At 43.6% G+C, this 144,179-nt stretch overlaps 1 protein-coding gene and 1 pseudogene across 1 annotated transcript; one reads left to right on the top strand and one right to left on the bottom strand.

The window, feature by feature from the left end:
• Positions 1-14,411: 14,411 nt before the first annotated feature.
• Positions 14,412-18,302, bottom strand: LOC147461514 (uncharacterized; annotated as a pseudogene).
• A 16,420-nt stretch (positions 18,303-34,722) lies between these two features.
• Positions 34,723-128,120, top strand: LOC147461513 (histidinol-phosphate aminotransferase 1, chloroplastic-like). Its single transcript, XM_086509048.1, has 9 exons — positions 34,723-35,187; positions 60,495-60,578; positions 60,735-60,889; positions 60,980-61,077; positions 61,169-61,277; positions 61,406-61,563; positions 62,131-62,273; positions 62,346-62,486; positions 127,587-128,120. The coding sequence occupies exons 1-9, from the start codon at positions 34,927-34,929 to the stop codon at positions 127,719-127,721; spliced, it is 1,284 nt and encodes a 427-aa protein (XP_086365174.1). The 5' UTR covers positions 34,723-34,926; the 3' UTR covers positions 127,722-128,120.
• The last annotated feature ends 16,059 nt before the right edge of the window (positions 128,121-144,179 follow it).

Raw genomic sequence — 144,179 nt, 5'->3', positions numbered from 1 at the left:
ATCTGAAGATGATGCAAAACCTCAAGCTGCCAGAATAGGTAACAGATAAGTCAAAGTCAATGAAAGCTAAAGTCCAGAAGGATATACAAAGATTGCCACCAAAATCTCCTCCAAAGAGACAGATTTTTCTAGAAAGTACAATGGATCTTCTGAGGTCAAAGGTTACTCAAATGCAGGAGGACAATGCTCAACAATTGTAAAAGAGTGCAGTATCACAGTCATACGAGTCAACATCAAGTGAACCAGGTGGTCAAAGCAAAGAGAATACAGATAAAGCTCAACCAAAGGACACTGCCATAGCAAAAGCAGTCAATTTAGATACAAATCTTGAGAAGATCAAGTGCAACGTTGTTGGTGAACACAAAGAAAATTTGTCAAGAGAAGTAAAGCTAGATTTTCAGTTAGACAAGAACATGATGTCTTTTCGCACTTGGAAAAGATGTGGCCAACCACAGCTGGAAGATGCTCCCTAATTTGCAAGCATATCTAGAAACAAATGCGCAGATGCTAGGGAATCATCTCCACCACCATTGAGGTAAGTTCACAGATCATCATAGCTCAATTCCATGTGATCACAGCAAAGGATATGACAGACGACATCATAATGGGAATGCCAATGGCCCAGAAGATGTCAGAGATACAAAATGTAAACATGACGGAGTCATCACAGAAAACAAAGAATGAAGACCAACAATGGTGGTGTCCTCAAGCACAGTTCAAATGGAGACTGATATCAAAGCATATCTTATTAAAGATGATTCATCTCCATCAATCAAAACTTCAGAAGAGCTGAAAGCAAATCAGGCAATAGCAAGTGCAGATCAAATAGAGCAAAGAGCAATCACGATAGCTATTGAGCAGCGAATGCCACTAAAGCCAGAAGGAATGAAGAGCAAAATTGCAGACAAAGGTAAAGCTAAAGTGGAACTTCCACCGATTAGCAAAGAAGATGTGACAACATATGCCTCTACATCAAAGAACCCTCATGGATTAGCTTCTTCAAGCAAGTCAGGCTTTCAAAATTTCAAGTCAATTGCTGACCCAATTGAAACCTCTAAGAAGACACTCAAAAAAACAAATATATATAAGCCAAAGTACTCAAGAAAGCAAAAGATAGTCAAGACAGTGTTTGTTCTGAGCAGTTTAGTCAAAGTCAATGATTTGGTTTGGATTAAAGACGGGAAATCAACACAGAAAGACAAACACATTGGATGGATAGCATCACAATGGAGCTTAAAAGAACAGGAGGACTATGGAGATAATAGACAGATATGGGTTCCAAAACCGCAGGTTTGGGCATATGAAGTAATGTCAAGTCCCTCCCAAGAAACAAGGCCCACAAGGTATCAACCTCGACAATATTCTAGGATACCTAAGAAGCAGGTATACAACAGAACAACATTGAAAGATGTTGAAGTCTACCACAACTCACAAGAGGATATAGAAAAAAGACGGATCTCAAAGAATCTTCCTCTTGGACAAGGATTCTACACAAGCTATACAAAGATTTGGCTACCAATCAACTGCAAGCCAACTGCAACTACATTAGACTTGCATGAAGATCACGAGAACTCAACAAGACCTAGAGCAAAGCAAAGACAACAATGGAGATACAAAGGTCATCAAGAGATTTGGATTCCTAAGTCTTCCAATGCTCCTAATCAAAAGACAAATTCCGACAGTGAATAGAGGCTTACAACAACATCAAAGACTCCAACATGCCTAATTGGAGAATCAAATGGATAATGGAGTCTTCACATTCAAAGAACGACAACCCAACCGATGTGAATGCATATTCAAAGATGATAAAACAGGTATGGCAAAAGAAACCTTCAATGCCAGTTTGGTCCTTCACTAATCCACTTTTTGAGGATTCAAGATTACTTTTACCTGAAGAAATGTTTGTAGTAAGCACAAGAATGTAAAAAGTCAAGTTGCCAGGGTGCAAAAAACACTCTTTGGCATAGTCAGAGTCGAGCTGTTGAGCCATAAAATGAGCAAAGCACTAGTCCCAAAGCTTCAAGTCATATTAAACTCTGTGCTAAGAGTCATAGTTATTACGCTTACGCTCAAGCTGGAAGAGTTGAGCATATCTAAAGTCATGTTGCTTATGCTCGATAATAGAGAATAAGAGTCGAAGTCTATTTACTTCCAATTGGTGGAGTGTCATAGAGTCCAACAGTCACGCACAGCGCACAGTAAGATGAGAGCACATATCCTCGTCAACAAAAACCATTCTTAAAGGAGTGCCAACTTGCAAAGCCATGTCATATGCTTTTATAGCTACACTATCTTTCTAAATAACCCCTCAAAATCTTTCTTGCACGGCATATTGTTTTCCATGCATTTCTATGTATGCATAAATAGGATGTCCCATCATTGGACATACGCATTAGACACTCTTTTTTGCTTTCAACTATGCACTTTGAGTGGACTACAACAGGCAAACCAATGTTCCATCATGCTACCCTTTCACATTTGCTAATGTTTAATTCCATATCTATCAGCAAATAATCCCTTCAGACTTGAAGAATATTTCCCATGCTAATAAGTACTCCAATAATGCGTGTATCCCAAAGGCATTTTTTTCCCACTAGGTTTTTTTCCTTTGGTCATCCAGGTATTAGACCCTAATTTAGAACCCCATCATTCTACTTCCCTTGTACATACTTTTCATAAATAACCATCAGCCTCATCATTATGCTATTACAACGTACAAATGCAACATCATCTCTTACATCAAACATATTCAGACCAATGAAGATGCTGCAACAAATTGAACCTCATCAACAAATTCACACAAATGAAGACAATCAACCCATCAACTACCAATCAAAACCTTCCATAGCCTCCAAGGACACTTTTCAACAGTGCCCGAGGACGGGCACTAAAATAGGAAGGGGGAAATGTTAACAGAGTCAACGTCAGTTAACAGAAGCTGCTAAAGATCAAAGACGTACGGATGCACATCAAGGATGAATACGAAGAAGCAGTAAAGATTGGAGTTATACATTTTCCACATTTTCCCAAAATGGTCACGTATTGTAAATTCTCGATTTATTTCAAGCCATTGTAATATTTCTAATGTGTTACGGGCTCAATCGGAGTTCCAAGCTGTAAAGAATAGGTCACTTACTGTGTCTAGGTTGCAGATTCAGTAAGTGGTGGAGCCCTAAAGGCCTTCGGCGCTGGACATTGCATATTTTTACCCTAGGTATATAAGGCAGTGCGTAAAAGAAATTAAGGTTCTCAAGCTCATTTGTTGAGAGCACTCTTTGGTGAGAGCTCTTGAGGTGTGTGGATATGGAGTCCTTGAGCTTCTCCTTGCTCATGAGACTTGATTAACACTAATCAATGATTCATTCTCTGTCACTATACCTCTCTCTTACTTCTTATAATTGCCTATGACGCTTAGATTAACTAGATCTTAACTAATTAGTGGTTAATACCTCTCTAATCTTGTGTGATTGCCCTCTTTTGCTTGTGTGTGCATGTAGGTTTGATTGGAGTGTGGTGCTAGATAGATCTATGTGTGTGTGCTTGCGATTAGTGTGTTGCATGATAGGATTAGTGTTGTGTGCGTCTTGCAATCATAGTGTGTGTGATTGGGCTAATTAGAGGTGAAGAGAAGTGGATGTGGAGATTGCCCTTTATTGCGGCTTAGCTCCTCCATAGGCCAAGAAGCCCACCTTGTAGAGTTAACCATTTGTGTTGCCACGATTAGCTCACTAACCGTGTGTGAGTGTTTCCATGCCCTAGCCGGGTAGCTCATCCCTCCGGATTGATAATTTTTTTGGTCATTGGAGCTATTGCATTGATGGGACCCCCAACATAGCATCATGTAGAGCCACATGTTATCCATCGAAATGAGTTTTTATGGCTTTTAAATGAGGCGGTTAAGAAGGGAAGATTATTATTGCTCAAAGATACAATGAAATCGAGGAATGAGCAAATTTGAGCTAGTGTACCCTTGATGTTTTTACCGTGCAATGTAAAGTCCTTACCCTACAATCTCTTGTTAGCCTCGTTAACAATGAGATATTTACATAAAAGTACCATGTTATTTGGTGCCTTATCCAAGCAAGAGATGAAAAAGGTATGCTTGAGTTGTACAATTTGCTTGTGGAGGTCAAGGTATAGCCGATGTTGTTTTTTTCAGGTGAGGAAAATTAGTGGTTAGGACGTGTCCCCATGTCGGGTCCACATGTGAATGGAATTGCTTACACGGACATGTGTATGTCATTTCCTTATGCGACATGAAAACAGTTTGTGCATTACACATTTTCACCTTCAAAGGGGCATCAAACGTCTATATAAAGAGACAATCATTCCAAAGTTGAGTGGTGACAATATTCAATCAAAATAAAAAAAGTTTAAAAAAGGCCCTAACATTACATAAATCCAACAGAGGGTTAACAAAATGGATGGGGCCAAAAATGCCTTTCTTTTGCGGTTTTTCCTCAAAGCCCAGTCTTCCATGCAAATCTCTGATAACCTATAACAAACAACAAGGAAGCAGCTTTCAATCATACAATAGGGGCTAGCGACCATCAAGAGTTGGTCGCAATGGAACCAACCAAACTTTGAGGGGTGTACGACTGCCATCCGCGACCTCGGGACTGTTCTATTGAACCTCCTTGAGCATGCTTATTTGTTCTTGCATCTCCAACATCTCTCCCTGGAATAATGGCATGCTCTTTAAAGTTATCAACCTCAAGATTGAGACCTGTTGTGGGGGCTTGTTGATTAAACAAAACTCGATGCTTGATAGCATCCTTCAACTTTTCCCTATAAAAAAGGTGAACCAGCAAGGCCTTTATGGCCTCTTGGGCCTCTTTCTCAATCCAAGAGAGAAAGGAAATAGTAGACATTTTTAAACTTGAGCCCTGGAAGAAGATAGGAAGATGATGCATCATCATCTACAATGTATGGTCGAACCATAATATATTCCCATCCGTGCAATGGTCAGCCTGACCCACATGTTCACAACCACACTTCATTAAGGGGCGATGGACATTCCAGATTTTCGTGGTGTAGTTTGTTTCCCCACCATAGTAAAGATCACACCTTTCACCCCAACAACACTCCCAAAGGATGCCTTACACCTATTTGTATCAAATTTTGACATGGTGAAGGGGGTGGCTAAGAAATAGCTCTCAATAATGTTTGAGGTCTTTGACTCCAGAACATGTTGTAAACCATGTTTCAAGGAGAGCTTGTCTTTACCATTTAATAAGATTAAGAGGATTCCCTCAGAGAGCAGTGCCATGAGTGTGAAGTTACCCAATGTCTAGGGTTTGTGGTGTGCATCCCCCATTATGCTCTCCAAAAACCTGCAAGGGATATATGGGTCAGTATATGATTCAAAGGGCCTTTTTGAGAGGTTGAGTGTCGAGATGCTAGTTGCAAAACTTTGCTTGGAAAGTTCCATGTAATGGAAATGGCCTATGAACTTTGAGAATAGCGGAATTAAGAGAATTAAAGCGAGCATTTTTGTGAGATCACTTTGAGAACATAGAGGGTGAGTTTAATTGATGGTAGCAACATGAACATAGTACTTAATTAACCTGGCATGAACAATACTTTTGCAAGAGAGAGGGTATTGGAGAACATGAAAGTAGTTGAGGACCGGATTTACTTGGAGCGGGTCCCCCCTCCAAAAGCCGTTTGTATTATAGATTCTCCCAACAAGAGAGACTTGGTACAATACAATCTTTGTGTTCCTTGTGACCTTGGTAATGCTATGAAGATGGAAAACTTCATGCATCACGAGCATAACATAAACTTTGCAAAATGCATTCGCTATCCCAAGCCTCAGTTCCAAGGCCTCAAACACCTACGAAGGTGGAGAGAGCTAGCGGGGAATGAGGGTAGGGAAGAGAAAGAATAATCATTCATAGGAGAAAGAAATAGTTTCTCACTTATCATCGCTCTTTGTGCTTAGCATAGCATCTAGCATAGTAATGAAGATGAAGAATATGGCAAGCTTAAGCGTTGAACCATGGCTCTTGGTTAGATTTGCATTCCATAGCCAAGAGTGTTGGTGTAGGCTCTCCACTTCTCAACAAGCTTGGAGAAGGAGATGGAGCTCTTGCACTTTGCACTCCACACAATGAGAGTGTGTGTGTGTGTTTGTGTGGGAGAGTATACCCCCGTCTCTTGCTTGGTCCACCTCCCTCTCTCTCTCTCTCTCTCTGTCTTTTGTATTATTTAATTATATCATTTGGACATGTGTCCTCTTTTTCCTCTTTGAGAGAAAGAACTTAATTATATATTTTTATGCATCTAATTCTCATTGGACCCCTTTAAAGCCTATCCAATAGGATTCAAGCACATCATGATGAGGGCCCAAATGGGGGAAATCTTAACATGTGTCTTTTATGCTTCTTAAGTCATTCTGTTTGAATTGAACACTTCAAGCCCCTAGTCTTCTAAGCATGGAAACCGTTTATGCCTCTTGAGAGTTTATCTTTGAATTGAACACTTCAAGACCCTTAGTCATTTAAGCATAAAAATCACCTCAAGCTTTGGACAAGGTTCCCACAAACACTTTAAGCACGTTAGTTAGCAAGCTGACAAGCACCTCATACTTGGGTAGGATTCCCACCTCAAGGTCAGCCCTAGCTTGCCTAAGATCAAAGGACTTTTTAGCGCTAACTTTTGGAGGTCTTTAATGAAGCTAACCCGAAGGTCTTTTAAGCTCCATTAGATGCACATTGCTCTTTGATAGACTACGTTCTTTTGGACCCCTATTGAGATGTAACCATCTCTCCTCTTGGTCCCTTGCTGGGGTAAATCTAGAAGCACTTATTGTTGCAGGTAGATCGTCTCCTTTTGGACCCTTGTTGAGATGCAACCATTTCTCCTTTTAGTCCCCTCTTTATCTTAACTCTTGTTCCCCTATTATCTTCTCAGATTAAATGATCAATTTAATATAATAAAATCATTTGGTAAAGTTAGATATTATATTTTATGACATTACTCCTCTCTTGAAATCATAGTCGTCCTCGACTATGAGGTAGAGAAGATAAAGCTCTTAGCGGGTAGAGGATCCCTTTTAACCCTACGACATCATTCCAAAATGGATGACTAATCCATTTGGTGCTCGGGAGACTTAGCTGCCGCAAGCATGTCTGCTCTTTAGGTCATATCATACTTCCAAAGTAGAGTGACAAGTTGTACTTGGTGTTTGGTCGTCACCACAAACATGATCCTAAGCATGCATACTTCTTAAATTTTTTGCACAATAAATGAAAGAGAATGAGTCTTATAAGACAAAAACATTGTTCGCATTTTCATTTGCTTACTCTAGTGTAGCATTGTAAGCATTGACAAGGTTTATCCTTAAGCTAGGTTCCTTGCATCCATCTAGCATCTTTGAAAGGATAATTCTTAAACTTAACAAGGTATCATTGGATAACGTTACCGTTTCTTAGTACCTTGTCTTCGTGTCGAAGAATCAATTCGGGCTGCAACCCCTCTTCTTGATCTTCGATCTCTGGCAGGTCCTCCATTATTGGTTCTTTTTGTGGCTCTCCTTGTAAGGCTTGAGTAGGCACACATGGTTAGCATTGTGAATGAGCCAATGGTTGGGCGACTTTAACTAATAAGCCATCTTATTGATTGGCTTAATAATTTTAAAAGAAAGGACCATAGTATCTTTTTGGTAGTTTATCATAATACTCTTGGTGGCTCATAGGATTCTTGCCCGGAGTATGCCTTAGATGAGCCTTGAGAAACTTTAGCAAAACCCAATCATTTTTCTTAAAGGCTAAGGCTCTTCTGTGCTTATTACAAGCATTCCTTTTTGCCTTTGCTGTGAGATGGATATATCCATTTTAATCTTTGGAAAAGATTCTTGTAAGTCTCGGCTACATTCATCAGCAGAGTAGCCAAGATCTTCCCATATATTTTAAGTAGTAAGGGACTTTTGGATCTTCCCTCTTTAACCTCAAAAGGTGCTTTCCCCATAGAAGTATTTACAATGTCATTGTACGCATACTCTATAAGAGGTAGGTACTTCTCTCATTGAGAATGTTGATCTACTTCCATGACATAGGCTTTTAGTAGATTCAAGAATCGTTAGATTAGTTATTTCACTTTGGTCATCCATTTGTGTATGATAGGCCGAAAGAGAAATTTAATCTACTTCCTAGATTCTTAAAGAGACCCTTCTAGAAATTACTGGTGATTCTAGGATCTTTGTCTGACACTATGGATGTTGGCAAGCCATGATACTTGAAAATTTGAGACCTAAAGAGGGTTGCCGTTTGATGTGCCTTAATAGTCTTTTTGACAGACATAGAGTGTGTTTTCTTGCTAAGCTTGTTGACTGAATCAATCCAAGTTGCTTCCCTCAATCAAATTTCAATTTTTGGTATACCACGCATTTTGAAACATACTCTTGTATGTTTACTTTTCACGGTAGACCAACAGAAATACATTTCTACTCCTCGAAGAGTAGATTATGGAATCCCTTTTTACACCGCATAAGGAGAAGCATGGGATTCATACATGACTTTTTTATTGTATTGGTGACTAACATGTAGCCTATTGCCGTTTGGAAGATAACCATCCTTCAAGGTGAATGGTTCTCTTTTTCTTCCCTAATGCAAAGGCTGTAATTACCTACTTAAAGTCTTGGTCAGTAGCATACTCATCTATCATAAAAGATAGATCATTGTGAGTTGCTATAGACACCACATTTACCCTTGGCCATTGTGAAAATGCATCGACCACTTGATTGTGCTTGCCAGCAATGTGAGCAATATGAAATTTAAATTGCGAAAGAAAATCTTTCCACCTCATTTGTTTGTCGGAAAGCTTGTTTTGCGTCATGAATTTATTGAGGCTTTATGATCCATTTGTAGGATGAATGGAGCCCCTAGCAGATAGTGCTTCCATGTGTCTAGGGCATGTAGAATAGATAAAAGCTCTTTTTGGTATATGCCCAAGACCCGTTCATCGGCATTGAGCCTTCGGCTCTCATATTCAATGGCATGCCCTTCTTGAAGCAAAACTGCTCCAAGGCAATCACCACAAGCATCACATTGGACCTCAAATGGCTTTGAGAGATCCGGAAGCATAAGGATTGGTTGGGAGGTAAGCTTCTCTTTGAGCTTTTCAAAAGCACTTTGTCATTTAGCAGTCCATGAGTACTTAACATTATTCCTTGTTAAGTCGTGCAATGGTCCTGCTATTTGAATGAATTTTGCTATGAAGCGTCTTTAGTATGCACACATACCAATAAAGCTTCTTAGCTCATGTAGATTCCTTGGATTAGGCCATGCTTTTAGTACCTCCAACTTTGATGGATTCATACATATACCATCTTGAGAGATTATGTGACCTAAATATTGAATCTCTTGTAAGAAAAATTCACTTTTATTTTGATTAATGAAAAGATTATTCTCTCTCACAACTTGAAATATTACCTGGAGGTGTCACTTGTACTCCTCAAGTGAATTTGAGTGGCCTGAAGATTTTTGTCCATCGTGAGTTTGAATGTGGTTGGAGCATTTGTCAGGCCAAAACTTGTAACTTATCAAATAGATCTTTTAGCCGCGGCACGGGAAATCTTTTTTTAATAGTGATCCTATTTAGTGCTACATAGTCGACACACATGTGATATGTGCCATCTTTCTTTTGCACTAAAAATACTGGTGAACAGAATGGAGAGGAACTAGGCCTCACCATCCCTTTTTCCACCAATTCATGCGCTTACCTCATGATCTCCTCTTGTTGAGCTTGTGAAACTCAATAAGGAGGTTTATTAGGCTGTGAGCTTCCTAGTAGAAGCTCTATTGCATGGTCATCATCCCCTCGTTTTGGAGGTAACTCGCTAGGGATGTCATCAATGAAAACATCCTTGAATCCATTTAGGAAATAAGACAACTCTAATTCCTCTTAATTCCCTTTATTGCTACTTGTGAAAACATAAGAATCATTTACAGGTTCTCTAATAAAAATCATATACGCAAAAATAGAGCTTTTCATTGACTTATCAAAAGCAAGCGTATTTACCAAGGATATGGTGTTCCTTGAATCATTAGCATCTATGCATATGTTCTTTTCCCTATATGTGAAATAGATTCTCCTTTCATGGAACTTCATGTTGGCAGCCATGCGGTTGAACCATGGTGCCCCTAGGATAACATCCTCATGTTGGAGAGGAGAGATAAAAAAAAGTCTTGTTTGTCGACGTAGCTTTGGACATGAAGCCTCAACTTCCCAATCAAGGGAGTAACGGAGGCTTGCTATCTCTTGAAAGTTGTGTCAACAGTTAGAGTATCTCCTATCTCGAAAGCTTGAATGCCCAACTCCGTGGATATGAAGTTGTGAGTAGGGCCAAGGTCAAAGAGAATAAGGGCATCATGCTCCCTTACTTTTCCCCAAGCATAGGAGAGGTATAAGCCTTTGCAATAAGTATTCTCTTTTGGCGCTTCAACCATGGAAGCTCTAGGAGTGTCATTGAGTACATTTCTTTTGGGGCAAGAACGATAACTATGTCCTTGCTCCCCACACTTAAAGCATTTATGGTCTGTATGAAAGGCGTCTAATTCTTCCAGAGAGAGCTTATTTTTACCTTTGTAAGCTCCTTTCTTCTTGGCCTTGTTGTTGTTGTTGGTGGTGTGCCTTGGGAAGAGTTTTGAGCATCGCTCTTCCCTTTAGCTTCATTTCGATCCTTGTTTTCCATGGGCTTGAAATTTCTGCTCACCCTTTGTTGGATATTGATCCTTGAAGCAACCATAGTATGGTGCATGGCTTTGGTGATAGTATTAGGCCGTTGTGAGTTGACATATTCGGCCCGAGGGATTCACCATGGAAAACTTACCGCACCACGTAAGTGCAGGAGAGGGGGGTTTTTTTACAAGTTACATAAGCGTATAAGTTAGGGGCAAGTCCCCCCAATAATTTATCTCCCAAGCTTAAAAATAAAGAAGGGAGTATCATATTTATGGGGGGGGGGGGGGGGAGGGTAGAAGTGAGAAAAGGAAAAAATGAGAGGAATTTTTTGTGTTTCAAAATCATGGCTTCCCAAAAGACTCTTCCCTCTTGTGAGTCAATAGCTACAAAGATACATGCAAGAACTAACATTGCTTTTTATCAATTGCGTGTTTTGTGATTATAGTTCATTTGTTGAGGGATGAACGCTATAAAGAGTTTGTATAGATGCAAATTTATACGGAGAACCTAGCACAACTTTATAACCATGTTTTTTGAGTAATTTAGATGGGTTAAAATTGGATCAACAGAAGTGGCTTCTTAGTACGTTGCCAGTCACTATGCTACACGCTCTTTGAATAGCTTTACTCAGTTAGATCATGTGAGACCTAAATTTTATATGTAAGATAGGGGTATGATAGTTTTTTGCATTGATTGTCGTATAAGCATAGAAAGGGGGGTCATATTCCCTAATAAGAGTCGTATTTAGGGGTTTTATCAAAGCTGTCCGCTTGCAGGTGTCGTCCCGTTTTGTATATAGAGTGAATCCCCCGGGCATATTCGGCCATTTCTTCAGGTAATATAGCACAACATTCTTGATTTTGTTTGGAGAAGTCTATCCTTTGAAAGACTGTAGCTTTGAGATGTAAATCCCAAAACTTGTCTACATATTTGTGGATAGACTCGTTGAAGAGCAGCTTCAAGCTCCACCATTCGGTAAGCACTTTGTCCTTTGCATCACTTGCAAAGAATTGCTTCATGATGGAAACTCGTAGAGTTTTCCATGTCTTTGGGGCCTCGGCATTGCCATGAAGGCTAGCCCACCATTGACGAGTACATTTCTGGAAGTGCATAGCTACATGGTGTAGCTTGGAGGACTCCATGAAGCCCTCGTCTCCAAAGTCTGCATCAAATTGTTGGATGGAGTCCAATACTTTGTCTGTGGCACCAAAGGTGCCATCATAGGTGAGAAAAGACATACTCTTTCCTCTTTGAACTTCTTGAGCTTTTGTGATCTTCACCATGCAGGGTATGATTTGCGATGTCCTCCCCTCTTCTATGCCTAGGAGAATAGCCATAGTTTTCATCGAAAGAGGAGGAAGGTGAAGAAGAAGGAGAAGAGGGTGACATCTTTCTTGCCTTTTTCTTCCTTTGTTTCCTCTCTTCCCTTTCGGAGTGACAAGGAGAAGGACTATGGGTTGACCGTTTCCTCTTGGAAGGAGTTGGCGATAGTGTAGACCGCCATCTTCATGGAGCCACATCTTTAGAGGAACTTAGGGATTCACTTCTTTCTCGTTCTTTGAGTTCCTCCTCTCTTATGGGAGAGAGTCTTCTTTGGGAGTCTCATTAAGAGGCCTCCTAAACTCTCTCTCCTCTTGGAGAGAGAGGGAAATCCCATAAGCATGAAGTTATTGGGTAACTTTGGCTTGCAAAGTAGGTTGCCCATAGCTTAATGCAACCTAGTAACAAGATAATTGATAAACATGGGGCCATCATCATTAGCACCTTCATGTGAAAAATCAAAGTTATCAATGTTCATTCTACTCTCTTGGTTATTGTCAGCCATATTAATTATACTTATGTATTTAATTAGTGTATTCTTTGGCAATTCAAAACCTTAATTGCTCCTCCTCTTAGCCTTTGAAAATAAGCACTTAAGTATCTACACCCACGAATCGAATTGGTTTATTATAGAGAGTAGTGGAGTGGGTCTAACATAGCAGAATTGCCAAGGGATAGTTCCTTTCAGACTCCTTATGACTCAATAATGGTAAAGCCATAGGCAAGTCTAAAAATACCCCATTATTAATACCAAAGTTCCCAAGGTGCGCACCATATTGCACATAGTGGGCTCAAAAAAACCGATAATAGATCACAGTCCCACTTACCCTAATATAATTAAAAAAATCAACCATTAATTGGCTACTTAAGGACCTCTCTTCTTAAGCAAGAAAAGAGAAACCAAATGCCCTGATGTAATGGAAATGGCCTATGAACTTTGAGAATAGCATAATTAAGAGAATTAAAGTGAGCATTTTGGTGAGATCACTTTGAGAACATAGAGGGTGAACTTAATTGATGGTAGCAACATGAACATAGTACTTAATTAACTTGGCTTGAACAATACTTTTGCAAGAGAGAGAGTATTGGAGAACATGACAATAGTTGAGGATCGGATTTACGTAGAGCCAGCCGTCCCCCCTCCAAAAGGCGTTTGTATTATAGATTCTCCCATCGAGAGAGACTTGGTACAATACTATCTTTGTGTTCCTTGTGACCTTGGTGATACTATGAAGATGGAAAGCTTCATGCATCACGAGCATAGCATAAACTTTGTAAAAAGCTTTAACTATCCCAAGCCTCAGTCCCAAGGCCTCAAACACCTTCGAAGGTGGAGAGAGCTAGCAGGGAATGAGGGTAGGGAAGAAGAAGAAGAATCATTCATAGAAGAAAGAAATAGTTCCTCACTTATCATCACTCTTCGTGCTTAGCATAACATAATAGCATAGTAATGAAGATGAAGAAGATGGCAAGCTTAATCATTGAAGCATGGATCTTGGTTGGATTTGCATTCCATAGCCAAGAATGTTGGTGTAGGCTCTCTACTTCTCAACAAGCTTGGAGAAGGAGATGGAGCTCTTGCACTTTGCACTCCATACAATAAGAGTGTGTGTGTGTGTTTGTGTGGAAGAGTATACCCCCTCTCTTGCTTGGTCCACCTCTCTCTCTCTCTCTCTCTCTCTCTCTCTCTCTCTCTCTCGTATTATTCAATTATATCATTTGGACATGTGTCCTCTTTTTCCTCTTTGAGAGAAAGAAATTAATTATTTATTTTTATGCATTTAATTCTCATTGGACCCCTTTCAAGCCTATCCAATAGGATTCAAGCATATCATGATGGCCCAAATGGGGGAAATCTTAACATGTGTCTTTTATGCTTCTTAAGTCATTTTGTTTGAATTGAACACTTCAAGCACCTAAAAATCATCTCAAGCTTTGGGCAAGGTTCTCATAAACACTTTAAGTACTTTAGTTAGCAAGCCTACAAGCACCTCATACTTGGGTAGGATTCCCACCTCAAGGTGAGCCCTAGCTTGCCTAAGGTCAAACGACTTTTTAACACTAACTTTTGGAGGTCTTTAATGAAGCTAACCCTAAGGTCTTTTAAGCTCCATTAGATGCACGTTGCTCTTTGATATACTACCTCCTTTTGGACCCCTCTTGAGATGTAACCATCTCTCCTCTTGGTCCTTTGCTAAGGTAAATCTAGAAGCACTTATTGCACATTGCTCTTTGGTAGATCGTCTTCTTTTGAACCCCTATTGAGATGCAACCATTTCTCCTTTTGGTCCCTTGTTGAGATAGGTTTAGAAGCACATATCTATATCCTAACTCTTGCTCCCCTTTTATCTGCCCATATTAAATGATCATTTTAATATGAGAAAATCATTTGGTAAAGTTAGATATTATATTTTATGACATTCCAACTCCTCTTCATCCTAGTCTATCGGGATGAGGGAGCTACTTGATTCAACTTGAGGGGTGAGAGAGACCTCTTCATAGCCATAGAGAAGGTGCCGCTTTCTTTGTCGAACCATTGGGTCATTCTGTAGATTCTTCCCATGGTTGTTCATGAATCTCCTCATGAGATTCAGGGAGTTTTCAACCCATTCCTTGTGCTCTCGTTAATCCTCCTCGCCAATCGCCTGTAGATTGGCTGCTAACTCTCGAAGCCTTTGTACGGCACCATGAGGATTATCCTACGCCAAAGAGAAAAATCAAAACCATGCTCGTAAATCAATAAGGTTAAGCAGCAAGAGATTAGTGTGTTCATCTAATGCAATAGCTGCATTCTTGAGCTCAATCAATGTCTGATAGAGGCTTCAATCCTTGATGCAGAGGAGCAGACCTTGCACCATAGGTGGAGGGGCAGGAGAGAGGGACACATACCCAAGGAGGGCAAGGGCTGCATCCCAACAGCCAGGGTCGTGCAAAGGCAAGAAAACATAGTAGAGAGAGTTTAGGCAAACTTAATCTACTAAAGCACGCTAATTTTGGTAACCATAGCCTGAAAATGTAGTTGTGTGCATGTATATATGATAAGTGCGATAACAGAGCCATAATACAATGTGCAATACCCAAGTTCTTTTTGTAAGCCCCAAGGAATTCAAGATAGATGCAAAAAATAAAGGAAGTATAGGGCCCAAAGGGCTCACGCTTCATGTAGTGTTATTCTGCATAGTGCATGAGGCCAAGGGATTGTGTGGTTCCATGGGAAGCAAGAGCCCAAGTGTAGTCGTATAAGACTACAAAACACTGCTTGAAGGCATCACCTCCAAGGCTTGAAACTGCAAGCGGAGAATATTCAGAACCAAGTACAAAAATTGAGCATATAAAGCATGGTTCATACTCAAGGAGGATAAGCATTATGCTTAACAACATTAATATCCTGCACAGACGACGAGGTAGGCACAATACGTAGGCACGACATACAATATCTAAGCAAAACGGCCACGAAGGCTACACACATGGTCCAGGCAAGTCCTTCAAAACACACCATCAAGCATTGCATCATAGCATCCACTTCCAGGCGTGTACAAATATCAAGGTCTGAGAACGAGCATGAAATAGGTTGGCAGATTTAAATAGCGACACAGAGAGAGAGAGAGAGAGAGAGAGAGAGAGAGAGAGAGAGAGAGAGAGAGAGAGAGAGAGAGAGAGAGAGAGAGTTGTAGTGCAGATGCGCTAGGGGGGTGCCACCGTAACGTTAAGCAGATGAGGATAGAGTTTACAGAGCCAGGCAACCTGCCCAAATCCTCATTAACCCCTTTAACTTCCAAGGGTTAGGTACCATTAAGATTCCACCTACTAATATCATTTTAAAAATTCACCTAGTGAATTCAAGCTTTTTATTCACCAGAGGTTTCCCAGGCCAACAATCCCCAACTGATTAAACCAAGGAAAAAGCAACACGCCACTCCTATATACTGGAAGGAGTTTGTACTTCGTATAAATAGCCATGTGTGTGTGTGTGTGTGTGTGTGTGTGTGTGTGTGTGTGTGTGTGTGTTTGAGAGAGAGAGAGAGAGAGAGAGAGAGAGAGAGAGAGAGAGAGAGAGAGAGAGAGAGACAGATAGAGAGAGAAAAGAAGTTTTTAATGTCTTAAAAGCAATCTTAATAGACCTCAAAGATCTTTCTGAGAGGTTTGAAGTAAGATAACAATCTACCACACTTGGATGATAAGAGAGAGAAGAGGAGAAGAGTGACGCTCCTAATGGATGGAGAGAGAGAGAGAGAGAGAGAGAGAGAGAGAGAGAGGAGGAGGAGGAGGAGGAGGAGAGAAGGTTTTACAATCATAATAGACCTCAAAGATGTTTTTTGACAAGGCTTGGAGTAAGATAATCAATCTACCACACTTGGGTGATGAAGAGGGAGAAGAATAAGTAGAGATGAAGATAAGTTTTGATTTTGTAGCAACACTTGGGTGATGAAGAGGAAGAAGAAAATAATTTTGGATTTCGTAGCAATAGTCCTGGTGGGGGGGGGGGGGGAGAGAGAGAGAGAGAGAGAGAGAGAGAGAGAGAGAGAGAGAGAGAGAGAGAGAGAGAGAGAGAGAGAGAGAGAGAGAGAGAGAAGGACAGAAGACGATGGTAAGTTATAATAATGTAGAAATGATCCAAAGACACACACACACACACTCCACACACACAGAGAAGAAGAAGATGAAGAAGAAGAAGAAGATAAGTTTTAATATAGTAGGAACAACCCAATCCAAAGGCCCTCAAACATCTATTCGACAAGTCTTAAACTCAAAATTTGGTATTCAATAAGGAATTGAGGAAGAGAAAACACAATTGTTAACTTCATTGGAACAAACCCACGATACCCTAAATATCTATTTAGAAAGTCATGAACTTTAGAGCTATGACCATAACATATATTTTTTTGGCCTTGAGAAGGAGGTGTTTACATAGTTCCATGGCCATTATACGAGCCTAAATATCAACATATGTATGTAGATAGATATGCATACAAGAGTGTATCCAATAATTTGTAGGTCTATCTTAATTTCCTTGCCGTGTTGGTGTTACAAAGCATTGACACTTTTACAAATAGAAGTAGAGGAGAGCTTTATAAGATAAAAAACCATGTTCTTTTTAGCCGCAGCAATGTGCATGTCACATACTCGTTATACATTAAAACACAACATAGTTAAACTCACTGGTTCTTGTAGAGTTCAATGAATCAAAGTCTCTAGCTTCACTAGTTTTACTATCAGTACATCAATAAAGGTCAACCATTAATCCCATAGTCAATCCTAGTAATTATCCATAGTCATTTTATAGTTGTTTAATCGAGAGAGCAGATTGTTTCATGTCCTAGGGATGACTAGAGGCTATACTTAGAAGACCCTCAAGTTGATATACGATAAAAGAAATGACACCTGATTATCACTTGAATAGATTCTCTTTGGCTGACCCCCCAAGGTGTCTTCGCTATAGACTTTGCTGCCACATAGAGCCTTGATTGACTTTAGGGCTTGGTTTTTTTTTTTTAGTGGACTTACTGCTTGTTGATTTGTAGTTGTGTATCTTTGGGGCCTCATCACAATGGCAAAATTTTCTTTACAATTATTCAGGTAAAGGGCAAAAGGGATTAAGCTCACTAGAAAGCATTGACACATTGCACACAACGCTTTATAATATATGATTAAGAGCCTACAACTACTAAGAATTATGAAAGCATATTAAACAAAGATCTACAACCCTCTACCTTGGTTAAACTAGCTCAGTTGGGATTCCTGATTAATAAACCTAGACAAGGGACTATGAGGTAAAATTTTATTGAATCTAGTATGTCAAATGCTTTGTTACCAATTACTCTTGAAATAAGGGAGCGTGAATGCTAGAAAAAACAACAAAGAAATAAGAATGAACAAGAAACACTTGTTTTGTGTTGGCTATAATTCCTCGATGCATTTAGGTGTGGACCTGACAAGGACCTCATGATGTTGAAGAGTTAAGCTACTACAACTTCTTCATGTTCACATTAGCAAACACTACAATATACCTTCAAGAGTCGTGATATTGTAGAGGACGTGTGCATTATCATTCAACCTAAAAATCTTGATTATGAGCACATCCATGAGCCACTACTCTCATCAAGATGTTTATTACTGCTTACCATCCTCAGTACCTGCTCGCATTTGCACACTCATAGATTTTGAGGACAAAATCTACATCATGAAGGGGGGCATGTTAACCCATTATGTCATTCTTGTTATTTTTAGTGTATTTAGTCATGGACCAGACTCGTCGATCTCATATGTACCTGATTAATGATTGGATGATTGCCCATGAGAGGCACACCACAAACTTTAGCAAATCAGGTTTTAGTGTTTTGATTGTAGACACCTGTATGTGAACGGAACAACCCACATAAAAGCCATTGTAATCTGGTTTCTGGGAGCATTCTCGGAAGTAATAATGTAGAGTGCTCTTGCTCTCCTTTGTCTCTTACCTTATCCTCTTGCTTTCTGAGTGTGTGTGTGTGTGTGTGTGTGTGTGTGTGTGTGTGTGTGTGTGTGTGTGTGTGTGTGTGTGTGTGTGTGTGTGTGTGTGTGTGTGTGTGTGAGAGAGAGAGAGAGAGAGAGAGAGAGAGAGTGCAATCGAGCATTCACGACGACAGGGAAATTGAACAGTGAAGTCAAGCTCCTTCTTCTCTATAGCACATGATTCCCTCTTCAATGGAAAACATGGATGGTGAGTAACACACCATCCACACTTGCTGAGCTTGTATGCACTAAGATTGTGTGCTTGCAACCTTCTTGGCTTATACTTGATGCATGACAAGGCCCACACAGTTGACATAAGGTAACTCTTTTCAACTTTTAATTGATTAAGGTAGCATGCACTCCTTTCTTTCACCAAAGGATTTGCTAAAGTTACAGTCTGATTAAGAAATAGCAAAAAGATTGGTTGTACACATGGCTAGTGGACAAGAAGAGATATCATGCTACTCTATGGGAAATTTATAGTGTGATCTAGGAGGTGAACAAACACATGGATCCTTTTCCCTAGGCATTTATGATGGGATATAAAGGTGTGTGAAAAGTGCATATTATATCACATCTCATTGAACACTTTCAAATGCCAATTTGAGGTTAGCCATGGAGTCATTTTTGGGCATATAGTGTCCATCTTATGAGTTATTAAAGAAGGCTCTGACAAGTGCCCCAATTTTATGAGTGCCAGATTGTAATTTAATTTTCCATGTGCATATTGATGCATCAAATTTTGCTATTGGGAGTGCTCTAACTCAGCATGAGAACATAAAATGGACTAGCCCATTAGCTTTGGTAGTGGCCAATTAAATGATACCGCAATGAACTACACCACTACATAGCAAGAAGGTTCAGCTATGATTTATGCAGTAAAGGATTTTGATATTATCTTCTTGCCACCAAGTTTGTGTTGTATGTTGATCATCAAGAGTTACTGTATCTAAACACCAGTTTAGAAAAAATGGGAATTATTCAATTCCCATTTTTTGAAATAAGATTGAAAATAGAGTTTTTTTCAAGGGAATCCTTATTCTTATTGAAATTGAGAATCATGAATTAAGTTGTTCACTTTGGCTTATTTGATACCACTTGAGAGAGAAAACAAGTGGAATATATAGAGACAACCACTATGATATTGAAACAAGCAATCAAGAAATTTAGCGCATATTCAAGTGTCAACATTGTTGTCACTTATCATCAAATGAGAAGGATTTTGTCTTTTGACACATACTGTATATTCTTCATTTTTTTAATTGTTTTAACTTGTAAATGTAGGATGCACTTTGTGGTTTTGTAGACTCAATTTCATGTTTTAAACAATACGCATTGGTGGAAATATTATAAATTTGATACTTAGTATTCAATTTTATTTCTTTAGATTGTTGTGATTTGTAAATATAGGATAAACTCTTTGGCTTTGGTAATCTAAATTTTCATGTTTTAAACAATGATCAGTGGTGATTACAAATTTGATACATATTACTTATTCTTAATTTCTTTAAATTGGTATGACTTGTAAATATAGGATTTACTTTATGGGTTCACATATTATTTATTCTTGATTTCTTTAAATTGCTATGACTTGTAAATATAGGATTTACTTTGTGGTTTTGGTAGTCTAAATTTCATGTTTTAAACAATAAGCATTGGTGAAGAGATTAGAAATTTAGGAGAATGGATTATTATGCTAAAGGAAATTTGCAATATGGAAGTGTCTTATGTCATTTATGACATATTTAAGATGACGCCTTATATTTTGGATAAAGAAGTTGAGCCTCCTCAAAATGATGATTATGAACTTACAAATACCTTTGATAAGTATTCATCTAAGTGTTAGTTATTTTTTGGTAGGGGCTATGTCATTCTAGCTGTAGTGGCAAAGTCCAAACTCTATGGTGCCCTATGACCTAGCTAGCAATTTATAGAATAAACTTAAGCTCAATGTTGGAGTGTCACCCATATCTAATAAGGAGGAAAATCCTTAACTTTAAAATAACTTGAATGGAAGATAGAGACCCCATATGTTCCAAATGGAGCCTAAAATATTCCCAAATAAGAAGAGATGCATGTTGCGCCGCTTAGGAAATATAGGGTCAAAGAATTGGAGTCGTAGGCACTCATGGTATTTCCAATGTAGGGTGTGTGGAGACTCGAACTCAAGCTCAAGACTTGTGATGGTCTCTTATCTAGTGTGGCTAGAAGTTTCATCCTTCGCCTACCTTACATCACTAGGAAATTACACTATAAGAGTTTGAGACTCCAAATCTTCACCTATGAGGAAAGAGGTTCGAACTTATGTTAGAGCCTCAATCCTTATAAGTCACTTGTCACCTAGTGTCGCTTAAGTCCAATCCCCCATCCTTAGAGGTGGTTACTTGCAAAGGCTTAAACTTAAAGCCGAGCCCCTGAGCACCCTTATAGCTTGTCTCTTTCATAGTGTCCTTATAAAGGATATTTTGTCTCCTGTGGGTAGAGGGTTCAAGCCCTCTAGTGTGAATTAATTACATGCACTTCTCTTGTCTAGTGTTGCCGAAGGCTCGAACTTAAGTTTGAGCGCAATTCCTTCCAAATGGTTTCTTTCCCACTATCCTCACAGGTGGTTTCTTGCCTAGCCCGGTTGGAGGCTTGAACTTAAGTTTGAGTATCTATTCTTATAGGTGGTCTCTTGGCTAGTATAGTTGGATGCTTGACGAACCTCTATTCTTATGGGTGGTCTCCTAGCTAGTATAGTTGGAGGCTCAAACTTAAGTTCGAGCCTCTATTCTTATAGGTGGTCTCTTGGCTAGTATAGTTGGATGCTCAAACTTAAGTTTGAGCCTCTATTCTTATAGGTGGTCTCTTGGCTAGTATAGCTAGAGCTCACGGTTTTTTTCACCTTGGAGGCTCAAAATTAGGTGTGAGCCCCATGGTTTTCTCCACTAACAAGGTCCCCAACTAGAGTATGCTTTAGACATTTAGAGCAGCTTAGTTCAAATACTCATGAAATTTTCTTTCTTTATCATATAGAAGATACACTAATTCTACCCTAATTAATTTTTGTTATACACCTCACTCTGGCCAATTGAAAACCAAAAGCACTCAGCTCGTAACCTCCAGTGGACTCGTATAGCCATAGTTGCCATACAACTCCTACTCTATCCTTTATTCAAGGAATACAAATGCCTTCCACCCAACAAGGCACAACCGGTTAGTAGCCTCTATAATCGCTAACCTTATCCAGACTTCAACGGGCTAGACCCTCATAATGCCAAAGCTTGTCTTTGTACGTAGATAAGAAATTAGCCGCTCAAAAGCTGGATCCCAATCCCATTTAGGAAAGACACAATAGAGTGTGTGGCTGCCATACTCATAGACGTGACAGTAATGAAGAGATGCCACCAAGCTTCCAAGAAAGAAGACCGCAGCGTGCTGGTAAAATCAAATCATGTGGTCGAGGCTAGGTTTGCATACTACTACTTTGCAAGCTTGTGTTCAAGGTCTGTTGTAGTCTAGTTCACTATAGCTTGCCAGGTTGCAAGCTTTAAAAATCTCTCAAGTTTGCAAATCTACAAAAATCTACAATATGAAGATATTGGCCTATAATCTGATTCATACCTTGATAGTTTGTTGCGAGCTTTGGAAGTCTCTCTTGCCTACAAACCCACCGACATCAGCAACATGGAGCAATATGGAGATATCGACCTGCAGTCCCATTCATACCTAGCTAGGTTGCAAGCTTCAAAATTGATTCAAGGTGTTGAGCTTGTCTTTACGATATTTTGCACCAATAGTATCTCAGTGATAACCCATGGACATCAGTTTGCACACCCACGAACATAAGCAATATGGAGATATTGATATGCAATCCTATAGCTAGGTTGCGAGCTTCACAATTGATGCAAGGTGTCGAGCTAGTCTTTGAGATACTGCTGCACCCAAAAAATCCCGAGCTTCAAAAATGTCTCGCGACCACAAATCCATGTGCATCAACAGTATCAAGATATCAGCCTCCTGCAGTCCGGTTGCGAGCTTCAAAAATCTCCTTGGAGCAAAATGCCGACTCAAGGTGTTGAGCTAGTCTTTGAGATACTATTGCACCAACAAAAGGCTGAAATCTATCGAGCCTACAGACCATTGAGAAAACAGTGAGAAAATTAAGTTCAACTCACCTTCGTAAGGACACGCGTGTCTTCTCCATCAATCCGCCCTTGATCTTTTCAAGCCATGGAACCTGAGAAAGCCCTCTTCCTATTAAAAAATGATCTTGCCACGAACCTCTATGTGTAATAGTCATGCCAAGCAGGGTCATACAACCAAAGCAAGGTTGCCAAGGCCCATTCCTCATTTCAGCTTCCTCCTTCTGTCTACATGGTACAGTTGACGGTGGCTTGCCGTCAGTTTTGAATTTTTCTGTCAAATTCAAAGTTTGAAATTTGCTTGTGACCTATGGATTGAGTTGCCCTGTATTTGAACTTATCTAATCTAACAATTTTTTTGGGTTTCTTTTCAGTGCCCTTCTGGAGTACCATCCTTGTCTTTCTCGAGTAAGACCTCAAGCTCGCTCTTAAGTTCGAGCCAGCCTAGCCCAAGTAATACTAAATTCCTTGCTCCAAATACATATGTTCATAGTCGCTTAAACTCTTGCAAAGGGATTGTCTCTCTTTTTCTAGATTCGTCATGACCAAACATGCACTTGCCACTCTACAAGACGAGAGATTTTTCTAGATTCCTCGTGACCAAACATGCACCTGCCACTTTACAAGATGAGAGCTTGGGTGCTCAATGTTCAATTCTAGCTAGCCTAGTTGAAGCAAGACCGAGGCTACATGGCTTTCTCAAGTCTCCCTTTCAAGTCAAGACAGTCCTTTTGTGTGAACATAGTGATCATGTGGTACGAGTTTTTTTCTAGTAACCTTTAAACAATTGCAATGTACAACTAGAGCATGCCCTTGCAGCTCTAGAGAAAGTAGAGCTTGGGTGGTCAAGCTTGAGTTTGGGTCAGCATAGCTCAAGTAGGACTACCAGTTTATAAACTTTTCTCAAGATTCCCTTGAGTCAAGGCCCCGTCTGTGTCAAAGCACTTGCCATATGGTAATAGTCTTCTTCTTGTAGGTTGTACATTGTTGCAATGGACTAGCTAGCTTGCTTCTAGAACTCAAGCTTAGCATGAGGAGAGCATCAAACTCTATCAAGTTTGATTTTCTATTATGTTGTAGGTATGCTTATGAGCTTCAATATCCAAACCACCTTACAAATTTGTATGAACCAAACACTTGACTTTTAACTCTTATTCGTTTTCTAACAGTTCACACAAGCTCCAAGTTGGAGTTTCATGTGTTTTATCTCTTTGTTTACAAATAGGTTCTAGATACACTAACAAGCCCACCTAGTAAGTACTCTAACAAGGATATCAACATATCACTTCCTTTCAATCAGCCCCCATGTTTTGTGTTTTTGGTTCCCCTTTGTGTCTTCATTAGAATTTGAAACATTGCAATTATCCCAGAGAAAATTCATGTAGTGCACTACTTGATCAAGCCATTTGTTGCTCCGTGAAGTAGCTTCAAGTTTGGTTGGTCTATCATCCACAATGTACATATTGTGCTCATCACAAAGTTTTACTACCTTATGTGTCTTCTTCTATTGTAGAATGTTAGCTTGATCCCTTAGCATACTTCATGATTAGGATTTATATTTTGGTTTGACATGGAAAGCACTTCAAGGGGATCCACGTTCAAATATGTCCCAGAATTATGAATTTTCCCAAAATTCCTAGATAGGCATTTCTACTAAATATGCCATAGTCCACAAAAAGAATTACAGGATGGTTACTCATTCTCCTTGAATTTGATTTTATAGTGGTTGTGAGGCCCAACAAAAGACATGTCATGGTTGATCATTGGTCTTGCATACCCAATGGAGAAGCACCCACTCAAGTTGATGATGAGTTGCCCGATACTTCCCTCTTTATGGTTGAGACCATGCCCAATTGGAGTGATAAGATTGTTAACTTTTTAATCAATGGTTTCCTCCCAAAGAGCTTCGAAAGGATGTAGCTTGGAAGTTAATCAAAGAATGAAAACCTTATTGATGAATTGCCATAATTTTTTTATAAGCAAGGAAAAGATGACATTCTTAGGTGCTATGCCCACGAGGTTATTTGCACATATTGCAAGAAGCACATATGGGCATAGTTGGAGATCACTTTTTAGCAGATTTGGCTGTTAGAAAAGTGTGACATGAATTAGACTATCAATGGACAATTGTCTGAAAAGTGGAGCTTAGACTTTATAGGTCCCATTAATCCTGTAGCTTGTAACACTCAATCCTAGTATATAATTGTTGCAACTAATTATATGACAAAGTGGGTTGAAGCTAAGGCTATATGCAAGGTTGACATAGGGACAATAGCTAAGTTTCTCTTCGAGAACATTATTACATGATTCAGATGTCCCTTTTTTGAGTAAAAATGATAACCATTTTATAAATGAGATGATAAGATAACACACATCGAGTTTCATGATATTCCACCACAAGTCTATACCTTATTATCCACCATAATCAAATGGCCAAGCCGAGAGTACCAATAAGTCTCTAATTTCTATCTTGACTACGATAGTAGATGCTCATCGTAGAGATTGGGATTTGAAGCCTATATCAGCTTTGTGGGTGCATCATAGGCTACTTATAAAGTGGCTATTAATTGCACACCGTTCAAGATGGTATATGGCCAAACAACAGCTATGCCATGGTAATTCATCATTCCTAGTCTTTGAGTAGTTTCTCTAGAAGGTTGGATGGTAATCCATTATAGTCGAGCATTTATATATCCTTGAGAGGCTAGAAGAAGAGAGGCAATTGGATGTGCAAGGATAGGATAAAGAAGTGGTTCGACTGCCATTTAGAGTACAAGGATATCAAGGTTGGTGATAAAGCCCTTATGTATGGATTGTGTAATGAAAATAAAAAGCTAAAATATGCAAAAAGAACCATATAGAGTATGTGAAATTACCCCACAAGGGATCACTCATGTGGAGACTCCAGATGGAGTGAAAAAATTGGACTCCTCGATGTGAGTAAATTCAAAAGATACTCTGATCCCCAAAGCCAAGAGGAATAATGTGCCATCCATCATAAGGAGGCAGCTAAGGCCAAGCCAAGGTCCAAGCACGTTTGAAAAATATACAAGCCCAAATTGAGTCCGAACAACAACAACGGTGTATTAGGCACCAACAAGAGACAAATCTTAAAGTTACACATGAATTCCAAGTTGAAACATACGACGATTCTATAGACGTTGACTGCCCCTATGATACCCAATTGAGTTAAAGAGCTCCTATAAAAAAGTACTATATAATGCATTATTGGACACATGAGCTCAACGTAATTTGTTATCCTATGGAGTGTGGTGTCTGTTAGGGATACCACCTTCTCAGCACCTTTATCCAAGAGTACTAACCAAGTCAAGGGTATCAATAAGAAGAAAACCATTGTTTTTGAAATCTTGCACACTCATGTCATCTATGACATTGAGACCGTGGTTCAAATCTTTTGGGTCATGCTTGTTGGTGCTATGGAGGGCTACATTAACCTAGGACATAAGTGGATTTCCTCAACTAAGTGCACTATGGATTGGGGACAAGGAGTATCACAACATGAAAAATAGCTCCCTACCACTCAAGAAATGACACTTGAGTGGTCAACTCATGAGGGAATGCAAGGCAACAAAACATCGTAGACCCAAGTGGTTAAAGCATCCTTTCCTATTGCCAGCCCACTAAAACTTCAACTCCCATAGCTAAGATAGGAAATGTTACCCTAAAAACTTAACCTGATCACTAAGATGTACATACTAATGGGTCCCAAAGGCTTCATTAAAAACCTCTCCCATTCTTCAATCTCATTCAAAGAAGAAACCTCTTAGGAATGTGTCCACCCGGTCTAAGAAATGCAAGGTTACATTGCTTTGGGTTCTTAAACAACTATTGGAAGCCCAAGGCTATTATGACGGCAATGATAAAATTTGGGGCCTAAACGTAAATTGTATTCTTTTTTGTTGCCTACTATAGAGCCATGTAAACAAAATCCTATAACTCCAAAGCCAATTGAGGATCGGAAGAAGGGAAAGATGAAGGAGTACTCCAGACATGTTTTGCAGCTAGTTCAAATTCCAAAGCAAGATTAATATAGTTGACTTAGCTCAATAAATGGAGAGTCACATGAAACGTCTAGCTCCTCATGTAATGCATCTATAGATGTACAAGCTTCTATACAACCTCCACCTACCATTCTCAACCTCCATGAAAACACAAATGAATCTATGCCTTCAATTGTAAATTTATTGCCTGAAGAAACATTTCCAACTTTTACTTTGGTAAGAGGTATTCTCTTTAATTTTCTCAAGTGTTTTACATGATCTACCCTATAGATCATGTTAGAGGTAACCTCTTTACTTTTTTCAAGTGTTTCACATGATCTACCCTCACTATCTTTAACATACTCAAAGGGTGGTAATACTTTTGGAACACCTTCAATAAGCTTGGGTCTTCCTTGGTCATTTCTCTTTCATATCACTATACCACTTTTAGATAACCAATCAACACTTTTAGGGTGTACTTTGTACTACATCAAAGGTGTTCCATCATCATATAGAACCTAAATTGCAATGGCTTTGAATGACCCACTAAGCTATCAGCTCCATCATGTAAAAAGTCTACCACCTTTTGTAGGAGAAATGATGTTGGATGCATGCTAACACACTCATCGAAGATCTTCATCAAATGTGGAAATATAAAAATGGCTTGTTTTCTAAGCTTCTCAAAAAAATCGCCTAAACAATGCATCAATGTCTTCATGAGTATGACCAACCATAAGAAAACCAAGCTGCACTGTGTCAAATACTCCTTGTGAAACCAATAGTGATAGGTAGGCAAATACATATTGATTCTTGTTTTTTGAATCGCAATTGTCAAGATGCAACAATAATGTTCTTGGCAATCTCTTGAACCCAGAGACATTGCCATCCTCCTATGCATGTGCATTAGTAGGGGAGACTGATTGCATCCTTGGACAATATTTCCCCTTACCTTTGAATAGGAATTGGTAGCTAAACTAACATGTGAGGAAAATTTTGAGGAGTTAGAATGGCTGATACATCTATTGACCACGAGTAATCCATACCCAGTAGAGAATGTCTCTCCAATTATGCAAGATTATCCTTTAGACCAGATTTCATGAATGAAACTCGTGGTCTCATCGAGGATGACTTTATTTATCTTAACAATGAGGATAGAGGTTTAGCCTTAAGACTACCAACCAATCTATATAACATTCTCTTATCTTGATTACTCTTAGTATGGTGAGTTATAGGTAGGTTTGTGTTCTCTAATTTGTTTCTATTTTAACTTCTAGTGAATAAATGAATTCTTTTCACATTGATGTGCCTCCTTGAGGTGTAATGTTTTGTTTGGTTATCTTTTGTGCAGTGTACAAGAGCATGTAGATTAGCTTGGACATCCATTACCATGCAGAGGATAATTCCATCTACCCAAGGATACCTCGAGTAGAGGAACATGTGTAATTCTTCCATGCCTTGCTTTCTTGTTTGATTTTATCGACGTATCTTTCATTGCTCTATGTTGCTAGCATGGTATTCATGAGATCATGCCCTTATGCTTGCATGCTTTACTAAGTGGATGAGTATAAATTGAGGACCATTAGTAACTCACATAGTTTAATTAGTTTAGAGTCTAACTTTATTAGTTTTTCTTTTAGGAAAATGACATGAATTTAGGTTAACTTTGACCTTTGACTAGCTGGTCTTGTGCATGAAATCTATTATAAATGGTCGGAGACCTTAGCGGTGTTTGGAGGTAGAAGTTGACTAGTAATTTAAAAATAAAAATGGTACCAATCTTAATGCTAAAGAAACATGGTAGGATTTCAAAGGTCGTCACTTCACTTCATGTGCGTGATTAAAAAATTCCAAGGTGGTGGATGCTCTTTAATCAAAAGAAAATCAAGCACTCAAGTGCAATGAGCACCTGCCCATGGCATTAAGCATCCATGCATTATCTATTGAAAAAAAAAAAAGAAGATACACATGGAAATTGCGAAAATCATTTGCTTGAATATGCATTGCATTACGATCATCATAGATTACTTTCGTAAACGAAAAAATTGTTAGTCTTTGAAACCAATGGGTGACAATAGGGTAACAACTTTTAATATGTGATTTTGTAAATTTGATAAGTAGGTCTAGATCAAACTTAGGCAATGTAGTTGTTGATTGCAAGACAAGCTAATAAAGCCAACACTCTAGCTCATAAATTTATATGGGTCCTTAATTGATACTTGATTTATACTCTCTACATGTCAATGCAACTTTCATAATTTCATGCAAGTGCTCTTACATTTTCATATCTTCAATGGCTTGCCTTATGTTGAAGTAGTATACTCTCACAATGCTTCGCAGTGCTCAAATATAGTTGAGGGGTTGTGATATGGCAAGAGGATGAGTGTATAGTCTTGTAGTGTTTAACTTCTTGATTGTGAGCACATTCACGGGCTACTACTCTCATCAAGATGTTTAAATGCTAGAAGATCCATACAGAGTGAATTGATCGAGTTCACGCATGTTCTGTATTTTTGTGTATCATCCTAGGTACCTATCCAACTTGGCACATTCATAAATTTGAAGACATAATTTACATGAAGAAGGGGGACATGTTAGCTTAGGATAAGATTCTTATTTTTTTCGTATATTGAATCATGGGCCGGGCTTATCGATCCCGTAGGTGCATGTTGAGTGATTGGGTGATCACTGATGAAAGGCGCATAACAAAAATTTTAGATAAGAAATTAGTGTTGACAAACCAAATGTGGACGTCCGTGTGTGAAAGGGTCTGACCCATAGATAAGCCATTGTAAATCTAAAACTTTCTCATTCTCATATGTGCAATACATAGAGTGCTCTTGCTCCATCTCCTTCTCCATCACCTGCTTTGTGATTGTGCGTGTGCATACGCTTGTTTGTGTGTGTGTGTGTGTGTGTGTGTGTGTGTGTGTGTGTGTGTGTGAGAGAGAGAGAGAGAGAGAGAGAGAGAGAGAGAGAGAGCATGAGCATTACGTGTCGGCACTGACGACGGCAAGCCGATTGAGCAACAGAGTGGTGGAGAGCTTCCTCTTCAATGTAGCGCGAGACTCCCTTCTAAACAACGACACAGTAAGGTTAGTGACACACCGTGTACATTTGTCGAGCTTGCCTTCAACAAAGTTGTGTGTTTGCAACTTTCGTGGCTCGCACAACACGACGCATAGTAAGACCCTTGCACTTGATAGTCACATAGTGCTAGCATGGTCGTAGCATATGACGTATGTGATTATGTTATTTGTGAAATTCTTCTTGCTTGTATAAGCAATAATATCATCCCACCCTTGTGTGTGTGTGTGTGTGTGTGTGTGTGTGTGTGTGTGTCTCTATTTTTTTCCCTATTGTAGGGATAGAAAATCTCCCTAGGCATCTTCGATTTTCTCCTTTTCACTGGGGAAAGGTGAAAAGACCCCGTCGTATGTCGGGAGCGCAATAGAAAACCCGAAACCCGATACAAACTATCTGTAAAAAGAGCAAAGTGTTGAAAACAAGGCATCCATAGGAACGAATGGCACTGCCGGAGTAGAGATGAAGAAAGAGGAAAATCAATTGATATGAAGACGCAACTTGAACACACACACACACACACACAGAAGAGGGGGGGGGGCAGGAGGGTAAGCAACAAGCTTGCAAAGGGTGAAGGGTTCTCCAAATAGAAAATTCTACTTGTGGCCCTAAATACAAGACTACATTTTTGGCATGCTAAAAGCCTTAGTATCCATATGGATGAAGGTCGTTCAATTCTAATTGTGAGATATGTGACCATCAAGAAACTTTAAAAGTCTTGAAGAAAAAGACATCATGTCCTTTGAAATGTTATTTGTTAAAGGTGCATTCATGTTTTGTTGGAAAAGGCTTTAGAAAACAAAGGAATAAAGGGTGTATCCATAGGAGTTTGATCCATGATGTGAGATATCAATTCAATATTTGTTTTTTAATATTTTGATTTATAAAGAGTCCTTTCATTTAAGGACTTCACAAGAATTTATTTCATTAAATTGTTTGACTATTTTCTATGCTTATCGAATCTAATTTTCTGTGAAGACATTAAGATATTCTTTTGTTTAAGTTTTTCAATGTGTCTTTTTATTTTATTGTTTTTTAGTTTTTTAAATTTTGGTTTCAAATGATGATGTGCAATGTGGACCTTTCACTTTATTCTTTTGATAAATTACCAAAATACCCCTCTAAATTGTAAAAATTCCCAAAATATCAAGTTCTAATTTTTTTTTGAAATACCCTTGCGTCTATTTTGGTTGGATTGTTCAAGATTTTTTTAATTTCTTTTTGACGATTAAGAACCATTTTTGAATGCTTAGCATGTATTTTTTAACAAATTACCTTACTGAAAAGGCAATTATGTCTAAAAATAATAAAACAATTCATCTTCAAAGCCTACATACCCAACTAGTTTTAGCATTTTGTATTGATAGACAATCAGTCTTCTCTTTTATTTTTCTAGCTTTGAAGATCTTACAACCACTTGTATTTTGAGAATTTTGGAAAATTTGCAGGGTATTTCAGAAATTGACAAAATATGGGGGATATTTTTAAAATTTTCATAGAGTAGAAGGGTATTTGGTAAACCATTTGTGATTATGTATGTATAATGGATAATATAAACAAGAGAAAAAAAGTGATAACATGACGAGGCCTACCAATAAAAAAGGCACATCAATATAAGCTAGCTTTCTCAAAAACATGTCATTGAGCTTAAGGTTTCTTTCTCACCAAAGCTATCCTCGATGAACAATCAAACAAAGGATTGATAAGATGATAAAGCAACACATCGGTGGGCGTCTAGATGAATCAAGGCCCATAAGAAAAATCATCTCCGCTTAATGATCTCTAATGGATAGCTTTGATTGTTCTTGGTTTGTGAGGTGTATATCCAACACATACTATATACTATTGGTTCTACTTCATATTTATTAGCGAAAATCTTCACAGGAATCCAAAAATCAAATGCTACTAATCTTAGCAACCACCTCAATCCTCTCTATCGTCCCCTCTGCTACCACACGACAACCTTTCCATTTTGAGGTCAGCTACACATGTGCTTATTAGAGACGTATTGCATAATAGTAGAAGACAAGAGAGCTGCTAGGTAGGCAGAGATTGCATTAAAGAGCATCTCACTAGGGGTTGAAAAGTCTCATTTGGTTGGTCACTACCATATTGCATAACAATAGAAGAGAGGAGAGTTGCTAGGCTGCCCTAGGCAAGCAAAGGCTACATGAAAGAGTCACTAGAGAACGGAGAGTTTCCCTTTGCTATCGCTAAGGATGATGCTTGAAACTTGCCAGGCATAGTCCTTAGAGAGAAGAGATCATCTTGCCTAATTACGACTACGGACAGACAATCCTCAATCAAGCAGACATCACCATGCCTACTTAATTGGCAGAGCACCACCAAGTTGTTAAATTCAAAAGAGCATCGCCAAGCTTGGCTATGTATCTTTGGAACAATCCTAATATGCAATCTCATTTTGAATTTTTTAATGGAAACATCAACTCCCAAATCAACAAAAAAAACCATTACATGGTTTTCATGCATCACCGATAATTAATTTGTGCCCTGGATTTGAACAAAATCTTTGAATTCAAGAGGAAAATCAACTAGAGGCATTTCCATTGCTATGCAGCTCCACGTTTCGTCTCCCTCTTGGTGTCCGTGGGACCGTGTTTGCATCTCCCACTCTATGTCTCCTCCATGTGTCCATCCCTTCTGGCCTTGACTGCACACCTAGCAGCAAGCTCTCTATTGCACCGTCGACGCAGGTTGGCCCCCCTTGGTTCAATGGCGTGCTACATCCAAGCCAGCAAAGGTGCAATTGCCATACCTCATTGACCAAGGGGCTATTAACTCATCCTCTCCTAGTCACCATCACCTCTAAAAGTGTGTAATCTTGGAGCCTGTGTGTGTGTGTGTGTGTGTGTGTGTGTGTGTGTGTGTGTGAGAGAGAGAGAGAGAGAGAGAGAGAGAGAGAGAGAGAGAGAGAGAGAGAGAGAGAGAGAGAGAGAATTATATCTTCAAGTGGTTTCACTGCCTGTTGAAAGGTTGTGCACATGATATAGCGCTGCGTCCAAAAAACATGACGTGGCACACACATTCTTGCTGCCATAGTTTTTGCGTAAAAGTAGGGCAGCGCACAAAGTAGAACGCTGCCTCTACGAGGTTTTCGAGGTAGTTTATCCTTCGCCACCAAGCTAGCCACCTACCAGCGGCCTCCACCTGCACCGCCAACACAAGCACACAAAACGATGTACCGACTCTGATGACCACACCTGTAGGCTTTCCATAGTTGTTGTTAGCTAGCTACACGCTAGTAGCTAAATTATTAGCAGCTGTAGACCCGCCATCCCATACGCAATATGGAGGAAGTCACGGCAAGGCCAGTGGACTCCTATGCTGCATGCACATGCACCATATCTTACTCGAACTTCCTGCTGCGACCCCAGCCACCAAACTCGCCTACCGCCACCTAAATCGACCTCTGCAGTTGCGCATCATCGTATTAATAAATAGCCGGCTACTGTAGGCCGTACTCTAAGCTACAGAGAGAAGCGACAGGTTGAATCAGCAACGAGGGCTCCCCTGCACGTCCAAGTTGCACCATTTCTGCAGTAATGCAGTAATGAGGAGGCCGTGATATATAGTGCACCAAGGGTCTATAGGGGCGATCAGGAGGGGGTATAAGCTGCAGGTCTGCAGGGCGGCGTCTTCGCCAGGGATGATTATTGTCACGTCCATCTACGCTGCCAATAAAGCACATCTTCCTTTTAAAAAAAAAAACATGTGCGTAAATTGCTTCTAGCGGCTTCACCCGCAAAAGGTGGAATGGGAAATTCAACTTGCCGCTTGATCACCTGTGCGCAACCTGAGAGAGAGAGAGAGAGAGAGAGAGAGAGAGAGAGAGAGAGAGAGAGAGAGAGAGAGAGAGAGAGAGAGAGAGAGAGAGAGAGAGAGAGAGAGAGAGAGAGAGAGAGAGAGAGAGAACTGGCACGCCATGCGTCACTTTTCTCTTCCTAATGGTTCCTCTGCGTCACTGCGAGCTTACCCTCAGACAAGGCGTCTCTCGATCGACTCTGCCATCACCATCATACTCACTCTCTCTCTCTCTCTCTCTCTCTCTCTCTCTCTCTCTCTCTCTCTCTCTCTCGCGCGCGCGCGCGCACAAGGCGTATCTGTCTTGCTACACCTTCATCCTCACATAAGGTACCTATGTCTCTTCATGAGTGCTTTTCTTCACCAAACCATTGTGAGACAAAGGCTAGCATTGCCAAGCTTCTCTTGCCATCCACGCTCATGCCAACTGCCTTGCTTTGCATTAGCTAGTCGATATGTGGACTCGAGGCTGAACTCGTTGCTTATGAATCGACATGCAAGATGGGGTGAGGTGCAGACGCACACAAGTTTCCTGAGAGGGTTCTCTCTCTCTCTCTCTCTCAAACTCCACATGCGCAGTGAGAATGGCAAGGTCCTCACCAAAGATCTTGCGGCTTGTAGCTTTTCCTCTTCGTAGCTCATCAACATGGGGACCTGCTACACTGAGAAACAAAGAAGAGCAAGATGAGGGGTGACCGCCCCAGCTTGTGGAGAGAGAGAGAGAGAGAGAGAGAGAGAGAGAGAGAGAGAGAGAGAGAGAGAGAGAGAGAGAGAGACTCCACGCATGAGAGCTACAGGATCGGTGTAATTCTGAGACGGAACGCTCCTACCTATCTTGGGAATGCTCTCGTGATCAAGAATGAAAGGAGACTACTGAGAGCCGCTCTGTCGAGCATCACACCTGTTGTCGATTTGGGAGCTGCAGTCCAATCACTAGTGGGCAATGAATATGTCTTTTCCCTAAATCGTGCAGGCATAATAATAATACCTAGTGGGTGTCTTCTATCTTTGTGATGAGTGCCTTTATTCTCCACCAGCAACCAATCACAAGATTATGTTTTAATAAAAAAATTAACTCTTTTTTCCTTAAGAAAAAAAGGGAGTCATCGCAAAGGGGTGAGGCCAAAAAAATACCATATGATTTTAGGCACTCCTTAACTTATAGCAGGCCTTGTGCTTCCTCACCTTGTTGTAGTAAACATTAGTGGCTTTGCTTTTGTTGGGACTGCCGGAGGCAGTTGCTAATGCATCATTCGATGTTTACAACTAATGTTTAATGGTGGTGCACACGTAATCTCCAAGCCCCCCTCCCCCCGCATGGCTGAGGCTCCTCGTCGGCCCTGAAGGTGGGTGGCTTCAGCTTAGGCTAAGGGTTGGCAGCTACTGTTGCAGTCTTGGGGATGGAAGCTCTACAGTCGGGAGGCGTAGACTTTCAAGTCTCAGCAGAAACTGGGCAAGATCATGGCCGTAAGAGTCTCCGCAGAACTTTACCACCAGGCATCCTCTTCAGCAAGCACTCTTCCTCGTTCTTCACAATAGCTTCTTTTTCTCCTCATGCTGCTTCCACCGCTGCAGCTCCTGCTCCTCTACAGAGTAGTGAGGCCTTCATTCGTCCTCATCTTCGTCAGCTTGCTCCTTACACGCCAATCCTTCCTTTCGAGGTATGCATCTCTTTTTAAGGTGTGCATGCATGGGTGCACCCAATGAGAGAGAGAGAGAGAGAGAGAGAGAGAGAGAGAGAGAGAGAGAGAGAGATTATGTTAACAGTCTTTGGAAGCCAAAGTTGACCTACAGGACCGATCAATTAATAAATCTTTGCCTTGTCTAGAGGGTGGAAGATAGTGGGCACCCCCTTGATGTAGAGCATTGTATCATCTCTCTTGTTATTGAGAGTGTCCACAAGAGCTTGTCCCATTGCTCTCTCTCTCTCTCTCTCTCTCTCTCTCTCTCTCTCTCTCTCTCGTGCCCCTGTGTCACCAAGGTTGACACTAGACACGTCTGAATGTCCGTTGCTAGTACCATCCGGTGTGTTCGTTGCTAGTACCATCGGGTGTAAATACGGTGCGGAGTGGACTAAGCCAAAGTTAGTACCACATATACAATGAAAACAAGGCATCTGGAGACAAGCATTGGCATCACCTTTCATTCCAATTGAGAGGAGAGAGAAATGAAATGATATATGAACGTCTCTAAAAGGCCAAAATGACCTATGAGACCAATTTGTTACAAACTGGTGAATTGAGTACAAAAAAAGAGATACTAAATTGAACCTAGAAGTGCTACTAGCTGGAATTGTGTGAGGTATGTGTGATGATTGATACAATGGGTGCTCAAATACAAGAGGAAGATACAATGGGTGATGAATCCATCCTCGTATGTACTCTGGATGTCGAGATAGTATGGCTTGAATCCTTTGTTGTAGTCTCCGTCGATGCTGTGAAGCTCCTCTCCTCAATCGTGGGCGTCTCGATCTCCCTAGCTCCAATGCTCAATCAATGAGAGTACCGTGGGTGTGAGTATGAGCTGAGCCTTGCAATGGTGGCTGCTCCTCTATCTGTCCGAGTGTTTGGTGTGAAGAAATCAGTAATCTGTCTCTGGGATTGTCTCTCTCTAGATCTCCTCAGTAAACTATCTCTGTCTGTGTAACTCAAGTAGATACAATCCAAGACATCTCTGGTCGTGATAGCTCATGACTATGGAGAAGGGTCCGAAGCCTTCTCTGAATAGACAATGGAAGCGACCTCGTATCTCGTAATACACTGTGCACTGACATATATAATGCATCTCCGTCTCTGGCTCTGTATGGCATAGGCGGCATATCCTGTTCGTTGATGGTATCCCTTTGAATCTACCTGTCTCAATCTCAAGTTGGTGTGAAGTTGTCCGTATTTGACCAATGGCACACCGTAACTCATGAGATAGGTGTGTATCCATATAGCTGAGTCGAATCACAAACCGATGCTCTCTATAGCAAACCATCTTCATGCCCAACTCCTGCGTCGGCTCTATCTATGTTCTCCTCGTGTCCAACTGGGTTAGGTCCTGACCAATGAGTCTAGTAATCTCCATCTGTGTAAGAGACGACGATTGTCCATCAAGGGAGTACTGGAAGGGAGGCAAGCTGTCCATTCTGAAGCCATGTATCTGGAACCATGAGGACATCTGTGCATACCAGCATGATGTGTCTCCCTGCCATGTCTGGAGGACTCAAGGGCCAATTCGGCATATCTGTCTCTTGTAGTATCCCATAAGCTGTGCATAAAGGAGATTGATCTTGTAAGCGCCTCTATCTCCGTTGGGGAGCGTGCTAACTCCGCTCTAATGATCTCGTGTAGCACGAAGGCCTTGGCTTCAATTAGCTGAGAGATCATAGATACCAAGTGACTCTCCATACTTCTCCACCCATCCTAACCCATAGAGGGTCCCCAAACCTGAACCCCATAGAGCATAGCGGAATCTACCAAGGTATCAAAGAGCCAGAGCTTTGTTCGGGGTTTTTGGAACTGAACCTGCGAACACATCCTCTCCAATCCTCCCAAGGGCGCATACTCTCTGGTCAATCTAGTCTCTGCTGCTCTCTTCAAAGAAAACTTTGGCCCAGTGCAGACTACCCCAAGATAACTGTATGCATCTGTGTACACCACTGTCTCCTAACCATAAGTGAATGTTGGTGCTGATCTCCTGATCCACTGTGGTGTGGTGTTAAACACCATAACCTTGGTTTTACCAAGGTTTACAGACAATCCACTATCCTCCGCAAAGCTATGTAATGCATCCAAATGTCGTTGCATACCCTCCCGTGAGTCAGAGATCAACACAATATCATCAACATATAACAACAATGGAATCCATGTCTCTGTCACCCTCTCTGTCAATGTAATCAGAAAATAGAGTAGGAGACAATGGACAACCTTGTTTCACTGTAATAGTGGAGTGAAGTAAATCAGATGTCCCCGTTTGAGTGCGTACATGTCCCACCACTGATCTATATAGAGCCATGATCCCCCAAATCGACTCAATGGGCACTACCATCGTCTGTAGTCTGCGCATCAATCTCGCTCTAGGAATCATGTCAAATTTCTGTACAATAAATCCGTCTCCCATGTGCCCTACCCTCCTCAATCATGGCTCTGAGTGTCAGAATATGGCCAAGAGTGGAAGTGCCTCTTTTAAAATCGGCCTGTCTCGCTGCTCGCACACCCTCACTCTGTGCCCATCTACTCAATTGTTGCTCGAGGATATATGCATACAGCCGTGCCAATGTGTGTCCAATCATAGTAGTACGGTAGTTTCAAGGCTCCGTAGGATCACATGATAGCTGCATACAACCGTGTCAATGTGTGTCCAATCATAATAGTATGGTAGTTTCTAGGCTCCGTAGGATCATATGCCTCGAAGATAGGCACAATAGTAGACAGTCTCCAAGTCTCAGGTAGACGCTCACACATGACACGATTGAATAGAACTGCAAGAACCTCAGCCAGCATATCTCTAGCATGTATAAAGTGCTCTGCTACTAGACCATCATGATCTTATGCCCTCCTGGTCCTCATCCTGTCAATGGCCGTTTTACGGAGAGAGAGAGAGAGAGAGAGAGAGAGAGAGAGAGAGAGAGAGAGAGAGAGAGAGAGAGAGAGAGAGAGAGAGAGAGAGAGACTATAAATTAAAGAGAAGAAGAATAAAACATACCCTCCGAAATTTGAAGTGGTGCTTCGTTGTACATGGGCTGAAACTCCCTCGGCATACACCCTCTCTTTCTGCCGAAAGGTAGTGCGAACAAAAGCAGTAAGTATTTTCATAGGTCTAAACTTTAGAGTTCACAAAATTAAACTAAACATTCACTTAGCACTTCGTGAACATTGGACCTTGCTTCAAATTTAAATCAAAAGAGTCCACAGGTTGGCCAGAAGCATTTGTACCATAGCCAAAAGCTCTAGAGGTGTATAAACTAATTGCATCGTACGCCATTGGACAAGATCTTACGAATTGTATGGGGCAAGTACTAATCATACTTATATTCTCGTATGCTAGACATGGGCAATTGTGTGTCACCATCCCTTTTGCTACACTTTGACATGTATCATAGCCATGGCTTGATGATGGTGGGTATGATTTGCGTCTTTAGCCGGTAGTGGTCGGAGAAGTGTTGTTCTGTTTTTAGTGAGGAGTTGATGAGATCTCAATTGCTTGTTGACAGCAAGAGGGGGCTAGTATACGCATCCTAGTTATCATGATATGATAGCAATATAAGCTAAGACACTTAGGATCGTCGACACTTTTTGCCCTTACTAGGAGCCTTTTTTCCTCGTGTGAATTTATGTGCATATCTCTAGGGTAAGACTTCTCTTCGTATTAGCACATTCAATGTAACAAACTTGGACACCCCAAGTCAAGATTCTACCCCGACACAACAGAGATTCATTTCAAAACAGTTCACATAGACAACACGACCCGGCGTAGTTCCTTGCCAAGAGGTATTGGCCCCAAAGACTGGCGCCCCTTTCGGTATTTCTTTTTATATTAATCCGTGGGTACTCACTCTCAGACTCTGCGTCCAGATGCTCTCAGGAGTGAGTCTTAAAAAAGACTTATTTATTCTTACAAGGGATGCCGAAAAGCAGAGCCCCAAATCCTTTAAACTCAAAAGCTAACTTCTCCAAAAGCTTCTCAAACTCAAAAGCTTTAATCTCCAAAAGCTGCCAAATCAGCCATTATAGTTTAAAGAAATCCGTATGTACTGCCACGTAAGCAAGTCAACGCGTTTTGCGGAAAGTTGCCACGTCAGCAGTCAACGAAAATTGCAGAGGTCCGTACGGCACAGCCTGTCGGCGCATTTTAAGGGAGTCAGAAGTCTGCCACGTCAGTAGGGGGTGTGTGTGTCTGGGAGCTTGCCACGTCACTAGTTCGTGACATACCCCCCTCTTGAAAGAACTGTAATCGCCCTCGATTACGCCTACAAAACAGACAGAGGCCATAAAGTCTTAGTAGACACTGACTGTTAGTACCGATGCACTAGACACGACACATCTAGCATTTGTACAAGACGAAGTCACATCACGGGACATCACAGGACATCACTTGACATCACAGACAAATTCATTCCAAATCACAGACAAATTCATTCCAAATCTCAGACCATGACCAATCAACAACGTTTTTAGTAATCGCATCTAGATCCATTCCGAACCTCATGGATGCCGGATTAACTAATCCTTATTGCAATCATGTCTATACAGATTTATGAGATCGAAATGCTGTAGGCATTTCGTCTTTCAGTTCCTGCACTCAACCAAGCCAAGTACAAATCAATCATTTTTATTTTCGGGAATTCCAGTTATAAAGTCATACAGAAGAATACTACTAAGCCCTTTAGTATCCCTGAAACTCAAAGGGGACATCAATGACTCTATTCAAAATCGGGGTAATCCGTTGACAAAGGAGCGGAGTGACTCCCCTCTTGTGCAAACTTGCTGCACTAGATTCACCCTCGCTTTCTATCGGAGTAGACTATGCTAAACCGAATGCTTCAGGGTAAAGTTCCAAAATTTGAGGAGTATCTGCTAGGTCCTCCACCATCCACTTCACATCCAATGCAGGATAGTTCTTGAATTTAACCAAGAACCACCTAATCACTTTACCTTTTATCTTTCTGTCCTTGTGTGCCAAAATCTGTTTTGGAACGAGTATCTCCTTGCTCTCCTCCACTTCGGGTTGCTCATTTGGCTCCCCATCATCGGGCACATCGCCTTTAAAAGGCTTCAATAGACTCACAGGAAATGCATTGTGAATCTTCCAAGTATCGGGCAGCCTCAATCTAAAAGAGACTTCATTTATTTTTTCTTTTATCTGGAAAGGGCCATAATATGTAAGGTGCAGCGGAAGTGAATGTTGAACTTTGCTCAAGATGAGTGCTTCGAACTGTGCTCAAGGTTCGTTTTACTTACGTAAGGGAGAGCCTTCCGTTCCTTTAGTGAGAGAGTGCAAATGATCACAAATAAAGTGGCAAACATTGTGAATGAAGGTGCTGAGACTGAGAGATAGAGAGAGAAGAATACGACACCAAAATGTTGTCAAACCCTCCTCCGAAGGCCCCACTTTATGGCAAAAGCGGTCTATTGTGATTGATTGCACAAATCTCTACAATGCTTGGACTTGCCGATGATGAGGAGGACGACGAGACGGGCTGAAATCTGAAAACGCTAATGGCTGAAATCTGCAATTCTTTATCTGCTGAATTCTGACTCTATGTCGATGACGACGGCGATGACGACGATGCAACGACGACGCGCTGAAAACGCAGATGCTGAAATCTGCGTTTTCCGGGCTGAATCTGCAAACGGTGGCTGATCTAACCGTGCGGCGAGGATCTGCTGCGGGAAGGTGAGATCTGTGAATTTTGGGGGTTGCGGTGCGGCATCTAGACGCTGAAAACTGAAAACGCTGATGCAGAGAAGGGTTTTACGCCGGAGATCTGCAAAAACGCCAGGCTGAAAAATTGGTCCAAAAACGTTGTGGCTGAAACTGTATCTGTTGCAAAAACGCTACTGCAATTGCTGTTGCCAGGTTGTGCTACTACTGAAAAATGCTAGGTTCCTTTTGCTGTAGATGAAAAACGTTGGCTGGTCTTGGATGGCTGAAAACTCTGAGTCTTCTTGCCGGTCTTGCTGAGAAGGTGCACTTTGACGGTGGTCTCCTACCTCTTCTGCCAAAGAATGCTAGCGCTAGCTTTTCTTATATACTTGGCGAGTCAAATTGCCCTACCCAGTTTCCCAACAAAAATCACTTAAAAATAATAAGTGAAAATTGGCTAAAATAGAAAAAATAGGTCTATGCACTGTAAAAGTGCTCCTGATGGGTTCTCATTGAAATCTGATGATCATGCTGTGTGCAACCAGAGGATATGCATCTATTCTAAGTGTCTGGGCATGCACAGTCTGTGAACAGACTCACAAAAGTGCCAGAACACTTCCTAATCTAGGCTGACTGAACTGAACTGAACCCTTGCCATGAAGTAGCTTATCCACGTACACATAGGGTCAGATGTGCACGTGACATAATACCTCATGCTAAGCTTTGGAAAAAGACGCTCCTTTCCCTTTTTCTTTCTTAGGCGTGCCTTCTCAAAACGTAAGAGCACCCAATTGTCTTCCTTTAATTTCATATCGCCACGGTGTCAATCTGCTGCCTTCTTCTTTCGTTCTTGAGATTTTGCTAAAACCTCCCGGACCTTGGCAAATGCAGTGTCCAAGTCCCTCGTGTACAGATTGGCTTCAAAAATTTTATCTTTCGTGCTAAGGAAGGGTGGAACCTTCGGAGCACCTTCAATGATTTCAAATGGTGCCTTCCTCGTCGAAGAGTGGATGGTGTTATTGTAGGCAAATTCCACCAAGGGTAAATATTTTTCCTATTGAGTCTTCTGATCAGAAATGTAAGACTTCAATAGATGCAGTACAATTGAATTTGCCTCAGATTGCCCATCTGTCTGCGGGTGGAAAGATGACGAGAACTGCAACTATGTGCCAATGTTCTCCCAAATAGCCCTCCAAAATTGGGGATCTCTGTCGGAGACTATTGTCTCAGGCATGCCATGTAGTCTGAAAATCTGTGCAATGAACAATCTCGCTAAATGATCCGGCTTGATTGTTTTCTTCACTGGAATGAAGTGACCTTGCTTGCTAAATATGTCGATGACAGTCCAAATGCCATCATGCCCACGCTGTGTCTTCGGGAGATAAAAAATGAAATCCATTGCAATACTTTTCTAGGGTCCGGTCAGAATAGGTAAAGGCTGTAACAATCCCTGTGCTTTATGCCTGTCGAACTTGACCTGTTGGCATACTAAGCAATTGCGTACAAAGTCGTCCACATCCTTCTTGAGTCTCGGCCAAAAGAAGTAACGCTCCACACCTTTCAAGGTGGTGTCGATGCCGCGGTGACCCGTAAAAAGTGGACAATGGCACTCAGTCAGAACCTTTTCTCTCAAAGTCTGTGTGACGCACAACATCGTTTTCTTCATCAAGTAGCCATCCCGTATGGAATATCCCGCTACTACCTCCCCATTCCGTATTCGAGTGAATACATTGGAAAAATCCGGATCCGTGGGGTACTGATCAACCATGTCCTTGAAGCTTCTATGATGAATCGCGGAAAGAGCCAAGACTAGCGGCTTCTGAGACAAAGCATTTGCCACCAAGTTCTTCTGTCCCTGGACATGGACAATCTAGAAGTGAAACTGTGACAAGATGTTAGCCCACCCCGTCTGCTTTTCCGAAAGCTGCTTCTGTGACAAGAAGTAGCGTAAACTTTGATGATCAGTGAAGACTGTGAAGTTGGCTCCAAGTAGGTAATGTCGCCACTAAGTAAGAGCATGGATCACTGCCAAAAGCTCTCTCATAAATCTGTACTGTCAATTCTGGCCTTGAAAACAATCGGCTTTCATAGGCATTCACATGACTTTCTTGCATTAAGACTGCTCCCTTACTATGACCACAAGCATCACAATATACTTCAATGGACTTTTGCAAATCCGGCAAAGCCAATATTGGTCAAGCAATCAATTTCTCTTTCAGTGTCTGAAAGGCAGTCACCTTTGTGGGTCCCCAAGAGAAAGGGACTCCTTTCTGTATTAGAATGTGCAAAGGGGAAGCTACCTCTGCAAACTTTCGAATGAACCGCCGGTAGTAAGAAGACAAACCCAAGAAGCTTCTAACTTCATGAACATTCTTCAATTCTGGCAATCACGTATAGTGTCAATCTTGGCCGGGTCCATCTGTACTCCTGTTGCTGAGACGATGTGTCCCAAAAAGTGTATCTCCGGCAATAAAAATTCACTCTTTTTTGGCATTGATAACTAACTTGTGATCTCGCAATGCCTGTAAGACCTGTAGCAGGTGGTGTCTATGTTCTGCATCATCTTTGGAGAAGACTATAATGTCATTAAAGAAGGTGCCGACAATGTTAGACTTACACCACTCTGCTGCTTCACAGGTCTAGGGCATACTTGTACGGCTAGTATGTCTTCGGGCTGGCCACCCATAGTCTAGGTTGTACTTGGTCCAGCAGCCCGAGTTTGGGGCCGATCGCCCACTTTTGTCCGGGCGCCCACATATATTTCCATATATCATTTTCCTGTTGGGTCGTGGGGATTTTTATCAGGCCTTGCCTTAACTCCCCTTGGGCACCTATTTATAGGGCCAGGAGGGTACTGACTCCCATCATACTGATTGTACAGAGGGTCTTTTGCTCATGGTAGTCATGGGGGGCTGATTGCCCCCTCTTCACCATCTCTGGCGTTTCTCTCTCTCTCTCTCTCTCTCTCTCTCTCTCTCTCATGCTTCCGCACACGCACACTCACATGGTATCAGAGCCCAGTTCACATGGTATCAGCAGCTTGAGGCTCTCGATGATCCAAGGGCGCATCATTGCATCAGGTTCTCCTCCCAAGGGATCACAACAGCCAGCGTTTTCGGAAAGCATCAGCGTTTCTGCAAATCTGCCTGCAAGAGGGGGTGGTGCCAACGTTTGGACAGCTTCCATCGTGAAGGAATGCTTTGCCAACCTGCATTTTTGCAAGAAACATCAGATCTTCTGATTTCCTTGCTAGCGCTACCATTTCTGGACATCTTTTTCGCGGGAAACCCCTCCAGATCCATTTGCGTTTTTGACCTTCATCTGCGTTTTTGGGTTTTCAAGCCATTTTCGACGGTTTTATTGGTCACTTTGTGTCGTTGACACCTTCCACAAGTTGCTGGGCACCTAGGGTACCCATCAAGCCTTTGTTTTTTCAGCAAACAGAAGGTTTTTGGTGCCAAAAAGTGCAGCAAAAGTGGGCTGCAAATTGACTTGCGTTTTTGCAGCAGGAGGGCAGCGCTCAGCTTCTGGACCCCGGATCTCGCCACCACCCACCTGGCTTTGCATCTGGTGCATTGCCGGCGAGTATCCTCTCCGTCTTCATCAGATTTCAGCCATTACCCCTTGCTGTTTTCTCTGTTTTCAGCCCATCTAGGGCAGTGACAGTGATTCACCACCCTTCCCATACTCCTCTGCACGGCTCCGGACCATGCCGAGAGCGTACGAGCACGCTGAAAATCGCTGGACAGCAGCGTTTTCAACACCTCGCAGTTGCGTTTTTGGGTGGACAGCAGCCACATGGTTTGTGTTTTTCACAGAGGATGAAGTTACCTCCTGCCAGGACACCATCCAGTGGTGGTTTGTGCAATCTCTGTGTGACTGTTGTAGTACACGGTATCTTCGACATCGGCTTGATCATCTACGGGTGTACGATCCTTGGGAGTTCCATTAATTCCAGCCATTACTCGGCGATTGCGCACTCCAGAGGGGGTGGTTGACTTGTGGTTTGCTATGGACACACCCATGCACTCAACAGAGGAGTTCACACGAGATATGGCCATGCTCATGGCATATGTGATTCCGACATTCCCAGAGAGGACACCACCATCTTGGGTGGACAGACACTTACCACTTGACCTCGACACGTCAAATCACTTGCTTACACAGGAGTTTCTACATGGACTTAGAGAGAGGATCTTGGATCTCTTCTTGGACAGGTTCATTGCTTGGATCTACAAATTGGAGTAGGACTTCGGTGCTTTGGACACTCTTGGAGGGTTTACCCGCGAGAGGCGAGAGATCAAGCATCATTACGCGACTACATCCGGAGTCACGCGGAGCTTGGCTTGGATGGTAGTGCAGCTGCTCTTCTATACTCCTGATCATTTGGATTGTTACCTTCAGGGTTGCTCACACTCACGCTCGGTAACCTTACAACAGACTTATCCCCCGACCTGGGCAGTAGGCCACTCCCAGCTCATTCACATTAAGAGCCACAGCGAGTTGCGATTGAGTTACGGTTTGGCGGCGTTGTTGGTGCGGATTTTGTTTTGGTTCACATCGGAGGATTGGAGGCAGGAGACCATTCGGTGGTGGTCCGTGCGGTCTATCGGTGACTGCTGCAGCTTAGGATAGCTTCTACAGTGTAGACTGCTTAGTGTGGCTTTCCTTGATTCGGAGGTAGTTTATGGCGTAGATTACTACATCTTGCCTTCCTGGAGTTTTACACAGCTTAGCCACCTGGCCACATTGGGTTACATGTTCATGTATTGACAGGCTTCCGGTCATTCTCATGATGGTTCCTGGGCTTCATCATTTTCTCCAGACGGTTTGACTACAAACACCACAGATCCTATTGGGCAGGACACTTGCAGGTCTATTGGCGCTTCGTTCACGACAAGGACTTGTTTTCACACTCAGTTCGGGACCTTCATGCAGTACCTTCACATTGTATCCGCGGAAGTACAACAGTTTGCTAGATTGCTTGTAACGGCACTTTACCACATATTTCTTGGCGGTCGGGACACCCTAGACTACTGCTACACTCATGGAGTATTGTCCTTCAGTGGACATCGCAGCAGACATCTTCATCATTTGCCTCACATCTTCGGCTTCATGCGGTTTGTTCAGCATCCGGTGCTGAGAGGGGGTGTTAGACGTACACCACTCTGCTGCTCCAGAGGTCTAGGGCATGTCAGGAGACCCATGGGATAGAAAATATCAGGACAAAGATAATGCTATTTATCGCTGGGAATAATTTGTCATGTTTCACAAAGATACATAAGAAACTATGTAGAAGGTTTGCAAATGCCAAACATCAATGATGCTACCCAAAGTGTACCTTCACAATCCCAAAAGGTGAGACTCAACCAAAGCCAAACAGTTTTGAGCTCTCACAATGAAGCAGGCTATAGTGATCACCCTAGGAAGGTGGGAGTTGTAAATCCATCTACTCAGCTTATGTACCAGGAAATGCTACACCAATTAGAAGTCCTAGAGCTTCTAGCCAACATACCCCTTCAAGGCAGAAACCATTGAAAGATCATTTGGTTGTTGGAAGTTTTCAATTGACCCAGATTCCATCAGAGTCTACAGATAAATGCCTCTATGAAGATTATCAGGGACAAAAGTTCCAGTTGATCTCCACAAGTCAAAGCCAAAAGACAACAAATCCAATAGTGTTGAAGCAATTACATGTGATCAAGCTCACATATGCATATTAAGATGCACATGGTAATGAATATCAGCAAGGTCATGACCTTGTACAAACCCCTGCGGATGGCCCGACTGAAGTCAAAGACTATCTGAAGATGATGCAAAACCTCAAGCTGCCAGAATAGGTAACAGATAAGTCAAAGTCAATGAAAGCTAAAGTCCAGAAGGATATACAAAGATTGCCACCAAAATCTCCTCCAAAGAGACAGATTTTTCTAGAAAGTACAATGGATCTTCTGAGGTCAAAGGTTACTCAAATGCAGGAGGACAATGCTCAACAATTGTAAAAGAGTGCAGTATCACAGTCATACGAGTCAACATCAAGTGAACCAGGTGGTCAAAGCAAAGAGAATACAGATAAAGCTCAACCAAAGGACACTGCCATAGCAAAAGCAGTCAATTTAGATACAAATCTTGAGAAGATCAAGTGCAACGTTGTTGGTGAACACAAAGAAAATTTGTCAAGAGAAGTAAAGCTAGATTTTCAGTTAGACAAGAACATGATGTCTTTTCGCACTTGGAAAAGATGTGGCCAACCACAGCTGGAAGATGCTCCCTAATTTGCAAGCATATCTAGAAACAAATGCGCAGATGCTAGGGAATCATCTCCACCACCATTGAGGTAAGTTCACAGATCATCATAGCTCAATTCCATGTGATCACAGCAAAGGATATGACAGACGACATCATAATGGGAATGCCAATGGCCCAGAAGATGTCAGAGATACAAAATGTAAACATGACGGAGTCATCACAGAAAACAAAGAATGAAGACCAACAATGGTGGTGTCCTCAAGCACAGTTCAAATGGAGACTGATATCAAAGCATATCTTATTAAAGATGATTCATCTCCATCAATCAAAACTTCAGAAGAGCTGAAAGCAAATCAGGCAATAGCAAGTGCAGATCAAATAGAGCAAAGAGCAATCACGATAGCTATTGAGCAGCGAATGCCACTAAAGCCAGAAGGAATGAAGAGCAAAATTGCAGACAAAGGTAAAGCTAAAGTGGAACTTCCACCGATTAGCAAAGAAGATGTGACAACATATGCCTCTACATCAAAGAACCCTCATGGATTAGCTTCTTCAAGCAAGTCAGGCTTTCAAAATTTCAAGTCAATTGCTGACCCAATTGAAACCTCTAAGAAGACACTCAAAAAAACAAATATATATAAGCCAAAGTACTCAAGAAAGCAAAAGATAGTCAAGACAGTGTTTGTTCTGAGCAGTTTAGTCAAAGTCAATGATTTGGTTTGGATTAAAGACGGGAAATCAACACAGAAAGACAAACACATTGGATGGATAGCATCACAATGGAGCTTAAAAGAACAGGAGGACTATGGAGATAATAGACAGATATGGGTTCCAAAACCGCAGGTTTGGGCATATGAAGTAATGTCAAGTCCCTCCCAAGAAACAAGGCCCACAAGGTATCAACCTCGACAATATTCTAGGATACCTAAGAAGCAGGTATACAACAGAACAACATTGAAAGATGTTGAAGTCTACCACAACTCACAAGAGGATATAGAAAAAAGACGGATCTCAAAGAATCTTCCTCTTGGACAAGGATTCTACACAAGCTATACAAAGATTTGGCTACCAATCAACTGCAAGCCAACTGCAACTACATTAGACTTGCATGAAGATCACGAGAACTCAACAAGACCTAGAGCAAAGCAAAGACAACAATGGAGATACAAAGGTCATCAAGAGATTTGGATTCCTAAGTCTTCCAATGCTCCTAATCAAAAGACAAATTCCGACAGTGAATAGAGGCTTACAACAACATCAAAGACTCCAACATGCCTAATTGGAGAATCAAATGGATAATGGAGTCTTCACATTCAAAGAACGACAACCCAACCGATGTGAATGCATATTCAAAGATGATAAAACAGGTATGGCAAAAGAAACCTTCAATGCCAGTTTGGTCCTTCACTAATCCACTTTTTGAGGATTCAAGATTACTTTTACCTGAAGAAATGTTTGTAGTAAGCACAAGAATGTAAAAAGTCAAGTTGCCAGGGTGCAAAAAACACTCTTTGGCATAGTCAGAGTCGAGCTGTTGAGCCATAAAATGAGCAAAGCACTAGTCCCAAAGCTTCAAGTCATATTAAACTCTGTGCTAAGAGTCATAGTTATTACGCTTACGCTCAAGCTGGAAGAGTTGAGCATATCTAAAGTCATGTTGCTTATGCTCGATAATAGAGAATAAGAGTCGAAGTCTATTTACTTCCAATTGGTGGAGTGTCATAGAGTCCAACAGTCACGCACAGCGCACAGTAAGATGAGAGCACATATCCTCGTCAACAAAAACCATTCTTAAAGGAGTGCCAACTTGCAAAGCCATGTCATATGCTTTTATAGCTACACTATCTTTCTAAATAACCCCTCAAAATCTTTCTTGCACGGCATATTGTTTTCCATGCATTTCTATGTATGCATAAATAGGATGTCCCATCATTGGACATACGCATTAGACACTCTTTTTTGCTTTCAACTATGCACTTTGAGTGGACTACAACAGGCAAACCAATGTTCCATCATGCTACCCTTTCACATTTGCTAATGTTTAATTCCATATCTATCAGCAAATAATCCCTTCAGACTGCCCATCATCAGACAATATTTTATGATACTTAAGAGGAGATGCTAAGAGAGCTGGATGTTGCAGAAACGGGCCTATCGAGACTATCACAAGATGGGGAACATACTGAGTATGGACGACACTTGATAGACATGGGGACTGCACATGGATTGGCCATCTTGAATCGCCTACAGAGATTTCCCGCTACGCGAGGCTTCACATGCTTTCCGCACAGACATGGAGCCAGCACAGTGGATTATGTCATGGCACAAGCAAGCCTCATCTCTAGTATCCAGGATCTCATAGTTGGACCTAGACCTGTCGGGGTGGCAGTGGATCATGCTATTGTGTCGTTGACCATCTCTTTCCAGTTCAGTGTAGCACACAGTCCACGAGTAGCAGCCCCTACTTGCTACACCTTCACCGGGAGACGGATTCTGTATACATAGATGGAACTACAGACGTCTATGCACTGAGGAGCCAGGGTGACCTCTGGAGGAGCTTACTACTATACTGACACATTCCATGATGTAGCAGCAAAGGCATACCTACACACCCAGCTTGAGCATAGACGCCGTTCTGGGAGCATGCCTCAGAACAGCTGGGATGATGAGGAATGCCGCCAGACTAGAGCTAGACTTCAGAGGGAAGTGCTTTTGGGGGACATCACTGACAGACAGTCACAAATTGACTTCCGACGCCTAGTGCGGTGGAAGAAGAGGGCTTTTTTGGCTCGACTAGAGCAGGATCTCTAACAGTTTTTCTTGAGTCAGGACTCACGTGAGGCGTGGCGGCTCTTCCATGAGCTATCCCTCCCCCCCCCCTGCCATTACCTCTACAGAGATCTGGGGTCAGTACGCATCATCTCTGTACACGGTTTCTGGACAGTTGCCCCTTCTCGACCCCCCCCCCCGCCCAATCCATGCCCACACATATGATTTTTTCACCGTTGAGATGGTGAAGAAGGCCATTGACAGTATGAGGACTGGGAGAGCATATGATCATGATGGCCTAGCAGCGGAGCATTTCATGCATGCCAGAGATCTACTAGCAGAGCTTCTAGTTGTGATGTTTAACCGTGCCATGTGTGAGGGCTTGCCTGATACTTGGAGCCTATCCACGATTGTACCTATCTTCAAATCAGGAGACCCCATGGAGCCCGGGAATTATCGCACTATTATGATTGAACACACACTGGCACGGTTGTACGCATCCATTCTCGAGCAGCAGCTGAGTAGATGGGCAGAGAGAGAGGGAGTGCGTGCAGCTGGGCAGGCAGGGTTCAGGAGAGGTTTTTCTACTCTTGACCATATCTTGATACTCAGGGCCATCATCGAGGAGGGCAGATCCCATGGGAGAAGGATCTATTGTAGCTTTGTGGACTTCTGCAAAGCATTTGACACAGTACCCAGAGCTAGAGTGATGCGCAGATTACAGGAGATGGGAGTACCCACAGAGCTCATTTGGGGGATCATGGCATTGTACAGATTGGTAGTAGGGCATGTACGCACCTCAGAGGGTCTATCTACACCGGTTCACTCCACTATTGGGGTGAAGCAGGGCTGTCTGCTCTCTCCTACTCTATTTGGTATGTATGTGGATGAGGTTTCCGACTACATTGAGAGAGATGGGGATAGAGGTGCACCGTTGGCAGGGACATGGTTGCTATTGTTATATGCTGATGATATTGTGCTGATCTCCGACTCTCCGGAGGGGCTGCAACGTCACTTGGATGCTTTGCATAGGTTTGCCCATGAAAGTGGTTTGTGTGTTAACCTTGGTAAAACCAAGGTCATGGTATTTAATACCACCCCACAGTGGATCAGGAGATCAGCGCCTGCATTCACATACGGCCAGGAGACGGTGGAGTATACAGACGCTTACACTTACCTTGGAGTGGTTTTTAATGGACCAGCATTTTCATTGAGGAGAGCATCAGAGACTAGATTGACCAGAGCCCATTCGGCACTGGGTAGATTGGAGAGGATGTGTTCACAGGTACAGTTTCAGGAGCCTTGGACGAAGCTCTGGCTCTTTGACACTTTAGTGGCTTCTGCATTGTACGGAGCTGAGATTTGGGGGCCTTCATTGGATCATCACGGGAGGGTAGGTCGCACTGATGGATGGGGGGACATGGAGAAGCCCCTAGTCTCTATGATCTCGCAGATTATTGGAGCCAAGGCTTCAGTACCACGTGCCATTATCCGAGCAGAGCTAGCTGCCCGCCCACTAGTGGTTGAGGTGCTCACCAGAACTGTCTCCTTCATACACCGCATGTGCGAACTTCCCATAGACAAATACACCCGCCTTGCACTTGAGTCCTCTCGACAGCTAGTTATGTACGGAGATTCAGCATGTTGGTATGGGGAGATGACATCATGGTTCGAGGCGCATGGGTTCACTATAGACAGGTTGCCCCTCTTCCAGTACTCACAGGATGCACCCTCCCTGACTCTTACACAGTCCGAGATCACCAGGCTCATCCGCCAGGACCTGACTCAGCTAGAGACCATGAGGACATGGGTACAGCTAGCACAAGCACTGGGCACGAAGATGGCTTTCTACGGAGAGCATCTTCTCCAGCTTACAGCGGACGGTTTTGTGACGAGGCCCAGATACATGGACACCCACTTGTCTCATGGGATACGGTGTGCTATTGGCCAGTTACGCACATCTTCACACCAGCTGCGGATCGAGACTGGGAGATACAGCGGACTACCAGCAGAGGCCAAGACATGACCCCTATGTGACATGGAGCCTGAGACAGAGTACACTACACATACCATTGCCCCGTCTACTACGAGATACGAGGCCGCTTCCACTGCTTGTTCAGAGAGGGCTTTGGACCACTCTCCACAGTCATGAGGTACGAGGATCAGAGATGCTTGGGTTTGTTTCTGCTCGAGTTGCGCAGACACTGAGAGAGCCTGATGAGAGGAGAGGCCAGCCAGTCTCAGCGACACATCACAGACTTCTTTAGAGCAGACACTAGACACTCAGAGGACCTACTACCACAGCAAATCTTGTCGCCTCACACCAGAGGCACACTGATCGATCGAGCGACTGAGTTGGGGAGATCTAGACGCCCACGACTGCTAAGGACTACACAGCATCGACGGAGGCTACATCAGAGAATTCGGATCACTTTGGCCCGACATGCACGACGCCCGGTCAGATTGTTGACCATGGAGGAGATTGATGAGATCCGAAGCGACCAATGCTGGATCTCTTGTGACTTGTGATTTAGCTATCTCGGCTAGCTGCTTAGTTCACACCTACCAGCTTAGGATTTCATTTCATAGTTTTTCATTTTGTCATTTCATTTTGTTACTCTGACTTTGTATCAGATCCACCACATTGTAACGCCCTGGTCTCATAGATCATTTTGGCCTTTTGAAGACGTTAATATAACATTTCATTTCATTTCATCTCTCTCTCTCTCTCTCTCTCTCTCTCTCACGTGCACTCTCACAGACAAATGATCTATACTCTCGGAAAATCCTATCCATCATTCGGTTGAAAGCCGTTGGAGCATTGGTAAGGCCAAAGGCATCACCAAAAATTCATACAAACCGAAGCTCGTCCGAAAGGCTGTCTTGTAGAAATCTCTCGGAGCAATTTGGATTTGATGATATCCGCTTTTCAAATCAATCCTGCTGAAACAAGAGGATCTCTGAAGTCTGTCAATAATATCATCTATCCTTGGTATCGGAAATCTGTTCTTGATGGTGATTTTATTGAGAGCTCTATAATCAATGCACATTCTCCAAGATCCGTCTTTGTTTAATACCAACAACACTGGAGAGCAGTAGGGTGAAGTACTCGGCTGGACAAGACTCTTTTCCAGAAGGTCTTTTACTTGGTTCATGATCTCTTCATTCTAGGCTTGGCTAACATGGTAAGGTGGCCGGTTCGGTGGTGTGCTTCCAGAAATCAGATCAATGGTGTGATCCTCATGTCGAGATGGGGGCAACTCGCCTGGCAGGCTGTCACAAGACGGGCACCACGTGCCAATAGAAAAGAACAGACGGAACAGACTTTTAGCACTTCAATAACAACTGAATTGAGAGAGAGAGACGACATGCGACACGAAGTGGCGGAATTCCACCCCAGAGAGTATTGGCCCCAAACCTTGGCGCCCCTTTTGGTATTTCTTTATATTGCATCAACACAGTACAAGCCGGTACTCTAGATTCTGCACCTTCTCCAGGAAGCATGCCATAAAACGAGCCCATGGCCTCATTTTTAAAGGCCCCAAAAGCAGTTTTACATGAAAAGCCTTCAAACTCAAAAGCATCTGGTCCAAAAGCAATGCCTAAAAGCTGCCAGCGTAATTTTTGGAAATCCGTACAACCTGCCACGTCAGTATGTCAGTGCAAAACGCGAAAATCCGTATGGCCTGCCACGTTAGGAGCTCCGCGTGCGTGCGTGCGGGTCCTGTTTTATTTTAATTCCTTTATGTCATTGGGGCCCCATCGGACGGGGTCCCCATAAGTTGGTAGGACTTCTTCTTCTGTTACTTGTTCTTCTTAGGGTTTAGGCCCCTTGGCCAGGATCTGCAATTTGGCTCCATTCTTCAGGGCTTTATGACACTTCAGCAATTTGTGACATCTCCTCTTCTTGAAAGAAAGTAATCGTTCGCGATTACAACATATTTGCAAAACAACTCAAGTTAGCTCAAAAATTTCCGAGGGTCATTCCGAGGGACAATAAGTTTGCTATTTTTTTTGTTAAGGAGTTGACTTCTCCTTTTGGCTCTTTCGATCAAGGAGTTGGCTTCTCCTTTCGTCCAGTTCAGAACTCTTGATATGTTGGCTTAGTAAAATTAGCCATCACACCCAGACCGCACTGATCTTCCACGGGTGTCTTGATGCACTAAAATTACATACCCAGGCAATCTCATCCAGTTAGGAATATTCAGTAGTTGGCACATCAGAATGCAACACAAATGCTCACATATGCATGTTACAAGACATAGAAACATAAAGTCGCCGATGAACACTCCTCTCGCATAACCTAACAAGGTTCGGGGCGGAGATATTTAATGACTCCCTCATCACTCCTCCCGCATAACCTAAAAGGGTCCGGGCCGGGAGATATAGAGGCCTTTTACAACCAAACGCCCCCCAGACCGCAACCTGCGTCGTTTGGAGGTGCTAAGAGTAACCACTGCTCAGACTTCTTAATACTCCTCCCGCATAACCATCCAGGTCTGGTGGGCCGGGAGTCACAACAACAATATTTTTCAAGCATACAACCAAACGCTCCCCAGACATCCCGTCTGCGTCGTTTGGAGGTTTTCTAGCATACAACGGAACGCTCCCCAGATATCTTGTCTGCGTCATTCCGAGGTTCAAACAATACCAAAACAACAATTCTCACTACTCCACCCAGGAGTAAAAATCACCAATCAATGAAACTAGTATTAAAACCATAGTCAAACATTTCAAATTGGCACCAAGACAGGTTCAAAACAGATACCATCCATTTCAAACAAATTCCAAACAGGATCACCAAACAAGTTCTCAAACAGAACTCAAACTTAAAAAATCAATCTCGATATCAGCCGAGCTCGAAAAGTCTATTGACTTTCCATCCTGAAACCTGCACCAATAAAATTAGGGTTAGGTTTCTTCCATAAGGTCGTAGCAGACCACAGCATGGTCCATCAGCTCTTGGATAGACAATGTTCCTCTGGCGGCGATGGTAGTCCCAAGACATAGCACTTACACTGGACGTCCAAGGTCATCAGCTCGTGAAGAGACATCTATTGAGAGATGTCGAGAAATTTCAAGTTATAATCTGCTAGGGTTTCCATGGTAAGCATTTCAAGATACCTGACTCTGCCAGAAGCTGCACTCCGAAGGAAGATGTCAGAAACCATATAACTTCGGGCAATTTTTTTTCCTTGAAAGCTTGCCAAGTCCTTGGAGTGTGCGGCTTGGTAGCTATAGACATCCATCACTGCATAGCTGCGCGAAACAAATCTTGGATCCTTCTCTTGCAAGTGATCTTTATGGCTTATGCCCTGTAAGACATGAGCGGTGAAGATGGGAGTGCGCCCGATGCGCGATGTATGAAGAGTGGGAGTGGGTAATAAGTCCGGGTGGCCGGGATCGGGACCCGAAGATACTTCTACTAAAATTCCAGTAGCTCTGTTGATAGGACCGTTATGCTTTCAGAAAAGCACACGCTTGATGCTCTGATACCACTGTCACAAGACATGCACCACGTGCCAATAGAAAAGAACAGGTCCGGGGTCGGGACCCGAAGATACTTCAAATAAAATTCCAGTAGCTCTGTCTGCTCTTTGGTAGGACCGTTATGCTTTCAGAAAAGCACACGTCTGATGCTCTGATACCACTGTCACAAGACGGGCACCATGTGCCAATAGAAAAGAACAAGTTCGGGGTCGGGACCCGAAGATACTTCAAATAAAATTCCAGTAGCTCTCTCTGCTCTCTGGTAGGACCATTATGCTTTCAGAAAAGCACACGCCTGATGCTCTGATACCACTGTCACAAGACGGGCACCACGTGCCAATAGAAAAGAACAGACTGAACAGACTTTTAGCACTTCAATAACAACCGAACTGAGAGAGAGAGACGGCACACAACACGGAGTGGCATAATTCCACCCTAGAGAGTATTGGCCCCAAACCTTGGTGTCCCTTTCGGTATTTCTTTATATTGCATTGACACAGTACAAGCCGGTACTCTAGACTGTGCACCTTCTCCAGGAAGCATGCCATAGAATGAGCCCATGGCCTCATATTTAAAGGCCCTAGGCCCCAAAAGCAGTTTTACATGAAAAGCCTTCAAACTCAAAAGCATCTGGTCCAAAAGCAATGCCCAAAAGCTGCAAGTGTAATTTGCGAAAATCCGTACAGCATGCCACGTCAGCATGTCAGCGCAAAACGCGAAAATCCGTACGGCCTATCACGTCAGTAGCTGCGCGTGTATGTATGTGGGTCATGCTTTATTTTAGTTCCTTTATGTCACTGGGGCCCCATCGGACGGGGTCCCCATAAGTTCTTTTTAGGGTTTAGCCTCTCGGCAAGGATCTGCAAGTTGGTTCCATTCTTCAGGGCTTTGACACATCAGCAGTTAGTGACACAGGCCCTCAAAGAAGCAATCGGCATGAGTGTGGAGAAAATCTTGCCATTCTCTATCAAGTTCATACATGTTTGTTCTGTGTTCATCATTTAACTCTTTCAAGTAGATCGAGTAAACAAAGAGACTGGATTTTATTAATTTGGAAATGGCCGAAGCCGATACAATAGGGACGGACTCACCCTTCAATTTTACATCAAGTACAATTTTTCGGCCCTCTTCATTTGTCAATGTTGCTTTCTTTGCCCGATAATTGACCACGACGTCGTTCTTATGGTACCAAGGGACTCCTAGGAGGACGTCACAACCTTCCAAGGGCATTATGTAAAAGTCCTCGTGCCCTAAATATCCCTGACAATGCAACCGAAGTTTGCGAATGACAGGTGTAATGGCTATGTCCCGTCTGGGTGCTGCTAGAACTGCCTCTGCTGGTGGTCCCATCCTGTCGGGTGTAATCTCGAGTCGCGCCGCCAATTCAAGTGAAATAAAGTTGGCCTTGGCTCCTCCATCGAAGAAAATCAGGGCTCCTTGATCTTTCACTTTGCCCCAAGCTCGACAAAGTTCTGTACATCAAGCTTGGGTCAATATCCATGCAATCTGGCTGTCGTGCTTTCATCTTGCCTTTTCTGCCACATTCCTCTGCTGCTCTTGAACTTTCTGGCTTGTCTTCAGTTTGTTCTTGCTGTGTCTTTTTGGGGCACTTTGCAGAGATGTGCCCATGTTCCCTGCAACAACCAAAACACTTCCCTCTCTCATATAATTAGCCCTCTCTCGAAGAGTGAGCCGGGGTCGTGTATCCTTATCCTTCTTGTCTAGGGAACTCTTTTCTTTCTACTTTCATTGTTGGAGGTCTGTCGGGTTCTTTGAGTTAGAATCTCATCAGTGGGGTAAGTCAAATTTCCCAAATGTATCGAGAAACCCCGTTTCGCATGACCCATTAATTCTTGAATAGAGTTTGACTTTTGTTCCAAGCGGTAGTCTCGGATCTCTGTAGGGAGTCCGCAACAAAACCGCTCAATCTGTTCCTTAAAAGAGACCTTCGTAAATGAAGAGGTTGGTAGAAAAGAGTCCCAAAATCTCTCGCAATAAGCGTCCAAAGAATCTCCCTTGGTCATCCGAAGATGGTTCCAAGCGGTTCGTATATCTTGTTCATACTCCCGAGTCAGCCAAGAAGATATGAAGAGCCTTTTGAATTTCAACCACTTGATTGGAGCTTCCTTCCTCAGAAGAAGAGTGGACCACCATGTTCGAGCATTGCCTTCAAGAAAAGTTGCAGCCCTCCTAATCTTGGAGTGCTCTGAGTAGTGCCCTCCAATGAAGGCTATGTCAAACTGCTGAATGAAGGCCAAAGCCCTCGGAGCATCTTGGAACCCAGAAAAGTTTTCAAATTTCATCGACTGTCCACCTTCTTTGAATTCTTTTGCTTTCTTGCTTTTGTCTTCGAGAAAGTCATATTGGTTGGCTTTGTAAAAATGCTTCTTCTTTGCATAAAACATATGGTCATTGGAGTTCGAACGTCAAAGAATGAGTCCTCTGTAGAACTATCAGGAACTGGGCGAAATTTGGGTCTCTTTGCCCTTTCCGAAGCTTTTCTTTTTGCTTCGCTTTTTGCCCTTTTTGTCCTCATTGCTCGAGTCAAAAGAGCTAGAAGAACTGTCAGAAGAAGAAGAAGAAGAAGGAGAAGAAGAAGAAGAAGAAGAACTGGGTAGTCCTTCAAAGCGTACACGCTTCTTCTGCCTTCTTGCGGATGCAAAAGAAGATTGACGGCCCAAATAACCAGGGTGGTCAGTCCCCTTCTTGCGCTTTTTCACTTGCTTTTTGGATTTATTTTACGTGTCCAAAAGCTGACTGATCTGCATCTGAACCACCTCTTGAAGTTTGTGTTGTGTAAACATCCTCGAAGGAGGAGGTTTCTTGAGTGCCGGTTTGATTGGTGGTTCTGTGGCTTTCTGCCACTGAGTGTGCACTTTAGCGATGGTTTGCTGAGACAAAATTTTTGCAAACTGAGGGTCCTTCGCAAATAATCATCTGCTTCATGCACTCGTCAACCGCCTATCGACGCTCCATCTCTTGAAGTTCGTACTGAGTAGGCCGAGGTGGCCCGTACTCTTCCTCTGTTAATTCGGTTGAATCTTCTTCGCGATCTCCTCCCGCATCAGCAGATGTAGAGGAAGTCGACTGATTCTTGTTGGAATCCATAATTATCGCGAAAAAAGGATTGGATTTCTCGGTAGTAGAGAAATCGGCCGCGTCTGATACCACTGTAACAAACTTGGACACCCCAAGTCAAGATTCTACCGCGACACTGCAGAGATTCACTTCAAAACAGTTCACAAAGACGACACGGCCCGGCGTAGTTCCTTGCCAAGAGGTATTGGCCCCAAAGACTGGCGCCCCTTTCGGTATTTCTTTTTATATTAATCTGTGTGCAAAGTACAAGAGAGTCCGTGGGTACTCACTCTCAGACTCTGCGTCTAGATGCCCTCAAGAGTGAGTCCGAAAAAGACTTATTTATTCTTACAAGGGATGCCCAAAAGCAGAGCCCCAAAATCTTTTAAACTCAAAAGCTAACTTCTCCAAAAGCTTCTCAAACTCAAAAGCTTTAATCTCCAAAAGCTGCCAAATTTAGCTAGCGTAATGTAAAGAAATCTGTATGTACTGCCACGTCAGCAAGTCAGCGTGTTTTGCGGAAATTTGCCACGTCAGCAGTCAGCAGAAATTGTGGAGGTCCGTACGGCACAGCCTGTTGGCGCATTTTAAGGGAGTCTGCCACGTCAGCAGGGTGTGTGTGTGTGTGCAGGAACCTGTCACGTCACCAGTTTGTGACATTCAGCCCTTGAGCTTCTCCTCCTCCTTTTCAAGAGTTGTGTGCATTTGTGCAGGCTTAAGTCAAACAATTGATATCAAAGCAGGCTTCGGAGTCCTCTACAGCATCACCAAAACCTCTTGACTGACTATCTCATATTGAAGGTATATTTCTTTGCTTGTGGTCCATGGAGATGTCCAGAGACATCTTTGAGGGGTGGATCACCATGCGTCGAGATGTTTGAAAGCAGTAGCTCAAAGCTAGTCCCTTTTTGGTGGGTTATACGTTACACAAGAAAGTAGTGGCATAGTGATAAGGAAGGGAGAAAAGGGAGCAATGCGGGCCACCACTGCCAAGAGGGGGGCTGGGGGGCGCAAAGCTGCCTAATTACTTTGGAAAGGAACGTAAGGTTCCTTTTATAGTGAAGGAGAAAGACTTGCAAGCAAGGCAAAGTGAAACAAAAGACTATGAGTTGCACAATGCTGACTCCAGCTACATCTGGCCAGCAAATCCCTCTTTGTTGAACCACAACGCTCATAAAGCAATCAGTGAGGAGCTCATTGTCCATAAAGAAGCGCCAAGCCCAAGCTCTCTCTCTCTCTCTCTCTCTCTCTCTCTCTCTCTCTCTCTCTCTCTCTCTCTCTCTCTCTCTCTTCCTTCTCATCCCCCTTCTGCTTCCACTTTCTAAAAACATGGTGCATGAGGTGATATTTTTTGTGTCTCCAAACAAGGGGGCATGGGCGGACTAGCGGGGGATGAGCGTGAGGACGGGGCAGGCTGCATGTGGCAGGGGGAGCACATGGAAGTCATTGCAAGAGGAAGGGGGTGGGGGGGGGGGGGGGGGGGGGGGGGTGGGGGTAGAGCGCACAGCAAGCTAGGCAGTTGCAGCCATTGCAAATGTTTCTTCTCACCTGTAAGCACTTGTGTTATTTTTACAAACCTTCCAATAGTGTTTATATGGTCAAGCTTTGGACACTCGCGAAAGCTGTCATTTATCTTCTGATATGAGCTTTTTTTAGAAGATTGATTTTATCATAAGATGCTTGTAACCATTGGGTTAATATAGTTTTCCCAAAGAGTAGTTTTGATGAAAGTGCAACACTTTGCAAAGTAAGCACTTCACTAATCTTGGATGCATGCATGGCCTCAAGTAATGAAACTTACCTTAGAGTTCTGCATTCTTTAAGTCTTACCTATGATCTCACCTGTGAGAAACATGTTATAAATTTATGGTCTTGTGCGCTTGGGGGCTTTTATCGAGCAACTGCGTGTGTTTTTATCACCATATTCTCATCATAGAGTTTGCATACGTGCCAATGACAAACATATTATAGAGTTATGGTCTTGTGTGCTGGGGCCTTCCTTTGATCACTCTCATGTATTTTTTGTTACCAGATTCTGTCTACACAACTAGGAAGACTACCTAAAGATATTGTGAAGCTTGATGCAAACGAGAATCCATATGGGCCACCACCAGAGGTAATAAGTAATGGAAATACGTGCACAAACCTGCATCAGCTATATTCGGTGCTTGTTTTCAGGTTCAAAAGCTAATACGATTTGGAGTCCTTTATGTTTATTATTTTATGTGAAATTGCCTCAGAAATGTGGCTTTTGATGTTGTCACGTTATTAGGTATTACAAGCATTAGGGAAACTAGAGTTTCTTTACATTTACCCTGACCCAGAGTCGAGGCGTTTAAGAGCGGCTCTTGCAAAGGACTCGGGGCTAGAGGCAGAGCATATCTTGGTTGGATGTGGGGCAGATGAACTCATTGATCTGATAATGCGGTATTCTAACTAAATTCACATCTCAAACTTGTTCAAATAACCTTGATCATAACATGTTGATTCAATGCCAGTTCTCTTTTCCCTCTTTAGATGCACGCTAGAACCTGGTGAGGCCATTATAGATTGCCCACCAACATTTACTATGTATGTATTTGATGCGGACGTGAATGGAGCCAAAGTTATCACAGGTGTTCCTTGCAATCATTCTGAGCTTGTTTTTAAAAGGACCTGTTTGAAGACCGTTAAGACATTGCCTTCTTGGCTGTTGTACATTTGCAGTCCCTCGCCGGTTGGATTTTAGCCTGGATGTTGATGGTATCAGGAATGCTGTCAAGCAGCATCATCCAAAGGTGGTCTTCTTGACATCTCCTAATAATCCAGATGGCAGGTGTGGAGCATATGATCTTATCATTTATGCTTGCTTCATTTTGTGTTCATGTGGTGCTATATTGTCAACAGTTTGCTGTTATGTTTGAAGCACTGATTTAAACGTGACTTGTATATTATTGTTGGCAGCTTGATAGGAGAGGCAGATCTCTTAGAGATTTTAAAGATGCCAGTTTTGGTTGTTTTGGATGAAGCTTACATAGAGTTTGCAGGGGATTCTTCAAGATTAACATGGGTGAAAAAGCATGAAAACCTTATTGTGCTTCGAACTTTCAGCAAACGTGCAGGTCTATTTTGTTTGAAGATCTGTATTAAATGAGAGGTATGAGCTTTATTGTGTACGCGATATACCTTTCACCAATAGACCAAACAGGCTGGCATTTCATGTTTCTCATGAGAGAGGTTGTGTTGTCTAATTAAGAGTTTCTACTTAGTATAGAGTCAGGCATAGCTAGGGCAAGCTTTGCATCCAATTTGTGAATCTTATGTTCCTATAAATTCTTGAGCACCTTAAATACCAACTTAATGTTTGAGCATTTGTGCCCAGTAGGACTTACTTTAGGTTCTGATGGACTATTTATGTATGAGCTGTTATAAGTAGTGTATTCTAGCTCAAGAGGATTCTTATACCTGTAGCCCTTAGAAACAAGTGATGGGTAGGTCTTCCTTATGCATCCAAATATACAGAAACCCATCTTGAGAAGGCCCATCATTAAGCCTTTGCGATTTCCCTTTCAAAAACTCTATTTCAACTCTATTGACACTGCGGAAGTCATGCAATCCAAACGTTTAAGGCATCAATCTGTTTTAGTTACCTAGTAGATTTATTGATTAATTTCTGTTTGATCTTGCAGGTTTAGCAGGTTTAAGGGTTGGGTATGGGGGATTCCCCCTCAGCCTTATCAAGTACTTGTGGAGAGCCAAGCAACCCTATAATGTGTCAGTAGCTGCGGAGGTTGCTGCATGCGCTGCTCTAGAGAACTCAGTTTACCTTGAGGTGATTTAATTTTTTTTGGCTGATTGCAGGTAATTATTTAAGGTTGGGTTAGATGGTTGTTGTGTTTGACAGGAAGTGAAGGCAGCTTTGGTATCTGAGAGAGAGCGGATGTTTGGGCTGCTTCAAGGTGTATCGTTTTTATCACCATTTCCAAGTCATGCAAACTTTATTCTCTGTGCAGTCAAAGAGGGCATGACTGCAGCAAAACTGAAGGTGAGGGTTAACTTTAATTATTGTCAAGTTGATCCGTAGTAAATTTAACTAGTACCGATTCCATAATGTAAAAAAAAAATGGTGTGGGCTGCAAATAGCTCCTGCTCTTTAAGGTGCAGCGGAATGAATGTTGTATTTTCTCAAGATTAGTGATCTTTATTGCTCAAGGTTCCTTTTGGTTCTTAGGGAAGGAGAGAGCCTTCCGTCTTTATGGAGAGTGCTATGATCACGAACAAAGTGAGTGGATATTGTGCGTGCAAGTGAATGAGACTGAGAGAAGGAGAGAAAAGAGATACGACACCCAAGAGGTTGTAAAACCCTCCTCCGAAGGCCCCACTCTCGTCGGCGAGAGTGGTCTAACTTTGATTGCACAAGGTGTACAATGCGTATGCAATGGACTGATGCAATGGGACTATGCCGATGACGACGACGGTGATGACGACGACGATGACGACTTAGGCTGAAATCTGTGATCTTCTATTGGCTGAATTTCGTGGACTGTTTCGGGGCTGAACTTGACTGTTTTACTTCTATCTTAAGGGCTGAAAATGGTGGAGTTGTTGGGGGTTCATGCTGATGGCAAAACGTTGAGGATCTGTACCTGTGAGGCTGCGTTTTTAGGTTGTTTGTACCTGCTGAAAACGCTGATATTGCAGCTTCCTCAATGCTGAAAAACGCTGCAAAAAACGCTGATACTGTTGGTTGGCTAGCATTAGTGAAAACGCTAATGGCTGGGCTGAGTCTGCGGGAAAAACGCGAGGCAAGAGGCTGTATAGCGATGGGCTGAATCTGGGAAGCTGTGGGAGAAAACGCCAAGGGAAGTGAGTGGTTGGCGATGGTAATCTGTTGGGGGTGCTGAGGGGGGGTACTGCTGAGAAGTTGCATGTGAGCGGGAAGCTCCTGCTGCCTCTTCTTCCTTGAGTGCTAACTTGGGTTTGCTTGTATATTAACTTAGCAAAATTGCCCTACCTACTTTTGGTTGAAAGTCACTTAAAAATAATAGGTGAAAATAACCAAAAATAGGAAAATAGACGAAATGCATTGGAAAATTCCCCTGACTGAATCTGATGGATCTTGAAGGGAATACTGATTGTCAAGCTGTGTGCAACCGGAGGATATACATCTATGCTAAGTGACTGGGTATGCACGGTCTACGAATAGACTCACAAAAGTGCCAGATCACTGCTAATCTAGACTGACCGGACTAACTGAACCCTGCTGTGGTGTAGCTTGTCCACGGACACATAGGGTTGGGATGTGTCACGTGACATCTCCTCCTTTTCAAAGTGAGGTACTGGTACCGAATTGTATGGTGTCGAGGGAAATCGCCAACAACATCCGGAATCCTGGAAGGGACTCTTCGCCAGCCCACTCTGATGTGTGGGTCGTGCGGTACTTGAACTTCATAAAGGTCTGCAACGCTTGCTTCTTTGGGCCGCGCGGAAAGCGACACAAAGTCTTCTGTGGCTTCTTCGATGCTTCAACTTCGTCTAGAGACCTGCTTCTTTCGTCTTCAAGAATCTCCATGGCTGAAAATTCTTGAAACCATCTCCAACACAAAACCATGAACGTACCCATTCCATGTAAAGTGAAGGAAAAAAAGTCGTGTCTTCGTTAAAGACTGTGTATGCAATGTAGATGAACATAAAGACGGAATGACAATCTGTTCATCAAACACATGCAAACAAGGAAATCGAATCTTTTCTGTTTCATCGAAATCAATCAACTGTGGCAACTCACAATGGAAATGCCCATGCTTGGTGCTCATTCTTTCATGTGCTCTTTCAGAAACTGTGTCATGCCAAGGAAGAGACATGGAATGTGACTTCCTGACATATAAACTTTTCAGCTTTTCATGAACAATCCGCATACATTCGTGCTCATCCATGAGAGAAACATGCTCAACATGCAATATGTCATGCCTAGGAAAAGGGATCACATAACGATGCTGACTAAAATACAAGAAACGATCACGAATGAAACATTCGAACAATGCGTGCGTATCAATCATGCAAACACATAATACTCCTTGTGATGGTTCTTTGGACCTAGGCTCGAGAGCCAAGATCGGTTCGTCCTGAATGATCGAATCGTCCTGTGGGGGTTCTTTGGACCTCGACTCGAAAGCCATGATCGGATCTTCGTGATTGATCGAATCTACAACGAGGTTAGCTTCGCTAGGAAAAACATCCACTAACACATCATCCTTGTGGACAATCACATCATCTTCATACAATTCATCATGCTTGTCTTTTTCATCCAAATCATCATGCAAATCATTATCATTCAAATCATCATGCTTCTCATAATCATGCAAATCGTGTGTGTCATGCTCTGGAGAAAAAGAGATTGAGAGAATCTCCTTATCCCGAATCCTTTCAACCTTGTCCTGCATATTAGTAATGGGAGATGGAGAATGAGCAATGTCCTCTCCATAAAAGACAGTAGGAGAATCACTTTTGGCATCGAGAGTTAAAGTGTTAGCCTCAAAATCAATAAGAGCGTTAGTCTCACGAAACCATCGAATGCCCAAAATCATATCACATCCTGAGAGAAGAGAAACAACAAATCTTCTAGTGAAGGCAGTCTGTTGAATTGCAAACAACACATCAAGGCACTCCTCTGTGATGAGAGCGTCCATACCAGGACGAAAGCTAGAGACTTCGATAGGAGATCTCGGACTAACTTCGAGGCGGGCTCTCTCAACAAGAGAAGAACTGATCACATCATGCATACTACTTGGGTCAAACAATATGACAAAACGGTGCCCTGACATACGACCATAACATTTAATGAGAGATTCATCAATGGGAGGGTCTTGAGAAACTTGGGGCACACTCGTGTTATCATTCATTGCATTGACAAATGTAGTGGGTGCTGTGGGTTCTTTAGATTCATTCGATTCAAGCTTAGGACATGTTCTTTTTATGCGACCCTTAATGTGACAATGAAAACAACGACCTTCCTTAGAATACGTGCTTTGTTCTTCCAAAGTGATGTAACCTCCTACAATTCCTTGTGCTACCTTTTCATATGGAGTAAGCTTAGGTTTAACAATTGTGTTAGCCTTACCCTTGGATTCATTGGAAGAATTCTTTGTTGAGATATTGTTGGAAGATTGGTTAGAAGAGTTATCATTCTTACCATTCTTACCGTTCTGCGGGTTCTGAGAAGTCTGCGAGGTACTTGTGGAAGTCTTGTTCTCCTTAGGCTTTTCCTTGTTGTGCTTCATCTCCTGTGCGAGAGCAATCGCTACCGCCTTGTTGAGATCGATTGGATCGAAGACTTCTACATCGAACTTGATATAGTCGTCTAATCCAAAAGGAATGCCTCTTTGCGTTCATCATTCGACATGCGTAATTGGGTACCTAGCTACAAAACACGATTAGAAAAAGACATAACCGGCATACCATTTTGCTTGAGAGCGCGCGAATCGTCCTTCAATCGTGCAAGGTACTGAGGTGGCATAAACCGCGCCTTGAGCTTATCTTGGAAATCAGCCCAATCGAAGGAAAGGGGCGTGAAATCGTCGGCTACCTCGAGATGCGCGACTAGCTGTGCCTCTTGCCATGCGTGGTACCAATTGATGGCATCACCGGCAAGGTACATAGCTGCCGTTAAAACTTTGCTATTTCTTGTCTTCTTAGTTGTCGCAAAATAAGCATTAAATTGATGCAACCAAGAATGAATAACCGTAGCATCCATCTTACCGTCATACTTACTGAAAGTCAACTTCTCTGTGACTGGATGGTTGGAATCCGCATCGTGGCTTGCGTCACTTGATGAACTCCCACGATCTTTGGGTGGTTCGGTCTTCGAGGCTAACACTTGGGAAATAAATTCTTGAGTGCGTACCTCCTTTGAGCTTCACGTCGGCCTCCCTTTATGCTTTTCGTTCATTTCGTTCATCGCGCTCGCGTTCGAAAGCAAGGCGATTGGCTTCTTGTTGTGCTAGCGCAACTCGATTTGCTTCTATGGTAAGGCGAGTCGCTTCTTGTTGTTGTAGTGCGTTTCTTTCATTTCGTTCCATCGTAAGGCGAGTCGTTTCTTGTTGTGCCAGCATCATGTCCATCATTGACTTGACCATCATCTCCATGGGAGTTAGAACAACTCGTGGTGTAGATGGCGAAGGGGAAGGGTTGGAAAAATCTCCTGGTGGGGAGAATCCTTCGTCGCCTCTCTTATGCTCATCACCTGTATGCGAAGTATCCATTCCGCTTCGGATGACGACCATGCACTAGGATCTTTGGTTCTTAAGTTCACGAGGAACTTGGTTCTTGGGTTCTTGAGGATCTTGAGGTTCTTGAGGTGTTCTTTCGCTTGCAAATCGCGTTGGAGAAGGCTCTTCTCTTCACCCAAGTTCTACTCTTTTCTGCAAGCGCACCCCTTGGCAGCCTTGCGCTCACACCAAGGTTGCTTTTTCCCACCTCACGTCGATTGGCCAGCGGCTAAGTGCACGGTCCGCTCTCAATGAGTGAAAAGAGACACAAGGGGAGGCTGGACAAGCCCTTCTTTCCTGGGATTCCTGTCACTCTTCAACAAAACACAATTAGGGATCGACACCCCCAAGCGAACATGGGTTCGTGCGACCTCAACAAGCAAAAAAATTCTTGTGGTTCTTTCCTTGAGTGATACAGAACACTGCCAAAGCTCTGATACCAATGTAAGGTGCAGCGGAATGAATGTTGTATTTTCTCAAGATTATTGATCTTTATTGCTCAAGGTTCCTTTTAGTTCTTAGGGAAAGAGAGAGCCTTCCATCTTTATGGAGAGTGCTATGATCACGAACAAAGTGAGTGGATATTGTGCGTGCAAGTGAATGAGACTGAGAGAAGAAGAGAAAAGAGATACGACACCTGAGAGGTTGTAAAACCCTCCTCCGAAGGTCCCACTCTCGTCGGCGAGAGTGGTCTTACTTTGATTGCACAAGGTGTACAATGCGTATGCAATGGACTGATGCAATGGGACTATGCCGATGACGACGACGACGACGACTTAGGCTGAAATCTGTGATCTTCTATTGGCTGAATTTCGTGGACTGTTTCGGGGCTGAACTTGATTGTTTTACTTCTATCTTAAGGGCTGAAAATGGTGGAGTTGTCAGGGGTTCATGCTGATGGCAAAACGTTGAGGATCTCTACCTGTGAGGCTGCGTTTTTAGGTTGTTTGTACCTGCTGAAAACGCTGATATTGCAGCTTCCTCAATGCTGAAAAACGCTGATACTGCTGGTTGGCTAGCGTTAGTGAAAACGCTAATGGCTGGGCTGAGTCTGTCACGGGAAAAACGCCAGGCAAGAGGCTGTATGGCGATGGGCTGAATCTGGGAAGCTGTGGGAGAAAACGCCAAGGGAAGTGAGTGGTTGGCGATGGTAATCTGTTGGGGGTGCTGAGGGGGGTACTGCTGAGAAGTTGCTTGTGAGCGGGAAGCTCCTGCTGCCTTTTTTGCCAGAAAGTGCTAAGTTGGGTTTGCTTATATATTAACTTAGCAAAATTGCCCTACCTACTTTTGTTGGAAAGTCACTTAAAAATAATAGGTGAAAATAACCAAAAATAGGAAAATAGGCTAAATGCACTGGAAAATTCCCCTGACTGAATCTGATGGATCTTGAAGGGAATACTGATGATCAGGCTGTGTGCAACCGGAGGATATACATCTATGCTAAGTGACTGGGCATGCACGGTCTACGAATAGACTCACAAAAGTGCCAGATCACTGTTAATCTAGACTGACCGGATTGACTGAACCCTGTTGTGGTGTAGCTTGTCCACGGACACATAGGGTTGGGATGTGTCACTTGACATGCTCAGAGGCAGGGATTCTATGGGAGACTATAACCGGCCTGTACAACGTAGAGGGCGGTACTATTTCAATTACCTGTTAACTTTACACAGAGCACTGAGAAGGGAAGAGAACACAGTTGTGTCCAGCGATTAGAATGTCACTGCGCACACGAGACCGACACCCTGTAGGCCCCAAAGATTGGCGCCCCTTTCGGTATTTCTTTATTCAAATTAAGGTAGACAATCTGACCACTTCGCACAAGCTTTCACAAAGCTGTCCAAACCTGGCGAGGGCTGAAAACGCAGGTTTTCGACCTGATTTTGGCAGCATAACGGCGCAAAAACCCCTGTAGGTCAAAAGCACCTGTCTAGGACAGATTCCCTCGCTATCTGGAAGCTTTCTGGTGAGCTGTCACAGAATTTCAGCGGGCTATAATTCCCTGTTTTTCACTGTCGGGTGCCCAAAAACTTGTACATGCATCCCAAGGCTCTCACGAGGCTCCCCCGGTGTTCCCTTGCAGTTTAGGTGCGAAACCCTAAACCTGCAGAAAAACACAGCAGGCTGTAATTCGCTGTTTCGGATCGTTTTTAGCGGAGCGAACACGCCTACGCGTGTCCCAAGGGCTCCCGCACGCAATGGGACAGTTCCCCTGTGAATTGGACGAGTTTTCACGCGAGAAAACTCTCCGAACTCGCAGAAAGATGATTCTTTATTACAGATGAAATAGTAGAAGTAGAAACAACTGGAACAGACTCGCCTTTAAGCTTTACATCAAGGACATGAGTCTTTCCTCTATGTACAAGGGTAATCTTTTTGTTGTAAGTATCCACCATAGCATGCAACCTGTAACACCATGGGATAGCCAGTAACACATCACAGCCCTCAAGTGGCATAATATGAAACTCTTCCGCATCCACATAACTCTGAATGTGCAGACGAAGCTTCCCCAAAATGGGAGTAACAGGCTCTGAATGACCTGGGCATGCCAAACCTGCTTCCCCTGTCATACCCATCTCCTCTGCACGAATGCCCAACTTTGATGCCAATTCTGGTGATATGAAATTTGCACGGGCTCCTGGATCAAAGAAAACCAACACTGTCTGGTCTCTAACTTTGCCCCAAGCTCTGCACAGCTCCGTGGCATCTGTGTTTGGCTGGTCTCCAACCAAATCTGGAACAAGTCCTGCACTTGTCTTTGGCTTCTTCCCTTTATGGTCTGACTTGTCATCCTTATCCTGTGACTTCTTCTGTGGGCATTTATTTGCAAAATGTCCTTCTTGTTCACAAATGTAGCATTTCTTGGCCTCCCTAAGAGCTTTCCGTTCTTCAAAAGTTTTGCCAGAAAAATGCCTCTTTTGTCCTTGTCCTCGTCCCGAAGAAGACTTAGACTGCTTCTTGGACGTATCACCTTCTTCAGTGGAGGGCTTCTTTGTGGGAGGCTCAGAAGGCTTTGCTGCAACATTGCCCTTGGCTAAAAACTGTTTGCCCTGGGACCCTTTCTTGTGGCTATTAAATCCATCGGAATCTCCCTTTGACAGATTGGTGGCCACTCTTGCATTCTCTATCAATTGAAACATATTCATGACAGTAGTCTTTGTGCAATAGTCCTTGATTTTCTTGGGCAATCCGCAACAATACTTCTCAATCTGTTCTGACAATGGCACAAACCTGTAAGAGGTGATTGGCAATAGTGCGGCCCAAAACTGTTTATTGTACTCTTCCAGATTCGCACACAGTTTAGCATTCAACTCGTGCCATTCTGTCATCACATCCACTTCAAAAGTGTTTGTCAACCATCCAAGCGCAAAAAGCTGTTTGAATTGGACCCACGTTGTTGGGGCTTGACCCTGGTTCAACAATGCGGTCCACCATTGAAGCGCATTCCCTTTCAAGAAAGTGGCAGCCTTGCGTATCTTTGAAGATTCCGTGAAGTTTCCTCCAGCATAAGCTGCATCGAACTGCTGTATGAAGGTCAAAGCCTTCAATTGATCCTCAGTTCGTCTGAAAGTTTCAAACTTCACTCCTTGCCCACCTTCCTTGTAATCCTTAAGCTGACTCAAAGGAGCCACATTATCATAAACAGGTGCCTGTAACAGTGGTGCTCCATGAGTGTTCATTCCAGCACTCGCATCAACTGTTTTCCCTGTCATGTTTGCATTTTGTACGTATGGCTGCGAAAAACCAGCCATACCAAATTGTGTTCCAGGCACTCGAAACTGGCCATAGGCACCCTGAAAACCTGGTTGGACACCCATGTTCGCGTACATAGGGTTACCCATGCCTGTTTGCATTGTCCCGAACATTTCCTGGCATATAACCTGTGGAAGGTCCAGCCATAGCTTGAAACACTGATCCACCTCCAAAATAACCAGGATAAGTATTAGGTAATGGAAGGGTCTGACACAGAGCCTGTTCATTGCTCCCTTGACCATTCACAAACGGTTCTTGTCCAGCTAAAGCAAGTTGCTTTGGGTCATTGGACACCGCTAGTTGCTCAACCACATGGGCTTTCCCTCGAGCATGATGAGTCCTCTGCGCATTGGAAATCTCCTTTTCTTGCAACGGCTCAGTCGTGCCCTGTGTAGGAGGCTGAAAACCCTATGTCGGAGCGTGTAAGAACTCCTGCATCCTTGGGTTGTTAGCCAACTGCTGAAACATGTCCATGCAGCAACGCAATTGAGTTCTAAACAACCTGTCCTCTTCTTGAAGAGTTGAAGGAACTTTCTCCGTGCCATGTGAGGAAGATCCCTCTTCAGGTACTTGGTCTCTCTTTCTCTGCCATAACGACAAGCTCTGTGTTGCTTTCACCTACAACAATCCACGTTGCACTTTTTGAAGAAAAAGTGACTATCCCGCCGATGGAACCATATAACCGGCCTGTACAACGTAGAGGGCGGTACTATTTCAATTACCTGTTAACTTTACACAGAGCACTGAGAAGGGAAGAGAACACAGTTGCGTCTAGCGACTAGAATGTCACTGCGCACACGAGACCGACACCCTGTAGGCCCCAAAGACTGGCGCCCCTTTCGGTATTTCTTTATTCAAATTAAGGTAGACGATCCGACCACTTCGCACAAGCTTTCACAAAGCTGTCCAAACTTGGCGAGGGCTGAAAACGCAGGTTTTCGACCTAATTTTGGCAGCATAACGGTGCAAAAACCCTTGTAGGTCAAAAGCACCTGTCTAGGACAGATTCCCTCGCTATCTGGAAGCTTTCTGGTGAGCTGTCACAGAATTTCAGCGGGCTATAATTCCCTGTTTTTCACTGCCGGGTGCCGAAAAACCTGTACACACAACCCAAGGTTCTCACGAGGCTCCCCCGGTGCTCCCTTGCAGTTTAGGTGCGAAACCCTAAACCTGCAGAAAAACACAGCAGGCTGTAATTCGCTGTGTTGGATCGTTTTTAGCGGAGCGAACACGCCTACGCGTGTCCCAAGGGCTCCCGCACGCAATGGGACAGTTCCCCTGTGAATTGGACGAGTTTTCACGCGAGAAAATTCTCCGAACTCGCAATCTTTCGTGATGGAACTGTGCGTACCTGTGGGGGATTAGCAATTAGCTAATCCGGTTCCTGTTCAGAAGGCTCTTGCCTTGGCAAACGCGCATAAACCCCCAGAACTGTACATGTTCATCTGAATAGCCCAACTAGTGGGGCATTACCATATGTGCCAAAAGGGAGAGAGAGATGCACGAGAGCAAGTCATCGCGCTACATGAGACAGAGGAGAAGGCAAGCTTTCCATTAAAGCTGTAGACCTGCACCCACTACTCACACACACACTGTAGCTCACTTATGAGTCAAATCAGCCTCCTCTCAAATTGGGCGCCCCCTCTTCATGCTGGAAGTGGCAAAACTGCCTGGAGCCGCCATGTGTCCAGTTTGCCCCTTTTGAGTTAATTCTCTAGTTCCCACTGACTTATAAAGTTATAAGTGACTTTCCGAGTGGCCCAGACGTCATTTGGCGCACACAGGCTTCCATACTCATTAGAATTCAGTGCTTATTGGCCCAACCAGTCCTAGACTGACCGACCCAGACTCCTGCTGTGAGAAACCTATTCGGCCGCAGCCGTTTCACATTGGCCATGCAATGTCCACTTGCACCTTTTCAAGGGTTCCGGGGAAAACAAGTAAAAATAAAGTAAATAAAAATATATAGTACTTATTTACGGAAGACAACAGGAAAATTACACCTCCTGGTGACAGAGACTCACATAAGAGAAAAAAAAAGCTCAAAAGGCTATATTGTACAAGGGCAGGAGAAAAGACAAACATGTGGCCTCTAATGCCAGCCTTGCTACACTATGAAGAAAGGACCTGCTCGCCATAGATTGAGAAAGGCCTGGGATCGTAATTGCATCCTGAAGCGGGTCAAACTGGCCATGAAAGGTGTGAATGAGCTCGATCCATAGTCTTCCATAGTCTCAGCTGGAGTCATTGGAATTTGGATGCTCCTGACGATACAAAGGCATGGAGTTCTCCATATAAACCAAAGAGTGAGACTGCATCAAGTATATTCAACTATTAGCTCCAACCCAAAATCAAAAAGTCTAGAGGAGAGCTGGAAAAGGAGACCCCCTTATCTGTATTGCCGCATTGTCCACCTCTGTCTGTAATTAAGGGTAGAGCAAAAGTAGCGGAGCAAGATGAGCAAAGGCCCAAGCATTACTTGTATTATCCTCAGCCATTCACAAAGAGTAGAGACCAGCAGATGGGTACAATCCAGTCTCCAACAACTGGATCTTGGGCGTGGCTGTAGCGACGATGTCACATCGTCGATCAAAGGCACAAGATAGGTACCACTAGAAAAATTTGAAACGTTTACCAAGACCTTTTGCTGCGGTTTGTAGAGAGAGGTCCAATATGGGTTGGCGGCGGGAGCAGGCAGTCACATGGTACTCTTGCTGAGACTCTGCAAGTGGCTACACCCTGTGCAATTAGACCAATTTCCTTATACCTGATAGCCTATTGGATCTTACTCCGAGTCGATCTGGAGGTCTTGCATGCTCAAACAGATCAGAAAGATGCATTATACTAGTATGTGATGATCATGCTTAACACCTCTTTGCATTTTGCATATACGATTGTACAAGGATTAGTTGAGCTATCGCAAAGGAGACTGCAGTAAAATGACCAGACCGACTATGATTGTGTAGACTATGTCCCCTATCTGTACCCCATACAATAATGTGGAATCGTGGATATCGCTAATATATTAAACAACCATAGCTTAGTGCAGGGCTTTTGAAATTGTACCAGTGAGCATCCGCTCCAACCGTGCAAAGGCTGCATATCCTTGTGTGCGTCTCAAAGCTGCTGCCTCTCTCATAGAGAAAGGGGGTCCTGTAAAAATGACTCCGAGATTTGTGTAGGACTGTACTAAACCGCTTTCCGACCATAGGGAGATATTGGGGATGACCGTTTACCAGAAATTGCCTGTGAATTTTGGATCACAATCATTGACAATTTTGTTGGGCAAACCATATAATTTGTATAAATGCTCCACAAAGAGCCGAGCTAATTCGTGTCTCTTTACGGTGGAACGTGTAGGGATAAATCGTGCCATTTTTGTGAGTCGATTGACGACGACGCAAATGGCATCATGCCCACGGTTGGTTCGAGGTAATCCAACTACAAAATCCATAGAAATGCTGGTCCATTGGGAATTTGCAAAGGATGTGATAACCCAACGCGTTTTGTCGTTCAGCTTTGTTGAGCTAACTTTGCGCACATACTTTTTAATACAAGCTTTCATGAGTAGCCAATAAAAATACCGGCCAACCAAGGCCAAAGTACGGTGTATGCCAGGGTGTCCTGCAATAGGTGCATCATGACAGTCGAACAAAATTTGCTTCCGGATATCCTCATCAATAGGCACACACACTTTGCCTTGCTTGAAAAGTCATCCATTGCGAATGGAATACTTCTCCGCTACCTTTCTCTCCGTAGCGAGCTCAGAGGTGTCTGGACCACCATAGCTTTCCGGGCTATGTATTCCCTCTCGGACTCGTTGCCAGATCAAAACTGATAATGTCCATACCATGTATGAAACGCGGTTTTTCGGGACATCATGCGGATGCATCCGTATTTGATGGTACTCGAAACGTAGATCGATCTTGGTGAAATAATGAGCACCTATCTCAAAGTGATTACGTGGCATTTTTGCCCGGACACATACACGTTGACGTGGAGGTAGTACGGACCCTCGTAAATTCCGTTGACATGCTGACATGGCAATTCCGTACAGACAAGGCCACTTTTCAAAATTCCGCAAATCGCGCTAGTGCTTTTCTGGGCAGATTTTTGGGATCAATTGCTTTTGGAACAAATTGCTTTAAGGACTAGTTTCTTTTGAGTTTAATTGCTTTTGGGGGCTTTGCGTTTGGTATCCCTTGTAAGAATAAAAGAGCCCTCAGGGCCTCACTCTTCATGGCATCTAGAGGCAGAGAGCAGAGGACCCTGTGGGAGTTGTACTTTGCTCAAAGATTATTATAAAAGAAATACAGAAAGGGGCGCCAGTCTTTGGGGCCAATCTCTCTTGGCTCGAAACTACGCCGGGCCATGTCGACCAAATTGAACTGTGAATTTTAAAGTTGTGAAGTATTTGAAGTGATCCTCTCTTGTGTCGCGACAGAATCTAGACTTGGGGTGCCCAAGTTTGTTACAATGGTATCAGAGCACAGAAAGATTCTTCTTCTACGGAGGATCTAATCCTTTTTGCAACGCGCACAACTTTTGGGAAAGAATCTTCGTGGCCCGACCCCAAACTTATTAGCCACTCCCACCCTTCATACATCGCGCATCGGGTGCGCTCCCGTCTTCATCGGTCTGTCTTACAAGGCATAAAGCCATTAAGAATCCCAGATTGCACATGGGTTCTCGTGAAGAATCTGATGGAGATAACACCTCTCAACGAGAAGGCAAAGAAAAGTTGAAATCTGGCGCGTTGACATGGGCGTGAAAAGATTGATGAAGTACTCTAGAGACCCGAGATTTGCGAAACACCTGAAGGATTACCTGATTGATGAGATTTCATTGGAGATGGCATGAGGCCATTGATTCTCCTCTGAGGACGAGACGAAAGCTGAAAGGATAGACGAGTGCAGAAAAGCGAAAGCTTTACTTGCAGGAAGAGCTGGAATAGAATAGTTGACCAGAAGATGAACCCGATACTGGAAAGGACACTGAAAGAGATACTGATGTACTGACAATCTGGTTGTTTGTGACAGATAACTGGAAATAGGAGCGAGGAACTCGCTTCTGTATGGATTGGGAAGCATGGAGCTGGAAATCCACTCTTTTGCAGCGAGATGTGTGCAGATAACAGGTGAAATCGATGATAATGGATGACGAATTTGGAGCAATGACAACTGAAGAATGAACCTAACAACGATAGGTATCAAGAATTTTGAATGAAACTAAGGGAACCTGCTATTTGTGAACAAATAACAGGATTAAGAATGAGATGATGATGATTTTGGAGCAGTGACAGCTCCCGAATGAACCTGATAACGAATTATGAATCACAACTGATTCAATGGAATGAATGACTGGACCACTTTGTTCATTATGAACTTAGTGGTGGATTGGAATCCTTGGCAAAGAATTCTCACACATGACAGTGCTTGAGGCGAATGATTCTCGCACTCGACAGCGCTTGAGGCGAAAGATTTCTCGCACACGATAGTGCTTGAGGTGAATGACTATTTGCACACGACAGTGCTCGAGTCCGAAATTAAAAAAAAATAAATCTCTATAGACATGATCGCAATATGGGATTAGTTAACTCGACATCAATGAAGTCCGGAATGGATGTAGATGTGGTTACTAAATACGTTGCTGGCAGTCATGGTTTGAGATTTGCAATGAATGTTTCTGTGATTGATTGTCATGTGATGTCCTGTGATGTCATGTCACGTGCACATCTAACCCAATGTGTACGTGGACAAGCTACTTCCTGACATGGGTTCAGTTCACTTAGCTAGGAAGTGTTCTGGCACCTTTGTGAGTCTGTTCGTAGACCGTGCATGTCCAAACACTTAGAGTAGACACATATCCGTTGGCTGCACACAGCTTGATCATCAGATTACAGTAAGAACCCATTAGGAGCATTTTTATAGTGCACAGACCTATTTGCCCTATTTTAGCCATTTTTCACTTATTATTATTAAGTGACTTTTGTTGGGAAACTGGGTAGGGCAATTTGACAAGCAAGTATATAAGAAAACCCAGCGCTAGCATTCTCTGGTAGTAGAGGCAGCAGGGACCAGACATCCGACAGTGCACCTTCTCAGCCCCCCCCCCCCCCCCCCCCCCTCGACAACAAAACTAGCATTTTCAGCCACCAAGAGCCAGCGTTTTCAGCGTTGCAGATCAGCCCCAGCGTTTTGCATTTGCAGATTAGTCTGGCGGTACAGTATCCAGCAGATTCATTAGCGTTTTTGCAGAGACAGCAGACCAGCCTAGCGTTTTTGCATTTGCTGACTAACCCTAGCGTTTTGCAGATCCCCGATGACAGAACCTCAGTTTTCAGCATCTAGACACCGTAGATCAAGCCCCAAACCTCGCAGATCTCACCTTCCGGTAGTAGATCCTCGCCGCACGGTTAGATCAGCCAACGTTTGTAGATTCAGCCCGGCAAACACAAATTTCAGCATCTGCGTTTTCAGCGTGTCGTCGTCGCATTGTCGTCATCGCCGTCGTCACCGACATAGAGTCAGAATTCAGCAGATACAAGATTTGCAGATTTCAGCCATTAGAGTTTTCAGATTTCAGCCCGTCTCGTCATCGTCTTCATCGTTGCGACGTCGTCGGCAAGTCCATTGCATTGTAGAGATTTGTGCAGTCAATAGTATACTGCTCTCGCCATAGAGAGTGGGGCCTTCGGAGGAGGGTTTGACAACTCTTCTGGTGTCGTATTCTCTTCTCTTTCTATCTCTCAGTCTCAACACCTTCATTCACAAGTGTTTATCCACTTTGTTTGTGATCACTTGCACTCTCTCACTAAAGGAACGGAAGGCTCTCCCTTCCGTAAGTAAAAGGAACCTTGGGCACAGTTCAAAGCACTCATCTTGAGCAAAGTTCAAACATTCACTTCCGAGCACCTTACACAATGATGTGATTGTCGTTTTTGTAAGTGTGCTAGATATGTCGTGTCTAGTGCGTCAATACTAACGGTCAGTGTCTACTAAGACAGTTTATGGCCTCTGTTTGTTTTGCAGGCGTAATCGAGGGCGATTACAATTCTTTCAAGAGGGGGTATGTCACAAATTGATAATGTGGCATTTCTGCCCGGACACATACACACTGATGTGGCAGCAGTACGGACCCTCGGAAATTCCGCTGACATGTTGACGTGGGAGTTCCGTATGAAAGGGCCACTTTTTGTGCTGACAGTTGTACGGAATTCCGCAAATCGCGCTGGTGCTTTTCTGGGGAGATTTTTGGGATCAATTGCTTTTGGTACAAATTGCTTTAAGGGACTAGTTTCTTTTGAGTTTAATTGCTTTTGGGGGCTTTGCTTTTGGCATCCCTTGTAAGAATAAAAGAGCCCTCAAGGCCTCACTCTTTAGGGCATCTAGAGGCAGAGTCTGAGAGCAGAGGACCCTGCGGGAGTTGTACTTTGCTCAAAGATTAATATAAAAGAAATACCGAAAGGGGCGCCTGTCTTTGGGGCCAATCTCTCTTGGCACGGAACTACGCTGGGCTCAAACATGGGAGGAGGAACAGCCTGTCGTGTGAAGAGGAACCCTCTTCCCTGGTGTCATTCGTCCTGTCAGCCAAAGTGTAATTCCAAGTTCTTGTACTCTGTGTCTTCGTCGCAAACCAGCCAAGGCTCACTCTTTAAGGAAAAAGTGATTTTGTCCCGGCGACAGAACCATGAAACTGGCCCGTAGGGCGGTAGACTTTAGCTTTCACATGAATCTTTACTTGAAAGACTTTAATTGTACTTTACGACAGAGAGACACTTCGCAAATAAACCTGGGACTGGAATTAACACTTCAAACAAACCACAGCTTGGCAGCTAGAGTACTACCAAGCTGACAGTGACACTCTATAGGCCCCAAAGACTGGCGCCCCTTTCGGTATTTCTTTATTATTATAGAACTTGAGATAAAACTTGCAAGTTCCTACGAGCTGTCCTGCTTCTACCGGGCTGAAAATGGCCTATTCTAGCCCGATTTCGGCAGCATAGTTGTAGTAGGAGGCTTCACAGATAGAATCCCCATGCAAAAGGTGACTTTCCCGGTGCACACGAGCACTTTCCCAAACCTGGCGAGAATCTGTAGCATGCTGAATTATCTGTTTTTTGCCCCGAAAAAGCTCCTAGGGATATTAGGGATCAATTAGGGTCGAAACCCTAATGCAAAAATATACAGCAGGCTGTATTTTACCGTTTCGGGCTCTCCGTAACAAGCCCTCGTACTCCCGCACCTGTAGGGCTACTTGCCCTTTGAATTGGACGAGATTTCTCACGTAAAATCTCTCCCAGTTCACCTGTACCTACGGGGGATTAGCAATTAGCTAATCCAGTACCTGGACAAGTGGCTCTTGCCTCGGCATACGTGCATGAACCCACACAATTGTACATACAAATGGAAAGCCCTTGAGCTAGGCATTACGATTCTGCATTTATAGGGGGAGAGAGGTGCGCGAGAGCGGAATCATCGCGCTACATAAGACAAGGGAGAAGGCAAGCTTTCCATTAAAGTTGTGATCACCTGCACCCGCACTTTGCCTCTTCAATTCCATCTGGATCCCTTCAAAGGGGAGAAGAAGAACGTGAGGAGTCTGCCATTGACTCATGGCTGGCGAAATGGACAGCTTACTTTCATTTGTATCGGTTCGCCGATGCCCAACGCATTAGTCAGATACAGATCGTGCTCCAGGGCAAGGCTTACGCGTGGTGGGGCTGGGTTACAATCTAAGCCAACAACTTGGGCAGAATTCCAGACAGTCTTTCGCGCTCGCTTTGTGCAAGTGGATAGGATCAAGTGCTTCAAGAAACTGTTCAAGTTGGAGATGGGCAAGAAAACCTTGGACGCTTACTCACAAGAATTCAAGGACTTTGTCCACAAGACGAAAGCCTTGGAGGATTCGTAGGTCATATTGCAGATGCTTTATTTGTTTGGATTGCCGTCGGCTTACGAGAATGAGGTATTGCAGAATCCTATTACTTCGCTAGAGGACATTTATAAGTTCGCCAAGAACTATAATAATACCTTGGCGGCTTCTAGAGGTGGCCTGACGGACGGGGAAACTCCTCGCCGTGGTCCCTCCACGTCAAAGTACAAGTGTTCAAACGCTTGGCAGCCACAAGTCAATCATCGGACCCTCCGAAGAAGAAATCCAAGCATGACGGCAAATCAAAGGCAGCTGATATGGAGAAACAGAAGAAGAACCGTTGTTTTGACTGCCATCAGACCTGCCACTTCCGCGACGACAAGGTATGTCCGACGACTACTTTGGTAAACGTCGTCGACAATTCAAGTACTGTCTTTTTCTGATTCAGAGATTTTTCATGTAAATGCACGTAGCTGCCCGAGTTGTCGGCATAATAAGGATGTATTTGGCCCGCATGATCTCCTCCGCGTTAGGAGAGGTCAATGGCCATGTTGAGATAGTCCTACTCAACAACGGCTCTAATCATAATTTTATTTCTTCTCATGTGGTTCAAGCACTTAAGCTTGTCACGTCACCTGCATACCACCCGTATGTGGTCCATTATGCAGAACGTCGAAGCGATCAATGGACCGAGGTTTTGCCGCCACTCGACCTCCGAATCTAGCGTTACCATGAAGTCTTGGACTTTCACATCATGGGCCTTGAGCATGTAGATGTTATTTTAGGGATGCCATGGTTTTACATAAGACACCTTCTCTGTCCATCAATTATGCATCACATATAGTTTTCTTTGAACTTGATGGTGTGTACCATGTGGTCGAGGGATTTCCTTCTTTCCTGACTGCCGGTTATGATGTAAATCTGCTCTCAACTAATGAATCCAATGCGTTATCTCATGATTCCAATGTGCAACTTGTAGTTTGTTGGATAAAAGATTCTGTTGTTAATTTCCCTTCTCAATGTCATTCTTTTTTTTCAAAAAGTAATGTTGCTGCATCGAAAGTTCCTAAGTCTCTGTCTGATTGTGATGTAATTGTCAAGGGATTTCGTTTTGGCTAAATTTGCGGATGTCTTTCCGCGAGATTTACCAATCGGGCTTCCACCATCTCGTGGGATTGACCTTGATCATAAGATAGAGCTTCTGCCCGATAGCCATCCCGTCTCTCAGCAACTTTATAGGTTCAGCCCGAAAGAGGAAGATGAGATAGCTAGGCAGCTTCAAGCCTATCTTGCTAAAGGTTTTATTGAACCTAGTAAGTCTCTGTGGGGCGCTCCAGTTCTTCTTGCTAAAAAGAAGGACAAAGGGATGCGCATTTGTGTGGATTACAGAGGTCTCTATAAGGTCACCGTAAAAAATAAGTATCCTTTGCCTCACATGGACGACCTTATGGATTGACTCTTGGGTGCTGTAACAAACTTGGGCACCCCAAGTCTAGATTCTGTCGCGATACGAGAGAGGATCACTTCAAATACTTCACAACTTTAAAATTCACAATTCAATTTGGTCGACTAATTATGTAGGAAAGTAGTAGGAATTTTCTTCTTGGGAGAAGATTTAGATACTGTATGAGAAGTAGATGTAGTAGTATAGTCAGGAGAGTATGATGGAGAAGAGATAGAGACATTCTGTAAGGTGCAGCGGAATGAATGTTTGAACTTTGCTCAAGATGAGTGCTCCGAACTGTGCTCAAGGTTCCTTTTTGTTCTTATGGAAGGGAGAGCCTTCCGATCTTAATGAGAGAGTGCAATGATCACAAACAAGTGAATGGACACTGTGCGTGCAAGTGTATGAGACTGAGAGATAGAGAGAGAAGAGAATACGACACCAGAAATGTAAAATCCTCCTCCGAAGGCCCCACCCTCTATGGTGAGAGTGGTCTACTTATGATTGCACAAATCTCTACAATGCTTGGACTTGCCGACGATGTCAACGACGAGGAGGACGACGACGAGACGGGCTGAAATCTGAGAATGCTAAGGGCTGAAATTTGCAAATCTTTATCTGCTGAATTTTGACTCTATGTCGGGGACGATGTCGATGGCGACAATGCGACGACGACGCGCTGAAAACGCAGATGCTGAAAACCTGCGATTTCCGGGCTGAAACTGTAAACATTGTGGAAACTGACCGTGCGGCGAGGATCTGCTGCGGGAAGGTGAGATCTGTGAGGTTCGGGACTTGATCTGCGGTGTCTAAGTGCTGGAAACTGAAAACGCTGATGGTTCTTGATGTTCCGTCGCGGTAAATCTGCAAAACACTAGGGCTGATCTGCAAATCAAAAACGCTAGGGCTGAAAATGGTTCTGCTGTCGCCGGATGTCTTGCAAATGCAAAACGCTAGTGCTGAGGTTGTCTTGGCGAGGTGGCTGCTGATGAAAAGGCTAGGGGATGGATGTCTTGCTTGGAGGAGAAAAACGTCACCAAGAGGGTTGTTGTTGAGAAGTTGCCTGTTAAGCGATGGTGCTCCTGTTGCCTCTTTTGCCAGAAAGTGCTAACCCTAGGTTTGCTTATATACAAACTTACTCAATTTGCCCTACCTACTTTCCAACAAAAGTCACTAAGTGAAAAATGTCAAAAATAGGAAAAATAGGTTTAAATGCATTGGAAAATTCCCCTGAAGGATTTTGATGGATTCTGATGGGAATGCTTATGATCATGCTGTGTGCAACCAGAGGATATGCATCTAATCTAAGTGTCTGGACATGCTTGGTTTGCGAACAGACTCACAAAAGTGCCAGATCACTTCTAAATCTAGACTGACTGGACTGAACTGAACCCTGATCATGCTGTAGCTTGTCCATGGATACATAGGGTTGGATGTGTCACGTGACATCCCCTCCTTTTCAAAGTAAGGTACTGGTACCGAATTGTATAGCGTCGAGGGAGATCGCCAACAGCGTCTGGAATCCTGGAAAGGACTCTTCGTCGGTCCACTCTGATGTGTGGGTTACGCGATACTGAACTTCATAAAGGTGTGCAAAGTCTTCTTCTTTGGGCCGCGCCGAAAGCGACACAAAGTTAGTTGAGTCTCCTTCAATGCTTCAACTTTGTTTATGGACGTAGGTCCATCTTCTTCAAGAATCTTCGAGGCTGAAAATTCCTGAAACTACTTCTAACACAAACACATGAATATACCTATTCCATGTAAAGTGACTGGAAAAAATCTTGTCTTCCTCAAAGACTGTGCATGCAATGTAGATGAACAAAGAGATGGAGTGCCAACCCGTTCACCACACACACGCAAACAATGAGATCGAATCTTCCTCTTCTGATCTAAAGCAATCAATTGTGGCAATTCACAACGGAAATGCCCATGCTTGGTGCTCATACTGTCATGTGCTCTTTCTACAACTGTGTCGTACCAAGGAAGAGACATGGAATGTGGCTTCCTTGAATGCATACTTTTCAGCTTTTGATGAACAATCCGCATACATCCGTGCTCATTCATGAGGGAAACGTGCTCAACGTACAATATGTCATGCCTAGGAAAAGGGATCACATAAAGATGTTGACTAAAATACAGGAAACGATCACGAATGAAACACTCGTACAATGTGTGTTGACGAATCATTCGAACACATAGTACTTCTTGTAAGGGTTCTTTGGACCTAGGCTCGAGAGCCAAGATCGGTTCTTCGTGTTTGATCGAATCTTCCTGTGGGGGTTCTGTAGACCTCGACTCAAGAGCCAAGATCGGTTCTTCGTGATTGATCGAATCTGCAACGAGGTTAGCTTCGCTAGAGGAAGTATCAATTAAACCATCATTCTTGTGAACAATCACATCATCTTCATGCAAATCATCATGCTCGTGAGAAATCACATCTTGATCAGCAAATCATCATGCTTGTGATTCAAATCATCATGCTTGTCATTGTCATCAAAATTATCATGCTCATCATTATCATTCAAATCATCATGCTTATCATCATGCAAATCATGTGTGTCATGCTTTGTAGAAGAAGAGACTGAGAGAGTCTCCTTTTCCCGAATGTCTTGCATCTGTGCCTGCACTTGAGAAAAGAGTCGCAATAACTCTTGCATGTGTCGCGCTTGCTCATGCTCACGCTCTGTGGCTGCCTTTCTTTCTGCTTCTCTTTTTGCTTTTTTTGTGCTTTTCTTTTTGCGTGTCTGCGATCCATTTCTGCTTTTCTTTCTTTGCATTCACGATCAAATTCTGCCATTCTTTCTGCTTGTCTTGCTTCGCGTTCTAACTTCCTGTCCATAAACATTTGCTCCAACTCCTCCATAGGAGTTAGTGTAATCCTTGGCGTAGATGGGGAAGAGTCGGAAAAACCTCTTGGTGAGGAAAATTCTTCTTCGCCACTCCCATGCTCACCACCTCCGAGCGAAGTATCCATTCCACTTCGAGTTGGGTTCTTGTGGTCTTGGGTTCTTAAGTTCACGAGGAACTTGGGTTCTTGGGGTTCTTGGTTCTTGGGTTCTTGAGTTCTTGAGGTTCTTGCGGGTCTTCTTTTGCTTGCAATCTGTGTTCGAGAAGGATCTTCTCTTCACCCGAGTTCTGCTCTTTTCCGCGGGCGCACCCCTTGGCGGCCTTGCGCTCACACCAAGGTTGCTTTTTCCCACCTCACGTCGATTGGCCGACTGCTAAGTGCACGGTCCGCTCTCAATGAGTGAAAAGAGGCACAAGGGGAGGCTGGACAAGCCCTTCTTTCTTGGGTTTCCTGTCACTCTTCAAAAACACGATTAGGAATCGACACGCCCAAGTGAACTCACTCTTCAAAAACACGATTAGGAATCGACACGCCCAAGTGAACTTGGGTTCGTGCGACCTCAACACGCAAAAAAATAAATAAATCCGTGGTTCTTGTGGTTCTTTCCTTGAGTGATACAGAACACTGCCAAAGCTCTGATACCAATGTAAGGTGCAACGGAATGAATGTTTGAACTTTGCTCAAGATGAGTGCTCCGAATTGTGCTCAAGGTTCCTTTTTGTTCTTATGGAAGGGAGAGCCTTCCGATCTTAATGAGAGAGTGCAATGATCACAAACAAATGAATGGACACTGTGCGTGCAAGTGTATGATACCGAGAGATAGAGAGAGAAGAGAATACGACACCAGAAACGTTGTAAAATCCTTCTCCGAAGGCCCCACCCTCTATGGCGAGAGTGGTCTACTTATGATTGCACAAATCTCTACAATGCTTGGACTTGCCGACGATGTCGACGACGATGAGGACGACGACGAGACGGGCTGAAATCTGAGAATGCTAAGGGCTGAAATTTGCAAATCTTTATCTCAGTGTAATAGGGAACGGGCGGAACATAACCCAAACGTTCCGAAACCGTGTTCCGGACGAGTCCTGTTCCCAAAACGGAGTCAGGAATGGAACGCCGTTCCGGAACGGGGTGTAACGGGAACGGTGTTCCGGAACGGGGAGAACATGAGCCAGAACAGCGAAACGCAGGGCGGAACGGGCAAAAGTAGGCATTTGGCGGCAAAAAAGTAGGCTTTTGGGGGCTGATTTGGGATTGTGTGGGGAACATATTTGGTGCAGTTTGAGGACAGGTTTGAAAACAGATTTGGGGACAGTTTCTGGGTTGTTTAGGAGTTTATTTGGGACTAAGTTGAATGGAGGTAGTTCAAGCCTTACTTTGGACGACTGTTCCGGCCCCGTTCCCGTTCCCGTCCCGTTCCGGACCCTCCCGTTCCCGTCCCGTTCCGGACCCTCCCGTTCCCGTTCCCGTTCCGGGTAACTATGCTTTATTTACTGAATTCTGACTCTATGTCGGTGACGATGTCGATGGCGACGATGTGACGACCACGCGCTGAAAACGCAGATGCTGAAATCTGCGTTTTCCGGGCTGAAACTGTAAACATTGCGGAAACTGACCGTGCGGCGAGGATCTGTTGCAGGAAGGTGAGATCTGCGAGGTTCGGGACTTGATCTGCGGTGTCTTATGTGCTGGAAACTGAAAACGCTGATGGTTCTTGATGTTCCGTCACGGTAAATCTGCAAAACGCTGGGGTTGATCTGCAAATAAAAAACGCTAGGGCTGAAAATGGTTCTACTGTCGCCGGATGTCCTGCAAATGCAAAACGCTAGTGCTGAGGTTGTCTTGGCGAGGTGGTTGCTGATGAAAACGCTAGGGGATGGATGTCTTGCTTGGAGGAGAAAAAGGCCACCAAGAGGGTTCTTCTTGAGAAGTTGCCTGTTGAGCGATGGTGCTTCTACTGCCTCTTCTACCAGAAAGTGCTAACGCTAGGTTTGCTTATATACAAACTTACTCAATTTGCCCTACCTACTTTCCAACAAAAGTCACTTAAAAATAATAAGTGAAAAATGTCAAAAATAGGGAAAATAGGTTTAAATGCATTGGAAAATTCCCCTGAAGGATTCTGATGGGAATGCTTATGATCATGCTCTGTGCAACCAGAGGATATGCATCTACTCTAAGTGTTTGGACATGCACGGTCTGCGAACAGACTCACAAAAGTGCCAGATCACTTCTGGAAAGAAAGTGTGAACATGGACAAAACTTCATAAAACTCAGTGAGCTGAAAATTGATGCAGTCACATTCCAGGCGTCCCTAGGTGCAGTTTTAGGCACAGATGCAATGCAAACACAAATTCCTCGCAGGAGAGCATATGTTCTTCCCGAAAAACACTTAAAATATTCCGCTTTCAAGGAAAAGCTTCTCAGAACCCATCTTTATTCTTGTGGTTGCCTCTTTACGGGTATTCCTTTTTCCAGTTCGGGTTTCCTGCCAGACCAATAGAATACTTCCTTTTTGATTTCCCGTCACCCATCACGTGACGCATCAAGAATATCCGTTTCCAGGTCTTTCCGACTGAAGTAACGGTACAACCCCTTCGCGATGCTTAATGTCACCTATTATATGATGCATTAGAGTTGTCCGTTCCTGATGGCTTTTTAATAATCCCAGTCGATCTATAGTTTCTAACCTTACGGTTCAAGTGCACACATTTAAATATCCTAATTTCAATAAAAAGAACTTACTTAGAACATCCCTCTGGTTGCTAAACATCCTTCCAGAATCTCGGGATAGGTTGCTAATTCCTGCTCAGTCATCCCCTAAAGTAGAATAATTCTTAAACTTTACTAAGTGTTTCCGTGTAATCTTCCCGAACTTGAGTGGCTGCTCCTGATGATGAACGATCTGCTCCGGTTGGAGTGTTTCTTCCGTTTCCTCAACCTCAGGAGGTTCCTCAGCGATAGGGTGACCTGGAGGCGGTCCCACATATGGCCGGAGTAAACTAACATGGAAAGCATTGTGGATCTTCCAATTAGATGGTAAATCTAATCGGGATGTCACATTGTTCACTTGGTCAATTATCTTAAACGGCCCATAATAACAATTGGAAAGTTTTACCACATTCCCTTTATGAGTCGCTTGTTTCTTTAGTCTTGCCTTCTCAAACTTGAGTAAGACTAATTGATCGACTGCTAAGTCCAGATTGCTTATGTGCTTGTGTGTAGCTTTCTTATGTTTTTCCTGAGAGCGCAAAATTGCTCTCTTAACTTACGCGTAGGCCGTGTCCAAATCTCGGACAAACTCATCTGTTGCAAAAATCTTATCTTTAGCGTCAAGGATCGGTGGAAGCAAAGGCTTACCATAAAGAATCTCAAAAGGTGCTTTCCCCGTAGACGAATGTATGGTATTGTTATATGCGTACTCGACAAGGGGAAAATACTTCTCTCTCTGTAAGACTGTCTTTGTGACACATAAGATTTCAGCATATCCAATACTGTGGAATTAACGATCTCACTCTGCCCATTTGTTTAAGGATGATATGCAGAAGAAAAGTTCAACTTCGTGCCAAGGTTATCAAATAAGGCACGCCAAAAGTTTCCTGTTATGAGAGGATCTTGATCACTCACAATAGACTTGGGTATCCCATGATGCTTAAAGATTTGTGCTAGAAAAAATCCTAGCCATATGAGCCGCTTTGATCGTTTTCTTGACCGGAATAAATGAGCTTGCTTGCTAAATTTGTCCACAATGGTCCAGATCGCATCATTTCCAATCTGAGTCTTTGGAAAATCCATAATAAAATCCATGGCAATACTCTCCCAAGGTTGATCAGGCACATGTGTGAGACCAAAAGGCATCACTAAATACTCGTAGAAACTAAAGAACATCCTGAAGGCGGTCTTGTGAACACCTCCAGGAGTAATCCCGATCTGATGATAGCCACTTTTTAGGTCGATTCTATTGAAACAAGTAGAACCGTGTAACCTGTCCAGTATACCATTGATCCTAAGTACTATTTCTCTACCCTTTTCATTCTTTAGAGTTGCTTTTCTTGCTCTGAAGTCGACCACCACATTGTTCTTGTGGAACCAAGGGTTTCCTAACAGGACGTCACACCCTTCCAAAGGCACGATATAGAAGTCTTGGAGCCCCAAATACCTCTGAAAATGCAAACGAAGTTTTCTTATGATAGGTGCAATGGCAACATCTTGACCGGGTGCCGCTAAAAAGGCCTCAGCTGCCGGTGGCCCCATTGCCTTTGGTGTAATTCCAAGTCGAGCTTCAATTTGATCGAAATGAAGTTGGCCTTGGCTCCTCCGTCGAAGAAGATAAGGGCTTCTTGATCTCGTACTTTGCCACATGCTCTGCAAAGCTCCATACTTTCATCCATTTGCTCAGAATTTGTCCCCACAAAATCTGCTACTAGTCCAGCTTTTGTCCTTTGCTCGCTCCTCTGCTGCTCTCGAACTCTCAAGCTCGTCCTCTGGCTGTTCTTTTGGTGCCTTGTTAGGGCACTTGGCTAGAACATGCTCATGTTCTCCACAAATGTAACATTTACCCTCCTTGAAGTATTTGGCCTGTTGCTCCGCCAACAATCGAGGGCGTAAGGGTCTCTTTGTTTGTTGCTTGCCCTTCCTTTCGTTATTGTTGTTCGTATCTTCTCCAATCTGAGATGTCACTAATCTATCTGTGGGCCCCCATGCATTGCAAACCCTTACTTTGCATATCCCATTAATTGTTGCATGGACTCGGACTTCTACAGCAGGCAATAGCCTCATATCTCTTTGGGTGGACCACAACAAAATCACTCTTTCTAGTTCTTGAACGTAATTTTCTTGAAAGAAGATGTCGGTAAGAACGTGTCCCAAAATCTCTCACAGTAAGTATCCAAGGTATTGTCCTTGGTCATCCTCAGATGATTCCAAGCGGTGATCACATCGCGTTCGTATTCTTGAGTGAGCTAAGAAGAAGTAAACACTCTTTTGAACTGAAGTTGCACATAGCCCACTACATAGTGTTGCTTTTCTGCTTGATCCAGTGTACTGGAACATGGATTGTGATGATTTAGATGAGGAGGTGATTGAAGACTCCTATGATGTGGTAAGTAATTTCTACAACAATCTAGATGATCAAGCCCAAGCAAATGTGGCACTCTTTTTTATTTACCATGTTTTGCATGAGACATGGCAAATGATACATGTGGCCACAAGCTATTCAGTAGTGTCCACTCCAACTATGGAAAAAGTGTCCGCAAACCGGGCAAGGGCCAACTGCATCCTTAGTGTGACTTGGAGGTGGCCGCAATGTGTTAGGATGCTCGATCATTGTCATGATCGATTGCTCTTCGTTGGTGCCTCCCTCCGTAGAAGCAAGGCAGACCACCAAGTCTGTGCGTTCCCTTTGAGGTAGGATGCCACCCTCCGGACTTTGGAGTGCTCAGGATAGCGTCCTCCGGAGTATGCAATATCAAATTGTTGAATGAAAGCGAGGGCTCTGTGTCCGACTCTTTCTTCCCTCTTCACTAGACTCGGAGGTCGAAGAACTCTTAGAGCTATTAGAAGAAGATATGGACAAACTGAAATCATCCTCAAATCTATAACTCGTTTCCTAGCCTTTTGGCGTTTTCAAACGTAGATTTTTGATCCAAGTAGCCTAAATGGTCCGTTGCGAGACTCTGCTTTCTCGGCCACTTCTTGGTCTTCATGAGTCTGCTAACTCGTCGTTTTATTGCTTCTTCAAACTCAGTACACCTCGTGGACAGGAGACCTAGGTGTAGTTGACTTCTTCATTGCCGATTTCAGAGGTGATTTGATGACGGAACGCCATGTGGAATGCATCTCATCAAACGGGTACTTGGCCAAAATTTTTGCATACTGTGGATCTTTGGAGTACCGAAGCATCTGTTGGGCACGAGCATCAACTTGCTGTTTCCGCTGCATCTCCATCCTTTGGTACTCAGTAGGAGGTAGCGTAACCGCGACACGTTTCAGATTCAAAACGTTTCACACCGAAACGTGGTGTTTCACCCTAGGCTAAGGCCTCACTGAAACGTATGAATGAAAGGCCAATTTTGTGTATATATAGAGTTATATATCGACAAAATAGGTGTTCACAGTGTAGTGAGTAGAGACACATGCTATGTTAATCTTGAAATATCATATACATAATAAATAAATAATTATTTAATGGACAAATTCTCTAAAGGAATTTTTTTTTTCAGGCGTTTCACCCCAGGCGTTTCACCTTGCAGGTGAAACGTTTCGGCCATTTCACCCATTTCGCGTTTCAAGCTTGCTGAAACACGTTTCGCGGTTACGTTGGTAGGAGGAGATGGCCCGTAGTGCTTTGAAACTTTAGAAGAGGTCTTCATTGTTCTCGCTCATGCTTGGTTGATCGGGCGTCACGGTTCTCTCTTGGAGGGATTCGTTGATTGAATCCACGAGTGTTGTGAATAAAGGGATTGGATTCTTTGTAGAAGAAGAATCGATTGAGCTCTGATACCACTAAAACAGACTTCGACACTCCCAAGTTGAGAATCTACCACAACACACGCGAGAGAACGGAAAGAATTGAACAAAATTGAGAGAGAGATGACACGGCATGACGAAGTTTCGCGCCCAGAGAGATTTGCCCCAAAGACTGGTGTGTCCCTTGCTTTTATAGTTTTATGAGTGCTTTATTCCCTCTTATAATTCGTGAGTTCAGACTATTCTGAACTTATGAAGGTATATTTCGCGCCCAGAGAGATTTGCCCCAAAGATTGGTGCCTCTTTTTGGTATTTCTTTATTATTAATGCTTCACTAAGTACAATGTCCGAGGGTCCTCGTCTCAATAGTGCTCCCAAGCTAACCTACGTGAAAGTGAGGCCCTACCAGTTTATTCATAGGCCCTCGGCCTTCCAAAAGCAGTGTACATGAAAAGCTTCAAGTCTAAAAAGCATTTGGGTCCCAAAAGCTGGCTAGTGCAATTTACGAAAATTCAGTATAAGTTCCACGTCAGCAACGCAAATCGGGGAGGTCTGTCGAATTGCCACGTCAGTAGTCCTTTACTCTAGTCTTTTTAGCCTTTGTCCCTATTGGGCCCCATTTGACAATACTTCATAAGTTGAAACAACTTATAAAATTGGGTGTCCTTTCACATGTGGCCACTTGGACTGGTTCTGCAAGTCGTCTTAACTTCTTTAGCAACTTTCGGTGGGGCTCTGGCCTCTTTCTATCTGGAGTCTGTCCTTTTGGCCATGCCACGTCATCACTTTGTGACAGCCACCTCATGGAATACCTGAGTGTGGGGCTCCAACACACCTCCAGAGGGATCTTGTATTGGGAACCTCCCGACAACACGAAGAAGAATCAATCCCTTCGCCAAATCACTTGCCAAATCACGAACCTGGATAATATCGTTCTTGAAGGGGATCTCTGGTTGCATGCAAACGAGGTTGCAGAGCAACCACTGTAAGCAGAAAGGAAGACGAGGATCAAAGGAAGAGTCGACAGAGAATTCCGGTGCACAAAGATTCCAAAGCCATCTCTGGTCCCGACACCACAAAAAGAAAAAGAAGGCATTTAAAGGTGGGGATAAGGAGGTCAAATTCGAATGCTATTATGGAAGTAGGGTTGTTACTAAGGCTCTCGCTTTCAATCAACAATTGGAGGTGGCCTTTGCAAAAGGTAACTTCTCAGAACGCTCAAAATTGCGCCATGTTAGCATGTAATTGAAGGATACAGCTAGCAATTGGTGGCTTACCACAATTCTGGAAAACGTAAACCCAAAGACTCGGAGTTCAAAAAGGAGTTTTATACTCGGTTCCTTCCTCGTGACTTCGACACGGATGTGAAGAAAGAATGGAATTGGCTCTCCCAATTAGAGAATGAAGCTATGTTCGATTACTTTGACCAATTCTTGGAGGTCCTACTCAAGGTCACCCCCTTTATGAAAGTTTTTACTGAAGAGAAGATGCGCAAGTTTGAAGCTGAACTCGAGCCTGTACTTCAGAAAAGCATGAAGTTGTACCCTCGCAACACTCTTCAAATTATGATGCAGTCCGCCCTTGTAGCCGATAACTTGCATTTGAAAGGAACTCCTTGTAAGCAGGAGTTGAGCACCTTTCACGCAAAGCAAAAGGCTCGCACTACTGAGACAAAAACCTCCACACTAAAGCGGCCTTCATATCAGCCCAAAGGCCTAGAAAAGAAGCGAGAGGGGGCAAAGAAAAGAAAACCTTCACTCCCTCTCAATTGAAGGCCTATATGGAAGAGGGCAAACGTCTGTATTGTGGCGAGAAAGGCCACAAAAAACCAGATTGCCCGCAGCTTAAGAAAAATTCTCCTCCATCTTCATCAAGTTCAGTATCTGACGTACAAGCCAACACCAAGAAGGAGAAAGGAAGAAGGCAGCTCTTAAAGGGGTGGGGCAGCTTGAATGGGCAGAGAGTATTGATCTTATTTGATCCAGGCTCAACCGATAATTTCCTTTCATTGGATACCTCAGAATCTCAGGGACTTACTCCCGAGAGACTGGGAACTCTAATCGGTTCAGGATTAGCCTTTTAGGCTTGACTTCAAATTCCACTCCAGGGCAAGGGCATTTGAATCTGAAGATTAGGAAGTACTCTGATCGAGTCTTTCCTAGTTGCTTATAAGGTTGCAATGTTAATTCATCCTATCCCAGATTATGTAAATAAGAAACTATCCTTTTGTTTAATATGATGCGGGTGCAAGTGCTAGTGATTGGCCTATACCCATGGTCAGTCACATCACTGTTAAAAAAGAATTAAAAAAGTGTCTTTCTGCTTGATTTTTGTCAAAGACAGAGAGATGAGTCGTGAAAATGTCTTGTCGAATTTAGATAAAGATCAAACTTTTTTTAATCAGTATCATGATTGTTTTTGTAAGGTGCAGCGGAAGTGAATGTTGAACTTTGCTCAAGATGAGTGCTCCGAACTGTGCTCAAGGTTTCCTTTTACTTACGGAAGGGAGAGCCTGTTCCTTTCGTGAGAGAGTGCAAATGATCACAAACAAAGTGGTAAACACTGTGAATGAAGGTGTTGAGACTGAGAGATAGAGAGAAAAGAATACGACACTAGAATGTTGTCAAACCCTCCTCCAAGGGCCCCACTCTCTATGGCGAGAGAGGTCTATGCTATTGATTGCACAATCCTCGTACAATGATCTAAATGCAATGGACTTGCCGATGATGTCGACGACAATGATGACGACGACGAGACAGGCTGAAAACTGAAAACGCTAGGGGCTGAAATCTGCAAATCTTGTATCTGCTGAATTCTGACTCTATGTCGGTGACGACGGCGATGACGACGATGCGACGACGACGCGCTGAAATGTGTGCAACCAGAGGAAATGCAACTACTCTAAGTGTCTGGACATGCACGGTCTGCGAAGACTCACAAAGGTGCCAGAACACTTCCTAAGCTAACTGAACCCTTGTGATGAAGTAGCTTGTCCACATGCACATAGGGTTAGATGTGCACGTGACATCCCCTCCTTTTTAAAGTGAGGTACTGGTACCGAATTGTATGGTGTGGAGGGAGATCGCCAACAGCGTTTGGATGAATCCTGGGAAGGACTCTTCGCCGGCCCACTCTGATGTGTGGGTCGTGCGATACTCGAACTTCCTTAAAGGTCTGCAATGCTTGCTTCTTTGGGCCACGCCGAAAGCGACACAAAGTCATCTGAGGTTGCTTCAATGGTCCAACTGCGTCTATGGACGTAGGTCTACCTTCATCAAGAGTCTCCGAGGAGAAAAATTCCTGAAACCACTTCCAACACAAAAACATGAACATACCCATTCCATGTAGAGTGTCTGGAAAAAGACTATTCTTTCGAAAAAATTGTACATGCAATGCAGATGAACAAAGTGACGGAGTGCCAAACCGTTCATGAAACACATGCAAACCGTGAGATCGAATCTTGACTTTTTGATCTAAATCTATCAACTGTGGCAAATCACAATGGAAATGCGGATGCTTGATGCTCAATCCTTCTTGTGCTCTTTCGGATACTGTGTTATGCCAAGGAAGAGACATGGAATGTGAATTCCTGGAATGCAAACATTTCTTCTTTTCATGAGTAATCCGCATACATCCATATTCATTCATGAGTGAGTCATGTGCTTCGTACAATATGACATGCTTGTGGAAAGGGAACACATAAAGGCGGTGATGAAAATACAAGAAACGTCACGAATGAAACGCTCGAACAATGCGTGCTGATTAATCATACAAACACATAATACTTCCTGTGGGGGTTCATTGGATCTTGACTCGAGAGCTAAAATCGGTTCTTCGTCATTGATCGAATCTGCAATGAGGTTAGCTTCACCAGAAAAAGAATCAACTAAACCATCATCCTTGTGAACAATCACATCTCTATCCTGCAAATCATCATGCTTGTGAATAATCACATCTATATCATGCAAATCATGTGTGTCGTGCTTTGGAGAAAACAAAACTTAGAGAGTCTCCTTCTCCTTTTTCTTTTCAAGCTTCGCCTGCACATTAGAAATGAGAGATGAAGAATGAACAACTTCCTTGGGAGAGAGCGATTGCTACCGCCTTGTTGAGATCCACGGGGTCGAAGACTTCTACATCAAACTTGATATATTCGTCCAACCCAAAAGGAAAGCCTCTTTGCGCTCATCATCCGATTTGCGTAATTGGGTGCCGAGCTACAAAACACGGTTAGAAAAAGACATAACTGGCATACCGTTCTGCTTGAGATTATGCCAATTTCTTTCAACCGCGCTAGGTACTGAGGAGGCATAAACCGCGCCTTGAGCTTGTCTTGAAAGTCGGCCCAATTGAAGGAAAGGGGCATGTCTTCGTCGGCTTCCCCTAGGTACACGGCCAATTGTGCCTCTTGCTATGCGTGGTACCAATTAATGGAAACCTTGCTATTCCCTGTCTTCTTCGTTGTCGCAAAATAAGCATTAAATTGATGCAACCAAGAATGAATAACACTGGCATCCATCTTACCATCATACTTACTGAATGTCAACTTTTCGGTGGCGGGGTTGTTGGAGTCCGAATCTCGGCTTGCGCCACTTGATGAACCACCAACATCTTTGGCCAGCTCGGGTTTCGAGATGAGTACCTGTAGGACGAACTCTTGCATGCGTTGGTCTCTCTACGCCTCACGCTCTAACTCCAAGGCCGCCCGGCCGCTACCTGTTGTGCTTTGCGTGTTTGCTCTCGCTCAAGCTCAATAGCTGTCTTTCTTTCTTCGACCGCCAAGTGCGCTTGCTCACGCTTCCGCTCCAAGGCTACTCTTTTCTCTTCGGCCGCCAAGCGCGCTTGCTTGCGCTCACGCTCCAAGTCGGCCTTTCTTTCTTTGCGCTCGCGATCCAATTCTGCTTTTCTTTCTTCGCGTTTGCGATCCAAGATTGCCTTTCTTTCTTCGCGCTCGCTCTCCAAGGCAGCGCGTTGTGCTTCTTGTTGTAACATCATGTCCATCATCGTCTTGACCAAAGCCTCCATAGGATTTGGTGCAATCCTGGGCGTAGATGGGGAGGGGGGAGGGTTGGAAAAACCTCCTCATGGGGAAAATTCTTCTTCGCCACTTCCATGCTCATCACCTACATGCGAAGTATCCGTTCCTCTTTGGGTGATGACCATACACTGAAATCTTGGGTTCTTAAGTTCACGATGTACTTGGGTTCTTGGGTTCTTAAGGTTCTTTCTTTAGCTTGTAATCTGTGTTAGAGAAGGATTTTCTCTTACCCGAGCTCTTCTCTTTCCCACGGGCGCACCCCTTGGCGGCCTTGCACTCACACCAAGGTTGCTTTTTCCTTGCACTCACACCAAGGTTGCTTTTTCCCACCTCACGTCGATTAGCTGGTCGCTAAGTGCACGGTCCGCTCTCAATGAGTGAAAAGAGAAACAAGGGGAGGCTGGACAAGCCCTTCTTTCTTGGGTTTCTTGTCACTCTTCAAAAACACGATTAGGAATCGACACGCCCAAGTGGACTTGGGTTACGTGCGATCGCAACAAGCAAAAAAAAATTCTTGTGGTTCTTTCCTTGAGTGATACAGAACATTGCCAAAGCTTTGATACCAATGTAAGGTGCAGCGGAAGTGAATTTTGAACTTTGCTCAAGATGAGTGCTCTGACTTGTGCTGAAGGTTTCCTTTTACTTACGGAAGGGAGAGCCTTCGGTTCCTTTAGTGAGAGAGTGCAAATGATCACAAACAAAGTGGTAAACACTGTGAATGAAGGTGCTGAGACTGAGAGATAGAGCGAAGAATACGACACCAGAATGTTGTCAAACCCTCCTCCAAGGGCCCCACTCTCTATGGCGAGAGAGGTCTATGCTATTGATTGCACAATCCTCGTACAATGGTCTAAATGCAATGGACTTGTCGACGACGACGACGACGACGAGACGGGCTAAAAACTGAAAACGCTAGGGGCTGAATTTGCAAATCTTGTATCTGCTGAATTCAGACTCTATGTCGGTGACGACGGCGATGACAACGATGTGACGACGACGCCTGAAAACGCAGATACTGAAATTTGCGAATAGCGGGCTGAATCTGCAAACTCTGGCTGATCTGATCGTGCGGCGAGGATCTATTGCAGAAAGGTGAGATCTGCGAGGTATGGGGGCTGCGGTATGGAGTCTAAATGCTGAAAACTGAAAACGCAGATGCAATGAATGGTTCTGTCGCCGAGAATCTACAAAGGCTGATATTAGTCTGCAAATGCAAAAACGCTAGACTGATATGCTGTCTCTTGCAAAAACGCTGGGGACTCTGTTGCAAAATGCTAATGCCAGGCTGATCTGCAACTTGCAAAACGCTGGGGTTGATCTGCAAATGCTGAAACCGCTAGGCTGTTCTTGATGGCTGAAAATGCTAGGTTGTTCCGTCGGGGGTCTTGCTGAGAAGGTGCACTGCCAGACACTTGGTCCTTGCTGCCTCTTCTGCCAGAAGGTGCTAGCGCTAGCTTTTCTTATATACTGACTTAGCCCAATTTCGCTACCCAGTTTCCCAACAAAGTCGCTTATTAATAATAAGTGAAAAATGGCTAAAATAGGGAAAATGGGTTCTGTGTACTGTAAAATGCGCATGATGGCTACTGACTGTAATTCTGATGATCATGCTGTGTCAGCGTCACCATGAAACGCGTTTTGACAGGTCAGGATAGGTGAAACGTTTCGGGCCTTGAAACGTTTCGCTCACCAAGTGAAACACAAGTCGTTTCACTAACAATAAGTTGCCATAGTTTTAGTTTCAAAGTCGCTAAACGCACGTTTCGGTCTCACGTTTCACTGTGCTCTCATTTTGGACTGAAACGTTTCGTGGTGAAATGCCGCGTTTCAGGGTGAAACGTTTCGGCCTTGAAACGTTTCGCGGTTACGCTGTGCTGTGTGCAACCAGAGGAAATGCAACTAATCTAAGTGTCTGGACATGCACGGTGTGCGAAGACTCACAAAGGTGCCGGAACACTTTCTAAGCTAATTGAACCCTTGTCATGAAGTAGCTTGTCCACATGCACATAGGGTTAGATGTGCACGTGACAATTTTACTGATACTTTCCCATGTGAATTACCTCTTGAAAGACCGGAAGATCATTGTATTGATCTAACTTTGGGTAGTTCACCCTCAAATCAACCACCTTATAGAGTTAGTCTCTTACAGCAACAACAAGAAATTCTTAATCAAGTAAATGAACTTTTAGATAAGGGTCTTGTTCACCCTGGCCCCTAGTACTTCTCCTTATTGTTCACCAATATTGCTTGTTTAGAAGAAAGATGACACTTTTCGAATGTGTATCGATTATCGTTCTCTAAACAAGATTACAATACGAATAGATTTTCAATTCCTCGAATCAATGATATCTTAGACAAGCTACAAGGGGCATGAATTTTCAGCCGTAAAGATATCCAGAGTGGCTATCATCAGATTTGTATTGTTCCAGAAGATATAAATAAGGCCGCGTTCTGTATGACCTTCGGATTGTACGGGTTTTTAGTAATGTCTTTCGGCCTTACTAACGTTGTAGCAACTTCTAATCGAACGATGGATCGAATTTTTGACCTCATCGACAATTCACTGGAATCTTCTTTGACAACATTTCGGTCTTCTCTCACACAGAGGAAGAGCATAAACGACACTTGCAGAATGTCTTCCAAGAATTGCAGCAACATAAATTTCAAGTTAATGCTAAGAAGAGTGAATTTTTTAGAGATTCACTATTTGGGACACATAGTCTTCCACAATGAAGTACGCACGGACCGGGCAAAGGTTCAAGCTATTTTAGATTGGCCACAACCCGCTTCGGTTCATGATGTTCGAAGTTTCCTTGGCCTCTGTTCCTACTACGGACGTTTTGTTCGCCATTTTGCTCATGTAGCTTGTCACAAACTGCTGACATGTCAAGCCACTGAAGAACGGAGCTAACCTTCAGATCTCGGCCAAGGGGCCAAAACCCTAAGAAGAAGCAGCAGAAGAAGAAGTTTTACAGACTTACAAAGTCTTGATGAGTGGCCTATTTTTAAAGAAGAGTTCCCATCAACTTACGGGACCCCGTCCGATGGGACCCAAGTGACATAAAGGCATAAAAAATAAAGCAGAACACACTCAAAAGACTTTGCACAACAAAATAGGATGATGTGGCACCTGTACGGACGTTCCGCAATTTGCGGCTGATTTTTAGGAAAATCCCAAAATTTTAGGAAAGTGTTTTTTTGGGGTCAGCTTTTCATATTTGATGCTTTTAGGCTTCGGGCCTTGAAAGATGAGCCTTGGAGGCCCTCTCTGACACTCTTCAACGCGCAGATTGCAGGGGAGGTGCTCCTCGGTTGTTGTACTTTGCGAATCAGCAATAATAAAGAAATACCGAAAGGGGCGCCAACATTTGGGGCCAGTGCTTTTTTGGGGTGGAAGTTCGCCACTCCCTGTCTCGTGTCGTGCATCTTTGTAAGTTCAGTTGTTATTTGAAGTGCTTAAAGTTGTTCAGTCTGTTCTTTTCTATTGGCACGTGGTGCCCGTCTTGTGACATAGCTGCACCTCTCCATGATTTCACAAAGAAAAAGATATTGTTTATGTGGGGAAATATATAGAAGAAAGCTTTTGAAATGCGTAAGTACCTTCTCACTCATGGAGCAATCCTCATTGTACATGATCTATAAAAACCATTTAAAGTACATTGTCATGCTATAGGGGATTGCATTGGTTCAATTGTAAACCAAGAAGGGCACACAATTGCTTATGAAAGTAGACGACTACAATGTTGGGTTAAAGGCTCAAATGGCCAGCCCAAATGACCCCTTTTGTGTATAGTTTTTTAAAGGTTACTAACCTTTGGCCAAGTTCACATTGAACTTGGCCACTAACTTAAAAACGGTCCTATACTTTAATAAAGGGAATGAGAGCCGAATTCACTCTTAACTTATTTCCCTTACAAGAATCGTGCAGCCTCTCTCTCTCTCTCTCTCCTACTTCGACCTCTCACGCCCCCATCTCTGCACACCAACGCCTCCTCTCCAAGGCTCAACTCTTGCACATCTCCTCGTGCTCTATCACTTGCACACATTGCTGCACACTCATCAATTGGTATCAGAGCAAATTTAGGGTTTGCTTCTAAACCTGCAAACGCTGATTTTCAGCCAAGGAGGTCAACTTTCACGCAAGGTTTTGCAATTTTATTGCAAAAGGACTCATCCTCGGACACTAGAGGGCTCCCGGCTAGTCAAATTGACCTAAAACAGGCTGAAATTAGGTCAAAATCAGCAAATTACAGGTAATGACAGGAAAATACAGGTTTTGCAAATCATGTATAAGGTGAAGGAACATCTTTACTAGGTCTCCGCTACCCGAAAACAAAGAAATTTCTGAAAAACAAGTCCCAAAACAGGTATTTTCAGCAAATTTCAGATTTACGCAGGTTTTTGCAAGTGTATTTTTGATGCATCTACATTGAGGAAAGTGCAAATTGATGCAATTTATGCACATTTGACAAGTTTTGGCTATGTATGACCATTTGTGGCTCAATTTTGCAATTTGATGCTACAAATTGGGGCTTTTTCTCATACATGCTTCTAAAAGCTGTGCATTAGCCTTATGTATGTCTTGTGAGGTTAAAAACAACTAAAATTGTTGTTTTTGAGCACAAATTCACTTGCTGAAATTTCCTGCGTAGAAATTTTAGAAATTGTTTTTTGTGCCTAAATTGACCCATTTTGCCCCAAATTGCTCTTGTGACCATTTCGAGTTGTAGTGCACACTTCTGTGAGGTTATACTCCGGTTTTGGTGCATTTGGCCCAAAAATTCAGCGTATTAGCCCTCTTATTCGTGCATCTATGGACTCATCTTCTTCGGATGTGAAGAATCTCTTCGAGATTAGGAGGTTCGATGGAACAGGTTTCGACCTTTGGAAAGACACGATCCAGGGAATCATATTTCTTAAGGATTGTGAAGGGGTACTTGAACAGGTAAAGCCACAGGATATGTCGGATGAAGCATGGGTTAGCCTGAACAGGAAGGCAGTTACATACATCAAAATGGTTATGACCGATGAGACAGTCATTGATTTGAAAGGTCTCACAAATACTTTTGATGTGTGGGAGAAGTTAAAGGCGATGTATGAGAATACAATGCCTGTCAACCAAGTGCATTTGATGCGAAAACCTGTTGGCATGCAGCTAGATGAGTCCAAGAGCGTTGCAGAGCACTTGTCGTTGTTTACAGGTACTTTGTCGCTGTTACAAGATTCAGGTTTTCCTCCTTTTGATGATAAGCTGAAAGCTATCTTTTTGCTTATGACCTTACCTGATTCATGGGAAACATTGGTGGTTTCATTGTCGAATAACCCCAATTTGACCTTTGATGGTGTTAGGGGTTCTATCTTGAATGAGGAAATCAGGAGGAAAGCAAGTGGAGACGGAGACAGCTCTACCAACATGGTTAGAGGCAGGACAGAGAAGAAGAATGTCTATGCACAAAGAAGTAAGAGTAAGAGTAAGGAAAGGGGAAATACCAGCAAAGGCAAGGGTGATGTGACTTGCTATCAGTGTGGCAGGAAAGGTCACAAGAAACCCGATTGCAGGTACTACAAAGTCGAGTTAGAACGGAAAAAGAATGGCGGAGACAAAAAGAAAGAGAAGAAGGAAGTCAAGACAGATGCACAGGACAACTCAAAGGACAAAGAGAAGGCCAATGTGGCTTATCGTGTTGTGATCGAAGAGCTGTCAGATGTAGAGGACATCTTGTGTGCCACTTTGTCAGATGATGATGCGTATGACCTTGATGCCTCTCTTAATATTCATTCACAGGACATGCAGATCACCAAGAGTGATCTTATTGATGCTTTGTTGACTGTCAATGATGCATTATCCCAGACTTGGATAGTTAATTCCGGTGCTTCATTTCATGTGACTCCTATCAAGGAGTGTTTCTCTACTTTTGATGCAGGCAAGCATGGCCATGTATACCTTGGAAACAATCATGCATGTTTCATTGAGGGTATTGGCAGTGTGCATCTCTCCATAGATGACACAAATGAGCTTGTCTTGCATGATGTTAGATATGTGCCGGGAATCAAGAAGAGTCTGCTTTCTGTTGGTCAGATGGATATGCATGGTTACAACATCTTGTTTGAGAGAGGATCATGGAAAATGACTAAAGGCTCAAGGATGATTGTAAAGGGCACAAAGAAAGGGACACTTTACTGTATGCATGGAAAGGCCATGTTGGGCAAGTTTATTGCGTTGGCTGAAATTAACTCTCACATGGAGTTATGGCACAAGAGGCTTGGCCATATGAGCCAAAAGGGCCTTTCTAAGCTTTGTACTTTGAACAAGCTTGATGCTAAAGGCACAAAGCTTGACTTTTGTAATGAATGTCAATATGGCAAGCAAGTAAAGCGTTCTTATTACTCCGGTGTCTCGTAAATCTTGTGTGCTTGATCTTGTACATTCTGATGTATGTAGCATGTCTACTAAGTCTATAGGAGGTCCATGCTATTTTGTCTCCTTTGTTGATGATCATTCTAGGAAAATTTGGGTTTATTTGCTTAAATCTAAGTATGAAGCCTTTGGTGCGTTTAAGAAATTTCATGCATTTGTGACCACCCAAACATGTAGAAAGCTGAAATGCTTGCGTACGGACAATGGGGGAGAGTTCACAAGTGCTGAATTTAACAAATTTTGTGAAAATTTGGACATTAAGAGGGAGCTTACTGTGCCATACAACCGCTCTTCTAATGGTGTGGCTGAAAGATTCAATAGGACACTTTGTGAGAGGGTGAGATGCATGCTGTCCACAACTAATCTCTCTCATGGATTTTGGGGAGAAGCTTTGAAAACTGTAGTGCATATATGCAATCGATCCCCTCACATGTCTTTGAAAGGTGACATCCCTGAAGAGGCTTGGTCTGGCAAGCCCGCTTCATATGATTACTTACGCATTTTTGGTTGCGAAGCTTTTGTGCATATTAGACCTGAGTTGAGAAGCAAACTAGATGCCAAGTCCATTAAAGGCCTCTTCATGGGATATGGTGAAGAAGGCGAAATGGGTTACAGGATTTGGTTACCTCGGCTCAAAAGGGTTGTATGCAGTCGGGATGTTGTTTTTAATGAGGCAAGGCTGCTTCAAAACAATTGTGCCTCAAAGCATGACCATAAAAGGGTCAAGTTTCAGCATGACCAGCCACCTGTTAGGCCTATTCTTGACCCTCAGGATGCACCACATATGGCTGAAAATGTAGATGATCCAGTGGTGTTTGAGCGAGATGATGTTGGGCAGCAAATTGAAGCTCCTGAAGGGCATTTGCAGCCACAAAACAATGCCGAAAATGGTGCTGAAAATGATGTACAGCAGCCGATCGTTGATGATTTTATCATGCACCTGATGTAGACCCATTACCGGATAATGTGGATCATTGGGTGAGGCGGTCTACTCGTCCAAGACGGACTGTGAGGAGATATGATCCCTCTTTGCATTATATTATGTTGACAGATGAGGGAGAGCCTCTTACGTATAAAGAGGCAAAGACATGTGAGCACAGCGACAAGTGGGAGCTTGCTATGTAGGAAGAGATTAAAGCTTTGCATGCTAATTATACTTGGGATTTGGTGGAATTGCCCAAAGGTAGGAAGGCTATTCCTAACAAATGGGTGTATAAAATCAAGACAGTTGATGCAAAACCCAAGTATAAGGCAAGGCTAGTCGCAAAGGGATATGTTCAAACCAAGGGCATAGACTTTCAGGAAGTGTTCTCTCCTGTAGTGAAGATGACCACTTTGCGTGTATTGTTTACCATAGTGGCTGCCCTTGATTTGGAATTGGACCAAATGGATGTACATACGGCTTTCTTGCATGGTGATGTGGAGGAAGAGCTTTACATGAAGCAACCCGAGGGTTTTGTTATTCCTGGCAAGGAACATTTGGTATGTATGCTCAATAGAGGCTTGTATGGGCTGAAACAATCATGTAGACAATGGTACAAGAAGTTTGACCGCTTCATGCTCAAACATGGTTACAAAAGAAGCCATGCAGACCATTGTTTGTATACCAAACGTGATGAGGATGGCAGCCCTATCATTCTTGTGCTCTATGTGGATGATATGATGATAGCTACAAAGAAAAGAAGCACTGTTGATGCTCTTAAAGAGCAACTGAAATCTGCATTTTCAATGAAAGACCTTGGGGCAGTTGAACATATACTTGGAGTGAGGGTTAGAAGGCAAAGGGACCAGCGCATATTGTATTTGTCGCAAGAAAAGTACATTGAAAAGGTGCTGGACAGATTCAACATGGCTGAAGCAAAGCCTCTTGGCGTGCCATGACAACCATATGTCAAAAGTCTCCAAGGATGATTGCCCCAAGTCAAAGGAGGAAGCCAATGACATGCAAAGTGTGCCTTACGCTTCAGCTTGTGGTTCACTTATGTATGCTATGGTTGCTACTAGGCCTGACATAGCCCATGCAGTGGGAGTTGTGAGCCGGTTTATGGCTAATCCAGGTAGGTTGCATTCGGATACAGTGAAGTCCATTATGAGGTACTTGAAAGGGACTAAAAACAAATGCCTTTGCTATGGTAAAGGACCATTGGAGTTGAAGGGATTTTGTGACTCTGACATGGCTGGTGATGTGGATACATGGAAATCCACAAGTGGTTATGTGTTTACTCTTGTAAGAGGTGCTGTTTCATGGTGTTCTAGATTGCAAAAGATCGTGGCATTGTCTACTACAGAGGCTGAATATATTTCAGCCACTGAGGCTTCCAAAGAAGCCATTTGGTTAGCACGTCTATGCAGTGATTTTGGTTTGCCTGACAAGGCACCTATGCTTGGTTGTGATAGCTAGAGTGCCATATGTATGGCAAAGAATGCCATGTTTCATGCACGCACAAAGCATATTGATGTGCAGTATCACTTCATTCGAGAAGTGCTTGAGGATGGCCTTATTACATTGGTTAAGGTCCATACATCACAAAATCCAGCAGATGCTCTTACTAAGTGCTTACCCAAAGCACAACATCAGCTATGTATACAGATGGTGGGAGTCACGTAGCTTAAAGGCGCCATTTATGCCTTTAAGTGGGAGGTGGTTGGGTTAAAGGCCCAAATGGCCAGCCCAAATGACCCCTTTTGTGTATAGTTTCTAAAGGTTACTAACCTTTGGCCAGGTTCACATTGAACTTGGCCACTAACTGAAAAATGGTCCTATACTTTAATAAAGGGAATGAGAGCCCAATTCACTCTCAACTTATTCCCCTTACAAGAATCGTGCAGCCTCTCTCTCTCTCCTACTTCGACCTCTCACGTCCCCATCTCTGTACACCAACGCCTCCTCTCCAAGGCTCAAGTCTTGCACATCTCCTCGTGCTCTATCACTTGCACACATTGCTGCGCACTCATCATACGAGATGTGGAGCTTCATGCTTCCATCTATGAGAAGGAACTCTTGGCAGTTATTCATGCTCTTTGAGCTTGGAAACACTACATTCTGGGATCAGATTTTACGATCAAGACGGATCATCAAAGTCTTCAGCCAAGATCTTTTTGGTCGAAAATTTTAAGCATCATGGTATGCCCAAAATGATTATTAGTGATCACGACCTACGAATGACTGGAAATTTCTGGCGAGCACTTTTTACAAACTTAGAAACTAAGTTGAATTTTTCTTTAGCTTATCATCCTTAGACAGATGGACAAAGCGAAATTACTGGCTCTAGAGTCCTAGACATTTTAAAGTGCTATGTCTCAGATCATCAACGACTGGCAGTGTGACATGAAATGTTTCGGGGTTTTGTGTGTTTCAGGGTTTTGAGGTTTTTGAAACGTTTTGTTTCGGAGCTCAAAGAAAGCGAAACACAGGTTTCGTTTTACATGTATGTACCTATAATGATACATTGAATATACATACAAATTCACCTGTCAAGACATGTGAAATACCAAAATCTAGATGTGAGACTTGAGTCACAAGTGAACAAGGTAAGTCGACAGCCAATTGCAGCATTGTACAAGTGAAGATGCGGGGGCCTGTTTCACCGGTTTCTACTCGTTTCACCCGTTTCGTTAAAACATTTCGCCTGATTCGCCATTTCGGGGTTTTGGAGGGCTGAAATGCGATGTCACTATGTCAACAAGAATGGGAGAAGTATCTATCTCTTGCAGAATTTGCCTATAATAATACTGTACATTCCTTTACAAGAAAAGCTCCTTTTGAGGTTATTAATGGCAAACCACATTTTCTCCCAATCCTTCTTACCAGGATCAGTTATTTGCAGCTGTTGAATGTGCTTGAGACCTGGATACCGTTTACACGCAGTGAAACGCACTATCCTTAGATCTTAAGAGAAACATAAGAAAGCAATAGATAGACATTGTCGTGATCTCAAGCCAGCTGAAGGACAATTTGTTTTAACTTTTTCTCAAGTTTGATAAAGCGCGACTTAAGAAACATGCCAATCAGAAAGGGAAAGTTGTAAAACTGTGCAATCTTGTAGAGACTTGGAAAAGCCATAATGCTTTTCACATGAGCCTTCTACCACCTTTCATTGGCGAACCTCTTGCAAAACTAGTTGTAGAATATTCCCTTGAAGTAGATGAAACTTAGAAATACTTATTCTATAACAAATCATTCACCATCAGGAGCGCCAACTAAAGTCTAGAAGAACTCATCGTAAGTACTTAGTAAAGTTTAAAAATTACTCCCTCTAGATGCTCAGTGGATGACAGCATCTGAACTGCAAGATTTCCCAGACATCCTGTATGAGTATCATATAGCCCTACAGTTGAGGACAACTGTTTAGAAATCAAAGGGATGTAATATTTTAGCTACGGCTACAAATAATGAAAATGATTTTTGTGCACACATAATGAATCTATTGGTACCAATTAATAATTAAATGAACGGGTAAATTTTTTGGTGCAATGTGCCATTTGGAAATTTATCCGTGTCCAGATAGTATGATAAGTAGAATAGTAGCCGGACGTAGTGCAGAATAGTTCAAAACAAGCACATGGATAAGAGGGTGTTTCCAATTTGCTTAGAAAAAGCTATAATATAATATTTTTGCGGTGGCCGCCTAAGAAAGTGGCCTGTTGGACATTGTGGAAATACTTCCCTGTGGGAGCTGGCAGATTGAGTCGGGAAAGATATGAAATCAGCCGAGTCATTAATGCTCCAGATTGGCCAGAAAACCGGGCTTTAATGTTCGTTGTTAAGTGAAAAGCTTAAAATTTTTAAAAACTTAATGGTCGGGCCAATTTAAAAGGGGGCTTATTTAATAAACATAAAAAAAACACAACTTCCAGCGTGTGAAAACTACAGCAGCTAGCGTTTTGCACTTTGCTCTCTCTCTCTCTCTCTCTCTGTGAAAAATGTAGCAGCTAGCATTTTGCTATTTGCTCTCTCTCTCTCTCTCTCTCTCTCTCTCTCTCATGCAGCGCCAGATGACCAAAAAACTCATACGCTACGCTCATAAGAGGCTAGCGCTGTAACAAACTTGGACACTCTCATTCAAGATTCTACCGCGACACATCAGAGATTCACTTGAAGACAGTTCACGGTTCACCATTGATTCGACACGGCCCCACGAAGTTCCTTACCTAGAGATATTGGCCCATAGACTGACGCCTCTTTCGGTATATCTTTTTGTATTAATCTGTGTTGAAAGTACAAGAGAGTGAGAGGGTTCTCACTCTCAGCCTCTGCATCCAGATGCTCTGAGAAGTGAGGCCTTGCCCGCTAATTTATAAGTTACAAGGGATGCCCAAAAGCAGAGCTTCAAAAGCATCAGTGAAAAGCCTTGGAAAATAAAGCAACTTATTTCCCCAAAAGCTGCCAATTTTTTTCAACCTGCGCTAAAGCTGATTTCCGTACAATAGGAGCGTAAAAAGAGAAAATTCGTACGCGCTGCCACGTCAGAAAGACAACGTGAAAAGGGACGCATTTTTCGGAATCTGCCACGCCAGCCTATCTCCGGGGGTGCTACCAGCCGGGGTGTGTGTGTGTCCTTTGATGCCCCACTTTTAAGTGTGTCCAGGGCCATGACACGTCACCAATTTGTGACAAGCGCTACCAGTTGGAGCTCTCTGCAACAATTTTCACTCACACAGAGAGCCTATAGAGCTCTCAATTCATCCCTTTCTCTCTCTCACGATTTCTTGCTCTGGCATCCGTGAAGGGCGTGCAGAGGCTACGAAGTGCGCGGCGAAGGTGTAGGACAACCCATAGAGCTTGTGTGCGTCCTTGCGGGGAATAGACGCACTCAGACAAGCGCAGTACTGGCTGCCCAGATAGATTTCAGCACTCTGACAAAGTCCAGAAGGAGTTTTCAGCCAAGAAGTATTTGTGTGGGTACTTCCTATGCGAGCAGATAACAACAGAAGTTTCTCCCGCACAAGAAATTCTAGTACGAAGCAGACATAGCCTTTCTCGGCTACATGTACGATAAATTTCAGCCAATAGGCTTATGAATCCATGCATTTTTATGCATCAGAAAAGTGTTTAAGACATAAACAATGAATACTGTCTCGGGTTCTTCTTGTGATTGTAACAATTTAAGAATAATACGAGTCTCCTTCAAGGGGGATGTCACGATTGTGACCTATTTTTTGTCTTTGTATTACCTTCTTCACTTGATTCTTTTGTAGATCTGAGACCCCGAATCTCCAAAGGATGTGTCTCTTCTCCCAAGAGTCGTACCTATTTGGTGAATAGCCATGCCTCTTCAGCGAATGGTTGCCCTTCACGCCGAAGGGTCACGACTCTACAACAGGACACGACTATTGGCGTAGAGTCATGTCTCTTGACTTATGGTCATGTCTTTTCATCATGTCTCTTCAATTTCTATATAAGAACACCCTTGTAACACATTTCAATAAATCAACACACATTCAGTCTCTTGAGTCTTTGTCTCTAGTTTTAGTTCAGTTTCAGTTTTTATCTAAGTTTAATTATGAATAAACACACATAGTAAGAGTGTTCTTCACAGGGGAGGGACCAACCTATCTTCTGGTCCCTAGTGCTGTGTTGTTTTTCTACATTGCTTTCTCAATTTTATGTCGTGCAGAAGCTTGCATGAAATAGTAAATTAACTTTAAAGTATGAAGTGCACGCTTCCGTTTCTGTGACACTTGCTCCTTTGTCCCAGGCCAACTTCTACGACCACTACCACATAATGAGGATGCGTTTCCATTGGCTCTGTCAACCAGGGATCAAGAGAGCTTGGCATTGATCCTTGGTCTTGTAGACGTTGACACAGTTGATGCATGTCTTTCAGGTTCTAGACTCATCATTGGTTGACACATGGATTTACATATTGTTGCTTGGAATGTCAATGGCTTGCATCACACTAGCATCAGTGGTCCTAGACAGAATTGGCTTCGTAGAGATTTGAGTTTTCGAGATGTGGATATACTCCTTGTGTAGGAGCACAAGTTATGTATAGACAATGATAACCGAGAAAAATCGCCTCAGACTGCCTCAACAATTATCGTAGATGTGGCAAGTTGTTACGTGGGGATTCTCATACATTTTAGGAAAGTGTGATTGGAGAGCAGTATTCTAGCAGTGGTGTATGCATTTTTGTGGGACCCTGTTGGCGCCATTGTGTACATGACCATGTTACTTTAGTACATGGTAGAGCGACGTGGATTACTCTAGAGATTGATGATACCCTGGTTGGTGTGATGTTCATCTATGTCCCCACTTCAGCTCATGCGAGAGTCAAGTTTTAGCAGTAGATTGAAAATCTATTGCCTACTGTGGATTCCTGGGTTGTTGGCGGTAATTCAACAATGTAGAGACCACTGAGGATTGGAGAGCCATTCTGCCCCCATCTTTAGCAAATGTAGCACCGTGTCAGAGAGGTGCTTGGGACAGATTCTTTTTTGCAGTTCATGGTACAGATGCTTGGCATACTTAATTTGTGGCTCGCACTCCATAAACATTGTAGTTTTCGTGGAGTTTTAAAAGGCAGTTCGGTCGTCTGCTCGAGCGACTAGATAGATTTTATGTGGGCCCTTGGAGAGCATCTCATGGTGGGACAATTACGATTTGGCCTCGCACAGTGCTCTCTGATCATGCCCCTGTTTCTTGGCATTTGATATTTGAGACCTCTTCTATGCCTAGACGAGGATGGTGGATACGTGACTTTGTGAGAGTGCATGTGTGCAGAAGTGTGAGAGAGGAGAGAGAGAGAGACTGTAGACCACAAACACTATGTGTAGGAAAGGGGCCGATCAGCCCCCCATTGACTACCAGAGCAAGAGAACCTCAGTACAATAGATGATGGAAGTGGATACCCCCCTGGCCCCATAAATAGGTGCCCAAGGGGAGGTAGGGCAAAGCCTGGAAAAATCCTCCACGACCCAATAGAAAAATGATTTATGGAAATATATGTGTGCGCCCGGACAAGGTGGGCGACTGGCCCCAAACTCGGGCGGTCGGACCAGGTACAACCTAGACTATGGGTGGCCAGCCCGGAGACATACTAGTCGTATAAGTATGCCCTAGACCTGTGAAGGAGCAGAGTGGTGTAAGTCTAACACCCCCCCTCAGCACGTGATGATGAACAAACCGCGTGAAGCCGAAGATGTGAGGCAAAGGATGAAGATGTCTGCCGCAATGTCCACTGAAGGATAATCCGTGAGTGTAGCAGCAGTTTGGGGTGTCCCAACCTCCAAGAGATCTCCATGGTAAAGTGCCGTCACAAGCAGTGTAGCAAACTGTTGTACTCCGCCGATACAGGGTGAAGGTATTGCGTGAAGGTCTCGAACTGAGTGTGAAAACAACTCCTTGTTGTGAAAGAAGTTCCAATAGACCTACAAGTGTCCTGTCCAATAGGATCTGTGGTGTCTGTAGTCAAACCGTCTGGAGAAAATGTGGAAGCCCAGGAACCGTCATGAGAATGACCAAAAGCCTCTCAATGCATGAACCTGTAACCCAGGGTGGCCAGGTGGCTAAGCTGTGTAAAACTCCAGGAAGGCCAGATGTAGCAATCTGCACCGTAAACGTCCTCCGAAACAAGGAAAGCCAGACTAAACAGTTTACACTGTAGAAGCTACCGTAAGCAGTAGCAGTCACCGAGAGACCGCATGCATCACTACCGGATGATGTCCTGTGAGTAGGTAGGGTAATCCAAGATGAGGGGAAAGCCAGACTCAATAGTTTGCGTTGTGAAGGGCCTTTGAGAAGAGGTGTGGTCAAACCAAGCTGTCTGCACCGTAATCATCCTGTAGAAGGAAAGCCAGACTGAGCAGTTTGCGCTGTGAAGATCCTCTGAGAAGAGGAAAGGCCAGACCAATCTGTCTGCACCGTCTTGCCTGTATCTCTTGCCTACAATCCTCCGGTGTCAACCAAAACAAAATCCGCGCCAACAATGGCACCAAACTGCATGTGGGTGTGGCTCTCAATGTGAATGAGCTGGGAGTGGCCTATTGCCCAGGTCGGGGATAAGTCTGATGTAAGGGTACCGAGGGTGAGTATAAGCAACTTTGAAGGTAGCAATCCAAATGATCAGGAGTGTAGAAGAGCAATTGCACTACCATCCAACCCAAACGCCGGGTGACTCCATATGTAGTTGCGTAACGATGCCTGATCTCCCGCATCTCGCGAGTAAACTCTCCACGAGAATCCAAAGCACTGAAGTCCCACTCCAATCTATAGACCCAAGCAATGAACCTATCCAAGAAGAGATCCAAGATCCTCTCCCAAGTCCATGTAGATGCTCGTGGAAGCAAGTGATCTGACTTCTCGAGGTCAAGTGGTAAGTATGTGTCCACCAAAGATGGTGGTGTCCTCTCTGGGAATGTCGGAATCCCATATGCCATGAGCATGGCCATTGTCACAAGATGGGCACCACGTGCCAATAGAAAAGAACAGACTGAACAGACTTTTAGCACTTCATTAACAATTGAACTGAGAGAGAGAGACGACACGCGACACGGAGTGGTGGAATTCCACCCCAGAGAGTATTGGCCCCAAACCTTGGCGCCCCTTTCAGTATTTCTTTATATTGCATCAACCCAGTATAAGCTGGTACTCCAGACTCTGCACCTTCTCCAGGAAGCATGCTAGAGAATGAGCCCTAGCCTCATATTTAAAGACCCTAGGCCCTAAAAGCAGTTTTTCATGAAAAGCCTTTTAACTCAAAAGCTTCTGGTCCAAAAGCAATGCCAAAAAGCTGCCAGCACAAAACACGGAAATTCGTACAGTCTGCCACTTCATCATGTCAGCGCAAAACCCAGAAATCCGTACAATCTGCTGCGTCACCATGTCAGCGCAAAACGCAGAAATCCGTACAGTCTGCCACGTCATCTCCTCCGCGCATGTGTGTGTGGGCTTTCTTTATCTTCTACTGCTTTTGCTTCTTCACTTAGGGTTTAGGCCCCTCGGCCGGGATCTGCAAGTTGGCTCCATTCTTCAGGGCTTTGACACGTTAGCAGTTTGTGACATCCCCCCTGCTTGAAAGAAAGTAATCGTCCGCGATTACAACATATCTACAAAACAACTCAAGTTAGCTTAAAAAATTTCCGAGGGACATTCCGAGGGACAATCAGTTCGCTCTTTTTGTTAAGGAGTTAGCTTCTCCTTTCGGTTGTTTTGATCAAGGAGTTGGCTTCTCCTTTCGGCTCTTTTGATCAAGGAGTTGGCTTCTCCTTTCGTCCGGATCGGAACTCTTGATATTCTGGCGTAGTAAAAGTAGCCATCACACCTAGACCGCATTGATTTTCGACGGGTGTCTTGATGCACTAAAATAACATACCCAGGCAATCTCATCCAATTAGGAATATTCAGTGGTTGGCACATCACAATGCAACACAAATGCTCACATATGCATGTTACAAGACATAGAAACATAAAGCCGCCGATGAACACTCCTCCCGCATAACCTAACAAGGTCCAGGCCGGGAAATATTCAACGACTCCCTCATCACTCCTCCCGTATAACCTAAAAAGGTCCGGGCCGGGAGTTATAGAGGCCTTTTACAACCAAACGCCCCCCATACCGCAGCCTGCATCGTTTGGAGGTGCTGAGAGTAACCATTGCTCAGACTTCTTAATACTCCTCCCGCATAACCATCCAGGTCCGGGCCAGGAGTCACAACAACATTTGTTTTACAAGCATACAACCATACACTCCCCAGGCATCGGCTTGCGTGGTCGGGGTTTTCAAACATACAACGAAACGCTCTCCAGGCATCGGCTTGCGTTGTTCCGAGGTTCAAACAATACCAAAACAATATTTCTCACTTCTCCGCCCGGGAGTAAAATCACCAATCATTGAAACCAGTATCAAACCAGAGTCAAACAATTCAAATCGGCACCAAGACAATTTCAAAACAGATACCATCCATTTCAAACAAATTCCAAACAGGATCACCAAACAAGTTCTCAAACAGAACTCAAACTTAAAAAGCAATCTCGACATCAGCCGAGCTCGAAAAGTCGACTGACTTTCCAAAGCTCGCTGTCGAGGACAGCATCGTCCACCAGCTCTTGGACAGACAATGTTCCTGTGGCGGTGATGGTAGTCCTAAAATAGCAATCGCACTGGATCTCCAAGGTCATCTCGTGAAGAGACATCTACTGAGAGATGTCGAGAAATTTCAAGTTATAATCTGATAGGGTTTCCATGGCAGGCATTTTAGGATACCCCACTCTGCGAGAAGTTGCCCTCCAAAGGAAGACGTCAGAAACCATATAACTTCGGGCAAATATTTTCTTGAAAACTTTCCAAGTCCTTGGAGTGTGTGGCTTGGTAGCTATAGACTTCCACCATTGCATGGCATTGCCTCTGAGAAAAACAGTAGCTCGAAACAAATTTTGGATCCTTCTCTTGCAAGTGATCTTCATGGCTTATGCCCTGTAAGACATGAGCGGTGAAGATGGGAGGGCACCATGCGCGATGAAGTAATGGTGGGAGTGGCTAGTAAGTCGCAGGTTGGAGCACGAAGCTAAAATCTCCAATGGACTTTGGAAGTGCGATCTTGCTCTGTCTGCTCTTTGGTAGGGCCGGTATGCTTTCAAAAAAGCACACGCCTAATGCTCTGATACCACTGTAACAAGACGGGCACCACGTGCCAATAGAAAAGAACAGACCGAACAGACTTTTAGCACTTAAATTAACAATTGAACTGAGAGAGAGAGACGACACGCGACACGGAGTGGCGGAATTCCACCCCAGAGAGTATTGGCCCCAAACCTTGTCACAAACGGGAGCGCATAACAATATAAAATACATTCGGATAAATAGAATTTATCACTTATTACTGAAGCCAAAGGATATAGAGAGAAATGGATAGAGAGAGAGATAGAGAGTGAGAAGATCGACACAGTACTGGGGACCAGAAGATGGGCTGGTCCCCCTCTGTAATAGTATCTTTATTACTGAGGAGAAGTCTATACAAGCACTTGAACCGAACGTATTACCACGTTCGTTCTAGAATAAGACTTGATGGTTCCCAGAAGCCTCAGCTTCCAATTCCTAGGGCAAAACACTATTCCAAGGAACTTCCGTTCCTTATTCCAAATCCTTGAGAACCAAGGTTCTTGCCTCTGTATCTCACCTTCCAGACTCAGGGCATGACATCCTTGCAACTCTATTTCCAGAGTCCTCTTCCTGCAGATTAACTCGGCTTTCCTGGACACGAAGTCCTTCCCTTGGGAATTTCAACTTCCGGATCACATCTCGAGAGTATACCTCTCTTCGATCCGTGGATCTACTTCCCAAACTTGGGTACGAAACCCTTGGGCTGATCTGGCTCTAGTTCCTCAGAGCGCTTTTCTCTTGCAGAGGCTCATGCCTTCCGCTGCTCCTCCTCCCTCACGAAGAGGAAGTACACTTGCAATCAAATACTTAGAGATCATAACATGAAAATCGTACCTTCAAAGTCTCGACGCTCGTAACGCAACTTGGTTCTCGAAAAAGCAATTCCTCGGAAGAGATCTCTACATAGAAAATCATCTCTTCCAATCCTACACACAAAAGAGGGGTGTTCTTGGGTTCCTTCTCGTAAATCAGCCCCGTCTACGACGTTTATGGGCTGAAAACTGAGAAAAACAGCAGCTTGTCGCGATGGAAACATGCTCCGTAGGCACTTCTTCGCGAGGGAACTCGCGCATTGGGTCTTGGCGACATCGGGTACAGTTGGGACAATCATGGGCATCACCGGCAAACGTCTTCTTTGCGGGTGAACTCTGCAGCAGCATCTCCTTGCAAAAACTGATCCTCCCTCTGAGTGAGGGCATGTGATGCTTTTATAGTTCCTAGCCACGGGCACGAATAGTTGCTCGCGTAGAGATCGCGACCGTTTTTTTTTTTTTTTTTTTTTAAATCCAATTTTTTTTTTCACTTCTTTTTTCATTTTTTTTTCGTTTTTCTTCCAGAAAAAGAGAGAGAGAGAAAACGCTGGTTGATCTGTGGCCTTATTTATCAGATGGTTGCCCACTTATTAAATGGGCGGTCGGCATATTTTAAAAATAGTCTGAATCTGTCCAAAAACTCAATAAAACCTTATAAGTTAAAAACAATGCTTTCACAACACTTCCCAGGCGTCCCTGGATGCAATCACACGCACAGTTGCAATGCAGACATCGACTTCCTCGCAGGAAAGCAGATCGCGGGAAAGCATCTGCTTTCCCGAAAAGCAATCCCGCTTTCTCAGAAAGCATCTGTTTTTCCTCAAAGTTTCCTCTGAACCCATCTTCATTCAAGTGCTTGCTTTTCCTTGTGCACAATTCTAACACAGTTCGGAATTTCCTCTCGACTATGGATATCCCCTTTCCGATGCGCCCGTCACCCACCTTGTGACGCATCAGGAATACCCATCACCTAGTCCTTTCCTACCGAACTTACGGTACAATCTCCTTCGCAATGCTCTATGTCACCCATCCTATGACGCATCAGAGATGTCCGTTCCCGGATGGTCGGATACTTCTTTCCGATGCTCCCGGTCACCCATCCGATGTGACGCATCAGAAGCAACCGTTCCTGGTGGCCTTACAGATATTCCCTTTCACAGTGCTCCTGTCATTACTTTGAATGACGCACTAGGAATGCTCCGTACTCGGATGTCTCCAGTGAGAAAAACCCTCTCACTTAAAATTCCAATAATTCATTTAGAATTATTTTTCCTTGATGTTCCAAGCGAGAAAACCCTCTCACTTATAAATCCAATAATTCATTTAGAATTCTTTTTCTGTCAGATAAAGCCAATTTAGCAACACCTTGGCGCCCCTTTCGGTATTTCTTTATATTGCATCAACCCAGTACAAGCCGATACTCCAGACTCTGCACCTTCTCTAGGAAACATGCTAGAGAATGAGCCCTAGCCTCATATTTAAAGGCTCTAGGCCCCAAAAGCAGTTTTTCATGAAAAGCCTTTTAACTCAAAAGCTTCTCGTCCAAAAGCAATGCCAAGAAGCTGCCAACACAAAACGGGGAAATTTGTACAGTCTGCCACTTCATCATGTCAGCGCAAAACTCGGAAATCCATACAATCTGCCACGTCATCATGTCAGCGCAAAACCCAGAAATACGTACAGTTTGCCACGTCATCTCCTCCGCGCATGTGTGTGGGGGCTTTCTTTATCTTTTGCTGCTTCTCCTTCTTCACTTAGGGTTTAGGCCCCTCGGCCGGGATTTGCAAGTTGGCTCCATCCTTCAGGGCTTTGACACGTCAGTAGTTTGTGACAGCCATATCTCGTGTGAACTCCTCTGATGAGTGCATAACTGTGTCCATAGCAAACCACAAGTCACCAGCCCCTCTTGAGTGCGCAACAGCCGAATGATGGCTGGAATGAATGGATCTCCCTAGGATCAATGAATAGGATCTCAGGTCGCCGCAGAAGGTACTGTCTCCAAAGCTGTAGCAGTCCATAATAACCGCTTAGACAACCACCGGATGCTGTCCAGACAAGCAATGGAGTGATTGATCCTGCAATAGGCAAAAATTCAGCCTGCTGTCCGCCCAAAAAACGCTGCAAAGGGTGTTGAAAATGCTGCTGTAATAGAGATTTTAGCGTGCGTGTACGCCACTGATCGGTATGGGAACCTCGCAGAGGGTTAGAGGTGGGGGTTCTCGCACGTCTCAGCCGTCGAGGGGCTGAAAACAGAGAAAAAACAGCAAGTATGGTGCTGGTTGGGTGTAGATACTTGACCATGGTGTAGATCTGCAAATTCCAGGCAGTGTAGAAGACTCCCCGTGAGTGCCTTGGCTGCTCCCGTGTATGCAAGAGGCTTAGCGTTTGCAGAAAACGCAGCAACCTCAGAAAACGCAGCCACTTCTGAAAACGCAAATCTGTTCCAGAAAACGCAAGGCTGATTTGATGCGTTGGGGTACGTGTCTCTGCAAGGAGGGGGCGCCAAGAGAGGAAAGGGAGATCGATGCCTTCAGATGCAAAAATGCAAGGCTGGTTTGCAGAAAACACCTAAGGACTAAAAAAACGCTAGGGTGTTTTGTAGTTTTCCCGGGACGAAATTGTGCAGAATTGCTAGCGCTAGCTAGGCCTCCACAGTGAAATCGATGATGACTCTCCAAAACACTGGCTGTTGTGATCCCTTGGGAGGAGTACCCGATGCGGATGATGAAGCGTTGATCCCATGGAGAGCTTGAAGCTGCTGATACCATTGGAGAGTGCGCTTGTGAGGAAGCGTGAGAGAGGGGGGAGAGAGAGACAGTAGACCACAAACGCTATGTGTAGGAAAGGGGGCGATCAGCCCTCCATTGACTACCAGAGCAAGAGAACCTCAATACAATAGATGATGGAAGTGGGTACCCTCCTGGCCCCATAAATAGGTGCCCCAGGGGAGGTAGGGCAAAGCTTGGAAAAGTCCCCCACGACCCAACAAAAAAATGATATATGGAAATATATGTGTGCGCCCGGACAATATGGGCGGCGGCCCCAAACTCGGGCGGCCGGACCAGGTACAACCTAGACTATGGGTGGCCAGCCCGGAGACATACTAGCCTTACAAGTATGCCCTAGGCGTGTGAAGCAGCATAGCGGTGTAAGTCTAACAGACTTGGTGTTACATGATGCTTCTTTGTCTCAGTTGATTCATGATGTTTGGACAGGTACTGGTTCTATTGACCCCGTGTCCCAATTGGTCACATGCATCATGGCGTCTTCCGAGGCTTGTAGATAGACTGCTGTAGAGAGACGACGAGGCCTGTTCCGCAAGGAGTGAGAGTTGCATTCGCCGCCAACTCTAGGAGTTTCCAGGAGATGAGTTCCTGGGAGAGCGCGAGGTTGACACCACGGAGACACTTAATCACATTGGAAATCCAAATTCGCCTATCATGCTTCGGTCTAGACATGGATATCCAAAGCAGATAGGATAAATAAGGATTTTCTTTTGCACACTTCCATTAGAGCCTTGCGCGATTCTGCAGACATGTTACATACGGATTTGGATGAGGTCCTTGACATAGCTTCAGATTATTTTGAGTATTTGTTTATTGCTGATCAGCTTACTGATGATATCTTACGTGCTAGCGAAGAGGTTTGGTCTCATGTGCAACCAGTGGTTACAAAGGTTATGTGCTGTAAATTACTAGCCCCTTCTCTATGCAGGAGATGCATGACGCAGTGCTTTGCCTAGATGGTGCCTCATGTCCTGGGAGGATGGGTTGTTTGGACAATTCTTTTTGCAGTTTTGGGATGCTCTCAACCCCGCTATGCTTTCAGGTTTAGAACACATGTTTGACACAGGAGAGATGCGTGCTGCTGTGTGTTCGGGACTTATATCCACTGTTTCCCCAAGTTATTCCTATGGATAAACATGAAATCAGGCATTCACGTGCAATGGTGGCAGTGTGCATAAATGGGATTATCTTTATGCTTCCAATCTACATGAAAATATGTCATGGACGTACACCATTCCCATGCAAATGACATTGGATCATCAGAGGGCAAGTTCCATTGATGTCTCTTTGAATGCGATCGCCCATCCAAAGTGGGTGAAGAGTCACAAAAGTGAATGCCTTCCTCATCATATGACTGACCCGAGCTGTTGGCCATACCATGTGTCACCAGGAGGTGTATTTTTCTTGTTGCCTTCCGTAAATAAGTATTAGATATATTTATTTTATTTTTACTTGTTTGTCCCAAAACCCTTGAAAAGGTGCAAGTGGACATTGCATGGCCAGTGTGAAACGGCTGCAGCCAAATGGGTTTCTCACATCGGGGATCTAGGTCGGTCAGACAGGGACTGCCCAGGCCAGTTAGCACTGAATTCTGATGAGTATGGAAGCTCGTGTGCGCCAAACTGGAATTTGGGCCACTCGTCAAGTCACTGCAACTTTATAAGTTGAAAGGGGCTAGTAAATTAACCCACATTGTAGATGTTGGTCAAATGGTAGTCTTCAATAATGGTCAGAAGACCGATAGGGACGCCATGGACCCATCTCCTAAAATTTAGGGAACTGTTATTTTTGACCGGAAAATGTGTTCGCGTCATTAGCTTTGGAATGACAAGAGGAACATTTTATTGCTTTGCTGCCAAGTCAACTGACGCACCAGTTGAGATATTTTTAGCAGGGAAAGCCCAAACTCGGAAATTGGGCGACGTGTCAGCCTGTGAGCGATTCTGCCACTTTGGGAGGCAAAAACGAGCTGCATATCAACAAAGGGGGCGCCATTTTCAGCCTTAGGTGGATTGTAGTAGGTACAGAAGCTATGGAATGCTTACCTTGCCCTCTATGCACAGTATGGTGACGGGAGTGATGCCCCGCACGCTACATACTGCTCTCTTTCTCCCCTACGTACAGTATGTTATGCCCCACTAGTGGGCTTCTCATTTGACCCATGTACAGCTGTGGGGAAATATGCTTTTGTGCCGAGGCAAGAGCCTCTTTGCACAGGAACCGGTGTAGCTAGCTACTGCACCAAAGCAGGTACACGAGAGGGTGATAACCTCTCGATTGCGCAGTAAATTCAGCATTGTACGCTTGCTGTTTTTACTCTATTTTGGGGCTGTTTTGAGCCCAAAATGTTTCCAGAATCAAGGGGCACTTAGCCCAAGGTGTAGGGAACAGTGCATGGACAGTCGTGTGCCCAAATCAGGTCAAAAACAGGGCTGAACCAGAAATTACAGCGACCTGCAATTTACTGTTTTGTGCTCCCGACTGAGGGAATATGTCCGTGGAATAGAGGGCCTACCTTAGAAACTGATTCGGATTGACTTCGGTACTGTTATGTTGCCGAAATTTTGCCGAATCTGGAGCGTACTAGCTGGATGCAAGAGTTGTCTTCCAGGGGCTCTTTTTGTAATTCTCTCTCTAAATTAAAGAAATACCGAAAGGGGCGCCAGTCTTTGGGGCCTACAGGGTGTCGGTCTCGTGTGCGCAGTGACATTCTAGTCGCTGGACGCAGCTGTGTTCTCTTCCCTTCTCAGTGCTCTGTGTAAAGTTTACAGGTAATTGAAATAGTACCGCCCTCTACGTTGTACGGGCCGGTTATATGGTTCCATCGACGGGATAGTCACTTTTTCTTCAAAAAGTGCAGCGTGGATTGTTGTGGGTGAAAGCAACACAGAGCTTGTCGATATGGCAGAGAAGAGAGACCAAGTACCTGAAGAGGGATCTTCCTCACATGGCACAGAGAAAATTCCTTCAATTCTTCAAGAAGAGGACAGGTTGTTTAGAACTCAACTGCGTTGTTGCATGGACATGTTTCAGCAGTTGGCTAACAACCCAAGGATGCAGGAATTCTTACAGGCTCCGACACAGGGTTTTCAGCCTCCTACACAGGGCATGACTGAGCCGTTGCAGGAAAAGGAGATTTCCAATGCGCAGAGGACTCATGATGCTCGAGGGAAAGCCCATGTGGTTGAGCAACTAGCGGTGTCCAATGATCCAAAGCAACTTGCTTTAGCTGGACAGGAACCGTTTGTGAATGGTCAAGGGAGCAATGAACAGGCTATGTGTCAGACCCTTCCATTACCTAATACTTATCCTGGTTATTTTGGAGGTGGTTCAATGTTTCAAGCTATGGCTGGACCTTCCACAGGTTATATGTCTGGGAATGTGTTCGGGACAATGCAAACAGGCATGGGTAACCCTATGTACGCGAACATGGGTGTCCAACCAGGTTTTCAGGGTGCCTATGGCCAGTTTCGAGTGCCTGGAACACAATTTGGTATGGCTGGTTTTTCGCAGCCATACGTACAAAATGCAAATATGACAGGGAAAACAGTTGATGCGAGTGTTGGAATGAACACTCATGGAGCACCACTGTTACAGGCACCTGTTTATGATAATGTGGCTCCTTTGAGTCAGCCTAAGGATTACAAGGAAGGTGGGCAGGGAGTGAAGTTTGAAACTTTCAGAGGAACTGAGGACCAATTAAAGGCTTTGACCTTCATACAACAGTTCGACGCAGCTTATGCTGGAGGCAACTTCACGGAATCTTCAAAGGCTGCCACTTTCTTGAAAGGGAATGCGCTTCAATGGTGGACCGCATTGTTGAACCAAGGTCAAACCCCAACAACGTGGGTCCAATTCAAACAACTTTTTGCGCCTGCATGGTTGACAAACACTTTTGAAGTGGATGTGATGACGGAATGGCACGAGTTGAATGCTAAACAGTGTGCGAATCTGGAAGAGTACAATAAACGGTTTTGGGCCGCACTGTTGCTAGTCACCTCTTACAGGTTTGTGCCTTTGTCAGAAAAAATTGAGAAGTACTATTGCGGATTGCCCAAGAAAATCAGGGACTACTGCACAAAGACTACTGTCATGAATATGTTTCAATTGATAGAGAATGCAAGAGTGGCCAACAATCTGTCGAAGGGAGATTCCGATGGATTCAATAGCCACAAGAAAGGGGCCCAGGGCAAACAGTTTTCAGCCAAGGGCAATGTTGCAGCAAAGCCTTCTGAGTCTCCTGCAAAGAAGCCCTCCACTGAAGAAGCTGATACGTCCAAGAAGCAGTCTAAATCTTCTTCGGAACGAGGACAAGGACAAAAAAGGCATTTTTCTGGCAAAACTTTTCAAGAAAGGAAAGCTCTTGGGGAGGCCAAGAAATGCTACATTTGTGAACAGGAAGGACATTTTGCAAATGAATGCCCACAGAAGAAGTCACAGGATAAGGATGACAAGTCAGACCATAAAGGGAAGAAGCCAAAGCCCAGTGCAGGACTTGTTCCAGATTTGGTTGGAGATCAGCCAAACACAGATGCCACGGAGCTGTGCAGAGCTTGGGGCAAAGTTAGAGACCAGACTGTGCTGGTTTTCTTTGATCCAGGAGCCCGTGCAAATTTCATATCACCAGAATTGGCATCAAAGTTGGGCATTCGTGCAGAGGAGATGGGTATGACAGGCGAAGCAGGTTTGGCATGCCCAGGACATTCAGGGCCTGTTACTCCCATTTTGGGAAAGCTTCGTTTGCACATTCAGAGCTATGTGGATGCGGAAGAATTTCATATTATGCCGCTTGAGGGCTGTGATGTGTTATTGGGTATCCCATGGTGTTACAGGTTGCATGCTATGGTGGATACTTACAACAAAAAGATTACCCTTGTACATAGAGGAAAGACTCATGTCCTTGATGTAAAGCTTAAAGGCGAGTCTGTTCCAGTTGTTTCTGCTTCTGCTATTTCATCTGTAATAAAGAATCATCTTTCTGCATACTTGATCTTTGCAAAAGAAGTACCTCAAGTTGTATCTAATTTGTCTACCTTAGATAAAGATAGGTCAACTTTTTTGAGTGGTTTCAGTGATTGTTTTTCGGACTCTTTGCCATGGGAGTTACCTCCTGAGAGACCTGAGGATCATACTATAGATCTTGTGCCAGGTTCTAGTCCACCGAATAGACCACCATACAGGGTTAGTGCAGCCCAGCAGAAAGAGATTATGGGTCAGGTCAACGAGCTTTTAGAGAAGGGGTTGATTCAGCCCAGTTCATCCCCTTTTTGTTCGCTTGTACTCTTAGTGCAGAAGAAGGATGGTTCATGGCGCATGTGCATTGACTATCGCGCCTTGAATAAGAATACCATCAAGAACATGTTCCCCATACCGAGGATAGATGACATTCTTGATCGGCTTGAGGGAGCGTCATTGTTTACAAGAATAGACCTAAAGAGCGGGTATCATCAGATACGCATTAGACCAGAAGATGTCCATAAGATTGCGTTCAGGACAACATTTGGTCTCTATGAGTTTCTTGTCATGCCATTTGGTCTCACAAATGCTCCTGCCACATTTAATAGAATGATGGATAGAATTTTAGACAACATAGAAACTTCGTGGGTACCTTCTTTGATGACATGATTGTCTACTCAAAGTCTGAAGAGGAGCATAGGGATCACTTGACCGCAGTTTTCAATGAGCTACGCAAGAATAGGCTACTCATTAATGCGAAGAAAAGTGAGTTCTTTTTGCAAGAGATTCACTTCCTTGGGCACATTGTTTCAAAGGATGGGGTACGCATGGATCTCGCTAAAGTGGAAGCAATTAGGTCATGGCCAGACTTGAAGTCCGTACATGACATTCGAAGCTTTCTAGGCTTATGTTCCTATTACAGGAGGTTCATCCGAAATTTTGCTGAGATTGCTTCTCCACTCCATGCACTGCAAGGAAAAGGAGTTACTTTCAAGTGGACAGCCAAGGAAATTTTAGTGTTCAAACACTTGAAAGAGAAGCCGACTTCAGATCCGGTAATTATTTTGCCAGATCTTTCTAAACCTTTTGTGGTTCAATGTGATGGGTGTGGCCATAGTCTTGGTGCAGTTCTAATGCAGAATGGCCGAGTAGTCGCATATGAGAGCAGAATTCTTTTGAAGACTGAAAGGAACTTGCAAGTCTATGAGAAAGAATTGCTGGCAATAATTCATGCTCTCACTAGTTGGAAACACTATTTGCTAGGGGCTGATTTTGTTGTCCAAACGGATCATCAAACCTTGCGATATTTTCTTACACAGACGAAGTTGTCTGAGAAGCACATGCGATGGGCAAACATCTTGTCAATGTTCCATTTTCAGATTGTGCATGTGCAAGGGAAAAAGAACGTGGTGGCTGATGCATTGTCACGAAAGCCCCAAATTTCAGCAGTGTCAATTCCGTACCATTGTGAACTAGACGAAATGAAGACACAATATGCTGAAGATTCAGATTTTGCAAGGATCTATGACCAGCTTGTTGATGGGCAACATCATGAGCACTATATGCTTGACAATGACTTTCTCATGATGCATGGAAAGTTATGCGTTACTAAACAGTTACGGCCAAAGATTTTGATGGAAAGTCATGCTCCACCTTATGCTGGGCATCGTGGAATTGATGCGACAGTGAAAGGGGTTGAGGCATTCTTCTATTGGCCAGCTTTGCGTCAAGATGTTGACACATTTGTAAGATCATGCTTAGTATGCCAAAAAGTCAAATTTGACAGACAAAAGCAACCAGGATTGTTGCAGCCATTGCCGATCCCTGATAGGCCATGGGAAAGTATAGCAATGGACTTTATCTTTGATCTTCCAAGGACGCAAACAGGAAATGATGGGATTTGGACTATCATTTGTAGGTTCAGTAAGCAGGCCCATTTCATTCCTGTTAGGAAGAAGATAAAGCCAGAACACATGGTCAAGATATTCATGAGCAATATCTTTAAATATCATGGGATGCCTCATTCAATTGTCAGTGACAGGGATCCACGTATGACGAGTCTTTTTTGGAAGGCATTGTTTGAGAACATGGGCACTACGCTCAAGTTCTCTTCTTCGTTTCATCCGCAAACTGATGGACAGTCAGAAGAGGCAAATTCTACTGTCTTGGACCTGCTCAAATGTTATGTCTTAGAGCACAAGGCAACTTGGGAACACCATCTCCCATTGGTTGAATATGCTTACAATAACACTGTGCATACGTCAACAGGTAAGGCACCATTTGAGATAGTGGAAGGAGGAAAGAAAGTCCCGCCCATTTTGCAGACTAAGGACAAGATATTTGAGGCAGACAAGTATGTGCAAGATATGGATGAAACATACAGGAAGATAAAGATTGCTCTTGAGAAGACTCAGGCTAAGCAAAAGAAAGCTGCTGATCGTCACCGTCGTGAACTTGTATTTTCACTTGGTGATTGGGTACTTTTGCGCTTTGAAAAGGCCAGGTTAAGGAAAAGGAAAGGCAAGGAACGCTTGTTTTCTAAGCTCAGTATGCAATATTATGGTCCTTTTCAGATTTCAGAAAAGATCAACGATGTAGCTTACAGGTTAAAGCTACCAGAAGGTTGGAAAATACATAATGCTTTTCATGTCAGCCTTCTAAGGCCCTTTGTTGGTGATGTGCCAGAGAATATGCTTGATGAGGAACAACCCGAAGTGGAAGAATTGGATGAAATCCTTGTTCCTGAACAGATATTGGCACATAAAGAAAGAAAGGTTAGAGGAAAAGTTGCAAGACGCTATTTGGTGAAGTTCAAAAACTATCCATCGTTAGATGCCAAATGGATGGAAGACTCTGAATTGGTTGATTCACCTCAGCTATTGCAATTGTATCTTGAAGCCTTTCAGATGGAACCCACAGTGACTTGATGCAGCGTTTTTGGAGCAAGGCAAGAGCATGGTTCATGATGCTCAAGAGAGTAGTTAAGCAATTGTATCTACTCTTTCCATACAGAATTTAGCTAGAGAAGTTTGTGCTCAAGAATACACTAGAAGACTTCTATGCTTGATATATGTGTCGTAGCCAGGTTGGTGGGATTGTTTAATCGTCCAACGCTACATTTCCGGAAGCATGTATATCTTGGATTCCCATCATAGAATATATGTGATATTAGGAGATATCCGCATGTATTATTGGCATGCAAGCGAGGTCGCTTGCACTATTTCAAGGGTGGGGTGTGTCACCAGGAGGTGTATTTTTCCTGTTGCCTTCGTAAATAAGTATTAGATATATTTATTTTATTTTTACTTGTTTGTCCCAAAACCCTAGAAAAGGTGCTAGTGGACATTGCATGGCCAGTGTGAAACGACTGCGGCCAAATGGGTTTCTCACATCGGGGATCTAGGTCGGTAAGACAGGGACTGCCCGCGCCAGTTAGCACTGAATTCTGATGAGTATGGAAGCTCGTGTGCGCCAAACTGGAATTTGGGCCACTCGTCAAGTCACTGCAACTTTATAAGTTGAAAGGGGTCAGTAAATTAACCCACATTGTAGATGTTGGTCAAATGGTAGTCTTCAATGATGGTCAGGAGACCGATAGGGACGCCATGGAAGCATCTCCTAAAATTTAGGGAACTGCTATTTTTGACCGGAAAATGTGTTCGCGTCATTAGCTCTGGAATGACAAGGGGAACATTTTATTGCTCTGCTGCCAAGTCAGCTGACGCACCAGTTGAGATATTTTTAGCAGGGAAAGCCCAAACTCGGAAACTGGGTGACGTGTCAGCCTGTGAGCGATTCTGCCACTCTGGGAGGCAAAAACGAGCTGCATATCAACAAAGGGGGTGCCATTTTCAGCCTCAGGTGGATTGTAGCAGGTACAGAAGCTATGGAATGCTTACCTTGCCCTCTATGCACAGTATGGTGACGGGAGTGATGCCCCGCACGCTACATACTGCTCTCTTTCTCCCCTACGTACAGTATGTTATGCCCCACTAGTGGGCTTCTCATTTGACCTATGTACAGTTGTGGGGAAATATGCTTTCGTGCCGAGGCAAGAGCCTCTTTGCACAGGAACCGGTGTAGTTAGCTACTGCACCAAAGCAGGTACACGAGAGGGTGATAACCTCTCGATTGCGCAGTAAATTCAGCATTGTACGCTTGCTGTTTTTACTCTATTTTGGGGTTGTTTTGAGCCCAAAATGTTTCCAGAATCAAGGGGCACTTAGCCCAAGGTGCAGGGAACAGTGCAGGGACAGTCATGTGCCCAAATCAGGTCAAAAACAGGGCTGAACCAGAAATTACAGCGACCTGCAATTTACTGTTTTGTGCTCCCGACTGAGGGAATATGTCCGTGGAACAGAGGGCCTACCTTAGAAACTGATTCGGATTGATTTCGGTAACGTTATGCTGCCGAAATTTTGCCGAATCTGGAGCGTACTAGCTGGATGCAGGTGTTGTCTTCCAGGGGCTCTTTTTGTAATTCTCTCTCTCTAAATTAAAGAAATACCGAAAAGGGCGCCAGTCTTTGGGGCCTACAGGGTGTCGGTCTCGTGTGCGCAGTGACATTCTAGTCGCTGGACGCAACTATGTTCTCTTCCCTTCTCAGTGCTCTGTGTAAAGTTTACAAATAATTGAAATAGTACCGCCCTCTACGTTGTACGGGCCGGTTATACCATGTCAAATCCACATATGAAAAAATCTAGTTAATCCAAAAGCTTCTTTATACGAGTGTATCAGATCATCATGATCTGGGGCTCCATGTTTGAGTAGTTTTTGAATCTCGCTGGGGCTCCATGTATGAGTAGTTTTTGAATCTCACCAGAAATCTGTGTTGTTTTTCCTCGAGTGAGCAAGAATTTGTTCGGGGATCAAAATCTCTTCAATCCTTCAACTTCGGGTTGAGAGTCGTCCGAGGGTTGAGTAGGTAGGTCTCCTTTGAATGTTTAAGAATTCCTAGCGTCCGTGGCTATTCCTTGTTTAAGGTTGCAGTAGGCTTCCTGTACTGGTTTACTGCCCGATTGGCTTAAATTGACCTGCCCTCCAACTGAGCACAAGCCTATTGGGGCTGCATCCATAGGCTTGAGTACACCTGTGGCAGAGGCTTGGGAGTCTGTAGCAAGGCACAACGACCGGGTAAAGATCGGCTATGGCGGGTGTGAACTCATGTCAGACAAAACTGCGAGGAGGAATTCTTGAAGTCTCAAAGGCATCTGAAAGAGAAAGTCATGGATTTTAGTTTTTTGGAAGCCATTAGAAGACATACATTATTTATAAACTGTTATCTTAAACAATTACCTTAGTCCAAGAAGTTTGAAGCCTATAGAAAATCCTGACTACTCGGTTCATTATTTAGCCATGATGGCGAAGTGTGTGGTTATGTTTTCCACACCACTCCATGAAACTGGTGAACCTGTTTTTTCTTTTGCTTCAAATCTACAAACTTCATCATAAGTGATCCCTCCTTTGACTCATTGGCTTAAGTGCAACCCACAAAGGGCACATTCAAAGTTTATATTTTTCTTCTTTTCTTTTCCTCCAATGTATCATTTATGATACTAGGAGAAGAAGGTGAGGGCTAGCACTTCTATCCATTCAATGTTTTCCTCATGGTGCTTTACCACATCAGTCAGTGCCTTGAATCCCTTCTCCACATGTGCATCATCTCATTTATTTCTTCTTGTAAATGTGACCCGTTGTATCGCTTCGAGTTGTAATACTTTTGTACTGCATCTGACAATTTTATGGCTTTATGCAGCCAGTGGACTACATGCCTTTTCTATTGATTTTATCAGACGATTATTATGTAATACCCATTTGTACACGAGAGAGAGAGAGAGAGAGAGAGAGAGAGAGAGAGATTGAGATTGTTTTCTGGTTATAGGCTGACCTTGCCCGAGAGGGAGTGATGGTGCGCCACTATGAAAAGGAGGAGTTGAGAGGATTTATCAGGATATCTGTAGGGAAGCCTGAACATACAGACGCTCTAATGAAAGCATTTGAGAAGGTTGGAAAGTGAGTCTGCGTTTGGAGTTGCACATTTAAGCTTTGTTGCAGGGAACCAATGGGGAGTATCTATTGCAAAAAAGCCAATTTTGCAGGAAGATGATGCTTACAGTTTGCTTTCAAGGTAGTTCTATGGATATGAGAAATACTTGTAGAAATATTCAAGTACCGCCCTTCTAGAGCAGAGATTTTTTCTATCGCGGGGAATGTTGTGAAGTGAATTGCATAGCGCCCCCCCCCCCCCCCCCCCCCCGCCCCCCCCCAACCCACCCCAAGCCAGTGCGGGCATTCCATTGCGATTCTTATCACCATGATCCTTGAGCATCGAGAGTCACTTATCAGCCCCACACATACATCACATGTATCTTTGGTCCCATAGGTCATATTTAACCTCCCCAAGAGGATAATAAAATCTCTCTCTCTCTCTCTCTCTCTCTCTCTCTCTCTCTCTCTCTCGTGCATTGTTGGCAACTCGGAATGCATTGCTATGGTGTGCGAGACTTTTGCTGAGTTAGGTTCTCGCATGTAAGTGTGAACTTGAGAAGAGTACTGCCCTGCAAAAAGAAGCATATAACAAGAACAGCCTTGTGAAAAGTGAGTAGCAACATGCTTGTGGAAAGTTTGCAGTTGAAATGGACCTAAACTATGTGCAGCCATGGAAGTTTTTGTACTGTGTATGAGCGTCCATATTATACAAATATGCCGTACTCTATGACTGTAGTTAGGGTTGTATGATACACCACACCGTATGATATTGAGTAATCCTATCTTTTTAAATCACACCGTACGAATTTGAACCCTATGATATAAATTATAATACACTATTTTTCTCGCATGAAACTGTACCATACTTTGTGTGTGCAGATGGAAGAAAACCCAATTTTGTTCGTGACAAATAGTAGGATACATAGTTGTAGGCAACACATTTTATGCCAATTACTTTCACATTCAAAAGTAATGGAGTAACAACTCAGCACAAGCAAGAACAAAGTAGTGCTGGGTTATTTGTGCAAGTACAAAAGCTTTGCATGCCTTAAACTTGCCCAATCATATGTAGTCTCAAACCTTTTTTCAATAAAAGAAATTGAGGAAAGATCAAACAATAAATTGACCACAACTAAAAAGTTTTTGAAATCTACTTCATTTGATGAAATTGACAGCATCCTCAAATATTTATTTCTTGTGGTGATTATGCTCGCAAAGTTGAGTTTATTTAAAGTGATAATGATGGTTCTCAAGAACGAAGAAGTCACCAATTGAACATGCATGAAAAGCCCCTAGGGTGTCACCATTGTTTATCATAGTTTGAACCATGTCGTAGCTTGTCACTTTGATAATGTGGATTGAGCACATTTGCTATATTTCCCACCACATGATAACCAATTCATGTTAGTGTTGGTTCACTATCCAAGAAAAGACTCATGTTTGACCACCTTTCCTTAGCATGATGAATCTTATCATAATGTGAAATCCATACTAGAAGGGAACAAACCATCACGAGCAATGTATCTCTTTTAATTTAAAAGCCGCGTGAATAGAAAATTCAAGGACACTTCTAAATCCTTCTCACATAAAATTGAAATTGCTTATTTGTGTCTTCATCAAGAGGAGTGTTGCTCTCCATTCTACCTCCATTAAGATTGCGAGAAGACAGACACTAAAGCCATCTTGAAGGTGTATCATTGCAGTCCAACAGGTTACTTGGTCCTTGTTATGTGGGTTTGCGACAAATGATTAACCAAAACATCAATGCCCGGGGACTTGACTTTCCTAGGCCATCGAGTGGGATAAGCTTGTCAATGGTTTGTCATACATGGTAAGGCTACGATCTACCCCTACACACTAGCTGCAATGCAATAACGTTGTGAGAAGCTATTAAAAAAAACAACATACCATATTCACGTGCAAGATAACATACTAACTGTTGTAATTGTGTTAGAACAACTTTCTGGTAACCATTCAACAAAATAACAAAGCATATTGGCATCCCACAAATTGCGATACATAGTAGTACATGACTTGAAGTTGCTACAAGCTTCAAAGAACATAATCTATAGACTATAGCCTATGCACAATCATGCAAGAAAATCGAACTTTCAAGGCATGCCAAAATTTTATTTTTTTGGATTTCAATCGTCCAAAACTATATAATAAAACTCCTATAGAAAGAGCAAGACTATGAGACCACTTTTTTTGGGTTTTTCCAAATTTTGTTAAAGTTTATAGCATCTCAAGTGAATAGCCCAATGTGATCCCAATATTTATTTTGGCTTTAGGTATTTATTTTACTTATTTGTCACATCTTGGGTAGGAAAATTTGCCAAGGTGAGTATATAAGCACACCTAACCCCCATTGTAAAATATACTAATTCATTGCCAAGATTGGTTGAGGACTTGACTTTCTTAGGCCATCCAGTGCCATAAGCTTGTCAATGGTTTGTCATACATGGTAAGGCTGCGATCTACCCATACACACTAGCTGCACTACAATAACCTTGTGAGAAGCTATTCAAAAAAACAAAAGACCATGTTCGCATGCAAGATAGCATACTAACTGTTAGAACTGTGTTAGATTAACCTTCTTATAACCATTCAACAAAATAACAAAGTATATTGGCATGCCACCAATTGAAATACATAGTAGTACATGATTTGAACTTGCCACAAACTTCAAAGGTTGTAATTTGTAGACTATACTCTATGCACCATCATGCAAGAAAATCCAACTTTTAAGGCATGCCAATAAATTTTTCTTTTTGGATTTCAATTGTCCAAAATTATATATTAAATCTCCTATAGCAAAAGCAAGATTATGAGACCACTCTTTCTGGGTTTTCCCACATTTTGTTAAAGTTTATACCATCTCAAGTGAATAGCCCAATGTGATCCCAATATTTATTTTGGCTTTAGGTATTTATTTTACTTATTTGTCACATCTTGGGTAGGACAATTTGCTAAGGGGAGTATATACGCATACCTCGCCCCCATTGTAAATTATACTAATTCATTGCCAAGGTTGGTTGGTTTAGAAGTCTCTCTCTCTCTCTCTCTCTCATGCTTTTCTCCTTGGTTCAGTGCTTTCCCATTGTCAACTTTGACATGGTATCAGAGCTTTGGAGAAGAATAGCAAGTGTTGAGAAGTTTTGAAGACTACCTCTGCACCTAGCATTTTCCCTTGTTGTTACCACTGCCTTGAGGAGTTCGATATTGTTAGCGTTTTTGAACGCTCTCAGTAGAAGGCGTCCACCTCTGCAAGCTCGCAGCCCTCGTTGCCTTGCGTTTTGATACACAGTTGCAACACCACTTAGTATCGACATCAAGGTCTAGCAGGCTACAATGTCACTTTCACAGGACACACAGTTTGTAGAATTGGTCTGGTGTGGTTCACACTGGATGGACTCTCTGGCCAGGGTAGTGGCATGTGGGAGGGATACGGACGGTGGGCTAGTGGACATCGTGGCCAAGTCACCACCAGTTTGGATAGACTTAGATGGCTGACATTTATGAGCCGTTGGTGGCTCTTTATGATTGTACGTGTGAGTAGTAGCTGTTGGGCCGGGATTATCATCTTCTTGATATATGGTCCATCATCGTCATCTAGAGTAGCGAGTCTATACACACCGCACTTCTGCACCATCCCTGCACATCTGAGCCTCGACACCCCCATTGTACCTGTGATTTCTGGGCTGGAGCTGAGTGTGCTGCCACTCCAGAGTTTGTATCGGTTCTTTGAGATAGTCGAGTCCATATGTTTTGCTGTGTCTCTATGTTGATCAGTTGTTGTCTATTATTCCCTTTGTTTTCATTCTGTTTTTAGTGAGATGTCATGCACATTGGATTTAGGAGCACCCACTGTAGAGAGCACAACACACTATCCGCACTACAAGTGCTCTCATTTTTTGGCACGCTCGGTAAGACCTCAACTGAAGTCTCACTCTCTGTTGAGGTACAAATCGAGGAGCTAGCTGGTTTTTACCTAGCTTTGCCTACTTTGCCTTGCACTGTTAATAAGCCTGCTAGTGTGGTCCTCTCTCGCCCTGGTCCAACCAGCTCTCGTCCTGGTCTAGGCCTTCCTCGTCCCAAAGCGTGGTTGGGTTTGTGGTCGCTGCATGACACATATAAGGCGATCATTAGAGCGTCAAAGCGTCCTCTGAAGATTGAGTCCTCTGAAGTAAAACAACAGAAGAAGACCCTTGGTACCTAATAGAAGTCCACCAGCCTCATCACCCATACCTCCACATATGACATCACCCATTCCTCTATCTTGTTCCACATCTTCCAGGTCACCTTCCCGAGTAAAGCTCTCTTTTATTTTGTTACAAGAGGCTATTGAGCATCAGGCTCCTGAGCTAGAGGCCATGGAGGCGTTGACTAGTGTTTTGGCCAAGGTAAACATCAATTTTCCTACCTTCCAGGGATTCTCCTCAGAAGATGCAGACGACCATGCAAGGAGGTTCATATCTCTTTGTAGAGGTCGTGGTCTTAATAGAGAAGATGCTTATTTGGTACTCTTTCCATCTACCTTGGATGGATTAGCAGATAAATGGTACAGTCAGTTTGCAGAGAACCATTTTGCAACTCGGGCGACTTTAAGAGAACAATTTTGTGCAGCATTCAGGCCATGTGACTACGAGGAAAAGGTTTTGGATGAGTTGGCCAACATGGTGCTCCAGCCAGAGGAGACTTTTGCAGAACTCATGACTAAAACCAAGTCTCTGGTTCCCAAGCTTCCCCAGCAACCCGTTGAATTTATGCTTAAGAAGTGGGTGGAGAAGGCTCTTCCCAAAACTTCTCAGCAAAAACTCTGAGAGAGTCTCCAACCTGACGCCACTTTGGAGGAGTTTGACGGGCCTGCTACTAGGATAGAGGGGGCTAGGAAGATGTTCACCAAATCCCCTCACATAGAGACCCCCTCAGTGTTTTCGGAAAGTCCTTCTGATCCGTTGACTTCTTTACGTAGGGAACTTGAAGCCTTAAAACTACAGCGCTCTTCAAGAGGAGAAATCAATCTCTCTTAGACAGGAGAAGCCCCCACATTATGAGGCTTTGGATCAAATCAAGAGAGAGCTAGAAGAGCTTCGGTCTCAACAGGAGACTAAAACTATGGTATGGTGCAGCTCGTGTCGCTCTCTAGGACACCCTCCACAGGACTGTCCCCTTAGGGCTTATTGCCACTTCTGCGAAAAGTCTGGGCATGAAGACAAGGATTGCTACTATATCAAGGGATTGCGTCAAATACAACAAAGTCTAGGTCCTTCTCTCCAACAAGGGCTAGCACCTGCATCCAACATGGTTTCCCCCTATGGTCCTCCAAATTACATGCCACCTTTGCTCAATACCCCGACTGTCCAAGGTATGTCAGGTACTTTTCCATCTCAAAGTTTTTATCATACTCATGCTCCCTCAACCCCTTAGAGTTTCTACACCTCATCTTCCAACTCTATGCAACAAGAATAGAGACCACCTCGTTCCCCGTTTTGTCCATCAAATCGGCCCATCTTATGCTACAGATGTGGAGGATATGGGCATTACCAAAGCAAATGTCCTTTACCGGTCTCCTCCTTGCCGTCATTGTCCGAAGTCTCCCAAGCAAAGGGCATCCTCGTCTTCATGCCCAAATCAGAACCAACAAGAATTCACATTCCCAAAGATCAATCTGATCACAATAACACCACCCCTTAGCCATCACCTGCTACTTATACAGTTCGGCCACAACAAGTGGCGGAGGCTGTTGGTGTACTCACTCAGGCACAGAGAGCAGCTCTGGGTCTCAGCTTGCCAACAAGTCCATCTCGTCCATCACTTCCACAACCTGACCAAACTGACGAGCCCTTCATTGGTGTTAAAAGTAGGCCAGTCTCTATGCTTTCGGACATTGATGGAGCCTTCTTAGAGTTAGTGGCTGACTTGGAACAGGTCAGAGTTCTAGAGACAGCCCGGATTGAAGGAAATAAGCCCACAGCGGAAGCAATCTTGAAGCACACCTTTCAACAAGTGTCCCTTTATGAGATGCTCTGGCTAGATGCAACCCTCAGAAGTGACACCCTCTCAGTCATTCAGTCTCTTTACCCGGGTGCACGGCCTAGTGGCGGGCACCTCTTTGTACAACCCTCAGAGTCTTACGTGATTTCTTATCCAGCTACTCCCCTCACCGACTACAAAAATCCTCGTCTCACTGTGTCTATTCTTGGGTATCAATTCTCAGGCGTCATAGTGGATGGTGGATCTGGGATCAATCTGATGCCAGAGTTTACTCTGTTGGCTTTAGGTGTGTAGCCTACCCGCCCAACTCCGTTCACTATTACATTGGCTGACCAGAGGACAGTCTATCCGGTGGGCATAGTAGACCAAGTGTCTCTGAAGTTACAAGGCTTCACCTTTAGCTTGGATTTTGTGGTGGTCAATCTTCCCCAGGTGAAAGGAGGATTTCCTTTTCTTATTGGTAGACCATGGTTGCGACATACTAAGGCACTTCATGATTGGGGAAACGACTCCATGTGGATACATACTCCTGGATCCCCCATGCAACCAATTCGACTCGAAGGAGGTATGGATCTAGTGGCTCATCATAGTTCATTGTCAGTACACTCCAGCCCTGACCCCGAGCAGCCTATCCCACCTGACGGGTTTGACGAAGACTTGCTGCAGTGGTTGGAAGCTACCACTTTGATACCATGCTATGTGGTCTCTATTCAAGCCTCACCTGCGTCTGTAACACTCTCTCTCTCGGATCCTCAGGCCGACACCAGTGACCCAAGCCCTACAACAGAAAGTGTCCCAGTCAAAGAAGCAAGTGTGTTAGTCCATGATGACCATGATTCAAGTGTTCCTCTGATGGAAGCCGTTGGCCTTGGTGAACCTATAACACATCACCGAAGGGGGAAGAAATATCCTCTGTATGAGCTCGCCAACGTTCCACCTCTTCTTCTAACATCTCCCGCATGTGACGCCCCGCCCACTCAAAAGCACTTTGCTATGTCTGTATCTAAAGACTTACCCTTCGAGAAGCTTCCACCATGATGGTTACAAGAGGAGTATGAGGAGTTTCCAATTGATCAAACACCAGCCCATGATGTCTGAAAGCTCCAAAAGGCAGCTCACTTTTCATCTTCAGAGGCATCCTCTCCAGTTACAGCTCCTGACCCTGTCAAAGAAGTCAACCTGGGCGACCCTCACAACCCTCAGCATGTCCTCTTAGCAGCTTGGTTATGGGGGCATCCCACGTTATTCGATAAAGTAGTTTCCTTTATACACTGTTTTAAAGATGTTTTTGCTTGGTCCTACAAGGATTTGGAAGGGATCCCACCAGAATTGGGTGTCCATACTATCCCTCTGGTCGAAGGGGCTAAGCCTGTCAGAGGCCGAGCTTACAATTTCAACCCAAAGTCTGCAGAGGCTGTCAAGTCAGAGCTTGAAAAAATGCAAGAGGCAGGGATCATTGTACCTGTGGAGCACTCTAAGTGGTTATCACCCATGGCGATAGCACCTAAGAAGCAGTCGAATAAAATCCGTGTGTGCATAGATTACCGCGCTCTAAACAAGGTAGCTATCCTATATGTTTTTCCCACACCTTTCACTGAGCGTGTGCTAGAAGATGTAGCAGGCCATGTATTGTACAGTTTCATGGATGGGTTCAATGGATACAATCAATTGGGCATCCATCCAGGTGATCAAATTAAAACGGCTTTTGTGACTCCCTGGGGTATTTTTATCTACACTAGAATCTCGTTTGGTTGAAAAACGCTCCACCTTCCTTCAATCGAGCAATATATCTCATATTCTATCCTTTGCTTACGGATCATCTTCGCATCTTCATGGATGATTTTTCAACTTTCTCGGGTGCTCAGTGTTCAACCCCAGTGGAAAATCTAGAGGAGCACCGCGCTCAACTCTCTGTTGTCTTCCTGAGGTGCAGGGAGGCATGCCTGAAGCTCAATCCAAACAAATGTCATTTTTTGGTCACTGAAGGTACACTTCGAGGCCATGTAGTGTCTGCTAAAGGTTTAGCGCCTGACCCAGAGAAGATAGTAGCAATCTTGAAGTTACCATTTCCCATCAACCCAAAAGATGTGCAGATCTTTGTAGGCTACACAGGCGATCATCACAGGTTTATACGCATGTATGCACAGGTGGCTCAACCACTGACCCGACTCACCAGTGCTACTGTCTGCTTTCAATGGTCGCCTAATTGAAGCACCTATTCTAGTGGCTCCCGATTGGTCTCTTCCTTTTCATGTGCATACTGATGCCAGTCGATTGGCTGTGGGTGCTGTGCTGACTCAACCGAGTACAGAATACAACTTGGATCGCCATGTTCACTATGCAAGTTGCCTACTCACCAAGGCAGAGCGCAACCATAGCACCACAGAAAGGGAAGGTTTTGCCATTGTGTATGCTTTACAAAAATTTCACCATTATTTATTAGGAGTCCACTTCACAGTTATTACTGATTACCATGCCCTACGCTATCTGCTTAATAAGCCGCAAGTTGCAGGTTGAGTATGGCGATGGCTACTCTTATTTCAAGAGTTTGACTTCGAAGTGATACTCAGACCCGACAAACATCATGTCCTTGCGGACCACCTCTCTCGCATTCACACAGGTGAAGAAGCAACAAGGGTTGCAGATGACTTTCTAGATAGCAGTCTCTTTAAGGTGGATACCACTTCGGAATGGTGCAGCGATGTATTGTATTTTCTATCCACTAGCCTATACCCTGATAATGCGTCTCCACTGCAAAAGAGAAGATTGCTTTTAAAGTCCAAGCCGTTCACTCTAATTGGGAGCCAACTCTACAAATTCAGGCCAGATGGTGTTCTAAGACGGCGTGTCTCCCCTCATGAAGTTGAGAATATTTTGGAGGATGCTCACAGTGGTTCCACTGGTGGCCGCTACCTTGGTCACATTACAATCCAGAAGATTCTTCAGAGTGGTCTATGGTGGACCTACGTTTTTTGAGATGCAATTGCCTATGTGAAAGTATGTGACGTGTGTCAATGCTATGGACCTAAACCAAGCAAGCAGTCCAACCGTCCTCTGTAAGTCTCTATGGCATGGCTACCCTTTGAGAGATGGGACATAGATTTTGTGGGTCCAATTGCTCCCCCGACAGCCCAACCAAGTAATCGGAAGTATCTGCTGGTGGCTATTGATTATGCTACCAAGTGGGCTGAGGTACTGGCAACAACTGATTGTACTGGCAATATTAGCCAAGTTTCTATATGAAAATATTTTGTGCAGGTTTGGCTGTCCCCTGGAGATCACCAGTGATAGGGGTAGTCACTTTGTTAATGAACTGATTTCAACCTTGCTCGCCAACTACAAGATTTTTCATCGTAAGTCTTGTTCCTATTACTCAAGAGCAAATAGACAGGCAGAGAGCACTAATAAGGTTCTGATAGCCCTTCTGCGAAAATCATGCCATCTACATCCTGTGTCTTGGGCTCAAGCTATCCACGACAGACAGTCTTTGGGCTTACCGCACTTCTTTCAAAGCCACAACCAACCACACCCCATTTCAGTTAGCCTTCGGGTTGGAAGCAATAGCACCCTTTGAATTCAATTCAGGATCTCCACGGGTAGGTAGTCTTCGTGCCAATTTTGGTTTTAGGGTCTGCCTCTGTATCTCGTCTTGCCCTATTGGAAGAAAGCCGCCGTTTGGCTTCTCAGGCTCTTGAAGTAGAGTAGCTTCGTCGCAGGCGTGGCATGATCGCCACCTCAGAAGGACAAAAATTATGCAAGGATCATTAGTGATATTGTATCAAGCTAGATATAAAAAAAAGCAGAGAAGTTGGTTCCAGCTTGGCAAGGTCCATTCGTGGTACATGAAATTTTGCCACAAGGAGCGATCCAACTTGTAACTTTGGATGGTGTTCCCTTGTCGCTGGTAAATGGCTCTAGAATCAAGTGCTATTATCCCTCTGAGTAAACAGTCTACAACCATTTTGCTAGTAATTGTTATGCCTCTAAGTATAGGTTCCTAATCTCCCATCTCTTTTCTTTCCATTACCTTTCCGACAGAGCCGGCATTATGTTAATGCCTCTTCACCTCTCAGTCTCTGCTATGTCTGTAGGAGTCTCCACATTTCCTCCTTAAAAATACTTTCTCTACACTGTAGAATTGGGGTACTTGTTTCGTCTTGAAATTATCAAAATCCAATTATTCTATCAGGCTTTCTATCATCTGTATTGTTCGAAGCTTTTATTGGGGTGTTTCTAGAACTCCTCGGCTAGATATGTATTGTCTCCTGTGCTAATTTTCTATGAAGTAAAACTCTCATCTCTCTCTTCTTCTAAGTGTAACGTGCGTGAGGCATCGGGAGACATTTATAAGTTCCCACTCTTCTTTCTGTAGCAGTAACTGTTTCTCTAGTCTCCTAATTTGCCTTGCAATTCTTACATACACCTCCACTGCCCCTAACACCCCTCGTACATCCTCCTAGGCTTACTGCCTTTGCATCTATTTACTGCCCCTGGCCCTCTTGTCTAGTACCCTCGCCTTATCTCCCATCGTCCCCTCTACTCTCATCCCTACCCTCTAATCCCCTCGCCCCTCACCAACCCTCCCTTGCCCCTACCCTCTAATTTCCCTTGCCCCTCACCAATACCTCCCTTGTCCCTACTCTCTTCTCCCTCGACCTTATCTAATTCCCCCTCACCCCTACCCACCAAATCTCCATCCCTCACCTCTGTGTAATCCTCTTGCCCCTACTAACAACATCTTTCCCCCCTCTCTCCCCTAACTAATCCCCCTCGCCCCTATCCAACCAATCTCCCCCTCTCGCCCCTAACTAATTTCCCTTGCCCCTACCCAAATAATCTCTCCTCTCGCCCCTATCTAATACCCTCTCACCCCTACCCTAAATCCCCTCGCCCCTCATCACCCCTCCCCTCGTCCCCTCTCTAATCCCTCTCGCACCTACCAAAATCCCCCTCGCCCTCACCACCCAATCCTTCGCCCATACCCAAAACTACCCTCGCCCATACCCTGCACATCATCCCTACCCTAACCCCACCCCCTCGCCCCTCCCTACAGTCTATCTCTTCCTCCCTACAGTCTATCCCATCGAGTTGTAGGTTGTAGTGCCCCTCTACAGTGTATCCCATCAAGTTGCACCGCTGCAACATTCAGCTTCTTTCCTCACGCTTTTCAGGCAGGACCTAGCTCAACAATCTCCGATTCACACTTTTCAACTTGCAAGTTTTTGAGGATACAACACAGAGTTCAAGAATAATTCATGATGGTTGGTACAAGCAAGCAAGCTAGGAAGAAAGCCTTGTCTCGACATAGACCCATTGAAACATCTTGAAGTTATGCAGAGGAAGAAGACGTGAAAACCTCCAGCCATGGCTTCACCGATTTGTCCTCCACTGATCATAGTCATGAGAGTTACAAAGCGTCTGACTCCGGGTCTGCCTCTGACTCTGACTCAGAGTCTTCTAGCCAACAGGAAGATGATGAACATGAAGATGATGAACATGAAGATGATGTGAAAGACAAAAAGAAGAAGGCCAACACTCAGGTGCTCAACCATCAAATCCCTCATCCTCCTTCCTCCAAAACTCAAACCAAATTCACTTTGAACTTCCATTTGCAGCAGCCTCATCCGTCTCTTTAAGAAGTTTTATCAAAAGATTAGCTACATATGCTAGGTTTGTCAGCATTAGTAGAGGCCGATCTACCTAATGATATGTTAGGAAATAAGACGTAGCTAAATAGATAATTGAGTAGATTACTTAATGGAGAGAGACAGATTTAGATACACGAGATTATAGAGTAGAGAGAGAGAGAGAGAGTACACACGATATACGTGGTTCACCCAATGTGGGCTACGTCCACGGGAAAACAGCCACTCAATGGCTTTAGTACTTCAAAACAAGAAGTAGTTTACAAAGGGATTATACCCTTAATGGAGCTCCTACCTTGCTTCACTCTCACCACCTCACACTCACCTTGTTGCATCAACTTCACACTATGAAATGTGTGTAGAAATGGCCTCCTTTTATAGGCCAAAAGGGCTGCCCTCTCTTATGAGAGACAGCCATGTGTAGCCGCCCTTGTGCTAGTAAGTCCAAATCGGACCCTCCAATCCGCCCATGTGTGGCCGCCCTTGAGAAGACAAGTCTGCTTTTGAATTCGGTCACCGGCCACCGGCCATTGACTTCCGACCACCGGCCACCGACCATTGACTTCCGACCACCGGCCATCGACCATTGACTACCGGCCATCGGCCAACCGACCGGTTGTTTTCCGACCACTTTCCGGCCGTCGTCCAGCCATAATATTCCGGCGAAAAAGAATATTCCGGCGAAAAAGAATATTCCGTCGTCCAGCCAGAATATTCCGGCGAAAAAGAATATTCCGGCCTTTAAAGTTGCCCCTGATTCTTGTCCGTGAAAATTTTGGTTTCTGGTGAGTGATTTTCCTTCACGCACGATGGCTTCTCCTCATAATGGGGGCCTTACAAATGTGCGCTTTTACCACATAAAATTACAAGGGTAAATCAGGCTCCATACTTAACAATCTCCCACTTGGAGACTGATCTCCAAACCAAACCTGTGACTGCTTTCCATTCTGGCTTCTTATCCTTGAATGCCGATTGAAGATGAGCGAAAGCTCAACTTCTCCTTGTTGACCACCTTTGTAAACATGTCTGCAGGATTTTCACTTGTATGCACCTTTCCTAGCTTTAGTTGTCCCTCTTCCAAAAGAGTGCGTATGAAGTGATATCTCACCTCAATGTGCTTTGTCCTTGAATGAAAGGCTGAGTTCTTCGCAAGATGGATATTGCTTTGGCTATCACTGTACAAGACACAATTGTCTTGTTTGAATCCAAGCTCTTCTAAGAATCTGTGAAGCCACAGAATTTCTTTGCTTGCCTCCGTCATTGCTACATACTCTGCTTCCGTGGTAGAAAGTGAAACCACTTTCTGCAGCTTTGAAGCCCAGCTTACTGCTGTGCCTCCAACCGTGAACACATAGCCAGTAGTGCTCCTTCGAGTATCTTTGTCACCTGCCATATCTGCATCAGCATACCCTTCTAGAAAAATATCAGTTCCTCCAAAATACAAAGCATTTGTTGTTGTCCCTTTTAGATACCTAAGTATCCACTTCACAGCTTGCCAATGCTCTTTACCTGGGTTGTCCATGAACCTACTCACAACTCCCACTGCATGTGCAATGTCTGGCCTTGTCCAGACCATAGCATACATTAGAGAACCTACCGCTGCAGCATATGGAACTTTAGACATATAGGCTATCTCCTCTTGTGTCTTTGGACACATATCCTTCGTTAGTTTAAAATGACCAGCCAAAGGTGTAGAAACTGGTTTTGCATTTTGCATTGCAAACCTTTCTAGTACCTTCTTGATGTAATCTTCTTGAGATAGCTTTATTGTCTTCTTCGTCCTGTCCCTTGATATTTCATACCAAGTATCCTCTTTGCAGCACCTAAATCTTTCATTGAAAAAGATTTGGACAGCTCCTCTTTTAGGTCTTTGATGTCCTACATGTTAGCACTTGCAATCAACATGTCATCAACATACAACATTAGGATGATGAATTTTCCATCTCCCAAATTCTCCGTGTAGACGCAGTGATCCGAGTTGCATCTTGTGAATCCATGATCCAACATCCATCGATCAAACTTCAAGTACCATTGTCTTGATGTTTGCTTTAAACCATACAAGCTCTTCTTTAATCTGCAAACCATTTTCTCCTTACCTTTTACTTCATACCCCTTTGGTTGAAGCGTGTAGATTTCCTCCTCTAAGTCACTGTGAGGGAATGCCGTATTTACATCCATTTTCTCGAGATTTAGATCATGAGCAGCCACAAGGCTTAAGACAAGCCTAATTGAGTTCATTTTTACAAGAGGAGAAAATATTTCATTGAAGTCAATACCTTTCTTTTGAGAAAAACCTTTTACCACAAGCCTAGACTTGTACCTTTTCTTCCCACCTTCTTCTTCCTTTAGCTTGTACACCCATTTGTTTTGAAGTGCCCGCTTACCTTTAGGCAACTCAACCAACTCCCATGTTTGGTTGCGATGTAGTGAGTCTATCTCCACTTGTATGCTCTTCGTCAATTCTTCTTTGGATTCATGTTGCATAGCTTCTTCATATGATTCCAACTCTCCAGAATCTGAGATCAAGAGATGGTTGAAGGAAGGAACAAACCTTTCTGGAGGTCTACTTGCTCTTGTAGATCTTCGGGGAATAGGTTGAGGCTCCTCATTTGGTTGACGTTGCTGCACATTTTCACCGTTTGCAGTCCTTGAGTCTTCACCGTCCTCAAGCTCCATGTACTCGTTACCTGTTTCTTTTGTTTGTTTTCTTTCCAAGTAATCTTTGTACATATTTTGTTCGTTAAAAATTACATCCCTACTCCTTAAGATTTCACCATCTTCAGGATTCCATAGGCGATACCCAAAGTCTCCTTCTCCATAGCCAATGAAGAAACACTTTTTGGACTTTGCATCTAACTTTGATCTTAGGCTTCTATCTATGTGCATGAAAGCCTCACACCCGAACACTTTGAGAAATGCATAATTCACCGGTTTACCTGTCCATGCCTCTTCTGGAACTCCCCCATCCAATGCCGTTGAGGGTGACCGATTGATTAAGTACACAGACGTACTTACAGCTTCCGCCCAAAGCTCAAGCGGTAGGCCTGCATGTAGCCGCATGCTTCGTGCTCGTTCCATGATTGTCCTGTTCATCCTTTCCGAAATCCCATTTTGTTGAGGTGTCCTTGGGGTTGTCCTTTGCCTCCGAATGCCATTGCTAGCACAAAAGCTTTCAAAATCTTGGCTACAATATTCCCCTCCATTGTTGGATCTGGGGCATTTAACCAGCTTGGTACCTGTTTCATTCTCCACAAAGGCTTTCCACCTTTGAAATATGGAAAATACATCGGATTTATTCTTCATGACATAAACCCATGTTTTTCTAGTCGCATCGTCTATGAATGTTACATAGTACAATGAGCCACCAAGTGATGGTGTACTTGTAGGACCCCAAACATCAGAATGAACCAACTCAAGTTTTTTATTTTTTCTTTCATTTCCTGATTTTTGAAATTTTACCTTCTTTTGTTTACCATAAACACAATCTTCATAGAACTCTAAGTCCACTTCTTTCAAACCTGGTAGAAGCTTCTTTGTTTGAAGGATTTGCATTCCTTTGGCACTCATATGCCCAAGTCGATAGTGCCACACCGCACTGTCAACTTCTGTAGTTGCTGCACAAGCTGAAGGTTGCGTGCTAACAGTACACAAGTAAAGTGTACCGACTTTTTCTCCCTTGGCAACCACCAAAGATCCCTTTGAGATCTTCCACCGTTTGTTTCCGAATGCAATGTTGTGACCTTCACCGTCCAATTGTTCTATAGAGATCAAATTTTTGCGAAGAGAAGGAACATGCCTAACATCTTTAAGCTTCCATTCATTTCCGTTAGCAGTTTTGACAGAAAATGTACCTTTGCCGATAATCTCACAAGCTTCATCATCTCCCAAGTATACATACCCAAAATTACCTTTGATGTAGTCTTGGAAATGTTGCTTGTGTGGTGTCGCATGGAATGAAGCCCCGGAATCTACATTGTCTAATGAGAGAATTAGAGCATCTTGCTCTACTTTACCTACCACATTGGCCTCCGATGTTGGCTTGTTGTCTTGAGACTCAGTCTCCTTCTTCTTCTTGGACCATCAATCCTTCTTGACGTGGCCCTTCTTTCCGCAGTTCCAACATTCAAGAATTGACTTTGTGCGTGACTTGCTCCGCCTTGAGCGATCACGACCCTTTTGGTTTTTGAACCTCTCCTTAGGCTTTCCTCTTGTTTCCACTGATAGCGCAGCACTTGATGATTCTCCTGTGCTTCTCCTTCACATTTCCTCGCTTAGGAGAACACCCACAACATCATCAAACTTAAGAGTATTTGTGCCAGAGATAGAATTACTTATAGCCATCACAAGGCTATCCCAACTATCCGGTAGAGATGATATTATAAGGAGAGCTCGCACTTCATCATCGAAATTGATTTTCACCGATCGAAGTTGACTTATGTTTGTGTTAAAGTCATTTAGGTATTCTGCAACTGAACCATTCTCTGCCATCTTTAGATTGAACAAGCGCTTCATAAGAAATACCTTATTGGATGCCGATGGTTTCTCGTACAAGTCGTCAAGTGACTTCATCAAGTCCTCCGTGGTCTTCATCTCTGAAACATTGAAGGCCACCGTTGACGCCAAGCTTAACCGGATTGTTCCCAGTGCCTTTCGATCAAGGACAATCCATGATTCATCTGCCATTGTTGCGGGCTTCTTCGCAAGACCGCCTAGTGGCAAATAGAGGTCCTTCTGGTAGAGATAGTCTTCAATCTGCATCTTCCAATGTTGGTAGTTTTTGCCGTTGAACTTCTCAATCTTGAGCTTTCCTTCCTCCGCCATAACTCCCACTCAATTCAAGAAAT

The sequence above is a fragment of the Adiantum capillus-veneris genome, chromosome 3, assembly GCF_014529385.1.
Source record: "Adiantum capillus-veneris isolate H3 chromosome 3, ASM1452938v2, whole genome shotgun sequence".
NCBI lineage: Eukaryota > Viridiplantae > Streptophyta > Polypodiopsida > Polypodiales > Pteridaceae > Adiantum > Adiantum capillus-veneris.
The sequence above is the reverse complement of the archived record's forward strand: the minus strand, read 5'-3'. Positions and strand labels throughout refer to the sequence as shown.

Coding starts and splice junctions, on each gene's coding strand:
- LOC147461513 (XM_086509048.1), top strand. CDS start 34,927: ATGGAAGCTCTACAGTCGGGAGGCGTAGACTTTCAAGTCTCAGCAGAA. Junction 60,890..60,979: donor CTCATTGATCTGATAATGCG/GTATTCTAACTA, acceptor TTCCCTCTTTAG/ATGCACGCTAGAACCTGGTG. Junction 62,487..127,586: donor TGACTGCAGCAAAACTGAAG/GTGAGGGTTAAC, acceptor TTCTGGTTATAG/GCTGACCTTGCCCGAGAGGG.